We start from the raw sequence: 144179 nt of genomic DNA, 5'->3' as shown, positions 1-144179 counted from the left end.
AACCTAGAATTAGACACAGGCTCTAAGCATTCTATTATGCCTTGGGACAAATTCAAAATGTATATGCCAAATTTTCTTAAAACTGACTTTGTTAACTCAACTTTAATAATAAGGGATTTTCAAGGTAATATCATACCTGTTTTGGGGAAAGTAGATGTGCCTGTAAAATTTAAAAATTGTGAATATTTTCTTCCTCTGATTGTGGTTGAGGGAGCCAAACACTCCCTCCTGGGGTTAACATGGATGTCTCCTTTGGGTATTGAAATACTGGGTCTTTGTCATGTAAATGCTGAACCTGATATTCCTAACTTTATCCAAGAATTTCCTGAGGTTTTCAGCCCTACCTTGGGCACCTATAATGGGGCCCCTATCTCCTTCTCTCTAGATCCCAAGGTACCCCCAGTCAGACTTAAGCCTCGCAGGGTACCCCTACCACTATTGCCTAAACTAGACATCCAATTGGACAAATTGATTGCCCAGGGCATCTTAGTCCCTGTAGAACAAGCGCCATGGGAAACCCCCATAGTCACCCCAGTTAAACCTGATGGCTCCTTAAGGGTCTGTGCAGACTACAAAGCCACTATCAATAAGGCCCTTCAACACCATCCATACCCGATCCCAGTAGTCCAACAATTGCTACATTCTTTGGGGGAAGGGAGAGTATTTTCGAAAATCGACCTGGCACAGGCATACCAACAGCTTCCGGTCGATGAGGCCACATCCCTGGCCCAGACCATAGTGACCCATAGGGGTGCTTTCAGGTGCACCCGCCTGCAATTCGGGGTCAGTACCGCCCCAGGTATTTTCCAAAGTTTCATGGAACGATTATTGGCAGGTATAAAAGGAACCTCCCCATATTTTGACGATATATTTATATCAGGAAAAAACCAAGCAGAATTAAACATGCGCATCAGAGAAGTATTGGCTAGACTGCAAGCTAAGGGGTTAAAAGTAAAACCAGACAAATGTGTGTGGGGAGCCAGTAGCATAGAATTTCTGGGCTATAGAATAGACAGTGAGGGAATACACCCCACAGCAGATAAATTAGAGGCCATAACCAAAGCACCCGAGCCAAATAATAAGACAGAACTCCAAGCATTTCTGGGCCTCCTTAATTTTTATTCTGTCTTCCTGAAACAGAAGGCAACGGCAGCAGAACCGCTACACCGACTGCTGCAGAAGGGAGTTCCCTGGACCTGGGGCACAATGGAGCGCGAAGCTTTTCATAAAATAAAACAGTTATTGACCTCTAAAAGCGTAGTGGTTCAATATAGCTCAACTTTGCCAATAAGGCTCACGTGCGATGCTTCGGCGTATGGGGTTGGCGGGGTATTAGCTCACATAATGCCAAACAATACAGAGGCCCCCATCGCCTTCTTTTCTAAAACATTGTCCATGGCGGAGAGAAATTACAGCCAATTAGACAAAGAGGCATTGGCCCTAGTCTCTAGTGTTAAGAAATTCCATTACTATCTCTGTGGGAGGAGTTTTGAACTAATAACAGATCACAAACCCCTGCTTGGTCTTCTAGCTGCAAATAAACCAACTCCTCCCTTCATGTCCCCTAGATTAATAAGATGGGCTCTATTCCTGTCAGGATACCAATACCATCTAACACATAAGGGGGGGAAATCAATAAACCATGCTGACGGTTTAAGTAGATGCCCCATGCCCGAGTTAGTCTCAGATCCAACCCCCACAGAGGATGTTTTACTAATTGACCTTGAGGAAAACTGCCTGACCACTGCCAAAGAGGTGGCTGAGCACACTAAGAAGGATTTACTATTGTTAAAGGTAATCAATTGTATTCAAAAAGGATGGTTGGGAGACTCTGAGGAAACTGGGCTGTCAGAATTTAAAGCTAAAAGGTTGGAATTATCCTACTTGAAGGGATGCGTGTTATGGGGCGACAGGGTGGTCATTCCCAATACCTTAAAACAGAAGGTACTAAGTATGTTGCATGCAGGACACCCTGGCATTGTCAGAATGAAGGGTTTGGCCAGGGGTTACTTGTGGTGGCCAGGTTTGGATAGGGACATTGAGCAATGGGTAGCAAACTGTGACCCTTGCCAGGAGTCACGACCCAATCCCCCGAAAACAACACCTCTGGAATGGGAAAGACCCACTGGGCCATGGTCCCGCATTCATATTGACTTCGCAGGGCCTATTGGAACTCAAAACTTTTTAATTGTGGTAGACGCGTTCTCCAGATGGGTGGAAATCATTGCTATGCAAAACATTACTACTTGTGCCACCATTAAGGCATTATACCATTTGTTTGCCACACATGGGTGCCCAGACATCCTAGTTTCAGATAACGGGCCACAATTGACTGCCAGACAATTTGAGTGTTTTTTAAGCAACTTAGGGGTCAGACACGCACTCACATCCCCTTACTCGCCATGGGTTAATGGCCTTGCAGAACGTTATGTACGTGTGGCCAAAGAAGCCTTGCGCAGGGCAGGCCCAGGGGAAATACAACACAAATTAGATCAATTTTTACTAATGCAGCATATCACCCCAAATTCCATCACAAACAAAAGCCCAGCAGAGATTTTAATGGGTCGAAAAATAAGGTCCCCCCTGGACAGGTTGCACCCTCGTTATTGTACTCAAAATGTAAATAATGAAACATGTATAGCACCTGAAAGAAATATGTACCTAGGGCAACTTGTTTTTGCTAGAAATTTTGATGGGGGGTTGAGTTGGCTGAAAGGAAAGATAATGCAACAAACAGCCCCAAAATCTTATGTGGTACAATTGGAAGATGGCCGCACATGGAGGCGGCACATCGATCATTTAAGGGGGCGCATAACATCAAATGAAGAGCCGGCCGCTAACGGTAATTCTTCCCCCCAAGCAGACATTAATTCGCAACTCGAACTTTTGGAATTACAAAAGGACTTACCACGGCCAGATGCATCCTCCAGCGACGCCGAGCCTTCCTCCTCTTCTGGGCACGGTGCGCCATCAGCATACTTATCTCCGCAGGCCAGAGCCCCAACTTGGGCCCAGCCGCGGACAGGAGACAACGACGAGCCAACCTCCACCATAGACATACCAGCCGGTAATGATCTGCGCAGGTCTGAGCGCACGTCACGCCGGCCCAATCGATTGGAGGACTACGTCACTTGGCTCACTGATTGACAGTTTGACTCAACTAATGAGGGAGGGGTGTTAAGTCTGTATATAACCAATGTAAAATTCTGTAAAAGAAAAGACCTTGTAAATACTGTTTAAACTATGAATAAACCTTGGCCGCGTCTGATTGGCTAAGACGCGCGGCCGTTTCTTTTAGGCGTGAGCCTTAAACGTATAAAAAGGGCTGTTCTGACACTGACAGCTCAGATGCGTTCCTTGCTGAAGTCACTTCGAGAGAGCTGAATAAACGGAACCATCTTGTACTCCTTGTCTGAGTCTCATTCATTTCAGAAAGGAAGGGGGAAGGGACAGGAACAGAGGAAGGAAGCAAGGAAACTTATGAAAGGGGAGAGTAAGAGAGGAATGAGTGAAGGGAGGGAGGGAGGGAAGAAGGTGGGAAGGAGAAAGAAAAGAAGAAATAGAGGAAGGGAAGGTAAAAGAGAGAAAGAAAAAGAGCAAGAAAGAAAGCTGCAAGCACCCCCCCGAGCCCCCCAGGCCGGCTGCAACCTTTTAAAACATGTGCGCCGCTTCGCAGCTGTCTCCTGAAGCCGAACGCGGAAGTTAGCGTTTGGCTTCAGGAGACAGCTCCTTGGCGCTTGTATCTCGAATTTGGGCTTGTAAGTAGAACAAAAATATCTCTCCCCTCCCAGCTCTTATCTCGAGTTGCTCTTAAGTAGAGCAGCTCTTATGTCGGGGTTCCACTGTACTTCTGAACCAGTAGGAAAGTTCACTTGAAACACAGCTGAGAAGCTGATCAGCTGTGGTGCAGGGGAAGAAATAAAGATCAGTATTAACCTGGGGGTGGGGGTGGCCCTTTTTCGAGCAGCTGAACAAAAAAGAAAAGATGGTGGCATGTATGGACTGGTATCGGCAGATCCATTTACGTGATGTCACCAGCGGATTGCTACTGGTTCGGACGATCTGGTCCGAACTGGGAGGAACCCACCCCTGAATAGATACAAAATTAAAGTGAACTGCTCCAAACTCGAGTGCAGAAAATACGACTTCAGCAGCAGGGTGGTCAATGCCTGGAATGCACTACCTAAATACCCTGTTTTCCCGAAAATAAGACGTACCCCAAAAGTAAGGCATGTCAGAGGTTTTGCAGAATTTGCTAATGTAAGGCACCCCCCGAAAATAAGGCGTAGTCAAGTTTACATACGGTACGGTGGAAAAACATACGGTACCATTCAAAGCTTTTCATAGCGGTACCGTAATAATGTGGCATCCCCTGCTGGCCCCTTCCATCGCTTTGTACCGTCCAGTACAGCAGACACAGTCTGCTGCTGTCTCACCGCCATTACAGTCTCCACTACAGTGCGTAGACTGTAGTTCCTCTGGTGGCCGGAAGCTGCAATAGCAGGAGTATATTGTTGTACCATAGAAGTGCCGTCGTTTGTGTGTGTGGGCGCCATACTGACAGGTACCGTACCATAATCAGTGTACCGTACGGTACACTTTCTTTGGGGGTGTCATCTTTTCTGCCTGTGAATTTGTCTTATTTGAGAAATATAAGGCACCCCCCGAAAATAAGACGTAGCACAACTTTTGGAGCAAAAATTAATATAAGACAGTTTCTTATTTTCAGGGGAACATGGTATGTAGTTTAATCCCCCAAATTTGAACCTGAGATTGTCTACTGTTGACCTTACGTCATTCGTAAGAGGTCTGTAAGGGGTGTGCATAAGCGCGCCGGCGTGCCTACCATCCCTGTCCTAATATTCCCTTTCATTCATATTCATTTCATGTATTCAAACCATGTTTATACTGGTATATATTATCTAATACGTGCTTGTCTAAATGAATGAATGAATGAATTTGGGTCAAAAGATCTGACAGCATGGGGTGAGTTTCTTTCAATCCTTAATGAAAAAAGTTTCAAATTCAAATTCAAATTTGGAAAGTTTAGATTAAGACAGATTAAGGATCCAGATAAATAATAAAATTTTGGAATTAATTATAATTCATTCCATTGTTTTTAATTGTTTATTTTAAAGATGCTTATTTTTTTAAAAGAATTGTGTTAGATGGAACTAAAGATTAAAATTAAGTGGAAAGAGCACATAAACTCACAATTACAGGATGAAGCAAAAGACATTTAACATACCAAAGATTAGTTTTGAAAAGTGTGTCAATAGAAATATCTGTCTCGGGAGACTCCAGGTCTAAAAGGTGTTATGGAAGAGGAACATGTTTTACCTGACAAAACCGAGACTGAATGGAAAGGGGATTTACAAATGACACGCTACAAGAATGATATAGAAAAAGAAACTGGCTGGTTTTAATTATTAAAGGGGAAATTCAAACAATAAACCAAAGGAGTGACCTACATAATTTTTCTATATTGAATTTACAAAAGGGAGATGGTAAAAACTTGAAAAATGTTGTGAGGTTTAAGAAAAATAAACCAAAAAGTCAAACTCCATCACATTGTTTGAATGGATTACACTTGAAGATTGTTAGAATGTGTGTGTGTGTGTCCATCATATTTGTATATGTACTGTATATATTTTCCTTAATTTCTCTCTTTCTTTTTTGTAGCTTTGCACTTTCTCTTTATTCTTCAATTTTTTTTAGTTTGCATTAATCATTACTGCTCTAATTAAAATCTTTAATTAAATTTTTATTTAAAAGATCAGAAGTGTAGCATCACATAAGAAATTAGCATTACAACCTGTTCTATGAAAGATCTGTTACACCACAATCAAGGTTCTTTTAAAAAGTGTCTATCTTTACATATTCTCCAACAACAGATCTGTGGGACACAAGGACTATTTCTTCTTCAACAAGAATGCAAATAATAATATTTACTTTTTTTTTAAACTCCAAAAGGCTCCAATAAAGCCGATGAACAACAGTAATGGCAGTACCTAACTTGAGAATTTTAATCAAAAGGACTGTAGAAGTGGGAGGAGGCGAGAGTTGGCCAATAAATAAAGTGGTACCTCTACTTACGAACTTAATTTGTTCCCTGACCAGATTCTTAAGTAGAAAAGTTTGTAAGAAGAAGCAATTTTCCACATAGGAATCAATGTAAAAGCAAATAATGTGTGCAACTGGGGAAACCACAGGGAGGGTGGAGGCCCTGTTTCCTCCCAGATTCCTAGAGAGGCCCCACGGAGGCTTCTCCCTGTCTTTTCCGGCCCTGTTTCCTCCCAGGAGATTCCTAGAGAGGCCCCACGGAGGCTTCTCCACGCCTTTTCCAGTTACAGTTTCGGAGGCTTGAGTTTGTAAGTAGAAAACAGTTCTTGAGAAGAGGCAAAAAAATCTTGAACATCCAGTTCTTATTTAGAAAAGTTCATAAGTAGAAGCGTTCTTAGGTAGAGGTACCACTATAATTCTATTCTATTCTATTCTATCTCCTGGAAGGCAGATGTTCAAGGACAAAGAAGCCCCTGATAATCTTCTCTCATTAGAACCAGGCAAGTATCTCTCCCTCAGCTGCAGCCAGTTAGCATGGCAGAGGTCAGATAATGTTAGGAAGAACTTCATTGAAATCTCTTATCATTTAAGGTCAGGGAGTTTTTGCTGGCTTCCATCACTCTTTACAATGCAGCCTGCAATAATGGTTAGTAAAATTAATTTATTTACTGGGCATAACTAATCAGAGATATAAGAAAGAAATTTTACACCTAGTTATTCATATTTTGACCGCGGCCAGGATAATATATACGCAAAATTGGAAAGGGGAAAATATCCCCAAAGAAGAGGAAGTTATTAAGAAAATATTAGATTGCGCTGAAATGGATATGATGACAAGACGGTTAAAAGATCAAGAGGAAACAGAATTTTATGAGATATGGAACAAAGTGTATATATGGATAAATAAGAAGAAATATTAAAATAAGAAATAAATAAATAAATAAATAAGAGAACTATATTAGCAGTGATATGATTTAAGATTTATGTTAGAACTAGTTTATGTATGAAAATCTATTATTTTATTTTATTTTATTTTATTTTATTTATTAATAGAGTTGAAAGGGACCGTTAGGTCATCGAGTCCAACCCCCTGCCTGAGCAGGAAACCCTACAGCACCCCAGCCAAATGGAAGTCCAATCTCCTCTTGAAGGTGTCCAGAGTTGGGGAGTTCACCACCTCCCCTGGCAGGCAGTTCCATTGGTTGATCGCTCTGACCGTCAGGAAGTTCTTCCTTATTTCCAGGTTGAATCTCTCCTTGGTCAGCTTCCAACCATTGTTCCTCGTCCGGCCCTCTGGTGCCCTGGGGAATAAAGAGACCCCCTCCTCACCGTGGCAACCCCTCAAGTATCTGTAAACTGCTATCATGTCCCCTCTAGACCTTCTTTTTTCTAGGCTGTCCATGCCCAGTTCTCTCAATCTCTCTTCGTAAGTCTTGGTTTCGAGTCCCCTAATCATTTTGGTTGCTCTTTTTTGCACCTTCTCCAGAGTTTCGATGTCTTTTTTGTAGTGAGGTGACCAGAATTGGATGCAGTACTCCAGGTGGGGTCTGACCAGGGCATAGTAGAGTGATATTAGTACTTCCCTGGTCTTGGAGCGTATTCCTCTGTTGATGCAGCTTAGGATTGAGTTGGCTTTTTTGGCTGCTGCTGCACATAAGGTAAAACAAATTTCTTCTTTTCATTTAAAGCAATAAGTTGAACTTAAGTACTTTTTGAATTTATTCTTTTTTCTGTATTGAAATTTTACTTCTAGAATAAGCGGGGAAGATACAACCCCATTTTTATGTTAAATGTATGTTTGTCAGTTTTGTCTATTTTAAGAAAATTAATAAAAATATATATAAAAAAGAGCTAATGTAATTTCTGCTCTCGTGGTTTGGCAAATATTTTGTTGATGAGACTATTAGGGAGGAGCACACTACTTGCAAAATACACGTTCTGCCATCCATAACATGCAATGTTCAGAACGCCTTTGCAATAATGTGGAAAAGTGTGTCTTTTATCAGTTTCGTATCGAAATCCTACTTCTCCCATTTTTAGCAGCTTTTAAAACGCCAGATTGTATGAAAGCATTGCTTCCAATGTTTTGCCTCGGTCCTTTGGCTGCTGTGTTCATTGTTTGTTTATCTTCTCGTCGGAGCCAGCTGCCTGGCCCTGTCTGATAATAAACTGAACTGGATTTTTGTGCCTCTATCAAATTTTAGCTTCCTTGAAACACTATATATCAGCATTTGCCTGCTTTAGCTTGCTTGAGAGCCACACACACACACAAAAGACATCTGTATACAGATTACTCTGGTTTGGATAAATTATTGTTCGACTTGGAACCTGGCCATGTTTGGCTTCAAATGTGTTGACTCTCAGACAAAAATGTGTTACTGAAAATTGTCTTAAATGCACCAAAGGGAAACAGTACAGTGGTACCTCATGATACGAACCCCTCGTCTTACGAACAACCTGGGATACGAACACGGGGTTCAGAAATTTTTTGCCTGTTCTTACGAACTTTTTCCTTCTTACGAACCCGCCGCCGCTGAGAAGCCCCGCCACCCGGCTGTCACCTTTTAAAACAGCCGGGGGGCTTCTCAGCGGCCTCCCGAACCTGAACTTTTGCCGAACTTCCGGGTTCGGTGTTCGGGAGGCCGCCGAGAAGCCTCACCGCCCGGCTGTCACCTTTTGAAACAGCCGGGGGGCTTCTCGGCGTCCTCCTGAACACCGAACCTGAAAGTTCGGGTTTGGCGTTCGGGTTCAGGAGAACGCTGAGAAGCCCCCCCGGCCATTTCAAAAGGTGACAGCTGGATGGCGGCGTTTTTTTGCGGGTTTTTTTGTTGCATGGATTAATTGATCTTACATTGTTTCTTATGGGAAACAATGTTTCGTCTTACGAACTTTTCGTCTTACGAACCTACCCCTGGAACCAATTAGGTTCGTAAGACGAGGTATTACTGTATTTTCTAAGTAGTACCTAGAATCATCATATTGTTGGAAGGAAACTCAGAGGTTTACTAGTCCAACCTCCTGCTTAAGGCAGGAGACCTTATACCACCTTGGTCAAATGCAGGGGTGGGCAGCAGGCAGGATGGGGGTGGAACATAGTTCCACCAGCGGAAATGAAGCTGCATGCCCAGCTCCAGCTGACCCGCAGAAGTCACTTGCGGGATTACCGGTCTCAGGTGAGCTCTCCTTCTTTTCCCCTGCTGCTGCTGCTGTGTCTGCACTCCTCACTTTTTCCCTCTTTCCTCCTTCCTGGCCTTGGAAAAGCTTCCCTCTCTCCTGCCCGGCTCCCCTCCAGCCTCACACAGCCACCTCCCAGGGCCAGGAAGGAGGAAAGAGGAAAAAAGTTACGATCGCGCAGCAGCAGGGGAAAAAGGAGAGTTGAGCCGAGCGGTCTGGGCTGTGGTATTTTTTCCCTTGCAAAGCTCTCACTCCATCCGCAGTTGGGATGAAAAGGCATTGTGCGGCAATAATAACCATGTAACTCTCCCTCGGCTTTCTGATATTTTTTTTTAAAAAAACCCTGGGGTGGGCAGCAGGCAGCATGGGGTAGAACATATTTCCAACGGTGGAAATGAAGATGCGTGCACAGCTCCAGCTGATCAGCAGCTGTCACTTCCTGGATTGCTGGTCTCGGTTCGGCTCTCCTTTTTTTCCCTGCTGCTGCTGCTGCATCTGTACTCATTGCTTTCTCCCCTCTTTCACCCTTCCTGGCCTCAAACAAGCTTCCCTCTCTCCTGCTCGGCTCCCCTCCAGCCTCACGCAGCTATCTCCCGCCTGAGGTGCAAGCGTGGATGGAAGCGGCGCTGGCAGCATTTATGCTTCTGGCAGCACCTGTTCGCCTAGCTACCCAGCCTGAGGTGGGGGAGGGCGACCCAGGAAGTAGGAGCGTGGGAAACGCAAAGAAAAATTGTCACCCCAGCGAGTGACAAGGGTAAGGTTGTAAGTCGAGGACTTAACAGTTCACTTGAACGATGATGATCGTTCAAGCCACTCCCACCTGATCACATGGCCAGCAAGCACTCCTATCCAGTCACGTGACCATTAAGCCACACCCACAAAATAAGACACACCCACAGTGTGGCAGTAAAAATTTTGGCTGCCCTTTACTGCCCCCCTCCCATCCTCCTCCTCCTCCTCGGAAAGTGGCAGGGAGACCAGCACCAGCAGGAGTTGCAGGGGGTCCTTTTCCTCCCCCCTCTGTTCTCAACAGCTGATCAGCAACCGTTCACCTAGTTACCCAGCCTGAGGCAGGGGGCGACCCAGGAAGGAGAGCAGGGCAAATTGTCACCCCAACGAACGACACTGGTGAGGTTGTAAATTGAGGACTTAACAGTTCACTTGAATGATGATGATCCTTCAAGCCACTCCCACTGGTCACATGGCTGGCAAGCCACTCCTACCCAGTCACGTGACCATTAAGCCACACCCACAAAATAAGCCACACCCATGGTGTGGCAGTAAAATTTTTGGCAGTCCATTACTGGTCAAATGGTTGTCTAGTCTTCTTTTAAAAATCTCCAGTGATGTAGCACTCACAACATGTAGGTTGTATTTCTCTTTAGCAAGCTTCCACCCATTGTTCCTTGTCCTGCTGTCTAGTGCTTTGACAATAAACAAATCCTCTTTTCTTTGTGACAGCCCCTCAAATACTGGAAGAGAGTTATCATGTCCCCTTAATGCTTCCCTTTGATAGGCTAGTGATGGCGAACCTTTTTTTCCTCGGGTGCCAAAAGAGCGGGAGCGTATGCTATCACACATGTGCTGTGCCCACACCCATAATTCAATGCCTGGGGAGGGTGAAAACAGCTGCCCCGCTCCTGAGGCCCTCTGGAGGCTGGAAATGGCCTATTTGCCAACTTCTGGTGGGCCAAGTAGGGGGGTAAAAAAAACCTCCCCCATACCCCCAGAGGCTCTCTGGAAGCCAAAAATGCCCTCCCAGAGCTTCCATGCAAGCCAAACGTCAGCTGGCCAGCACACACATGCATGTTGGAGCTGAGCTAGGGCAACAACTTGCGTGGCAACAGATATGGCTCCATGTGCCACTTATGGCACCCGTTCGCCGTCACTGGGCTAGTTGGTAATCTCCCTCAATTATTCATCATACGATTTAGCCTCTAGCCCCTTTAACTGAGTGCAATGGCCAGTCAGTTGCCAATCCATCCAGTGGTAGTTCTGTGTATCCCACATTGTTCTATCTTACTAAGAAATAGGCTGCAACCTACTTTGTCAAATGCCTTACTGGAGTTCAAGTATACAGTGGTACCTCTACTTAAGAACGCCTCTACTTAAGAGCTTTTCTAGATAAGAACCAAGGGTTCAAGATTTTTTTGCCTCTTCTTAAGAATCATTTTCTACTTAAGAATCCGAGCCCGGAAAAAACTCCCAGGAAATTTGAGAGCAGCATGGAGGGCCAGCCAGTTTCCTGCCATTCCCCCTGGGTTTCTCTCTCTGGCACAGTGTATGGGAGGCAGCCTCACGCTGGGTGTATTGGAGGCACGTGCTCCTCCTCGCCACCTCAGAGTCCCTCTTTTTTTTTTAGCCTTAAAGTTTTGGATTTTTTTTTATTCCTCTCATCTCACCTTCTTCCTTCGGCAGCGACTGTCTTCCTCCTCTTCTTCCTCCTCCTCCCACCCAAATTCCAAGCTTTTATTTATTTCCTAATGGGTTTGCACGCATTATTTGCTTTTACACTGATTCCTATGGGAAAAATTGCTTCTACTTACAAACTTTTCTACTTAACAACCTGGTCACGGAACGAATTAGGTTCGTAAGTAGAGGTACCACTGCACTACATCCATAGCATTTTGCAGGTCCAGTAATTTAGTTACTGTTTCTGTTTTTAACAAACTCATGCCGGCTTCTAAAAATCACCTTGTTCGTTTCTAGGTATTCACAGATCCTCCACTTGATTATTCTCTGATATTTCTTATGCTATAGGAGACATGAGAAAGATTGCATTTAATGGCTCTGATATTATATCTTCCTGCTCCTTCAGATCCCTGGGATGTTAATCACCTCTTCCAAGTTATTTGTGCTTGTCCAGAGTAGATCGCAGTATTAGGCTGACCCCGGTACACCTGGGATTGCCGATCTGTTAGTGATACAGCGATACATGTGCATCTGTGCGTCCCCGCACAACCCCATGCAAGAATTCTGCATGTGCGGAAGCAAAGAAATCAGTGAAAATTGCCAAAATCTCATGCATGTGAATGTCAGAGTAGTTAAAGTCCCCTTTACTACAGTGGTGTGTGTTCTGCATACGTCAGCTAAATGATTAACAAAAAATGCATACATTGCTTGGGTGGCCTATAATCCATACCTATAGCAAAGTCATTTCTTTGTCCTCTAAATTTTCCTAAATACTTCCAAGATGACTTCTATCCTTTGTATTGTGTACAGTGTTCCCTCGATTTTCGAGGGGGGTGAGTTCTGAGACCGCCCACGAAAGTCGAATTTCTGCGAAGTAGAGATGCGGAAGTAAATACACCATTTTTGGCTCTGGACAGTATCACAAGCCTTCCCTTAACACTTTAAACCCCTAAATTACCATTTCCCATTCCCTTAACAATAATTTACTCACCATTATTACTGGTACTCACCATTGAATAAGACACTTAGTGATCCTGATATTTATAAACATAATTATTTATTAACAATAATTGTTTTTTTGTTATTGATTTGCAAAAATTATTAGTTTGGCGATGACGTATGACGTCATCAGGCAGGAAAAACCGTGGTATAGAAAAAAACCTGTGAAGTATTTTTTAATTAATATTTTTTGAAAAACCGTGGTATAGGCTATTCGCGAAGTTCGAACCCGCGAAAATTAAGGGAACACTGTATTCCATATTTCCCAAGTACATTGACAAATGTGGTGTTAAATGTGCAATGTTCATTTAGATAACAAGTGGCTGGAAATTTATTTCAAACAAATCTCATAGAAGCAGATGAGGGCTGCAACAGACTACCTCACAGTTATTTCTGGAGAATGTATTTCTTAAAATATATAACATATTAACTTTCTAACTGGAAAAATACACAATTTTGCTTTCTGGGGGTCTCAAAAGTATATTGTATGCTCTGCTCTGTATAAGCTGACTTAGTCATTGATATTTTTCTCTTGCCACCTTGTCAAATTGCATTTCTTATAGTTGACTGTAAACATACATTCACATTTTTATAAAATGCATGAAGTCTCTTCTCATTTGAAGCATAACTAACAGGTCACTGCAAAACTGCCAAAATTGCTCTGTGCTACGGAGGCCATGCTATTGTTTCATTGAGATGCTGTGTTCCTCTGACAACTTTCCCTGAAGAGGCTGATGGGCATCTATTGTAAAGTCTAAAAACGCAGGAATCCAAAGAAACTGGCCATTTTACTGTTCTGTCGGGCTCTCTGGTAGACTCCTCCCAAAAATTCACAGGTACAAATTTCAGACACACACACGTTTGAAAATTCAAAACAATGTTCTTTATAATGAAAATTCACATAAACTAAGCCCTCTTTTGGTATTGCAAGGAGCACTCGTCTCCAAACAAACTGGTAATTTGTACAAGTCCCTTATCAGTTCTGTGATACTTGGCTTGCAGCTGTGAGGTAATTCACAGTCCTTCTTCTTTCACAAAGTGAAACACACTTTGCTCTGGTTTAGTTTCAAAGCAGGGAAAAATCAGCACACAAAATGTCAAAGTCAGTAAAGCAGTCACGAAACACAACAATCAGATAATCCTCCACAATGGCCAAACCCACAGGCTGCTATTTATAGCAGCCTCACTAATCACCACAGCCCCACCCGACCACAGGTGGCCTCGTTTTCTTTGATAATAATCTCTCAGTTGTTGTTGCCTATGCATCGCTCTCCGCATGCGTGGCTGTATCATTAACTCTTGTTCTGAATCCAAGGAGGAGCTAGATAATTGATCTCCTTCTGAACTCTCTGCCCCACTCTCCTCCTCCCTGTTACTCATGTCTTCTTGGTCAGAGGAGCCTTCATCAGCAGATTCCACCAGGGGCAAAACAGGCCTGCAGCATGTGGATGTCTCCCCCACATCTACAGTCCTTGGGGTAGGAGCAGGGCCAGAGCTAACCACAACACATTGAGATGCGGTGTTCCTCTAATAACTTTCCCTGAAGAGGCTGATGGACATCTATTGTAAAGTCTAAAAACGCAGGAATCCAAAGAAACTGGCCATTTTACCATTGGGAATAGCTACACTGCTTTGTGAATTGCCTTCGAAATCCTTCACTCCAAAGATCACTGAAGCAAAGGCTGTTTTTCAGAGTTTTGCAAAGCTCCAATAATTCAGCTATGTTAAGTGACCCGAAAGCTACCATGTTGCTAAAAAAAAAATCAAAATCAAAAAGTAAGATAAAAGATTCAGCAGGATCATGACAAACTAGAACATGTTACACCAACACTCCGCAGTCTGCATTGGTTGCCGATCAGTTTCCGGTCACAATTCAAAGTGTTGGTTATGACCTATAAAGCCCTTCATGGCACCGGACCAGATTACCTCAGGGACCGCCTTCTGCTGCACGAATCCCAGCGACCAGTTAGGTCCCACAGAGTGGATCTTCTCCGGGTCCCGTCAACTAAGCAATGTCGCCTGGCGGGACCCAGGGGAAGAGCCTTCTCTGTGGCGGCCCCAGCCCTCTGGAACCAACTCCCCCCAGAGATTAGAACGGCCCCCACCCTCCTTGCCTTTCGTAAACAACTTAAAACCCACCTCTGCCACCAGGAATGGGGGAATTGAGATCCTCTTTCCCCCTAGGCCTTTACAATTCTATGCATGGTATGTATGTATGTATGTATGTGTGTATGTATGTATGTATGTATGTATGTATGTATGTTTGGTTTTTATATTAATTGATTTTTAATCATCAATACCAAATTACTATTGTACACTGTTTTATTGTCGCTGTTAGCCGCCCCGAGTCTCTGGAGAGGGGCGGCATACAAATCCAGTAAGTAAGTAAGTAAGTAAGTAAGTAAGTAAGTAAGTAAGTAAGTAAGTAAGTAAATAAATAAATAAATAAATAGACTCTACCTAATGAGATGCAGTTCAGTGGTGAGAAAAGTAAGTTCCCGCACTTAGTCAGGAAAAACCAAATGCACAGGGTCAAACTAAGCAGTGTCTGACTCAATAATAATTTGTCCCGGAAGCGGAATAAAGACGCTGAGACAGTATATGGATTTAAATATAGGGTCACGTGATTAAATTAGCATAAATTTAAATAACTTCAATTTCAATAACTTCAATTCAACTGTAAACAAAGGACCTGCCGAGGCCAAAAACGAATGGGGCGGAAATTCCTATCAAAACCTTCCTAGTGCAGCTTATTGGGCATAACTCCTTGCTGAACCAGGGGAAGGTAGCCACCTTCGCCTGGATCTGAGCCACTGTGGAAGGGATCTTGGTGTCATAGTGCAGTGTTTTTCAACCAGTGTGCCGCGGCACACTAGTGTGCCGTAAGACATGGTCAGGTGTGCCGCGAAGCTCAGAGAGAGAAAGAAAGGAAGAGAGAGAGAGAGAAAGAGAGAAAGAAAGCAAGAGAGAAAAAGAACGAGCGAGAGAGAAAGAGAACAAGAGAGAGAGAAAGAAAGCAAGAGAGAGAGAAAGAGAACAAGAAAAAGAAAGCAAGAGAGAGAGAAAGAGGGAGGAAAGGAGAGAGAGAGAAAGACATAGAGGGAGGGAGAGAGAAAGAGAGCAAAAAAGAGGAAGGAAGGAAGAGAATGAAAGAGGGATGGAGAGAGAAAGAAAGAGGAAGGGAGAGAAAGAGGGAGGGACAGAGAAATAGAGCGAAAGGGAGGAAGAGAGAGAGAGAATTTTTTTGTCCAAACTTTTTTTAGCCACCCCCCCCCCCCGCCCGCTCAATGTGCCCCAGGGTTTCGTAAATGTAAAAAAATGTGCCGCAGCTCAAAAATGGTTGAAAATCACTGTCTTAGTGTACCACCACTTAAATATGAGCCAGCAGTATGCAGCAGCTGCCAAAAAAAAAAGCCAGTTCAATCCTATGCCGCATCAACAGGGGGAAGATCACAGGAAGTAGATTTAGATTTTAGATTTAATTGGATCTGTATGCCGCCCCTCTCCGAGGACTCCGGGCGGCTCGCAGCATATACAAAAAACAGAAAACAGTAATAAACAATCCAATTAATAATACATTAAAACAATTCTTAAAATTCTGATTTAAAAAACTGCAATTACAATTCATTCGACGATCATACTAAAAGTTTAAGTTTAAGTTTAAGTTTAATCAGATTTGTATGCCGCCCCTCTCCGCAAACTCGGGGCGGCTCACAGCAACAGCAACACAATGTACAACAAATCCAATATTTAAATTAATTTAAAAAACCCCACAAGTTAAAACCAATCATACACACTAGCGTACCATACATAAATTTTATAAGTCTAGGGAGAAGGAACATGTCAATTCCCCCATGCCTGACAACAGAGGTGGGTTTTAAGGAGCTTACGAAAGGCTAGGAGGGTGGGGGCAACTCTGATATCTGGGGGGAGTTGGTTCCAAAGGGTCGGGGCCGCCACAGAGAAGGCTCTTCCCCTAGGCCCCGCCAACCGACATTGTTTAGTTGACAGGACCCGGAGAAGGCCAACTCTGTGGGACCTAACTGGTCGCTGGGATTCGTGCGGCAGAAGGCGGTCCGGAGATATTCTGGTCCAGTGCCATGAAGGGCATTTATTGATCAGGGGGGAAGATTTAAAATCCCAGGCCTGGCGGCAAAGATGAGTTTTTAAACTCTTTCGGAAGGAGAGGAGGGTGGGGGCAGTGCGAATTTCCGGGGGGAGCTGATTCCAGAGAGCCAGCCCCCACACAGAGAAGGCTCTTCCCCTAGGTCCCGCCAGCTGGCATTGTTTGGCCGACGGGACCCTAAGGAGACCAACTCTGTGAGACCTCACCGGATGCTGGGGTTCGTGCGGAAGTAATAGTACTGCCTACATTACACTAGTAAGGCCACACTTGCAATACTAAACTTCATCTAGTTTGGTTTGCCACAATATAAAAAGGATGCTGAGACCCCAGAAAGAGTGGGGAGAAGAGCAATGAAGAGGATAAGGGGTTTGAAGGCTAAACCACTCAATGCATGGTGAAGGGAACTAAGTATGTCTAGCCCAGTGATGGCGAGTGTGTGTGTGTGCGCTATCGCACATGCATGAGTGCCCACACCCATAATTCAATGCCTGGGGAGGGTAAAAACAGCTTCCCCTGCCCCTCAGAGGCCCTCTGGAGGCTAGAAACGGCCTGTTTCCAACTTCTGGTGGGCCCCGAGGCTCGTGATTTGCCCTCCCCAGGCTCCAAAGGATTTCCTGGAGCCAGGAGAGGGTAAAAAATGCCCTCCCCACCTCCCCGGAGGGTCTCTGGAAGTCAAAAACGCCCTCCCAGAGCCTCTGTGCAAGCAAAAATCAGCTGGCTGGCACACACATGCATGTTGGAGCTGAGCTAGGGCAACGGCTCATGTGCCAGCAAATATGACTCCGCGTGCCACCTGTGCCATAGTTTCACCATCACTGGTCTTGGCTGATGAAGACAAGAATTAGGGATGAAATGATAGCTGTTTTCTAGTACATTTTGGGCAGTCAACAGAGAAGAAGTAGTTGATTTACTCCCCAAAGTGCTTGAGGGCCGAACAAGAAGAAAGAGTGAAACTTCATCCATGAGCTATCCTACTTGTAACTAAGGAGAAATTTCCTAAGAGCAACCGCCGTGAGTCCTCGGAGAAGGGTGGAGTATAAATCCAATAAATAAATAAAATAAATTAAACAATGGACTCACTTACCTCCCAGAGTTATGGGAGCTTTTTAAGAAAAGAGCCAGGATGGAGCAGCAGGTAGAGTTCTGTACTGCAGGCCACTGAGACTGTAGGTCAGCAGTTCAAATCTGATCACCGGCTCAAGCTTTCCATCTTTTCGAGGTAGGTAAAATGAGGACCCGGATTGTGGGGGCAATATGCTGGCTCTTTTAAAAAGTGCTATTGCTAACATGTTGTAAGCCGCCCTGAGTCTAAGGAGAAGGGCGGCATTTAAAAAATTGAATGAATGAATAAAGGAAGGAAGGAAGGAAGGAAGGAAGGAAGGAAGGAAGGAAGGAAGGAAGGAAGGAAGCCTTTCACAAGCCTCCTTGCCTTTCGCAAACTCCTGAAAACACATCTCTGTCGTCAGGCATGGGAAATTGATTCCCCTGGACCCTTCAGTTTTATGCAGGCTTTGTATGAGATGTATGATTGCTTTTATATTAAGGGTTTTAAATTCTTTTAACTATTGGATATGTACTGTTTTTATTGTTGTGAGCCACCCCGAGTCTTCAGAGAGGGGCAGCACACAAATCTAATAAATAATAATAATAATAATAATAATAATAATAATAATAATAATAATAAAGTAAGTCACCCTGAGTCTAAGGAGAAGGGCGGCATAAAAATTGAATGAATAAATAAATAAAATAAAAGATTGGACATCCATTTGTCCAGGATGGTATAAGGACTCCTGCCTTGATTAGGGATTTGGACTACAAAACTTCCAAGCTCCCTTCCAGTCCTATGATTCTATGATTTATATGACTATTAGTATTCTGGTATCCTGTATAATAGAGATGGACAAAGCCCAGAAAGCTTTTGGGGAACAGAAGACTACGTTTGAGCCAATAGCAATACAGTGTTCCCTCAATTTTCGCGGGGGAAGCGTTCCGAGACCGCCCGCGAAAGTCGAATTTCCGCGAAGTAGAGATGCAGAAGTAAATACACTATTTTTTGGCTATGAACAGTATCACAACCCTTCCTTTAACACTTTAAACCCCTAAATTACAATTTCCCATTCCCTTAGCAACCATTTAGATTATTACTCACCATGTTTATTTATTAAAGTTTATTTAAAAAATATTTATTAAAGGCGGACAAAAGTTTGGCGATGACATATGATGTCATCAGGTCGGAAAAACCGTGGTATAGGGGGGGGAAACGCGAAATATTTTTTAATTAGTATTTTTGAAAAACTGTGGTATAGACTTTTTGCGAAGTTCGAACCCATGAAAATTGAGGGAAACTGGAATTGCCTCTCTTCAGTTTTTCTCTTTGTTTTGCTGTTTTTGTATTCACACTACTGTTGCTGTGCATGTCCTTCCTCAAAATAACTGATCAAAGGAAAATTAATGGTTGCAGGAAAAGGATTTCATGGATTTCATTTAATTAAGAGCAGGGGGATATGGGTAACCCATCAATCTGACAAACTTTTGAAAAAACTTGTTGTAGCCAGACATATCACCGGAAAATTGATGATATTCCACAATTTAATTTCTGTCTCTGGTCTATATGAAGATCTTACATAGCTAAATGTTTTAAAGTGGATCAAACTTTTTTTGTTTGGTTGGTTGTCTGAATACTGTTTATCATTAACTTGACTCACTCTCTTTCTCTCTCTGAGACGCTAATTTTTACTAACAGACTTTGGACTGTGGTCCTGAAAATATTTAAACTTTCTTGTTGTTTTTTTCCTGAGTCTCCAGCTATGACCCAGAACTTTCTAATAACTGGTTTATTTATTTATTTATTGGATTTGTATGCCGCCCCTCTCCGTAGACTCGGGGCGGCTAACAACAGTAATAAAAACAGCATATAACAATCCAATATTAAAACAGTTAAAAACCCTTATTATAAACCAAACATACATACAGATATACCATGCATAAAATTGTAAATGCCTAGGGGAAAAGAGTATCTCAGTTCCCCCATGCCTGGTGGCAGAGGTGGGTTTTAAGAAGCTTACAAAAGGCAAGGAGGGTGGGGGCAATTCTAATCTCTGGGAGGAGTTGGTTCCAGAAGGCCGGGGCCGCCACAGAGAAGGCTCTTCTCCTGGGTCCTGCCAAGCGACATTGTTTAGTTGACAGGACCCGGAGAAGACCCACTCTGTGGGACCTAACTGGTTTCTGTGGCCTATGTAGGACAAGAGCCTTAATCCTAACATTTTCTATTTTAGATTAAGGGAAGATAATATATGACTTGTAGAATACCTATCATCACACCACACTTTTTCTTCCAATAAATGCAATTTAAATATTTCCACGTAGAGGGGCTATGAAAAATATCAGAAGGTATTATTTATTTATTTATTTTATTTATTTATTTATTTTGTCCAATACACAACAATACACAATGAAGGTTATAGAGGATATAGTAGAGAAGAAATACGAGATATAGGAGAGACTATAGGACAGGGGACGGAAGGCACTCTAGTGTTTAAGGCGTCGTAGTTCTAAGCTTTCAGGATCCAGGATTTTAAGTCTAGTTTCATAGGGTATTCTGTTTCGAGTGGAGGAGTGAAGGGCTCTTCTTGTGAAGTATCTTTGAACATTTTCCAGGGTGTTAATGTCTGAGATGAGATGTGGGTTCCAAACAGATGAGCTGGATTCGAGGATGGGCCTGGCGAACATTTTGTAAGCTCTGGTAAGTAGTGTGAGATTTCCAGAGCAGAAGCTATGTAGGATTAGATTAACAACTCTTGAGGCCTCCTTAGCGATGTTGTTGCAGTGGGCTTTGGCACTTAGATCTTTAGTTTTTAGTATCCCGAGGTCCTTGACCGAGTGCGGATTATCTGTGATAATTTGTTTATTAAGTTTGTATTTGAAGTTCTGATTCTTTTTGCCGATGTGCAGGACAGAGCATTTGCTGGTTGAGATTTGGAGTTGCCATATGTTGGACCAGTCAGAAACTGAGTCTAGGTCTTTTTGTAGGGTAGTTATGTTATCAGTGGTGTTGAAGAGTTTTACACCGTCTGCAAAAAGAACACCGTTGCTTGTGATGAGGTCGCAAAGGTCGTTGATGTAGAGAATGAAGAGTGTAGGTCCCAGTATGCTACCTTGGGGAACATTGCTTTTAACAGGGACGGGTGTGGATATGGAGCTTCCTATGCAAGACTATTATCCACCTGGCTTTATTTGCAAATATCCACACATTCACAAAGGGTTCTTCAGAAGAAGAAACCATGTATAAGCAATTATTTCCTGTTGCTTCCAAATAACTAGGACTTTCTCATGTTTTTATCATGTGAGTGCCCACTTGCAATGAAGTTACTGCAAGTTGCACAAATGACAAAAATGAAAAAATCTATGAGCAAAGTACTTGTTTTGTCATGAAGACAGTTGTTGTCTTTGTTTGTGTTTATTTATTTATTTATTCATTCATTCATTCATTCATTTAGTCATTCATTCATTCATTCATTCATTTATTTATTTATTGTGTGTTATGTTTGATTGGGTTATGTGATTATTTTATTAATAAGGGTTTTTAAATTGGGTTTTTAAATATTGGATTTGCACATTGTTATTATTGTTGTGAGCCGCCCCGAGTTCTTGGAGGGGGCGGTATACAAATCTAATAAATTATTATTATTATTATTATTATTATTATTATTATTATTATTATTATTAAAACTTCTATGCCACCCAGTCCCGAAGGACTCAGGGCAGCTTACAATAACAATATATATACAACAACAATAAAAATAAGTCAAATATACTATCTAAAACTATAAAACCCTCATTAAAAACCCCTAATGAAACAATCAAGACAACATGAATGCATACCATTCATACTATTTGGCCAGGATAGTTGTTAGTTCATAGCGCTCAGGCCTGCCGGCAAAGCCAGGTTTTCATGGCCTTATGGAAGGCCAGTAGGGTGCGAGCAGTACGGACATCGGGGGGAGTTGATTCCATAGAGCCGGGGCAACAACAGAGAAGGCCCTCTCCCACGGCCCCGCCAACCTGCATTGCTTAGTCGATAGGACCTGGAGGTGGCCAACTCGGTGTGCTCTTATTGGTCTCTGGGAGGCATACGGCAAGAGATGGTCCCGTAAATAGTCTGGTTTGACATTTATTAGCCATCTTATCATCATCCAAAAGATACATTCAGTGATAATGGTCCACGTGAAACTAAATTATGGTCTTAATCTTTAAATTGGAGTGAATCCAACAGGTGTGTCCATAGGATACGGGGGAAAGTCAACATGGTTGCTGTGATAATGAGATCAAACATTTGCCAGGTTTTGTTACATATCTCAGTGTGTTATGCACATAAAAAACAGACAGAAAAAAGACATAGCCCCTGGATACCACACAAGATATGAAAGCCGGTAACCTCAGGAGATAGTTGTGTCACTGTAGTCATATCTGAAGCACCTTGAATTTTGTGTTTCCACGCCTCAGAAATTTATAATGTAATAAATTGTACGATATGCATTTGTTATTTATTTTTCTTAATGATCATAATTATTATCAATAATACAGTGCTACTTCTACTTATGAACTTAATTCGTTCCGTGACCAGGTTCTTAAGTAGAAAAGTTTGTAAGAAGAAGCAATTTTTCCCATAAGAATCAATGTAAAAGCAAATAATGTGTGCGATTGGGGAAACCACAGGGAGGGTGGAGGCCCTGTTTCCTCCCAGGTGATTCCTAGAGAGGCCCCACGGAGGCTTCTCCCTGCCTTTTCCAGCCCTTTTTCTTCCCATGAGATTCCTAGAGAGGCCCCACGGAGGCTTCTCCCTGCCTTTTCCGGTTACAGTTTCAGAGGCTCGGGTTTTATAAGTGGAAAATTATTATTATTATTATTATTTATTGGATTTGTATGCCACCCCTCTCCGTGGATGGTTCTTGAGAAGAGGCAAAAAAATCTTGAACACCCGGTTCTTATCTAGAAAAGTTTGTAAGTAGAGGCGTTCTTAGGTAGAGATACCACTGTAGTTCACAAAAGAAATAGCACCATCTTATTGATGTAATATTGAATATTTTCTATTATTCGTGACCATCCATACTTCAATTAATTTCTGTGAACAACAATAAATAGTACAAAACATTACTTCTGCTTCCATAGAGGGAGGGGAGTGGTCTCTCCCTCCCCTCTCCTCCGTGTGTGTTTGTGTGTGTGTATGTATAGCAAGCACATTCCCCACATCAAGCCAGAAGAGAGATTAAGCAATCAGGAGACAATTAAAGCCAATTTAGAACAATTTTGCAGCTGTGAAAGGTGGACCTTTTTGTTATGGGGACTCTGAACTTATGTCATATGTAATGAGAAGTTTGTGACTAAGAAAGGAATTAAGGAAAAAAACCTACAGAGAAGAACTAAAAATAGACATGTTTTCCCATTTTTTAATTTTCATCACATGGTAAAATATTACTGTTTTTTAAAAAGTGCAGCTAGGCGTTAGTCATACATTCTCATTCCATCAGTCACCCAAACACAATAAAATGTTCACAGTAAGGCAATGAAGTTAAATCTAATTGAACGCTCTTTATGAACCAAATTCCAATAGAACATATTAAGCACTTGGATTAGACACACTTAAACCCACCAAAATGAATGGGTTTAATGCATGCAAATAGGATTCTGGCCCCTTTTTCTAGTTAAAGAATGCGGGCTGCAAATCTGTTGTATAGCTTCAAGTCTTTTATTATATGGGTACTTAAACATGCTAAACCAAATATTTGATAGTGGTCACATTTAAATAAACGATCTACCTAACAGAGAAGTATTTCCATAGAAACATTCACTTAGCTAGCAGCTTTCTTCCATGTGGAACTGGATTATAGACTAATTTATGAAATCGTTTTCATTCCTGACAATATCGTTTCACTTGCAATTATTACATGCAAATTTCAGTGGCCATATGTAATGCTGACAACTGGACGCTCATAGCGGAATTTTTCAACCTTCACACTAGGACAAACTATATTCTCTTTCTATCGTTGCCTACCAGAGTGATCTATAGACCTTTTTCACTGTTACTAAGGTAAAGTGGTTTCATGTCTAACAGCTGGAAAATGAAATAAGATACCTCAAAAATGGAATGGTCTTTTCTGTACAGCTACCGTGTTTCCCCGAAAATAAGACACTGTCTTATATTAATTTTTGCTCCAAAAGTTGTGCTACGTCTTATTTTCGGGGGGTGCCTTATATTTCTCAAATAAGACAAATTCACAGGCAGAAAAGCTGACACCCCCAAAGAAAGTGTACCGTACGGTACACTGATTACGGTACGGCACCTGTCAGTATGGCACACACACACACAAACGACGGCACTTATATGGTACAACAGTATACTCCCGTTATTGCAGCTTCCGGCTGCCAGAGGAACTACAGTCTACGCACTGTAGTGGAGACTGTAATGGCGGTGAGACAGCAGCAGATTGTGTCTGCTGTACTGGGCGGTACAAAGCGATGGAAGGGGCCAGCAGGGGACGCCACATTCTTACGGTACCGCTATGAACAGCTTTGAATGGTACCGTATGTTTTTCCACCATACCGTATGTAAACTTGACTACGCCTTATTTTCGGGGGGTGCCTTATATTAGCAAATTCTGCAAAACCTCTGACATGCCTTACTTTTGGGGTACGTCTTATTTTCGGGGAAACAGGGTAGGAGGTTCCACAAGTACAGTGGTACCTCTACCTAAGAATGCCTCTACTTACAAACTTTTCTAGATAAGAACGAGGTGTTCAAGATTTTTTTGCCTCTTGTCAAGAACCATTTTCCACTTAGAAACCCGAGCCTCCGAAACTGTAACTGGAAAAGGCAGGGAGAAGCCTCCGTGGGGCCTCTCCAGGAATTTCCTGGGAGGAAACAGGGCCGGAAAAGGCGTGGAGAAGCCTCCGTGAGGTCTCTCTAGGAATCTCCTGGGAGGAAACAGGGCTTCCACCCTCCCTGTGGTTTCCCCAATTGCACGCATTATTTGCTTTTGCATTGATTCCTAGGGGGAAAATTGCTTCTTCTTACAAACTTTTCTACTGAAGAATCTGGTCACGGAACGAATTAAGTTCGTAAGTAGAGGTAGCACCGTATTATTGATAATTAAGTTTTTCCTTAATTCCAGGTTGCTTCTCTCTTTGATTAGTTTGCATCCATTGCTTCTTACCCTGCCCTCTGATGCTTTGGAAAATAAGTTGACCCCCTCCTCTTTGTGGAAGCTTCTCACATATTGGAATACTGTTATTCGTGACACCCCACCCCAGTCCTTCTTTTCTCTAGCTGATTTATCCCTTGCTCTTTCTTTAATATGTAAGAGTAATCAACTCATGCAATGAAAATAAAGATTAAAACCCATCCCCTTAAAAAAAGAAATGAAACTTCAAATAGAAACTGAGTAAACTTGGGTGTCCAGGAGTCTTGAATGTTGAATGTGAGGGAGAACTGGAAAAAGTCACAGGGCAGAAGGATGTCACAAAGAGCATGGTTGGATCCCTAATAAAATTATAGTATTATGATCAAGATTTACTCCGACAGCTGAATATAAGCCAAGTGTTCTCTGGGAATTGCCCTGAAAAAGGAAAAGGCTACAATTGGCATTGTGATGAGATAATGATGACATTCCCCGATGGCACAAGGCTATATTTTTCAGGGATATTTGTTTGGGGTAGGGAAGGATCAGGTATTTCCAGGTGAGTGCATATGAACTCTTCTAATTTATTTATTTTATTTATTCATTCATTTGTCCAATACACAATACATATGGAAGAGAATAGACATGAACTAATATATATAAAGATAATATGTAAAAATAGAGGAGAAGATATATGAAAGGAAGAAAAGATATATATGAGATAAAGGAAAGACAATTGGACAGGGGATGAAAGGCACACTAGTGCTCTTATGTACGCCCCTTACTGACCTCTTAGAAACCTGGAGAGGTCAATCGTGGACAGTCTAAGGGAGAAATGTTGGGGGTTAGGGGCTGACACTATTGAGTCTGGTAATGAGTTCCACACTTCGACAACTCGATTGTTAAAGTTATATTTTTTACAGTCAAGTTTGGAGTGGTTAATATTAAGTATGAATCTGTTGCTTGCTCTTGTGTTGTTGCGGTTGAAGCTGAAGTAGTCATTGAACGGTAGGTCATTGCAGCATATGAACTTGTGGGCAATACTTAAATCGTGTTTTAGGCGCTGTTGTTCCAAGCTTTCTAGACCCAGGATTGTTAGTCTATTTTCGTAGGGTATTCTGTTTCGAGTGGAGGAGTGAAGGGCTCTTCTGGTGAAATATCTTTGGACATTTTCAAGGGTGTTGATGTCTGAGATGTGGTATGGGTTCCAGACAGATGAGCTGTATTCACGGATGGGCCTGGCAAAAGTTTTGTAGGCTCTTGTGAGTAGTGTGAGATTGCCGGAGCAGAAGCTACGTAGGATCAGGTTAACAACTCTAGAAGCCTTTTTGGCGATATTGTTGCAGTGGGCTTTAGCACTTAGGTCACTTGATATTAGTAGACTCACTATTTTGCCTGCTTTCATCCTTACTGCTACCAAAACCCTGAGAAAAAGTCACATCACCGCATTTCAGCAACATCAATTTGATGGAATTTGAAGACTGTGCACCCAGAGCTGGGAGATACATACAACCCTCGACATACCACCACAATTGAGCCCAAAATTTCTGCCGTTAAGTGAGACATTGGTTAAGAGAGTTTTGCCCCATTTTACAACCTTTCTTGCTACAATTGTAAAGTTAATCATAGCAGTTGCTAAGTAGGCAACCCGGTTGTTAAGTGAATCTGGCTTTCCCATTAACTTTTGCTTGTCAGAAGGCCACAAAAGGTGAACACATCACCTTGGGACACAGCAACAGTCATAGGTATGAACCAGTTGCCAAGTACAGTGGTACCTCTACCTAAGAACGCCTCCACTTATGAACTTTTCTTGATAAGAACCTGGTGTTCAAGATTTTTTTTTGCCTCTTCTCAAGAACCATTTTACACTTACAAACCCAAGCCTCCGAAACTGTAACCAGAAAAGGCAAGGAGAAGCCTCTGTGGGGCCTCTCAAGGAATCTCCTGGGAGGAAACAGGGCCAGAAAAGGCAAGGAGAAGCCTCCGTGGGGTCTCTCTAGGAATCTCCTGGGAGGAAACATGGCCGGAAAAGGCAGGGAGAAGCCTCCGTGGGGCCTCTCTAGGAATCTCCTGGGAGGAAACAGGGCCAGAAAAGGCAAGGAGAAGCCTCCGTGGGGCCTCTCTAGGAATCTCCTAGGAGGAAACATGGCCGGAAAAGGCAGGGAGAAGCCTCCATGGGGCCTCTCTAGGAATCTCCTGGGAGGAAACAGGGCCGGAAAAGGCAAGGAGAAGCCTCCGTGGGGCCTCTCAAGGAATCTCCTGGGAGGAAACATGGCCGGAAAAGGCAGGGAGAAGCCTCCGTGGGGCCTCTCTAGGAATCTCCTGGGAGGAAACATGGCCGGAAAAGGCAGGGAGAAGCCTCCATGGGGCCTCTCTAGGAATCTCCTGGGAGGAAACAGGGCCAGAAAAGGCAAGGAGAAGCCTCCGTGGGGCCTCTCTAGGAATCTCCTGGGAGGAAACATGGCCGGAAAAGGCAGGGAGAAGCCTCCATGGGGCCTCTCTAGGAATCTCCTGGGAGGAAACAGGGCCGGAAAAGGTGGGGAGAAGCCTCCGTGGGGCTTCTCTAGGAATCTCCTGGAAGGAAACATGGCCGCAAAAGGTGGGGAGAAGCCTCCGTGGGGCCTCTGTAGGAATCTCCTGGGAGGAAACAGGTCTGGAAAAGGCAGGTCTGGAGAGGCTCCGTGGGGCCTCTCTAGGAATCTCCTGGGGGGAAACAGGGCCGGAAAAGGTGGGGAGAAGCCTCTGTGGGGCCTCTCTAGGAATCTCCTGGGAGGAAACATGGCTGGAAAAGGCAGGGAGAAGCCTCCGTGGGGCCTCTCTAGGAATCTCCTGGGAGAAAACATGGCTGGAAAAGGCGGGGAGAAGCCTCTGTGAGGCCTCTCTAGGAATCTCCTGGGAGGAAATAGGTCTGGAAAAGGCAGGGAGAAGCCTCCGTGGGGCCTCTCTAGGAATCTCCTGGGAGGAAACAGGGCCGGAAAAGGCGGGGAGAAGCCTCCAATGGGGCCTCTCTAGGAATCTCCAGGGAGGAAACATGGCCGGAAAAAGTGGGCAGAATCCTCCCCGGGCCCTCTCTAGGAATCTCCTAGGAGAAAACAGGACCTCCACCCTCCCTGTGGTTTCCCCAATCGCACACATTATTTGCTTTTACATTGATTCCTATGGGAAAAATTGCTTCTTCTTACAAACTTTTCTACTTAAGAACCTGGTCACGGAACGAATTAAGTTCCTAAGTAGAGGAAGCACTGTATATGAATTTTGATCAAATGATCACGGAAATGCTGCAAACTTGTCATAACTGTGCAAAACGGTCATAAGCCAAGATTTTTCAGTGCCATTGTAACTTTGAATGGTTGCTAAATGAACTAAATGAAAAAAAGAACTCCCCCCTCCCCCACAAGGGATTTTCGGGAACTTTTGACATGGAGCAAAGGCCGTTCGCTTTCAACAATGTGCAAAAGAGAAGCATAATTGGCAGGGGAAATTGTGGATCAATTGTATTATAGGAAGTCAGGAGATAACATCCGTTTGGGGATTTTACGCTCAAGTTAAATGAGCAGCTGTGGGTAATGGTCTATTAACAAAGATGTCTGGGGCAGGAGTGAGTAAAAAAAAAAAATCAATACATCAGTCATGGATGCATTCCCCCTCCTTTCTGCCTTCGTTACGTCAGAGGAACAGGCAATACTTAAATACACACTTGTATACACATGTGCACATTTGGGCATGAATGTGCATTTATTTATTTATTGGATTTGTATGCCGCCCCTCTCCGTAGACTCCGTAGTTTGCATGTTCATGCATGCAAACGTTCGTGTCTTCGGAGAGGGGCGGCATACAAATCTGGTAAATAATAATAATTATTAATCTAATCTAATAATTATTATTAATCTAATAAATAATAATGTGCTTTCACACATGCATCTTTCAGTTTGGGCACTTGGCACCCAAAAGGTTGACGAAGCTTTCAGGCACCGAGTGCCCAAACTAAACATGCATGTGTGGATATGCACACATGAGCAAAAGGGACTTGAAGACCAGCTGGCTGGCAGGAGGCTGGGCAACCCAACACTGGCAGTGTGGCAAGAAGTAAGATCTTTTTCTTTCCTGAGCTTCTGTTTCATAGTTTGCAGAGAAACAGAAGCTCATGAAAGAAACGCCACGCAGATTTGACCTGGGGCGACAGCGTGTGGGCCATCAGAGAGGGTTCGGCATGCCACCCCTGGCGCGCACACCATAGGTTCACCATCACAGTCCTAGACCAAGGGGAGGCAAAGTTGGCTCTTCTATGACTTGTGGATTTCAACTCCCAGGATTCCTGAACCAACCATGTTAGCTCAGGAAGTCCACATGTCATAGAAGAGCCAACTTTGCCGACCCCTATCCTAGACCTTTTGTAGCAGAGGAAATATGAATGTCATAAACACAGTTGCAGTTTCACTCAGCAGCTATTTTGCTTAACAACTGACTTATTTTTATTTATTTATTTTGTCCAATACACAATAATACACAATGAAGGTTATAGAGGGTATAGTAGAGAAGAAATATGAGATATAGGAGAGACTATAGGACAGGGGACGGAAGGCACTCTAGTGCGCTTATGTACGCCCCTTACTGACCTCTTAGGAATCTGGAGAGGTCAACTGTGGATAGTCTAAGGGTAAAATGTTGGGGGTTAGGGGATGATACTATAGAGTCTGGTAAGGAGTTCCACGCTTCAACAACCTGATTACTAAAATCATATTTTTTATAGTCAAGTTTGGAGCGGTTAATATTAAGCTTGAATCTGTTGTGTGCTCTTGTGTTGTTGTAATCTTTGACAGGCAGGACATTGCAGCATATGATCTTGTGGGCAATACTTAGATCATGTTTAAGGCATTGTAGTTCTAAGCTACTTGTTGGTCCCAGTTGTATGCAATAAATAAGACCTATGGGTAATGCTATAAAAGACATTACAAATCTTTATTAAATAAATACAATTATAAAGCATTCTAAAACATAACATCATGGAATACGGAATTGATTATTTGAAAAACATAAATATCCACATCCTCATAACACTGGACTATAGTCGTAAACAATGATGCTAATTTCTTGTTTTGGTGCACTACTACGACTGCAAAAACCTGTACAAAGTGCTGATTTATATTATCTGTAGGAGCAGTCTATACTGCAGCTCCTCCCTATTAATATAACATGAGCTCATCCTACAAAGGAGAGTCATGAACCGCAACGTGAAGCAATAGCAGTGGCACAACATAAGGAAAGGGCTTCCAGTCAAAATGAGACAGAGAGATTGCATCTTCTGTTGAAACTTATAGCATTCTTATTCATTATTACTAATCTACTAGTACCTAATAACAACAGAGTTAAAAGGGACCTTGGAGGTCTTCTAGTCCAATCCTCTGCTTGGGCAGGAGACCCTACACTACTTCAGACAAATGGTTATCAAATATCTTAAAAACTTCTAGTGTTCACAATTTCTAGAGACAAGTTGTTCCACTTATCAATTGTTCTGTCAGGAATTTTCTCCTTAGTTCTAAGTTGCTTCTCTCCTTGTTTAGTTCCCACCCATTGCTCCTTGTTCTACCCACAAGTCAGCAATAGGCCACCAATCCCGGTGTTACCGGAACGGGCTTTGCCATCACTGTCATTGGTTCACCATTATGGGTCTAGAACAACTGGGAGCGGCCAGCTTAGTCAGGTAACCGCCGCCAGCTCGTGAATACCACGTCATCTCTGCCAACTCATCATTGCCACGTTGTTGTAGGTCAACTCAACATGGACAAGTCAATATGGAGACAACTTGTCGCAGGAAGCTGGAGGGATGGCAGGGCAGGCAGATGAGCAAGCAGATGGGTAGAGTGAAGAGTAGCCACGATGGTTGGGCACTTCCTGTTTTCACACACACACACACACACAAACACACACACACACACACACACACTGCCACTATCATGTCAAGATTCAAGCTTTTCAGAGTTTGGGCCATTTGGCAGCAGTGAAAAGGTGGCAGCAGGGTGCATCACATTTTCACACACACCCCCACTGTCACTAAATTGAGCTCCACGGGCTTGGGAACTCCAGGAGCTTAAGAACATAAGAAGAGCCATGCTGAATCGGGCCAAAGCCCATTGAGTCCAGCATTCTGTGTCACACAGTGGCCCCCCGATTGTACATGGGTATCTTATTATTTATTTATTATTATTATTTATTATTTATTTATTATTTGGATTTGTATGCCGCCCCTCTCCGAAGACTCGGGGCGGCTAACAACAAGTGAAAAAACAATCCAATACATAATCCAATTAATTAAAATATTAAAAGTTTTAAAAAAACCCTATACTAACATACACACACACAAGCATACCATGCATTCAGCGGGCCCAGGGGGAGGTGTTCAGTTTTCCCATGCCTGACGGCAAAGGTGGGTTTTGAGAAGTTTACGGAAGGCAGGAAGAGTAGGGGCAGTTCTGATCTCCGGGGGGAGTTGGTTCCAGAGAGTCGGTGCCGCCACAGAGAAGGCTCTCCCCCTGGGGCCCGCCAACCGACATTGTTTAGTTGACGGGACCCGGAGGAGGCCCACTCACCTAATTGGTTGCTGGGATTCATGCGGCAGAAGGCGGTCTCGGAGATATTCTGGTCCGATGCCATGAAGGGCTTTAAAGGTCATAACCATCACTTTGAATTGTGACCGGAAACTGATCGGCAGCCAATGCAGAAGGAGAAGGCAAATCCCTCCCTTTCCCTTGACCCCCAACAAATGGTACCCAAGGGAATCCTGCCAGCCTCAACCAACATAGAGATGGCACAGGGACATCCATGTGCCTCTTGCACTGACCCGGGACTGTGAGAAATCGTGACCTCCTTCCCAATAAGATCAGCGGACCTTTGCCAAGTCTGATTTACTGAACTGCACGGACCTAGGACACTGGGATGCCAAATGGTGGGGGCACCTGGTGTCAGAGGCATGGGGGGATTGAAATATCTTCCCCAGGCCTATATAATTTATGTATGGTGTGTTGTGTGCATGTTTTTAAAATTATGGGTTTTTAACTTCGTATTATTAGATTTGTATTGTACATTGTTTCTATCACTGCTGTGAGCCGCCTCGAGTCTACGGAAAGGGGCGGCATACAAATTTAATGAATAAATAAAAATAAATAAACTACCGATACATTTGGCATCCATGAAAGCCTGGTCTGGTGGCAGAGGCAGGGCTGTGAAAAAGGGACGCAACCAGTTGCCCATCCTGCCTGTTGTTTCCACTGAATGGCCTGAACTCCAAACAGCCTTGAGCTCAGTATGATGGTAGTAATGGCAGCATGGGGTGTGAAAAATGGGATGCACGTAGCCGCTGCCACCTTATCGAACATAACATAGTAAGAAATATGCTCTTAATTATTAACAAATAATTAATAGCAAATCATAAGGCTTAATGCTACAGATAGAATAGAATAGAATTTTTATTGGCCAAGTGTGATTGGACACAAGGAATTTGTCTTGGTGCGTATGCTCTCAGCGTACATAAAATAAAATATACATTTGTCAAGAATCATGTGGTACAACACTTAATGATTGTCATAGGGGTCAAATAAGCAATGAAGAAGCAATATTAATAAAAATCTTAGGATATAAGCAACAAGTTAGTCATACAGTCAACAAGGGAGGAAATGGGTGATAGGAATGATGAGAAAAACTAGTAGAATAGAAGTGCAGATTTAGTAGAAAGTCTGACAGTGTTGAGTGAATTATTTGTTTAGTAGAGTGATGGCGTTCGGAAAAAAAGCTGTTCTTGTGTCTAGTTGTCTTGGTGTGCAGTGCTCTGTAGCGACGTTTTGAGGGTAGGAGTTGAAACAATTTGTGTCCAGGATGCGAGGGGTCAGTAAATATTTTCCCTGTCCTCTTTTTGACTCATGCAGTATACAGGTCCTCAATGGAAGGCAGGTTGGCAGCAATTGTTTTTTCTGCAGTTCTGATTCTCCTCTGAAGTCTGTGTCGGTCCTGTTGGGTTGCAGCACCAAACCAGACAGTTATAGAGGTGCAGATGACAGACTCAATGATTCCTCTGTAGAACTGTATCAGCAGCTCTACATTTTATTCAAATACATTGACTCAAGTTTTACTCACCTGTATTTAAAATATCCATCATTAAATAGGGATCGTGTACTAATAAAGGTTAAAAAGGAAAAAAGCATCTAAACAATAAAACAATTGCAGCATTTTCAGTTTCCTTTTGCATTTTCTATTGACAGAATAATAACTAAAAAAAATTGTGATGGCTGTGAACACTTATTTATAACTTTTTTAAAATATTAACTGTAATCTGAAATATGTAATGTTAAACATTTTTGGAAACACTAATTTAGACTTTTTGGATTTAATACAGTTGAAACTAGACTTTATTTCTGCATGCAATATTAACAAATGTTAATGGATCACCCATTACAACTGATCTTATTTCAGCATTTTTAAATTAAATCTTTGCAGACAAATTCCCATTATTAATGATTAGAGGGAACAGCCGTCTCCTGCAACTGAAACCCATCAATTATTGGGAGCAATTCCAACCCTTGCTAAGCTTGCCAAACCCAAGAAACATGCTGCAATCAAATGCAATAGTTGTAATTATGGGAAAGAGCTGAAGAGGAGGTGGCTTTCAAATGAATTTGAAATGGCAGCTGGAAATGCTGTGATCTGTGTGGACTTTGGAGAACGTACTGATTTCGCCCACTGAATGTTCTATATTTTAACGTTTGTTTCAATTGTTGAAATGCAATTGTTGCATTTGTGTATGCAAAGAAAAAAAACTACAATATGCTATAACTTAGTCCTACATTCTGGTAGCAGTTCTGCCTACATGAATACTTCAGCTTCAACGGCAACAATACATGAGCACACAATAGATTCAAACTTAATGTAAACTGCTCCAAACTTGACTGCAGAAAATGCAACTTCAGCAGCAGTGTGATCAATGCCTGGAATGCACTACCTGACTCTGGTTTCTTCCTCAAGAACGTTAACCTTAGACTGTCTACAATCGACCTCACATTCCTCAGAGGTTGTGCCTACCATCCCTGCTCTACTGTCCTAATTTACCTGTTTGCTCATGTTTATGTTTACACCAATATCCACTATCTTGTACATGTTTGATTTGATTTGATTTGATTTATTAGATGTATATGCCGTCCTTCTCCGCAGACTCGGGGCGGCTCACAACAACAACAAAAACAATATATATTAACAAATCTAATAATTAAAAAATCTAAGATAACAATTACACATTTAAAATCTAAAAGCAAGAAACCCCAATATAACAAACATACATACAGTCATATCATGTACTAGAACTACATAGGCAGGGGGAGATGTCTTAGTTCCCCCACGCTTGATGACAGAGATGGGTTTTAAGGAGTTTACAAAAGGCAAGGAGGGTGGGGGCAATTCTAATCTCTGGGGGGAGTTGGTTCCAGAGGGCCGGGGCCGCCACAGAGAAGGCTCTTCCCCTGGGCCCCGCCAAACGACATTGCTTTGTTGACGGGACCTGGAGAAGGCCCACTCTGTGGGACCTAACCGGTCGCTGGGATTCGTGCGGCAGAAGGCGGTCTCGTAGATACCCTGGTCCGGTGCCATGAAGGGCTTTATAGGTCATAACCAACACTTTGAATTCTGACCGGAAACTGATCGGCAACCAATGCAGACTGCGGAGTGTTGGTGTTACATGGGCATTTTTGGGAAAGCCCATGATTGCTCTCGCAGCTGCATTTTGCACGATCTGAAGTTTCCGAACATTTTTCAAAGGTAGCCCCATGTAGAGAGCATTACAGTAGTCGAGCCTCGAGGTGATGAGGGCATGAGTGACTGTGAGCAGTGACTCCCGGTCCAAATAGGGCCGCAATAAATAAAATAAATGAATAAAACTAGTGCAGTTCCAGTTTGGGGCTTCTATATCTGTGAAGATCCTGAAAGTGACATTGGAATAAATGGGAGTCCTATAATTCCTCATTATTCCATTTAACATAATGTTTTTATGATATTTTTATAGTCCAGGGTATGCAGGTACACTTATTTGTTTATTCTAATTAGCTACCCAAGAAGTCTTTTTGACTCCTATTTAGTTTACAATCTTGCAAGATCTTCTTGTGAAACACTAGACAGAAAGCATTAGAGTTACAAGCCTCGAAAAATAATGGTGTTTTGTTTGGCATATAATATTAATGAATGCTAACTCAAGTTTTAAAAGCAGAAGAGGTCCAGCTGATTGCATCCCATGATGCTGATGGGCTGATCTAATGTGATGACTTGGTTTTATGCGCTGTAGGAATTAAGAGTTTGCCGTTCCATTTCTATCAGGAAATATTGTATTGAGTCGGCATAGGGCAGGGAAAAAAATGGTGGGACTTAGGGAAACTGAGAGAAAGAAAATGCAAAGACAACAGTGAAGGAGCAGAGCGTATCAATGAAAAAGGAAATAGTGGGAAATAAGGTTGCTGGCTAGCATGTGGCGGTAAGTAACTGAAGCAAGGAACAGCTAGTAAATGAACTGAAGAACCTCATGGCGAGAGAGAGACAAGAATACTACAGAGACTGCCCCAGAAATAGTTCCAAAAGGAAGCCAATCAAATATAGTGATGACCTGAAGGAAAACATAAGAGATGAAAGATAAATGGACCAAAAGCTGCATTGCTACTTATGTGAGTAGTGGATAAGAAAAGGAAACATAAGTAGAATGTAGCGACTATGGAATGTTGTGATTGCAGTTTCTTTGTAGCACTGGAAGTTAATGTGGCTCCAAAATCTGCCCAGAAGTGCATTTAGAGTTTAGAATTAATCAAGTAATATAGTCTGGGCTTTAAGGATAATCAAGATATATCAGAACAAACTTGGCAACTTTAAGACTTGTGGACTTCGACTGCCAGAATTTGGCTGGCTGGAGAATTCTGGAAGTTAAAGTCTACAAGTCTTAAAGTTACAAGTTGGGGACCCTTGTGATAAATGTATTAAAAACCTTGGAATGTGGAATATCTCCATTCAGGGTTTCAGACAGTCCACAGACCTTCTTTTCCTTCACAATTCCTCATTTGGGGCTGGGTATCTCTCAGTCAGACAATCTCTATCAGCCCATTCCACCTCTGCAATGGAGAAAATGGAAGAGTTAGGTACGTTCAGCTTCTTGAGTTATGAAGAAAAATGATCAAGGTAGGACATATTTCAGGTTCTGCAAATCTTTATGCTTCTTCTTTTTGTATAAGGATACCATCATTTTCACTACATAAAAATCCATACTCACATATATACCAGTTTGTGGGTTGCAACTGGTTCACACCAGTTTGGACCAGTAGTAGTGGCAATGGCAGGAGGCTCCACTAACCCACCCGGATGTCATCAGACAATCTGTGCATGCACAGAAGGTTCTGTTTATGCGCAGAAGCACCTCATGTGCACATTCATGGTTCCAAACCGGTAGTGAAGGTAAGGCTTCACTCCATAATGATGAGAACAAAAGCAGCACCTATATGCACAACTCCTGGGAAGTACAGTGATACCTTGTCTTACAAACTTAATTGGTTCTGGGATGAGGTTCTTAAGGTGAAAGGTTTGTAAGACAAAACAATGTTTCCCATAGGAATCAATGGAAAAACGATTAATGCGTGCAAGCCCAAAATTCACCCCTTTTGCCAGCCAAAGCGCACGTTTTGCACTGCTGGGATTCCCCTGAGGCTCCCCTCCATGGGAAAACCCACCTCCAGACTTCTGTGTTTTTGCGATGCTGCAGGGGAATCCCAGCATCGCAAAAAGAAGCACTTCTCTGGCAATGGAAGTCCGGAGGTGGGGTTTCCCAGCAAAGGGAGCATCAATGAAATCGCAGCATCGCAAAAACACCAAAGTCCTCAAAACCCCACCTCCGCACCTGTTTTTTTGCGATGCTGTGATTACACAGAGGCTCCCCTCGCTGGGATACCCCACCACCGGACTTCTGTTGCCAGCGAAGCGCCTGTTTTTGCACTGCTGGGATTACCCTGCTGGGATTCCCCTGCAGCATCACAAAAGTACAGAAGTTCGGAGGTGGGGTTTCCCATGGAGGGGAGCCTCAGGGGAATCCCATAAGCACAAAGACGGGTGCTTCGCTGGCAACAAAAATCCGGAGGCGGGGCATCCCAATGGCGGCAGTGGGTTTGTAAGGTGAAAACAGTTTGTGAGAAGAGGCAAAAAAATCTTAAACCCCGGGTTTGTATCTTGAAAAGTTTGCATGACGAAGCGTTTGTAAGACAAGGTATCACTGTATACTATATTGAGCTCAGAAGACTTATTTCTAAAAAGTAATGCTCTGAAATGTTATACAGTATTTTTGCTGTAAACAAGGAGCATCAGCATTATCCTCTCCAATTCCTATTTCATCAACGCTGTTAAAGGATCAAATGTCAGTAGTATGATGAGACATTCATAAACTTGCTCATTTGCTAGTGGGATGTGTGCTGCCATCTCAACCCAATCCAAAAGAGGGGGGGGGGGGAGAACAAAGAAACAGACTGCTTTCTGCCATCAATATTCAAAAATCAGTAGAAAAGTGCTGAATCATCTAGGAAACTCATCACCCATCTACAGATTTGCAGAGGCTAAAAAGGCTAATTTGCTTGAGAAATAGCTGCACTAAAATTTGTTAGGAAACAATATTTCTCAGAGAATAAAAAATTTCCAAGGTTTCTTAGCACATTATATGGAGTCAATTCAATAATGCAAAATGTATTTGTGTATCTGTTTTGTAAATGCTAGGTATGTATCAATATCTTTCCCCAAGGCTCCTCTTATATTTTCCACTACTCACTCTCTCTGTTAACATTCATTGTCTCTGCTGAAATAAACTTCAGTCTACAAAAGCTAAAGCTATGCTAAATTTCAGACTTTAAACTTTAAAAGTCTATACCATTTTTAATGATCTGTGCAGGATGACCCTTCCTAAAGTTTGGCCATTACAGTATTTGAGAAGTTTGATCCCTTTGGTGTTTGAGGACTGAAGTTTGTTTCAGAATGAAAAGAAGAGTTCATCTAGTGAAGTCAAGAGCACTTAATAGCATTCTAGGAAGGATTTGCCAACTAGTGTAAAGGTATATCAGCTTTAAGTAGAGCATGTGACTCTGTTTCAATGCATTTGAGAAATCATGCAGCACTTTCCCTGTTTAGGAAGAAATAGAAGAATTTGTGTTCATCAGTGAACAAATTATGGGGCACACTTGTCATGGCAGCACTTGGGAGTTTTTTCGTGGGCATTTGATTCAGAGACACCCAAGTTTTCTGGCCATCCAGGAGTGAATTCAAAAATTTCCCCTACAGGTTCTGTGAGCATGGCAGGGGAAGGATATTGCAAAATCTCCATTCCCTCCCCACTCCTGGGGAAAGGATACTGTAAAATCCCCATTCCCTCCCCACTCCAGGGGGAGGATACTACAAAATCCCCATTCCCTCCCCACTCCAGAAGAAGGATACTGCAAAATCCCCATTCCCTCCCCACTCCTGGGGAAAGGATACTGCAAAATCTCCATTCCCTTCCCACTCCAGGGGAAAGGATACTGCAAAATCTCCATTCCCTCCCCACTCCAGGGGAAGGATACTGCAAAATACCCATTCCCTCCCCACTCCTGGGGAAAGGATACTGCAAAATCCCCATTCCCTCGCCACTCCTGGGGAAGGATACTGCAAAATCTCCATTCCCTCCCCACTCCAGGGGAAGGATACTGCAAAATCTCCATTCCCTCCCCACTCCAGGGGAAGGATACTGCAAAATCTCCATTCCCTCCCCACTCCTGGGGAAAGGATACTGCAAAATCTCCATTCCCTCCCCACTCCTGGGGAAAGGATACTGCAAAATCTCCATTCCCTTCCCACTCCAGGGGAAGGATACTGCAAAATCCCCATTCCCTCCCCACTCCAGGGGAAGGATACTGCAAAATCTCCATTCTCTCCACACTCCCGGGGAAAGGATACTGCAAAATCTCCATTCCCTCCCCACTCCAGGGGAAGGATACTGCAAAATCCCCATTCCCTCCCCACTCCAGGGGAAGGATACTGCAAAATCCCCATTCCCTCCCCACTCCAGGGGAAGGATACTGCAAAATCTCCATTCCCTCCCCACTCCTGTGGAAAGGATACTGCAAAATCTCCATTCCCTCCTCACTCCAGGGGAAGGATACTGCAAAATCCCCATTCCCTCCCCACTCCAGGGGAAGGATACTGCAAAATACCCATTCCCTCCCCACTCCTGGGGAAAGGATACCGCAAAATCTCCCTTCCCTTCCCACTCCAGGGGAAGGATACTGCAAAATCTCCATTCCCTCCCCACTCCTGGGGAAAGGATACTGCAAAATCTCCATTCCCTTCCCACTCCAGGGGAAGGATACTGCAAAATCTCCATTCCCTTCCCACTCCAGGGGAAGGATACTGCAAAATCTCCATTCCCTCCCCACTCCAGGGGAAGGATACTGCAAAATACCCATTCCCTCCCCACTCCTGGGGAAAGGATACTGCAAAATCTCCATTCCCTCCCCACTCCTGGGGAAAGGATACTGCAAAATCTCCATTCCCTTCCCACTCCAGGGGAAAGGATACTGCAAAATCTCCATTCCCTCCCCACTCCAGGGGAAGGATACTGCAAAATCCCCATTCCCTCCCCACTCCTGGGGAAAGGATACTGCAAAATCCCCATTCCCTCCCCACTCCTGGGGAAAGGATACTGCAAAATACCCATTCCCACCCAACTCTGCCAGTTGTGGCAATTTGTCTGTTCTCCCAAGTACTCAATTCCACTGCCGGTTCTGCAGAACCTGCTGAATTTCACATCTGATCCAGAGCCAAGAATGTGATATTTTCCTCTCTAACGATCTGAACGATTTTCTCCCCCTTTCTAATTAAGAAACTGAATCAAACGGCTAAAAAAGAATGCTTAAAAAAAAGAAAACTGTAAGAATCCCGATGAAGGGCTGTGTATTTATACTTATAACATTTCGTGGACTATTTATATGCTTTACACGCCTTTCGTAAGCCTGGGCTGACTCATCCACGTTCCTCAGCAACGGCCCTTCCTCCTTTTTCAGGATAGACCTCTTGTGAGTGTCAAGGGGAATGCCAGCTCCTTTTTTCCCTGGAAAGAGAAAAGACCCCTCAGGAACCCCTGAGTCCTTTGAGAAGGGCGGCATAGAAGCCTAATTAATAAATTAAAATAAATAATAAATTTCCCCCTAGAGCAGTGATTTTCAACCTTTTTTGAGCTGCGGCACATTTTTTACATTTACAAAATCCTGGGACACACCACCAACCAAAATGACACTCTAAGACAGTATATATTATACATAATATCCCCCCCCCCCTTGTGTGTTTGTATACAAACTTTAAAACCATTTCCAAAAACAGGTAAGGGCTGGGGTTTTTCTCTCTCTTATTCTTTGGGTGCTTTTTATCATATGCTTTAAATCAAGAGTCATTTCTCTCTTTTGTTTCTCTTTCTTTCCTCTCATCCTCTGCCTCAATCATTTTCTCATTTCTCTCTCTCCTTCTCTCTCTCTCTTTCTTTCTCTCTCTCTCTCGCTTTCTCTCACACACACGCTCTCCCACTTTCGTTCTCTCTTGCTTTCTTTCTCTCTTTCTCTCTTGCTTTTTCTCTCTCTTGCTTTCTCTCTCTCACTTTTTTCTTTCTCTTGCTTTCTTTATCTCTCTCTTTCTCTCTCTCTCTCACTCTCTTTCTCTCGCTCTTGCTTTCTTTCTCTCTCTCTCTCTCTTTCTCTCTCCCCTCTTGCGGCACACCTGACCATGTTCCACCGCACACTAGTGTGCCGCGGCACACTGGTTGAAAAACACTGCCCTAGAGGAACTTTCCCCCCACAACTCCGCTGATCCAGAGAAGAGTTGGTTGCCCTTTTGCAGGAAAGCTTCTGAAGGATATGCACTGCTCAAAAAATATATAGGGAACACATCCTAGATCTGAATGAATGAAATAATCTCATTCTCATACAGAATGAATGTTCTGTACAAAGCTGAATGTGCTCAACAGCATGAGAAATTGACTGTCAACCAGTGTGGCTTCCTAAGTGGACAGTTCGATTGCACAGAAGTTTGATTTACTTGGAGTTATATTGTGTTGTTTAATTGTTCCTTTTATTTTTTTTGAGCAGTATATTATTGTCGGCGGCGACAATAATAATAATAATAAACCCCGAGTTTGTGTTGCACGAAGAGACGGGTGTTTCCCGAGCAAGGGAAAGAAGGTCAGAAGCGAGCAGTCGCCGCGGCTTTTCGTCGGGGCTGCCTCAGATGGCAGCTTCCAAGTCGCCAGTCCCGAGGAAATACGTTGCCAACCCGGTTAAATTTGTGGTTCTTTTTGTCACACAGCAGCACAGGGCAACCTTAAAGCCACAAGTTTCTTGCTGTGAGCCGTCCTGGCGGGTGCGCGTCACCATCACACACACACACACACACGCCGGATCGTACAGCACAGGAATGTCACACACCCCACGAATTTTTACCAGGTTGTGTGGAGAGAGGAAGGGCCCGGTGCCAAACCCCCGGAGCGTCATGGCGGACTGTCAGGAAAGCAACTGAGGGGATTTCCCGCACCCAACCCACCTGGGAGATGGTGGGATGGGCGGTTCCCGTCAGGGCTGTCAGCCCCGCGGGGTTGAGAAAAAGCCCACACCCGGCAGGATCTGAGGGGAAAGGGGAAAAAAAACCCGGCTTAATCGCCGCAATCAAGGTGGACTTCGCCTCGTTAGCCTAAACCACAATGACTGGCTAATCTGGGTTTGTGAGGGGACGTCTCAGGCGAATGTTCACTATTATGTTCACATTAAGTGTTGTACCTCATGTTTCTTGACAAATCTATATTTTATTTTATGTACACTGAGAGCATATGCACCGAGACAAATTCCTTGTGTGTCCAATCACACTTGGCCAATAAAGAATTCTATCTATCTTTTGTCCTGTAGCCTTTAAGGAAAAAGCCGCAAAGTTAGAATGGGTTGACAGGCTTGTTTAACTCGGTTTCTTGGACTGGGTTTTTGTGGGGCTTTTTTTTTTGGTAAACTTTCTCAAATGAGTTCCGTCTGCCACGTAGTACACATAAAAACACTTCAACTTTTACGGGAAAAGCGGATATCCCCCCCTCCCCCCCACACACAACGCCTCCTTGAGAAACGGAACGGAAAAAAATCGGCTTCGCGCCAAATTCCAAACGCCACGTGAGAGAACCCCCCATCCCCCACAACCCAGGGGAAAGGGGGGGGGACGCTCACGCACGTCTCCCGAAGGCGCTGACGTCACGAACCCCCTCCGTCCCTCGCGCCCGCAGTCCCCCTTTCCGAGCGGTCCGCGTTGGGGCGTCCGCAGAACCCGCGCGCGCCTCGCCACAGCCGCTCCGTCCGTCCTCCTCCACCACCCCAACCCCGCCCCTCCCTGCAGCGCGCGCGCGCTCTGCGCCCTGCCTGCCTGCCCGCTAAATTCCGTTAGCGCCAAAATCTCCTCCTCCGTCCTCCCCCTACCAACACACATTACAAACACACCACACACATACTCCGCCTCGCCCCGCCTTTTTTGGCCCCACATATGTTCGGTCCGGAAAAACTGTTGGGGCAGCTGCCCAAGCTGGAGAGCTACGGGAATATGGCGTCCGTGGGGGACTTTAACCTGGTGAGCGCCAACGTCCCGGCCACCCGGGTGGAGATTTCGGTGTCTTGCAGGTGAGGCTGAGGCGACGGGGGTGAGGGGGGAGGAAAGGCAGTTTTGTTTTGTGGCGGCGGCGCGTTTCTCGGGGTTCGTGTGTGTGTGTGTGTGTGTGAAGGCGCTTCCCTCAGTTTCTGGACGGGACAAAAAAAAGAGGGGGTGGAAGTGGACAACCTTTCTGTGGGGCTGTGGGCGAGCGAGCGAACGTGTGAGGGGAAAAAAAAAATCTGCTTTGCCCGGTTGGCAAACCGTCGGAGCAGCGTTATTTTTATTTTATTTTATATTTATTTTATTTTATATTTATTTCATATTTTGCCGGGTGTGGGCTTTCCTCAACCCAGCGGGGCTGACAGCCAAGACGGGAGCCACCCACGCCACCTTCCCCCGGGGTGGGGTTGGATGCGGGAAATCCTCAACGCAGACTTTATTTCTCCCCCCCCCCCGTGGGTGTCAGTGGTTTTCCTGACCCGCCGTGACGCTCCGGGGTAGGCACCGGCCCCTCCCTCCCTCACACACATCACAACACGGGGAAAGTTCGCGGGGTGTGAAATTCCTGCGTTGTACAACAATCCGGGAAATCGGGGGGGGGGAGGATGTACGTGACGCGCCGCCCCGCCAGGCGGTTCACAGCAGGAACTTGTGGCTTTTTAAAGGTTTATTTGTTTTTTATTAGATTTGTATGCCGCCCTTCTCCGAGGACTCGAGGCGGCTAACAGCATATAATACGACAATACAGTACTACGGCAAATCTAATTAAATTTAAAATTACAGTCTAAAAAAATATATCGAATATTTAAAAACAATATTTAAAAACAGGTTGCCCTGTGGCTTCTTCTGAGTGTCAGAACGACCCACGAGACCGGAGACTCTGGAGAGAGGGGGATTTTAAAAAAATAATTGAAAAGGAAGGCTGCTACTCTTGGGCTTGATTCGGGTATTGGGGTGGGTGGCGTAGGAAATGCTTCTGGCATCGGCGTTTGCTTAGGGATGACTATTTCGACATTCATCCAGCAAAGGGTTTTATTTCCTCCCCGCTGAAAAGTTGTTAAATTCCTTCAGCTCTGCCAGGCTGAGACAAACTCACATTTTCATCCTCTTTTTTTCACTCTGTTTACCTGGTTGGTGCTTTACCTGTAACTCTGTGAACCTTTTCCTGGTAAAATATGCAGAAGATGTAGAAGTCCCCTCTATCTTTATTATTGATTTTTACAAGATGCTAACAAGTGGAAAATATTGACTTTATTATCTCTGGGTAAACATGCCAATAGTAATGCATATTCCAATTTTCTTTTGGAGATTGATTGATTATCTATCTATCCATCTATCTTATCTATATATAGTCTATCACCTATCTGTCTGTTTGAAATTCTCTTACTAGGAAATAAGTAATCTGATTTCCCCCACATTCTACTCACTGTTTCTTTCTGCAATCCAGTATTGCTCTTTTGAAAATACATTTTTTATCATGGTGATTAAGGAGATGAGAAAATTGATATCGTACATTATGAAGCCAGTACTGTATTCGTTGCCTTTAAGGTTGTTTCTTTCCTTTTTTTATTAGGAAATTTTAGAGATGCATGTTCTGGAGTTTTCATAAAGAATTGTAACTTATGTCTATTAAAGTTAGCAGCTAAAGAAGAAAATGCCATTTTTCTGCTGTTTGCAATATCGGTAGTCAAATTTGGTTCTTTTGTGTATGCAAGAGAATACAGGAACCAGTTTATGATGTTGGTGAAATGTGATTCAGATTCTGGAAAAGGTCTGAAGTCAGAGTTTATTTGTTGTAGCAGTTAATTTCCGACCATTCTTTCATTGTAGATATACAACTTCCTTCAATTGTTTGGGGAAATGGCCTTTGTTTGGAGGAATTTGTGATAGCTACAAATGATTGCTCAACAGAATACACCAAAACAGAAGTGTTACATTGAAGCCTATGTGACATTGAATAAGCTGTTCACTATGATGGCAATTCCACATTGGAAACAATTTCCTTTGATACATTTAAGACTGATACAGAAGAATTTGAAGGAATATTTCATTGTCAATGACTATATAAATGTTGCTAAAATTACTTAAAACCTGATAGGACACATGGAAATAGATTGATATAGCCAACAAATACCAAACTGGAGGATGTAGAAAAATTATTATGTGATCCATAATGTTGATAGATTCAGCATGTGTTCACATTAGCATTCTAATTAATTGTTTGATGCTTTTCATGGCAGTCTTCTCAGATCAAAATTTGATGCCCCTTTAAAAACATTATTTGTTCATTTTTATTATTTGGTTTTTCTATTCCTTCCTCCAAGAAAAGATATACATATATATAGTCTTTGACTTACAACCAAAATTTACTGGTATGTTACTAAATGAGATAGTTGAGCCCCCCCGCCCTTTTACATGGAACCTTACTGGCCACAGTTGTTAAGTGAATCTGTAGTTGTTAAATTAGTAAGACAGTTGTAAAGTGAATCTGTTTCCCCCATTGATTTTGCTTGTTACCGTGTTTCCCCGAAAGTAAGACAGTGTCTTACTTTCTTTTTACCCCCAAAAGCCCCACTACGTCTTACTTTCGGGGTATGTCTTACATTGGAGAAAAATTGAAAGGGTCGCGTTCCCGAAGGCATCTCCCCAGAGTCCAGAAGGGCACGCGTGGAGCCGCAGATGCGTGTCGGGGAAGCGTGTGTCTGGAGGGGAGGAGCCACTCTGTGCAGTTGGGCAGCCCCACCTGCCTGCCGGAAAGGAGGCGGGCGAAGGAGGGCGCAGCTCCGGCCGCTCACCTCGGAGCCGGTCGGCCTCGCTGGCCGCTTGCAGCCAAGCCTCGGCAGGTCTCGGTTGCTGGGATGAGTGCCTTCGCTGCAAGCCGCCGCCCGCTCGGCTCGCTTCGGACCAGCGCCGTCCTTCGCTTTGCCAAACCGGGGAAGAGGCGGTGGTGCTGCGGCGAGGCGAAGGGCGTGCGGGGAGCAGCCGGAAAGGAGGTGGGCGAAGGAGGGCGCAGCTCCGGCCGCTCGCCTTGGAGCCGGTCGGCCTCGCTGGCCGCTTGCAGCCGAGCCTTGGCAGGGGAAGAGGTGGTGGCGCCGCGCCGCGGCGAAGGCGAGGGGCGCGCGGGGAGCTTGGAAGTGACATCATCGGGCTCCCCCCCGGCAATACATATGTCTTACATTCGGGGTACGGCTTATATTAGCCGACCTCCCTGAAACCCCCGATACATCTTACAATCGGGGGTGTCTTACTATCGGGGAAACAGGGTAGAAGATCACAAAAAGTGAATGCAATGTTTCTAGACACTGCAACTGTCATAAACATGAAGCAGTTGCCAAGCATCTGAATTTTAGCCATGTGACCATGGGGGCGCTGTAGTAGTTAAAAGTGTATTAAAAAGTACAATAAAAGTCAGTGCCACTTTTTTCAGTGCTGTTGCAACTTTGATTGCTCGTAAACAAATGGTTGTAAGTCGAGCATAGTATTGTACTTTCCCTGCTTTTGTGTACAAAATCTGTCGTTAGGGATAATAAAGGTATCTATACTATGGAGTTAACTAATCTATTTGATCTATTATCACCTTTTGATGAGTTACATCAAAAGCTATTAGTGAATTATCTCTGCCCTTTCCCTATCCCTGGCTTCCATGATTTCTAATTATTTGAAAGGTTGTGGAATCCCCCAAAGGAGATTTTGGTTGTGTCTAAAAGGTTCTTACAACACAGAAGCTGATTTTTAGAAAGTGGAAAAGAGCTGATCTATCTCTGCATTGTAGAACTTTTAGAATTCACCTGTGTAGCATTTAGGTTTACATAAAAAAGCTATGTTAGAAAACTGTTTTTAAAATTTGTGAGTAGGTACCAGTATATTCAGAGGATGCAAATGTAATGTCAGAGCTAAAAACCTATAGTTGTGATAGTAATCCCTAGTAAATGTCCCATCATAGCCAAACTATTCAGAAAAAAATTGTCCAATTGCTGTATTATTTGAAGGTGGGAGTTTCCAAAGAGCTACTAAATGAGGGATTGAATCAGTATTTTATACATGGTGTGATACATCATTCCCTTCTCTGTATAGCAAAATGTGACAATTTGATTGGAAAGAATATACAGGTTGTACTTGACCAATTGGGCCCAAAATCTCTGTTGTTAAGTGAATGATGTCCCATTTTAGCATGTTTGTGCCATGCTTGTTAAGTGAATCACTAGAGGGAATCACATGATTATTTAAAAGAATTTGGTTTCTCCCATTGACTTTGCTTGTCAGCTCCCTAGGATTACAGGATTCCACAATTATTATAAATACATGCTGGTTGTCAAGCACCTGAAGTTATGTGACTGGGATGCTATAACAGTAAGAAGTGGTCATAATATCACTTTTTAAAAGTGTTTACATAGTACAACTTTGAACAATCATTAGATAAATGACTGTAAGTCAAGGAGTACAGTGATCCCTCTATTATCGCGAGGGTTCCGTTCCAAGACCCCTCGCGATAATCGATTTTTCGCGATGTAGGGTTGCGGAAGTAAAAACACCATCTGCGCATGTGCGCCCTTTTTTCTATGGCCGCGCATGCGTAGATGGTGGAGTTTGCGTTCCCCGCCGCCCACGCAAAGGGGAAACCCCGATTCGGCTCCTCGCTGCTGCTGCGCTACTGAGCAGATCAGCTGCTGGGCGGCCGAAGGAACCTTCCCTGGGTCTTCCCGACCGCCCACGCAAAGGGGAAACCCCGGCTCCTCGCTGATGCCCGCCGCTTGCCCGCCCGCCAGCAAGAGGGGGAAGACCCAGGGAAGGTTCCTTCGGCCGCCCAGCAGCTGATCTGCTCGGCGCAGCAGTAGTGAGCAGACGAAGATCGGGGTTTCCCAGCCGCCCATGCAAAGGGGAAACCCCGGCTCCTCGCTGATGCCCCCGCTCGCCCGCCTGCCGCCCGCCGCCCGCCAGCAAGAGGGGGAGAGATAAAGAGAGAGAAGGAAAGAAAGAGATGAGAGAGGGAGGAAGAGAGTGTGAGAGAGGAAGAAGCAAGATAGAGAAAGAGAGAGAGAAAGGAAGATGAGAAAGGAAGGAAGAGAGTGACGTCATCGGGTGGAAAAATCACGATATAGCGTTTCGCGAAGATCGAGATCACGAAACTCGAGGGATCACTGTACATGTAGCAGAATATTTCTCTTACTAGTATCATGTATATAAATATACGTATACTGTACCACCAATACCTACTTGACAAAATAAACAAACAAACAAATAAATAAATGTTTTTGACCTTTCTATTTTGGAGAGAGGAAATCTACATAGTGGGAATGAGCAAAGGAAAGCAAAAGACAAACTTCCATCCACAATGTGCCTAAATCCAAAAAAACAACCTGTAGTTACCTTTCGATGGGATTGCTTCAAACTTTGAAGGGGATTAATTAGCTGAAGGGATTAATCAGATTTGATACATAGTCTTTACTCTCACTAAGCCCCTCCTCCCATTGATTGATTGAAAAATAAACTATCAGTTAAGGATGGGAATAGGCGGCCACTGCTTCCTGCTCCCATTGCCACCTTAATTTTTGAATTCATCCTCACATACCGCATCTCCAAAATGTACTTATTTAAAAATCAATTTATATAATTTATAACTCAAAGCAATTATCTGTGGCATATAAGATAAATTAAGTCATTTCCTACTACGTTTGGGACTCATCTTCAGGCGCTGATGATCCATGGAACACAGGAGGCCATGTGTTGTTCACTATGCTCTAGGACAGTGTTTTTCAACCAGTGTGCTGCGAGACATGGTCAGGTGTGCCGCGAAGCTCAGAGAGAAAGAAAACAAGAGAGAGAGAAAGCAAGAGAGAAAGAAAGCAAGAGAGAGAGAGAAAGAAAGAGAGCTAAAAAGAGAGAGAGAGAGAAAGAGAACAAGAGAGAGAAAGAAAGCAAGAGAGAGAGAGAAAAGAAAAGAAAGAGAGATAAAGAAAGAGAGGGAGGGAGGGAAGGAGAGAGAGAGAAAGACATAGAGGGAGATAGGGAGGGAGAGAGAAAGAGAGCAAAAAAGAGAGGAAGGAAGGAAGAGAAAGAAAGAGGGATGGAGAGAGAGAGAGAAAAAGAGGAAGGAAGGGAGAGAAAGAGGGAGGGAGAAAGAAATAGAGTGAAGGGGAGGAAGAGAGAGAGAGAGAATTTTTTTGTCCAAACTTTTTTTAGCCCCCCCCCCTCAATGTGCCCCAGGGTTTCGTAAATGTTAAAAATGTGCCGCGGCTCAAAAAAGGTTGAAAATCACTGCTCTAGAAATTACAAGGATCTTAACAACAACAAAAATAGTGCCTCCTAGAGGAAAAATGGGTTCTTGGTTTTGCATTTGAGAGTTTTACTGTGCAACTTATGGTATGCAATACTTGTTTATAAATTCACTATAATGCCACTGGAGGATAGACTGTTACCCAAGCAGCAGATCCCCTACCCAGACTTCATGCTATGAGAAATCCAGAGCATGATACCATGGTCTTTCGAGACTGAAGGATGCCAACAATGCCACTGCTACTTTAAAGCAGTGGTTCTCAACCTTGGTGTCGGGACCCCTTTGGGGGGGGGGTGTCGAATGACCATTTCACAGGGGTCACCTAAGACCATGGGAAAAGACAAATTTCCAATGGTGTTAGCAACTAAAGCTTCTATTCTGGCATCTCGGAACATATTTTTACAATCCAACCAATCAGGCGTTTACAGGGCGGGTGTCCCTCTGACCTCTTGCCAATCAGCTTAAAGATATGTTGGAAGAATTGGCGCTAAACTTATAGTTGGGGGTCACCACAAGATGAAGAACTGTATTAAGGGGTCGTGGCATTAGAAAGGTTGAGACCCACTGCTTTAAAGGAAAAAAATGTAACTATATATAAGTCCTTGGGTAACAAACAGTTTTTAAAAATGGGGAATAAAGGTAGTTAGCAATATGAAAATAGTTTTCTTCGCCATATTATGCATTACAGTAAAATAAAATTGTAGAAATTCTTTTTTTTTCATTTTCAGAAAAAGAAAATGGTAGAAAAATCAGATTTTTCAATATTTTCTTGGTGTTTCTTTTCCTATCCTTACATTTCTAATGATATATTCTGCACACATTCAAAACCAACATCTACATTTATTTAGTTAACAGATTTAAATCCTTTTTTTGTTCAGGAATCATGTTGGCATACCTAGTGCTCCTTCCTGCAATTTTACCATATGACACCCCTGTAAGGTAGCTTGGGGCGAAAGAATGTGACTGGTCCAGAATTACCCATTGAGCTTTTCCAGTGAATGTAGACCGGAACCTAGGTCTTCCCAATGGCAGTCCATTCCTCTTACACACCATACCAGTCTGGTCGTTTCATTATAAAATAAGTTTTTATTTGAAAATTTACTAGAAATATTCCAGATTTGTAAATTGTGCGATGCATAAACATACAGGGTGGAATAATAAGTGCACATTTACTACCCTGTTTCCCCCCAAATAAGACATTTGCTAATAATAAGCCCAATTGAGCTTTTGAGTGCATGGCAATATGGCCAAGCGCTTATTTCAGGGTTCCAAAAATACAAGACGGGGTCTTATTTTCGGGGAAATATAGTACATGTTACAGACATTTAGAGCATTTTACACACTGACATTTAGATTCTCTACACATTTTTAGGTCATTTTGTTTTCAGTAATGCACCTAATAGCAAAGCGTGTACCAGGTTTTTTAGCATGTCTCTCTTACAACAGGAAATGTGAAATATACTCTAGAAGTATAAAATATTTTTTGCATTAGATAGAAAGGCAATCATTGGTCTATACCAGTGATTTTCAACCTTTTTTGAGCCATGGCACATTTTTTACATTTACAAAACCATGGGGCACATTGAGGGGGGGGCGGCTAAAAAAAGTTTGGACAAAAAAATTCTCTCTCTCTCTCTTCCTCTCTTTCGCTCTATTTCTCTCCCCCTCCCTCTTTCTCTCCCTTTTTTTCTCTCTCTCTCCATCCCTCTTTATTTCTCTCTTCCTTCTTTCCTCTGTTTTGCTCTCTTTCTCTCTCCCTCCCTACCTCCCTCTGTCTTTCTCTCTCCCACCTTCCCTCCCCCCTCTCTCTTTCTTTCTTTCTTTCTCTCTTGCTCTCTCTCTCTCTTTCTCTCTTGCTTTCTTTCTTTCTCTCTCTCTTTCTTTCTCTCTTATTTTCTTTCTCTCTCTCTTGCTTGCTTGCTTTCTCTCCCTCTTGCTCTTTCTTTCTCTCTCTTGTTTTCTTTCTCTCTTGCTTGCTTGCTTTCTTTCTCTCCCTCTTGCTCTTTCTTTCTTTCTTTCTCTCTCTCTCTCTCTTTCTTTCTCTCTCTGAGCTTCGCGGCACACCTGACCATGTCATGCAGCACACTGGTTGAAAAACACTGGTCTATACACATTTAGAGGTGTCTTGATTTCAAGCAAGGAGATATTTTACTTACGTTTATTTTACCTAGATTTTACCTATGTTTCTAACCTAGGAGGTGGAATTATACCACAGTGAAATACAGACAAAAGATGATATGGAATATTGGACAATGGCCATTTCCTGGTTTTTCATGCAGGCTAGTTGAAACAAGTTTAAAGTCTGAAACTAGAGGAGGAAATTTCCAAGTAGTTTTCTGTATGGCTGCAGAAATCAAGTTACCGTACATTTACCAGTACACTAGCCTGGGCTGTAATTCTTTACTTATTGTTAAATATTTACGGTAACTTTGTACAGTGGTTTGTCATTTTACTAATATTGTCTTTGAAGGAGCAGCTGTACTTTGTTTGCAGACAGTTCTAAGTCCCCAAGACTGGAGATTAGACTGGGAACTAAAAAATAAGAAAAGTTAATGACAAACCTCTTATTTATTGTTACCAAGAATACTAGGTTAGAAACATAGAAGTCTGACGGCAGAAAAAGACCTCCTGGTCCATCTAGTCTGCCCTTATACTATTTTCTGTATTTTATCTTAGGATGGATATGTGTTTATCCCAGGCATGTTTAAATTCAGTTACTGTGGATTTATCTACCACGTCTGCTGGAAGTTTGTTCCAAGGATCTACTACTCTTTCAGTAAAATAATATTTTCTCATGTTGCTTTTGATCTTTCCCCCAACTAACTTCAGATTGTGTCCCCTTGTTCTTGTGTTCACTTTCCTATTAAAAACACTTCCCTCCTGGACCTTATTTAACCCTTTAATATATTTAAATGTTTCGATCATGTCCCCCCTTTTTCTTCTGTCCTCCAGACTATACAGATTGAGTTCATTAAGTCTTTCCTGATACGTTTTATGCTTAAGACCTTCCACCATTCTTGTAGCCCGTCTTTGGACCCGTTCAATTTTGTCAATATCTTTTTGTAGGTGAGGTCTCCAGAACTGAACACAGTATTCCAAATGTGGTCTCACCAGCGCTCTATATAGCGGGATCATAATCTCCCTCTTCCTGCTTGTTAGAATGTTTATGTAATCATCCAAAGTTTAGGTGCTTGTGCAATCCTAAAATTGATTAAGACTTTTACGTTAGCATCAAACATGGGTAAAGGTTTATAATGAGTAAATCTTGCTTTGAGATGAGATGGCTAGATTGCTCAATCTATGGCAGTATGCCCCCCATTTGTGTTTAAATCGCTGTTTTCATAGTATAACATGATGGACATTTATTTATATTTGTATAATTCTGTATTGTGAATGATTTGATTCCATCCACATCCATTTGCTGTTAAAAGTTAACATGATTTTAACATGTCTTTCTGACAATCATTTGGAGGCTTCCTTGTTGAATTATTTTTATTGCTCACTCAGTATGCAGGCTGGCCATTATAATGTCTTTATGTGCCCTATTGAATAATCAGTTACGCACTATAAAGCTGAGGTCTGCCTGAGGAAATACTAATATGCTTTGCCTGGTGTTAGGTTTAATAATCTGGCTTTCAGCACCAGCCCTTAATTCTTTATCCTACACAGTAGAATACTAGACAATATCTTGCATGTTTATGACTATGTATATGACTTTATATAATATTTCTGATTTTCACTCTCGTTTTCAATTGAAAATCAAATCAATCTGTTGCATCTCAGATTCTGTGTAGATTATATTCATCTTTTTTTGCTCTAGAATGTTTTATACCAGTGATAGCAAACCTTTTGTTTCCTTGGGTGCTGAAAGCGAATGTGCGTGTGCTATCGTGCATGCGCGAGTGCCCACACCCATAATTCAATGCCTGGGGATTTTAATTATCCCCCCGGAGGCCCTCTGGAGGCCAGAAACAACCCATTTCCCAAACTCTGGTGGACCCAATAGGCCCATTTTTCACCCTCCCCAGGCTACAGAGGCAAAATACTCTCCCCCCTCCCTCCAAAGACTCTCCGGAATCTGAAAATGTCCTCCCAGAGCCTCCGGGCAAGCCGAAAAACAGCTGGTACGCACATGCACTGGAGCTCAGCTAGGGTAAGAGCTCATGTGCCAGCAGATATGGCTCTGCGTGCCATCTGTGGCATCCATGCCATAGGATCGCCATCACTGTTTTATACACTTGAATAAAAGGGATGTGAGAATTTATTATTTCAGTAGAAGGAAAGCATCCTGACCAGTAGAGTCTATGACAGAATCATTTTTCTGATTAAAGGTTCATAAATGAAATACTTAATAGATAAAAATAATATTACCGGTCTTATTGTTCATGTGTACAGGGAAGTTACAAATTCAGTGACCATTCAAAGTTATAATGGCACTGAAAACAATGATTTAGGACCCTTTTTCTCAACTGTTGCAGCATTTTTATCGTCACTTGATAAAAACCCAGACACTTGGCAACTGGCATGTAATTGATAATGATTGCAGTGTCCTGGGTTCATGTAAACTCCCTTTGCAACCTTCTGACAAGCAAAATCAATGGGGAAGCCATATTTCTAACATTTTAACACAGTAATTTCATAGCGAGATAGGCAGCAAATGAACAAATCAACAAATAAACCCAGCAAATTAGTATGTGAATTCCATAATAAATAGTTAATTGGGATTTTATTAAACTTTGTAGTATTTATTTATTAAAAATTCATACTTTCTTTTTTTTTCTTCTAAAAATTTGTTCTACAGAAACAGCAGTGGCAATAAGGCTAATTATTATTTACAACATAGAACATAAATAACAGAGTTGGAAGGGATGTTGGAGATCTTGTAGTTCAACTCCTTGTTCGAGCAGGAGACTCTATACCAGTGATGGTAAACCTTTTTTCCCTCAAGTGCCAAAAGCGTACACACAACTATGCGTGCCCTCCCATGTGCCCTACCCCCTGTGAATGCGTACATGACCACCTCACATGCTGCCCATCCTCCCCATGCATGTGTGCATGACTCTCTCACACACACACCATTTTGGGCCTAGCAGGCTTCTCTGAAGCCTCCGAAGGCTGGGGCTGGGCCCATTTTCCCACTTCCACTAGGCCCGGTGGGCTCATTTGTCACCCTTCCCAGGCTTCAGAGGCTTTTTTGGAGCCTGGGGAGGGTAAAAACGGTCTCACCTGTCCCCCGGAGGCCAAATACGCCCTCCCAATTCCGTTATCTATCCACATTATTCTGTCTTATCAGGAAGTAGGTTGTGGTTTCCTCTGTATTTCCAAATGCCTTATTGAAATCCAAGTGTACTATGTCCAGAGCATTTCACTAGTTCACTAGTTTACTCACTTTGTCAAAGAATGAAATAAGATTTGTTTGGCATATATCTGTTTTTGACAAGCCCATGTTGGCTTTGGATTATCATTTTGCTGCTTGATTATCTTTGCCAGGAACTTCCCAGATATTAGTGACAGATTGATTGGTCTGTTGTTTCCTGGGTTTGGGTCTCCCCCGCCCCATTTTTTGAAGACTGGAACCGTATCAGCTCTTTTCCAGTCCTTAGATATGTCTCCTGGTGTTCTAAAAACTTTGAAAGATATGGTACAATGGTTCTGAGGTCACACATCTCCCAGTTCCTTCAGGTGATTTGAATCCCTCTAGAGTGATCAGGTGTTTGTTTATCTTTTTCTTGCTCATTTAAATTTGCATTTCCAGTACAGGCTCTGTTTTGGGCAAGTTGGGTTGTATTTATTTTTGCATGAAGATATGCAAATAATTAAGCAGTTCTTTTTTCTCCCCACTGCCAGTTACTTCCTTGCCACTTTCTCACATTATTGGATTGATTGTTTCCTTGACTTTTATTCTTGTTTTTTTTACGTGTGAAAATTTTTAAAATTATTTTTGACATTTGTTGCAAGTCTTACTTCATTCTCAGCCTTAGTTTTCCTGACTTCATCTTTGCAGCTTTGAGCTATTTGTTGGTATTCTGTCCTAGATATGGGCCCCTCTTTCCATTTAGAATTACAGTGATACCTCGCCTTACAAACGCCTCATCATACAAACTTTTCAAGATACAAACCCGGGGTTTAAGATTTTTTTGCCTCTTCTTACAAACTATTTTCACCTTACAAACCCACTGCCGCCACTGGGATGCCCCGCCTCTGGACTTCCATTGCCAGCGAAGCACCTGTTTTTGCGCTGCTGGGATTCCCCTGCAGCATCGCAAAAACACAGAGGTGGGGTTTCAAGGATTTCGGTGTTTTTGCGATGCTGCGATTTCACTAATGCTCCCTTCGCTGGGAAACCCCACCTCTGGACTTCTGTTGCCAGCAAAGCACTCATTTTTGCAATGCTGGGATTCCCCTGCTGGGATTCCCCTGCAGCATCACAAAAACACAGAAGTCCAGAGGTGGGGTTTCCCATGGAGGGGAGCCTCAGGGGAATCCCAGCAGTGCAAAACTGGGTGCTTCGGCTGGCAAAAGGGGTGAGTTTTGGGCTTGCACGCATTAATTGCTTTTCCATTGATTCCTATGGGAAACATTGTTTCGTCTTACAAACTTTTCATCTTAAGAACCTTGTCCCAGAACCAATTAAGTTCTTAAGACAAGGTATCACTATACTATTATTAATTAATACTCACTATTAATTATAGCGATTTTCTCATGTAAAATGAAATGATTAATTCATGTATTTGGCTCTTGCGGTGGCTTGGGTCTATATTTGTAGTTAAAACCTCTCCAGTATATTCTCACTGCAAACTGTTTTTCTTGTTTCTAAGATTTATGTAGCTTGATAATAATTCTGACCTTATTTTTCTTCACATCATTGCTTTAGATTATTTCTGGTAGAAAAATGAATATTGACTTAGGGCTTAAGTTTCCAGGTTGTAACAAAGGCAACAATACACCCTATTTTCATTTTTTTAAATTTAAAAATAAATACGCTTTTAAAATTTCAAATGTGCTCCCTATCCTAAACATTTGGGACACTTGTTCCTAGAAAAGAATATGTCGTTTGAACTTAAGTTTTTGTTAGCCTTAGATGTAATAACTTTAATGTTTAAATATAGGTCCTATTCTTCATGTTTAGCTCTCGTCAACTAGCCATACCCTTCTGGGATTCAAACCCAGGTTGCTTGCATATTAGTCAGATGTGTTAACCTCTAGGCCACGGGCTCTCATCCTTTTATTGGTTGTATGGGGGGGGGAGGGAATTTAAGTATTTTTTTCAATGAGATCAGTCTATCAGGGCAACCTGGTCTACCTAAATATGGAATGGAACATATTGCTTTTGCTTTTGCCTTTCAGTCCCAATAGTTAACACAAAATAGTTGGTTGCGGAATTGATTGCCTATGAAGGCTCCTGGATTGGGGCTGAAAGGTGAAAGAGGAAAAAACACTTATTCTTTATGTTATTATAAATTTCAGAATGGGACAGTGGTGTTATAGGATGAATAACTTCAAATGTCCTCTTTCAATTCAAAGCTCCAGTAAGAGATTAAAAACTCTTTCCTGGCATTCCCTACCCTCCCTACTAAGGGAGTACCATAACTGTCAAATAGTTACTCCCTGTAACTGTCCCCAAGAAAGGGATAATATGTAAATAGTTCCTAAGAATTTAAACCAGTTTAAGGTTCTTGACAACTGCTTGGAACAATAAAGTTGGCTGAAACCAATTTTGCCTGAGTAGAACAATTGAGAAATAGACACCTTTATTCAAAATACATCAGTGGAGGCCTCCATATAACTACAGTGTCATCGTTAAGTGTCATGTAAACATGGAATCGTATATGGATTCCAAAATCTTTAAGTGTCATGTAAACACAGGAATCGTATATGTATAGGGGATGATATTACAGCAATACTGTAGTTGCCTAACTATATACAGGTGAAACTCAAAAAATTAGAATATTATGCAAAAAATTTTGCTAATGCAACTTAAAGGATGAAACGTAATACAGTGGTACCTCTACTTAAGAACCCCTCTACTTAAGAACTTTTCTAGATAAGAACCGGGTGTTCAAGATTTTTTTGCCTTTTCTTAAGAACCATTTCCTACTTAAGAACCTGAGCTAGGAAATATTTCCCAGGAAATTTGACAGCGGCACCAAAGCCTGGCCAGTTTCCCCATTTCTCTCTCTGGTGTAGTGTATGGGAAGCAGCCTCGTGCCGGGTGTATGGGAAGCATATGCTCCTCCTTGCCCCCTCAGAGTCCCTCTTTTTTTAAAGCCTTAAAGTTTTAGATTTTTTTGATTCCCCTCACCTCACCTTCTTCCTTCAACAGTGACTGTCCTCCTCTTCTCCTTCCTCCTCCTCCCACCCAAATTCCGAGCTTTTATTTCTTTCCTACTGCATTTGCACGCATTATTTGCTTTTACGTTGATTCATATAGGAGAAATTGCTTCTACTTACAAACATTTCTACTTAAGAACCTGGTCACGGAAGGAATTAAGTTCTTAAGTAGAGGTACCACTGTATATGAGAGAGACTCATTACGTGCAAGGCAAGATATTTCAAGCTGTGAAATGTCATAATTGTGATGATTATGAGGTACAGCTCATGAAAACTCTAAATCTACCATCTCAGAAAATTAGAATATTACATGCGATCAATAAAACACTGTACACATAGAACAATATCAGACGTATGAAAAGTATAAGCATGCACATGTACTCAGAACTTGGTTTGGGCCCTTTCTGCAGCAATTATAGTCCTCAGAGAGGGGTGGCATATAAATCCAATAAATAAAATAAATTACTGCCTCAATGCTGCGTAGCATGGAAGCTATCAACCTGTGGCACTGCTGAGGTATTATGGAAGACCAGGATGCTTCAATAGTGGGCTTCAACTCCTCTGCATTGTTTGGTCTCATGTCTCTCGTCTTTCTCTTGGCAATGACCCATAGATTCTCTATGGGGTTCAGGTCAGGTGAGTTTGCTGGCCAATCTAACACAGTAATCCTACCGTCATTGAATCACGTTTTGGTGCTTTTGCCATTGTGAGCAGGTGCCAAGTCCTCCTGGAAAATTGAAATCAGCATCCCCATAAAGCTCAGCTGCAGAAGGAAGCATGAAGTGCTCCAAAACCTCCCGGTAGACAGCTGCTTTGCATTGACTGTAGACTTAATGAAGCACACAATACCAGCAGATGACAAGGCTCCCCAAATCAACACAGATTGTGGAAACTTCACACTAGACTTCAAGCATCTTGCTGTGTGTGCCTCTCCATTCTTCCTCCATATTCTGGCTCCTTGGTTTCCAAATGAGATGCAAAAGTTTCCAGTCTGTGTTGATTTGGGGAGCCATGTCATGTCTTGAACTATCTTGTCTTGCATCTAATGAGTTTATCTCATACAGTGATACATTGTCTTACAAACTTAATTGGTTCCGGGACGAGGTTCTTAAGGTGAAAAGTTTGTAAGATGAAACAATGTTTCCCATAGGAATCAATGGAAAAGCAATTAATGCGTGCAAGCCCAAAATTCACCCCTTTTGCCAGCCGAAGCACCCATTTTTGCGCTGCTGGGATTCCCCTGAGGTTCCCCTCCATAGGAAACCCCACCTCCCGACTTCTGTGTTTTGGAGATGCTGCAGGGGAATCCCAGCATCGCAAAAACAAGCGCTTCGCTGGCAACGGAAGTCCGGAGCTGGGGTTTACCATGGAGGGGAGCCTCAGGGGAATCCCAGCAGCGCAAAAACGGGTGCTTCACTGGCAATGGGAGTCCGGAGGTGGGGCATCCCAGCGGCGGTGGTGGGTTTGTAAGGTGAAAATAGTTTGTAAGAAGAGGCAAAAAAATCGTAAACCCCGGGTTTGTATCTTGAAAAGTTTGTATGATGAGGCGTTTGTAAGATGAGGTATCACTGTATACTGTATTACATTTCACCTTTTAAGTTGCATTACTGAAATAAACTTTTGCACAATATTCTAATTTTTCGAGTCTCACCTGTAGAATAATTCTTCTGGACAGCAACTAAAAGGTACAATATTAACTAGCAAAGGAACACTCAAAATATTCCAAGCCATTTTCAGTCATCCTCACATGGATTTTCATAGGTGGATTAAAACTATCTCCTGATATGATTTATCTTTCATGGATTCTCTGAACTTTAATAATGAAGCCACAATGAAAAGAATCAGAAGTGATAATATCAAGGATTTATTTTACATTGTCATTCTATAACAAGACTAAGCCTCACTATTAGTTGCTCAGAGTGTTCTTTTGAAAATTACCCCAACACATTAAGTAATCTTGTGAATTCTATATTTCTTAGAGACTTAGACTATTTTAATTAAGTCCTTACTGTACAGGTGGACAATTTGGCTGCTGGCTGAAGTGGTTTAGGGTGACAATGGATTAATAATAGCATCTTTCCCATTCCAACTCCCCTACATTTTTATTGTATTCACTATAACTCTTCACATTGTGAAGTCAAATTTGAATAAATGTGACTCATGAATAACATGCTTAGTTGGCATACAAGCCATGAAGTCACAAACTGGCATTGAGAAATCCCTGGCATAGATTTTATCTTATCTTTATTGTATCAAAACTGTTCTTTATTCTTCTCTCTTGCATTAGACTGAATATCTATTGCATATTTGTCAGTTTTCCTATTTCACCGAAATTGCAGTTTTACTCAGGATAAATTTGGCAGCGCTTTCTTGAAGTGGAATAGCTATTGTCAACACAGTTTTTAGGTTATTTGTCAAAAAGTGTACTTTAGTGAACCCAGATCCTGATTTATAGAATGTATTATTATTTAATCTAAATCCTTCCCTTCTTTTGCAAGTTCTAATCTCGTAGTAGTTTAGCCTTTCTAATGACCATCATTTTTGCTCAGTGGGTAAATTTTCAGTCCTTTGAATAAATTTTACCTTACTGATTTTCATTCCCAAGTAACTCTAAAGCATTTGCATGATCTTGGGCTATTATGTTTATATTACAAAATAAGGATTTCCATATATTTTTATTTATTTGTTTGTTTGTTTATTTATTTATTTTGTCCAGTACACAATGAGGGTTTTAGTGGGTATATATCTATGTACACATAGTAAAATACATGATGAAGGTTATAGAGGAGATACTCATAGTAAAATATATCTAAGAAAGAATAGAAAAGAAGGTATAGTAATAGAACATATCAATAAAAGAATAGAAGAAGAGATATAGGAATAGTAGAAAGGTATAGGAGAGCAATAGCACAGGGGACGGAAGGCACACTAGTGCACTTGTACTTGCCCCTTACTGACCTCTTAGGAATCTGGATAGGTCAACTGTAGATAATCTAAGGGTAAAGTGTTGGGGGTTTGGGGATGACACTATGGAGTCCGGTAATAAGTTCCACGCTTCAACAACTCGGTTACTGAAGTCATATTTTTTACAGTCAAGTTTGGAGCAGTTAATATTAAGTTTAAATCTGTTGTGTGCTCTTGTGTTGTTGTGGATGAAGCTGAAGTAGTCACCGACAGGCAGGACGCTGCAGCATATGATCTTGTGGGCAATACTTAGATCTTGTTTAAAGCGTCTTTAGTTCTAAACTTTCTAGGGCCAGGATTGAAAGTCTAGTGTCATAGGGTATTCTATTTTGAGTGGAAGAGTGAAGGGCTCTTCTGGTGAAGTATCTTTGGACATTTTCAAGGGTGTTAATGTCTGAGATGCGATATGGGTTCCAAACAGATGAGCTGTATTCGAGGATGGGTCTGGCAAAAGGTTTGTAAGCTCTGGTAAGTAGTGTGAGATTGCCAGAGCAGAAGCTACGTAGAATTAGGTTTATAACTCTTGAAGCCTTCTTGGCTATATTGTTGCAGTGGGCTTTGGCACTTAAATCTTTTGTTATTAGTATACCAAGGTCTTTAACCAAGTGGGGATTATCTGTGATAATTTGATTATTCAATTCCTATTTGGAGTTCAGATTCTTCTTCCCAATGTGTAGGACAGAGCATTTGCTAGTTGTGTTAGATCACTCAGAAACAGCGTCAAGGTCTTTTTGGAGAGTAGTTGTGTTATCGGTGGTGTTGAAGAGTTTTACATCTTCGGCAAAGAGGACACAGTTGCTTGTGATGTAATCGCAAAGGTCATTGATGTAGAGAATGAAGAGCGTTGGTCCCAGTACACTGCCTTGGGGAACACCGCTTTTAACTGGGATGGGGGTGGATATGGTGCTTCCCATTTTGACCACTTGTTGTCTGTTTGACAGGAATGCTGTAATCCAGCTATGGAGGGATCCTGAGATGCCATAGGATTTGAGTTTTAGGAGTAGTTTGTTGTGGACCACCGAATCAAAGGCTTTGCCGAAGTCAATATAAATCGTATCTGTAGATTTCCCTTGATCTAGATGAGTTGTCCATATATTTTTGCAGTGGAGGAGCTGCAGGTTGCAGGATAGTTTTTTTCTAAAACCAAATTGTTTGTTAGAGAGCAAATTATTAGTTTCTAGATGGAGAGTAACTGATTTGTTTATAATTGATTCCATGACTTTGCATGGGACGCAGTATAGTGAAATTGGTCTGTAGTTATCTACAAGAGAGGGGTCTCCTTTTTTGAAGATGGGGATGACCATTGCTTTCGACCATAGCTTAGGAAGTGTGCTGGTTCTGAAGGATTTTTCAAAAATTATGCTTAGTGGTTCAGCTATGGCAGAAGAGAGCTTTTTTATATGCCAATATTTTATAGGATTTATTCATACAATACCGTCATGTAACAGCCTTTTCCTGATGATATTCTTTGTTTCTTAAGCTGCTGTGTAGGAGCCTCAGGGAACTGAGAGAAAAAGCAAAAGCTTGATATGGAAATATGCAGAGAGTAGAGGAAGGCTTCTCACAAATGTCATTCTCAGCCATAGAACATTTCTGAATAGAACTTGCATATTTAAGTGGAACTGGGTTTTTCTGTTCTGTCTATTCCACAGTTTTTTTTAAGTAGGTAAGAAAATTATTTTCTTAAATAGTTCTTAACTACATTATCCGTCTCTTCTTGATAGAATATCCTGAGTAAAGGTGGCTAAAAATGAAAGCCTACATAATAAATCCTGGCACTTTTCTCTGAAGCTGCAAATCTATTAGTGTACATAGTACATAGGAAATTTTGTGAAACCTGTCCTGGCCCAGTGGGGGTTGCTGCAGATTCAAACCAATTCACCCTTACTGGTGGTGGAAAGTTGCACCTGCTCGCCAAACCAGAAGCAGTGGCCTGCTGTCCACAGCCCGAATCGGTTCTCCAGTTGCCACAGCTTGCAAAGAACTGTACAGAGAGTCATTTACCTGACGTGACATAGGGTTGCACTTCCATCGTGATGCAAACTGGCAGGGAAGGTAAGTAGAACCAACCCCTGGCCTGGTCTATTGACTTTTGTAAGACAACACAACCTATCTCTTGTCATGAGCAGTGAATGAATATACTAATATGCTGGCTGGGGACCAGTGTGGTCGGGCAGTAGGAAAAGCAAGTAGGATGCTTGGCTGCATAGCTAGAGGTATAACAAGCAGGAAGAGGGAGATTGTGATTCCCTTATATAGAGCGCTGGTGAGACCACATCTGGATTACTGTGTTCAGTTCTGGAGACCTCACCTACAAAAAGATATTGACAAAATTGAATGGGTCCAAAGACGGGCTACAAGAATGGTGGAAGGTCTTAAGCATAAAACGTATCAGGAAAGACTTCATGAACTCAATCTGTATAGTCTGGAGGACAGAAGGAAAAGGGAGGACATGATCGAAACATTTAAATATGTTAAAGGGTTAAATAAGGTCCAGGAGGGAAGTGTTTTTAATAGGAAAGTGAACACAAGAACAAGGGGACACAATCTGAAGTTAGTTGGGGGAAAGATCAAAAGCAACGTGAGAAAATATTATTTCACTGAAAGAGTAGTAGATCCTTGGAACAAACTTCCAGCAGACGTGGTTGGTAAATCCACAGTAACTGAATTTAAACATACCTGGGATAAACATATATCCATCCGAAGAAAAAACTCAGGAAATAGTATAAGGGCAGACTAGATGGACCATGAGGTCTTTTTCTGCCGTCAGTCTTCTATGTTTCTGTTTCTATGCTGGCTGGGGTCCTCAGTTACCAATCTGTTACTTGTTTTTGGTTAGTGTTGTTTTTACGATTGATTTTGATTTTGTAATTTTTAAATTATATTTTTGAATTTGTGCGCTGCCTAGGATGGTTTGCAAGTTGGGTAGCTGTAGAGGTTGAATAAATAATCAAGCATCTTTATTGTTTAAAATGTTGGACACGTGAGATAGTCCTGACAGGATCATAAAAAATAATTACAATATAATTACTGTACTTAGAAGAAAATTGTATTGTATTGTGTTCAAAGACATTTCAAAGAAATGTCCACCTAGGTTTAGTTTCAGATTGGTAGAAAGACATGGACACTGTTTGAAAAAAATGATTTAATGGTGAACAGGACCACATGGTTTGGAGGTCCTGGGCAAAAAGAGCATGTGTGTGTGTGTGTGTGTGTGTGTGTGTGTGTGTAGGGAGGGAGAGAGGGAGAGGGAGAGAGATTTGAACCCTCTCTTGGGCCCCACCTTGGAGTTTCCTGTTCCTTTATAAGATATGTACTTTGATTGGTTGTCAGACCAATCAAAGGGGCCAGGTTGAATCTTGCTGGTTGATGATGTAATGAAGGGTCTTTATTTATTTATTATTTATTTATTAGATTTGTATGCCGCCCCTCTCCGAAGACTCGGGGCAGCTAACAACAATATAAAAAGACAATGTAAACAAATCTAATATTAAAAGACAATCTAAAAACCCCCAATTTAAAGAACCACTCATACATACAAGCATACCATGTATAAATTCTATAACCCTAGGGGGAAGGGAAATTTCAATTCCCCCATGCCTGATGATGGAGGTGGCTTTTAAGGAGCTTGCGAAAGGCAAGGAGGGTGGGGGCAACTCTGATATCTTGGGGAGCTGGTTCCAGAGGGTCGGGACCGCCACAGAGAAGGCTCTTCTCCTGGGTCCCACCAAACGACATTGCTTAGTCGACAGGACCCAGAGAAGGCCCACTCTGTGGGACCTAACCGGTCGCTGGGATTAGTGCAGCAGAAGGCGGTCCCGGAGATATTGTGGTCCGATGCCATGAAGGGCTTTATAGGTCATAACCAAGACTTTGAATTGTGACCAGAAATTGGGCAATTCCTATTATGGCTTAGTGGTTTTGTTCTGGTTGGATCTTGAGTGAGGGCTTATCCTATCACCTTAGAGCTGAAGGTCTTTTGTGTTTTAGATAAACAGGCCCAGCCTTTGTCTTGTTAGATAGGTTGGTACCAAAATATCTGGTGGGGTGGGGGGCAGGGAACTGGGGCTCTGAGTTTGTCTTTAGAAACACTTTCCTCCTTTAGGGAAAATATAATATTCTGCCTTTTAAATATTTCCCAGAATTTTTCATTTTCCTAGGAAACGGGTGGGTGTTAACTTCTTACAGGCTGAGGTTCAAAATGTAAGTTGAAAAAAGTGTTACAGAGCGTTCACTCCAAGCAGTCTCTCCTTTTCATTGATATAAGTAGTGTACTTAATTTATTTACTTGGACTAGTAGGCAAATGACACAAAAACACCTAAAGCAATGTTAATAAAAAGGTGGATATAATTATAGATAAGCATGGATATAAATCAATATTTATTTTTATTTTTAAAAAAGTTTAATTGGCTGCCCATCTTATAGGCCACAGCCGGGGAAAGCTCACAAAAACAATAATAAAATCAATGTCCAAGGTAAAAAAATAAATAAAATCCCAACTTTTAAACAACATTCAGTACATCAACATTTACAATTATTCAGCTCCAGCCTCACCCCATCCAATTCTTAGGGGAAGAACCAGATTTTTAAGGCTTGTTGGAAAGCTAGAAAAGTAACGGCCTACTGAAACTCAGGTTTGACTATATACTGTGACAGTAAGAGTGTCTGGCATCCATATTAATGTTCTTTTCATGGCTGCAAAATACCATCCACTAAGACTGTTTAAAGAGAAATAACCCTGTTGATGAATGGTGACAAAATGAATCATTGGCCAGCAACTCTGACCTTTTTAATGATATATTTTATAGAGGAAAATCATTCACAATTTTATCAGACTTAGATGAGAGTTAGTCAAAGTTCAATTAAGGAAGAGGTCATCTAATGAGAGATTTATTTGAGGTTGTGGATCCTGATGAAGTGGCAGTATTTTACATGAACTGGATTCTTGTCTCTTAATTAATCAAATTGCCAAGAAAGTGGAAGGAGATTTGAATGGGGAAGTGGTCAATTCTTTCAGAAAGGGGAATCATCATCCTTGAAGGAAACGGTAGTATGCCTTGTCCACAGGGGGGAAGTTTGAATCTTGAAGTGGCCAAATGCTTGTATGCCTTGTCCACAGGGGGGAAGTTTGAATCTTGAAGTGGCCAAATGGTTGTATGCCTTGTCCACAGGGGGGAAGTTTGAATCTTGAAGTGGCCAACAATGAATCCTTAGACTACCTACTTTGGACCTCTCCAGATTCCTAAGAGGTCAGTAAGTGGTGTGCATAAGTGCACCAGCGTGCCTTCCGTCCCTTGTCCTAACATTTCTATTATTATTATTGTTGTTGTTGTTATTATTGTTATACTAGTATCATGTATATGAATATTATTACATCTTTACATACCTCCAATATGTACTTGACAAAACAAATAAATAAAAAATAAAATAAATAGATGCATTTTCTGCCCCATCAAACAGCTACAATAACCGGGAGATAAACTCTCTACCAGTTCGGAGATCAAACGAGATCCTGACATGTCTAGTTGATAATTTTGTCAACCAAAAGGTAGAGAAGGGAATAGAAGGTCAGTTATCTTAGGCTTCATTCTTACTAATAGGAATGTAATGATTGAAGTGGTAGAAAAACTTTGGAGGAATAGTCACTACAGTGGTATCTCTACAAACGCCTCTACTTACGAACTTTTCTAGATAAGAACCGGGTGTTCAAGATTTTTTTGCCTCTTGTCTCAAGAACCATTTTCCACTTACAAACTTGAGCCTCCTAAACTGTAACCGGAAAAGGCGGGGAGAAGCCTCTGTGGGGCCTCTCTAGGAATCTCCTGGAAGGAAACCAGGCTGGAAAAGACAGGGAGAAGCCTCCGTGGGGCCTCTCTAGCAATCTCCTGGAAGGAAACCAGGCTGGAAAAGGCAGGGAGAAGCCTCCATGGGGCCTCTCTAGGAATCTCTTGGGAGGAAACAGGGGCTCCACCCTGCTTGTGGTTTCACCAATCACACACATTATTTGCTTTTACATTGATTCCTATGGGAAAAATTGCTTCTTCTTACAAAGTTTTCTACTTAAGAATCTAGTCACAGAATGAATTAAGTTTCATTAAGTGTCACTGTATAGCATATTAGAATTCAACATAATAATGTAGGCACAGGTAGTTGAACAAAGTCAATCCATTGTTACAGATTTAAAGAGAGCTGACTTTAACAAACTAAGAGAGAGATTGGGATGGAAATCCTAAAGGGAAAAACAATTCAGGATGCTTGGGACACAGTGAAAATGAGATTATAAAAAAACCAATCAAACACAGTGTTACATAGCAAAAAAAAGGAGACACAAGATTAAACCAGCATGGTTGCACAAAGAACTGTCTAAGAAATTAAGGGACAAAAAAGAACAAGTATATAAAAAAATGAAACGAGGGGTACGTAACTAAAACAGAATAATAACAAATAGCTCAACTCTATATGGATGATGTCAGGAAAGCTAAAGCTCAGAATTAACCTAGATGTGCAACAAATGCAAAAATAACAACAAAAAAGTTTATTTTAGTATGTAAAGAATAAGAAAAAACTCAAGGAAACGATCAGTTCACTAATGTGAAAAAATCGTAAAAATTGTAGCAGGCAGCATGGAGAAAGTAGAATTACTTAATTTCTTCTTTGCAATAGTCACAAAAGGGAAAAAAATAATTCAGCTTATCAAAACATCCGAGATAGAACAGTAATGCAGTTCAAAAGAGGGGGGGGGGAGTAAGTGAACAGCTATCCAAACTCAAATCTCCAGGACTAGATTGTTAACATTTCAGGACCACCACATGTGAAAGAAAGTCCCTGTCTGTTGCTTACATTTCCAGCAGGTGTCATTTAGTTTTGGATAAATCTTTACAAGTCTTGATGGGGCATGTACCATCTGTAAAAAAGTTTATAAAAGTTTTTTTTGTAGGCAGCTGACAGTGTGATTTTGCATGTAGTGTTCCATGTTTTCCCCCCAATCAGCTAAGTGTATGTTATGTTGAATGATTCTAGACCAAGCAACCATAGATTCTTTAACTATATCTTCTGGCCTATCTAGTTCTAGAAGTTGTTGGTAGCTTTTGGTTATTAATCTGTCCTCATGTCCTGTCAGTATTTTGTCTAAGGTGTTAGTCGAAGTATTAATACCAGGGGCGGCTTTTTATCTTTATTATATCTATTATATTTATTATATCTATATATTTTATTTGTAAGTATACCCACCAATCTATCTTATTGTTTTGTAATTCCAATTTCTGCCTTGTTTTTAGGTCTCCGTTTGGATGTAAAATATCATTGTATTTTAAGGTTTTAGTAGGATCGATCAGATTCGGGTAGAAACATAGAAACATAGAAGTCTGATGGCAGAAAAAGACCTCCTGGTCCATCTAGTCTGCCCTTATACTATTTTCTGTATTTTATCTTAGGATGGATATATGTTTATCCCCGGCATGTTTAAATTCAGTTACTGTGGATTTATCTACTACGTCTGCTGGAAGTTTGTTCCAAGGATCTACTACTCTTTCAGTAAAATAATATTTTCTCATGTTGCTTATGATCTTTCCCCCAACTAACTTCAGATTGTGTCCCCTTGTTCTTGTGTTCACTTTCCTATTAAAAACACTTCCCTCCTGAACCTTATTTAACCCTTTAACATATTTAAATGTTTCGATCATGTCCCCCCTTTTCCTTCTGTCCTCCAGACTATACAGATTGAGTTCATGAAGTCTTTCCTGATACGTTTTATGCTTAAGACCTTCCACCATTCTTGTAGCCCGTCTTTGGACCCGTTCAATTTTGTCAATATCTTTTTGTAGGTGAGGTCTCCAGAACTGAACACAGTATTCCAAATGTGGTCTCACCAGCATTCTATATAGCGGGATCACAATCTCCCTCTTCCTGCTTGTTATACCTCTAGCTATGCAGCCAAGCATCCTACTTGCTTTCCCTACCGCCTGACTGCACTGTTCACCCATTTTGAGACTGTCAGAAATCACTACCCCTAAATCCTTTTCTTCTGAAGTATACAATAGCTTCCATGGTGTACAATAGCTTCCATGGTGGATAACCATCTGGGAATTTTTGTATAGTGTTTCTTTTTAATTTCATTCCAAATTTTTAATAAAGATTTTCTAATTAAATGTTTATTGGATATTGATTGTGATTTGGTTTTGTCCTTCCAAATATGGGCATGCCAGCCCATCTGTAGGTCGTGTCCTTCTAATGTGAGGACCCTTTTATTTGAAAGATTAATCTACTCTTTTATCCAGGTTAAGCCAGCTGCGTAATAGTATAGTTTGAGATCTGGAAGTCCTAGTCCCCCTCTATTTTTGTTATCCTGAAGGTATGTAAATTTGAATCTAGGTTTCTTGTTTTGCCAGATGAATTTTGAAAGGGTTTTATTAATTTCCCTAAAGAAGTTTTGATTTATACTAATAAGAGCAGTCTGAAAGGAGATATAAACATTTTGGAAGGCTATTCATTTTAATTGCTGCTATTCTGCCTAAAAAAGATATTTGCAAGTTCCCCCATTTTTCAAGATTGGTTTTATTTTCCTATGCGAGTCGTTCGTAATTATCTTTTTTGATAGATGAGGCCTTATTAGTAATTATTAGTCCTAAATATTTAACCTTATCAGTAATTTGGAAGTTTGTCATTTTTTCTAGTTATTTCAATTGTTTTGTGGTCATGTTTTTAGTCATGAGTTTAGTTTTTTGTTTATTGATTTTTAGTCCCGAAAATTCACTAAATGTCTCAATTTCCCTAATTAGTTCTGGGACTGCACTTATTGGGTCTTCTAGGAAGAGTACAACATTATCAGCATATGCCTATAGTTTATATTATTCATCTTTTATATTAATCCCTTTTATATTTTTACTGTTCCTAATTTTGTTTAGTAGTATTTCTTATAGTTCATGACTTACAGCCACAATTGAGCCCAAAATCTCCACAAAACTGACCATACATTTATTAGACAAATTATGGGATAAAAATTTACATTCTTTAAGCCTGAAAAGATAATCTGAAAAATTGAAAAGACGGGAGATTAAAAATAATTTTACAGAATCATGAAAAATATGGTGCAAATGCTCATATGCACACTATATAAATATATGTTGAGCCCCAGCCCTTTAAATTTAAACACCACATTACTAATACTTAATATATTTAAGAGTTTTATATACATAATATATTTAAGAGTTTTAAGACTAATTGCATTGCTGACTAAACAGTCAAGGTTATGTTTTCTTTCATTGCCCTGAGCCATTATGCCTTGCTTCACTACACTGAATTTCAGCTGGAGGCTATGGCTAGAATTGAAGACCTCCTCTTCATAAAGGGCAGATTAATAAGACTGGTAACACCTAGTATGGGGTTCTGAACTTCATGCTAGCTTGTATGCGGGCAATAGCTATTTCATTTCACAACTTCATTTCCTTTAACTGCAATCTCTACTCCCACTAATCTTGATAAAAGCCCACTAACCTCAAAGACTACACTTTTCTATAGCTGTGAGGGTTGACAGACATCAAGTTCATCTACATGGCTACCACAATACAATTGTAGATCCTAGCCTCAAGACTGCAGGCAGCCTAATTGACTTTAATATCTTCCTCATGTTGTCTACTTGCCTATTTTTAAGGACATGCCATGCCACAATGATAGTGTAACCTGTTGATTCAGAAGAATCAGCATTCTTCTGCAGGAAAACCATAAAGAGTTCTGAAGTTAACAGCAAATCGTTCTGCTATTTCTACTATATCTCCAGAAAATGTTTATATCAGAAAATCTCTCATTTTGCAGCAGAGGTGGAGTAACGACACGGACACAAAGAGCTGGATTTAAAATGGGTCATTTTATTAATTACATTTGCATAATTTATTCAAATAAATTAGCATAAATTAACTATAACCCTAAACAAGGACCCGCAGGGTCAAACAATTGCTTCCGGGGCGGAAAATGACGTCAGAAAAACTTCCGGGGCAACTTATGGGCATAGCTCCATGCTAATCCAGGTAAGGGGCCACGCCCTCACCTGAATCACTGCCATGCACCTGCATGTGGGAGGTCCCGCCGTCTAGCCCCTACCAGGGGAAGGAACTGGGCGGGACCCAAAGACAGGTTCCCCCCAATTGCTTAGGTCGTTTCCACCATGAACCTTTGGAGAGAACCTGTCAATCATCCCCAAAGATGCCCAACGGAGAACACGCAGTTGCTAAACACCACCCAGTTTTCCGCCCCTAACCTGCCTACCCAAATGACCAAAAGTAAGCCAATTAGCCTAAACAGGGGGGCGAAGCACCCCCTAACCGCGTATCCGTCACCGCAGTGTGGAATAGGTAAAAAAACGGTCGCAGGAAATACCTGAGACTGCCAAAAATTCCTATTCGGCCCCCTAAGGGCGACCCACAATGGCACACTGAAAGATAGGGAGGGTGGGTGGGTGTTCGCTTTGTCATCCAGGGCGAAAAGGAGGCCCTGAAGCCTGTCCAGCCCTTTTATAGGGCTGGCAGGCACGTCATCGGCAAGGCCTAAGCCTGCCGAGACTGGCCGAGATCTCGCGAGATCTCGCGAGATCTCGGCCTTCAAAATGGCGGCTACGCCGAAGGCCGTGTCTCCCTGGCCCTGCAGCAAAATGGGCCGGGGAGTGAAGCACCGGCCGGGTATTCTATAAAAAGGATTATTGAGAGCATCATTTTGAAAGATTGTGCTCTTGCCCTCTTTTCTAATTACTTTACCTTTCAAGAACAATGGCCCCCTTAGGGCTTTATTAGATTTCTGTGGCTGTTTTGTTTAAGTATTCACATTTCTGGAATATGCTGCTTGCTGCTTTACTTTCATCTCCTAAACTAGATTGTATGACATCGGGGCAGGATGACTGAGATCTCCCTGCCAGTCCAGATTGTTCCAAAAGGGATGTGGTAGTCTGGGTCTCCTCCATTAAATATTGCCACCTTCTGGCACTTAGGAAGTATGCTCTTCTGTTGCAACCTTACCATCTAGCAAGCATCCACCACCCCTGAAGTTAAGAATGGCACCCTCTCTTCTAGGGTTCCAGAAAACCTTGAAACCTGGCTTTTTCTTTGTTTTGTTTTATAGGTTTTGTTACTAGACCATTTGATTTGATTCTAGGCAGTGTACATGATAAAGTATACATCAATGTGCATCAGTAAAATGTGTGTGCTTGTGTGGAGGGGTATATACAGTATATATGTTGTTCTGTCAGGCTCTCTGGTAGAATCCTCCCAAAAATGCACAGATACAATTTCAGACACACACGCGTTTGAAAATTCAAAACAATGTTCTTTATAATGAAAATTCACTTAAACCAAGCCCTCTTTTGGTATAGCCAAGAGCACTCGTCTCCAAACAAACTGGTAATTTATACAAGTCCCTTATCAGTTCTGTGATACTTAGCTTGCAGCTGTGAGGCAATTCACAGTCCTTCTTCTTTCACAAAGTGAAACACACTTGCTCTGCTTTAGTTTCAAAGCGGGGAAAAATCAGCACACAAAAGGTCAAAGTCAGTAAAGCAGGCACGAAACACAACGATCAGATAATCCTCCACAATGGCCAAACCCACAGGCTGCTATTTATAGCAGCCTCACTAATTACCACAGCCCCACCCAACCACAGGTGGCCTCATTTTCTTTGATAATAATCTCTCAGTTGTTGTTGCCTATACATCGCTCTCCGCATGCGTGGCTATATCATTAACTCTTGTTCTGAATCCAAGGAGGAGCTTGATAATTGATCTCCTTCTGAGCTGTCTGCCACACTCTTGTCCTCCCTGTCACTCATGTGTTCTTGGTCAGAGGAGCCTTCCTCAGCAGATTCCACCGGGGGCAAAACAGGCCTGCCGCATGTGGATGTCTCCCCCACATCCACAGTCCTTGGGGCAGGAGCTGGGCCAGAGCTAACCACAACATATGTGTGTGTGTAATATATTACAAACACACACACACAAAAAAAAACCCCACACACATTTTACTGATAAAGAAATAAAGTAAAGTGTAATATATTAAAAAAATGGTTTGTCATGAAAGCGATTGCCTGCATGTCCCCTGGATTCTGACCAAAAGGCAAAAGGAATTAGTATGCGTACTGCTTCTTTTTGCCTTTCAGCCCCAATTCAGGGTCCATGGGGGCAGAAAATGGTCTCTAAGATAACCTTGCCCCAAGCCGTGAAGGACTTTAAAAGTACAGTGGTATCCCTCCTTACGAACGACTTAATTCGTTCCATGACCAGGTTCTTAAGTAGAAAAGTTTGTAAGAAGAAGTAATTTTCCCCATAGAAATCAATGTAAAAGCAAATAATGTGTGCGATTGGGGAAACCACAGGGAGGGTGGAGGTCCTGTTTCCGCGAAGTAGAGATGTGGAAGTAAATACACTATTTTTGGCTCTGAACAGTATCATAAGCCTTCCCTTAACACTTTAAACCCCTAAAGTGCAATTTCCCATTCCCTTAGCAACCATTTAGATCATTACTCACCATGCTTATTTATTAAAGTTTATTAAAACAAATATTTATTAAAGTCGGATGAAAGTTTGGCGATGACATATGACGTCATCGGACAGGAAAAACCGTGGTATGGGGGGAAAACCCGCAAACTATTTTTTAATTAATATTTTTGAAAAACCGTGGTATAGACTTTTCGCGAAGTTCGAACCCGCGAAAACCGAGGGAACACTGTACTACTGTCTCTTTAGGAGGAACCACTCCTTCTTAATTCAAAGAGTATTAATCATTGCCCAGACCCAGTTATGTGTTCCCTCACGGGCAACTTTAACCAACTAGTCGGGTGTAAACAAAGGTGACTGACCTAGCAGCTGCAAGGAACCCTTCCCACACGCTCAGGTGCAATGCAATCAAACTCTTCCCAGATACTCTTGCAAAACTTCACCCCTGCAATTGCTATGGGCATTGCTATAAAGTTTCACGAGAGTTAATTGAGCACCAAGGCTTTGATAAGACCATATAGTAGGTTTCCCAGAACAACCCCAAGCTAGGTCCATTAGTCATCTGACGTGCGCCGGGACGGGGTGCCAGAAAATTGGAGGCTTACCAGGGAGTGGTCTGAGCCTGATGGGAAAAAACCCAGTACAGTGATACCTCATTTTACAAACGCCTCATCATACAAACTTTTCGAGATACAAACCCGGGGTTTAAGATTTTTTTGCCTCTTCTTACAAACTATTTTCATCTTACAAACCCACCATCGCCGCTGGGATGCCCCACCTCCGGACTTACATTGCCAGCGAAGCACCCGTTTTTCCGCTGCTGGGATTCCCCTGAGGCTCCCCTCCATGGGAAACACCACCTCCAGACTTGTGTGTAGTGCAAAAACGGGCGCTTCACTGGCAACGGAAGTCCGGAGGTGGAGTTTCCCAGCGAGAGGAGCCTCAGTGAAATCGCAGTATCGCAAAAACACAGAAGTCCGGAGGTGGGGTTTCCCATGGAGGGGAGCCTCAGGGGAATCCCAGCAGTGCAAAACCGGGCGCTTCGGCTGGCAAAAGGGGTGAATTTTGGGCTTGCACACATTAATCGCTTTTCCATTGATTCCTATGGGAAATATTGTTTCGTCTTGCAAACTTTTCACCTTACAAACCTCGTCCCAGAACCAATTAAGTTTGTAAGACAAGGTATCACTGTATTTTCCCCCAAATAAAGTGCGTTCTGCCATCCAGAATCCATTGGAGTTAGGCTGTGTGTGTGTGTGTCTGTATGCACACACACACACACACACACATTCCTCCTTTCAAAAACTGACAGAACATGATCGAAACATTTAAATATGTTAAAGGGTTAAATAAGGTCCAGGAGGGAAGTGTTTTTAATAGGAAAGTGAACACAAGAAGAAGGGGACACAATCTGAAGTTTGTTGGGGGAAAGATCAAAGGCAACATGAGAAAATATTATTTTACTGAAAGAGTAGTAGATCTTTGGAACAAACTTCCAGCAGACGTGGTTGGTAAATCCACAGTAACTGAATTTAAACATGCCTGGGATAAACATATATCCATTGTAAGATAAAATACAGGAAATAGTATAAGGGCAGACTAGATGGACCATGAGGTCTTTTTCTGCCGTCAGTCTTCTATGTTTCTATGTTTCTCCCTGTTTTTTTCTTTTATTGGCCCTAAAAGATCAGTTGACTCCTTCTGGACACATTAAATTTGATTTAAAAGGCCAGCCGCTGAAGACTACAGCACCCATGTACTGAAATATTGTGTGTGTATGTGTGTTTGTGTATACTTTCACAGAAACTATTGCCACTTTTCAGTAGGTGGATGCTGTACTCTTCAGCAGCTGGCCCTTTAAATCAAATTTAATGTGCCCAGAGGGATATGCACAGATGTGCCCAGAAGAAGTCACCTGATCTTTTGGTGGAGGGGGAGAAAAAAAGGAAGGTGTTCCTTTAGATTTTGAACAGAGGAATTTTGACTGTCTTTTGTGAGAGTTGATTAGAGTCTTGGATGATGGGATTAGGTGAGACTGAAAAGCATTTAAGTACACTTAGAATTGCATTAGAGTCTTAAGACAGTGTGTAAACTCCTTTTTTTTATCTTTAATGCTGTTGATTTTTGTCTCAATCCTGGAATTGATCTGTTGCCTTGTATCAGCTTGCCTGAGTTACAGACTCCCAGAGTTTTTGCTTTGGTTTCTTTCGTTTGGATTGAGCCAGACCCACACTGGGAGAGGTTTCCTCCTCCATCCTTTCCTGCTGCACCAGATGGCTGGTGTGGAAAGACGAAAGGTGTATAGCAAAAGAGAAGGGGAGGAGCAGCAAGACTTAACTTCCTAATAATTGTTTATCCATAGCTACAAAGTTGCCACAGAACAGAAGGATCTGTTTGGAGGGGCTGGTTTGATTCCAAGGACGCCACTTCCCTCAGTTCAGATACATTTAGTGCCTAGTTCTTTGTCTTTTCGGAATTGTTTAAAATAATGTATAGCATCTATTGTTCTGTTTTTCCACCTCCAGCTATTATTTGACATCTCTTCTAAGTTACTGGCTCATAGCATTTATACACGAGCTGAGTGATCTCACTACATTTCAAGTACAATGTTCCCTCGATTTCCGCGGGAGATGTGTTCCGAGACCGCCCAAGAAAGTCGTATTTCCACAAAGTAGAGATGCAGAAGTAAATACACCATTTTTGGGTATGGACGGTATCCCAAGCCATCCCTTAACACTTTAAACCCCTAAATTACCATTTCCCATTCCCTTAACAACCATTTACTCACCATTATAGAATAGAATAGAATTTTTTTTATTGGCCACGTGTGATTGGACACACAAGGAATTTGTCTTGGTGCATATGCTCTCAGCGTACATAAAATAAAATATACATTTGTCAAGAATCATGTGGTACAACACTTAATGATTGTCATAGGTGTCAAATAAGCAATGAAGAAGCAATATTAATAAAAATCTTAGGATATAAGCAACAAGTTACAGTCATACAGTCAACATGGGAGGAAATGGGTGAAAAGAATGATGAGAAAAACTAGTAGAATAGAAGTGCAGATTTAGTAGAAAATCTGACAGTGTTGAGGGAATTATTTGTTTAGTAGAGTGATGGCGTTCGGAAAAAAACTGTTCTTGTGTCTAGTTGTCTTGGTGTGCAGTGCTCTGTAGCGACGTTTTGAGGTTAGGAGTTGAAACAATTTGTGTCCAGGATGTGAGGGGTCAGTAAATATTTTCCCCACCCTCTTTTTGACTCGTGCAGTATACAGGTCCTCAATGGAAGGCAGGTTGGCAGCAATTGTTTTTTCTGCAGTTCTGATGATCCTCTGAAGTCTGTGTCGATCCTGTTGGGTTGCAGCACCAAACCAGACAGTTATAGAGGTGCAGATGACAGATTAGTGGTACTCACCATTGAATAAGACACTTAGTGATCCTGATGTTTATAAACATAATTATTTATTAACAATAATTATTATTTTTTGTTATTTATTTGCAAAAATTAGGCGAAAATCGAGGGAACACTGTATTTCAATTCCTACAATGCATCAGTTTCCATGATTCCGTTGTGCATTGTCCAATTCATAGGAGCAACAATGGAAGAGTACCTACTTTCCTACCATTGTTCTATGCTTCAAGCATATACAAGAGCTTTGATGTGGAGATTTTAGAATGCTATTAACCAATGGATGGAAATTTAGTGATAAAATTAGAATTTGTTAAAATATGGAGATTGTGAAAATAAAAATAAAATAAAGTTGGAAAGGAGATATAAAAAGGGGAAAGATATTAGAAATGTAAGCATTTGCAAATGGCAGAATAAAAACAAACAAAAAGCTTTAGTTAAGGTATAAATTGAGGAAAAGGAGAAGACCTAAAATTAATAAATACAATGAAATGAAGAAGTTTGGAAGATAAGCAATGGCGAATAATTTGAAACAAAACAGATAGGAGATAAAAGTATAAACGGTGTAAATTTAGGATATTAGTTTATAATATATTGGAAAAATGTATAAGTTTGTAAGATGTTGATTTTGTAATATATGTATGGATGTGAAGTTGGTGAAAAAATACAAAAAATACAAAAATACAAAAAAAGCATATACAAGAGCCCACCTTATTATCCAACTGCTGGGCCATACTGTAGCTGCTTTTTTTTTGTATTTTTAAGTGTGTTTTCCCTTTATTTTAACCCTTGCAGCAAGGGTCCCCAAACTTGGCAAATTTAAGGCTTGTGGACTTCAACTCCCAAAATTCTCTAGCCATCATAGCTGGCTGGAGAATTCTGAAAGTTGAAGTCCTCAAGTCTTAAAGTTGGCAGGTTTGAAGATCTCCGCCTTACAGGCATGATACCATACTTCCATTCTGCTTCTCTGGGTATGAATATAAAACAGCTCTTCTTCTTTGTAACAGTAACAGAGTTGGAAAGTACCTTGGAGGTCATCTAGTCCAGTGTTTTTCAACCAGTGTGCCACGGCAAACTAGTGTGCCGCAAGACATGGTCAGGTGTGCCGCGAAGCTCAGAGAGAAAGAAAGCAAGAGAGAAAGAAAGCAAGAGAGAGAGAGAAAGAAAGCAAGAAAGGGAAAGAGAGAGAGAGAACAAGAGAGAGAGAAAGAAAGCAAGAGAGAGGGAAAGAGAACAAGAGAAAGAAAGAGAGAGAAAGAGAAAGAAAGCAAGAGAGAGAGAAAGAGAGGGAAGGAAGGAGAGAGAGAGAAAGACATAGAGGGAGGGAGAGAGAAAGAGAGCAAAAAAGAGAGGAAGGAAGGAAGAGAAAGAAAGAGGGACGGAGAGAGAGAGAAAGAAAGAGGAAGGAAGAGAGAGAAAGAGGGAGGGAGAAAGAAATAGAGCAAAGGGGAGGAAGAGAGAGAGATATAATTTTTTTGTCCAAACTTTTTTTACACCCCCCCCTCCCCCTCAATGTGCCCCAGGGTTTCGTAAATGTAAAAAATGTGCCGTGGCTCAAAACAGGTTGAAAATCACTGATCTAGTCCAAACATTTCCAACCCCCGAGCCGTGGTCTGTTCAGAACCAGGCTGTGCAAGTGATGGGCGAGCACATCTTTGCAAGTGGTGCACACACACACACACACACACACACACCCCTGCCAGGCTGCCACTCACATGGAACTTGTCCTTTCCTCCTGCTGGTCTACCGAACCAGAAAAGTTGGGATTGCTGATCTGATCCAAGCCCCTACTCTCTCAGGAGACCTATACTATTTCTGATAAAGGGTTTTCCAGTTTCTCCTTAAAAGCCTCCAGTTAACATAGTTTAAGTAAAATGTTTTTAACAAAAATATCATTTTGTTTTATTAATAGGAACCTTTTGGATAGAGATACATTTTCAAAATCTGATCCAAGTAAGTATTGTTTTGGTATTTCGCTTTTGGAATATAGCAATGAAGAAACAAAATTGTACATTTACTGTTCTTTCCTTATCATATCTGGCTATATTGCTAAGATTGTTTTAGCTACTAATTTAGCTATTCTTTGTTTAGTTTGAGTTATTCAAGGAACTGGCTGAAAAGCTAAAAATCCTTTCCTATGTATACTGTAGTACTGCGGAATAGTGAAAATGAGATATACTACTTACCCTAATATTATTATTTTTTTAAATCTACAAAACTTTATCCTATACAACATGACCCAAGTAAAATATTGTATAAAGATTTTTTAAAATTAAACTGTTTGCATAAAATGTGAGTTTCTTCAGCAGTTAATTCAAATTGTACTTCCAAATAAGAAGGGAAAAGCTCTTCATTGTATCATAATAACAATAATACAATAGCATCTTGCAAAACTTCTTCATGATAGGCTTTAGAAACAGAAAATAAAAATCTTTATCTAATGCCTTCATAAAGCAGGTAAAATTCTTGGCAACTCTATTTAGGAGACATCAGATGTAATGGGCAGAATTGTATTTTTAAGCGAGTCCACGGAGAGGGGTGGCATACAAATCCAATAAATAAATAAACCACAAATAGTGAGCAAAGTCTGTTATTTCCAGAGCAGTTCTGACAATTGACATAATTTATGTAATTTGCTTCAATGTAGGCTTGCACAATCACATCAGTTGTGTAAATAACACATTGATAAAAAATACACTAAAATTAATTGCACAATTATGGGAAAATGCACATAATATACATTTGCATAAATGTAAATTAATTGCATAAATAATGTACATTATAATAATATAATTTTAGATACCCCTTCAACCAACTGTACTGTTGGATTGAAATTTTACTGTAGGAATTTAAAAGCCAGATGTTGATTAATTGAATGCCTATTTGAATGTAGTTTTGAGATAAGCTGTGTTTCGAAATTTGAAAGCTTGAAAAAAAAGTAGATATTTTGTGCTTGTTTTTCCAAGACCTATTTGTGTTTTGTTTCCAAAAATTGATAAAGTAGGCTATGAAACATTTTTTTCATTTTTAATATATGATGTTCAAGATGTTAAAAATAGAGAAGCTTGTCAACAGACAAATCTCACTGGAAGCATGAATTCTATTATACTCAGTCTTAAAATTAATATACCCACTGTTTTCCAGTTGAGCGTCTTTACTGTTGTATGATAACATATCTTTATAGTTAAAATGACACTTTAAAATGTGATGTAAGGGGTGAATATTTTTTATGGCTGGCTGTAGTTGGCCAGATGTGGTGTGGAAGGGATAAAATTTTTAAATAGTAGACTAATCCAAGATTAGACTTCCCCCTTTATCTCCCAGTGCAATGGACAAATTTTGAACTTTGAATTTTCTAAAATAAATCTATTTTCCATGAAATCTGGGAAGAGGTCCTTGTTGTCTCTGTGAGCTCTTCCTTGGGGAGGCATACAGCCTCTGTGTTGTGTATTCAGATGTAAGATAACGGGAATGGATATTTCTGGTAAATTTGAGTGTTTTTAGTACACATTAAACTCTGACTCAGATGCCTGTTTTTTTTAAAAAAAAATACAATTGTCTGTTACATTTAAAAAAAAAATAAACAAACAGAACTCCATATACAAATATTCAAATTCCAGTTGTTAATTTCAGTTCATTAACTCTTAAATACCATATAATGTGTGTTACATCATTTTAAAATCTGCCTATTATAGCTTAAATATTAGTCTATAATGGAATGTTAATTTACATACATTGTTTATGTTGATTGCCTGTTTTTCCCCCCTCTTCTGCAGTTTGTGTTTTGTATACTCAAGGAATGGGAAATAAAGAATGGAGAGAGGTAATGTTATATATAGCAGTTGAGTACTAGACCAGTACCATAACCACTTCACCAAACTGATTTTAATGTAGCTGTTTATATGTCTTGGGCTTTTTAAGCATCTCTTATATTTATTTGAGTAAAAATTTTAGTGCTAGTGCTGAAGCCAATCCTGTGGATAAAACTGTCCTGATTAAGTACATTTGTAAAGTAGTGATACTACTGTTTGGAATAATTTCTCATCATAGTTTTGTCTCAGGCAGAATGTCAGATGTAGCATCCCTATTACTTTTCAGAGTTTTCTCATTTTTTACCAATTGTGTCCTTATCTTGGAGCTTTAAATAGATCCAAAAGGTTACAAAGCCATTCTTCTTTTATTTAGTGTGATGCTTTAATTCTTTTTGAAAATTGTTGAAATAATCTCCCAGTAAGGAGCTGAGTTTTGTATAGACGTATGGTATTAATTAATAGTTTTAAGATAATAACACATATAATGCCATATAAATATATATATATGTTTGTTTTCTGTCTAATTTATTTCTGTTGAACCTATCAGCAAATATATATACAGTAGTACCTCTAGATACGAGCTGCTCCACATGCGAGTATTCCAAGTTACGAGCTGAGACGCGAGCAAAATTTCTGTTCGACACCCGAGCTCAAATTCGGGATACGAGCCAAGCGTCCACTAGATGGCGCAAGAATTCCATTTTTTCCAGTTATCTCGGCATGAAAAGCCAAATCTAAATGCATTGGTTCGAGATACAAATTGATCGACATACGAGGTCGGCTGTGGCATGAATTAAACTCGTATGTCGAGGTACCACTGTATATATATTTTAGAAAAAAAAATATGTAACCCTTCCCTGATGCAGAGCTGAAGGGATTGGATACTGTAGCCTAGAGAATAATTCTTTGCCTTACAAGGCAAAGGTTGCAAGTTCAAGTCCCAGTGGGTTTGGCTAGCTGATGAGGCCAAAATAAGGCCGAAATAAATCTATCCTAGTTTCCCTTAATTTTCAAATTCAGCAAAAAACATATCTCACATGTTTTTGCTGTTTTTTTTTTTAATTAAGGGAGACTAGGATAGCGCTATTTCGGCCTTGTTCTGGCCCCATCAGCCGTTCCAGTGATTAATTGTTCTCAGTGATAGGAAATTTCTCCTTAATTCTAGATATTATAATTCTCTTTTGACTAAGTTCCACCCATTACTTCTTGTCCCTCCCTCGGTTTCTTTGGAGAATAATTTGATCTCCTATTCTCTGTGACAACTCTACAAATATTGAAAGACTGCTATCATGTCACCTCTAGTCCTTCTCTTTGTTAGACTAGACCAGGGGTTGGCAAAGTTGGCTCTTCAATGACATGTGGATTTCAACTCCCAGAATTCCTGAGCTAGCATGATTGGCTCAGGGATTCTGGGAGTTGAAGTCCACATGTCATAGAAGAGCCAACTTTGCCTACCCCTGGACTAGACTAACAAAGTCTAGTCTTGTCTAGGGGGGGAAAAAGGAAGCTTTTTGCTTTCCTGTTTCTTTCTGGATATGGGCTGAAAGCCCTTCCAATTTTGTTGACACACACACAAAAAGATGTTTTCCTCTCCCAGAAGAAGAGTAGGATGTTTATGAAAATGATGTTATGCATATGAGTGTAGGAAGTGATTTTGTTTGTGTATGTGCTTCATATCCAAATATATGAAGTGATGGCATAGCCAAAAATCTTACCTACTCCCGGCTTATATAATAAAAAAGTGACAGACTGGGATAAATGGCTATATTTTTATTATACCCCTTTGTAGTTAATTTTGGATTTATTAAATAGAAGAATAATATTAACATATTACATAGATTAGATAAATATTTGGGAATAGGTTCTGAGAATACTTATTTCTGTAAGGACTGAAACTTTCTGTACCAGTACTTCATTTTAATTAAAGTATCTCATTTCCACCTTTATCTCCTTTAAACCCATAATTTGTTCATATATGTTCATATTTTTTAATTTCATATTTTTATTTGAGTTGTACATGTGCAGACGGAAACTTATATACTGATGCATTTTCTTTAAAATATTCTTTTATAGTTTGGAAGAACAGAAGTAATTGACAATACTTTGAACCCAGATTTTGTAAGAAAATTTATAATGGATTACTTTTTTGAGGAGAGACAGAACCTGCGATTTGATTTGTAAGTTTGCTAATAAACTTGGATTTTGATAATATAAGTGATTTGATCTATCACAATAGTACAGAGAGCTATTTTATCAATAAACTACTTGCATTAGATAAGTCATATTTTATTATAGCTGTTTAAATTGTAATGATGTGCTAAATTGATTTGCAATAAAAATCTTATTTAAAAAAATATTTTTTTAAATTCTGGTTTTCACTAATACAGATGTGTAAATAAACACTGGCGATCACTCCTCTCATATATAGACAGTGCAAGCCCTTTCTCCCAATTCAATAGAATTTTCTCTCTTTTTTTGGCATTTTGAGGGGTAGTTAAAGCAAAATGGGTGGCATAGTATTTGTAGAGACAAATTTACAAGACAACATTTCATCCCTTGTAAAAGACTAAAACTTCTGAAAACTTGAAATCCTAACCCCTTCCAGTTTTTTTAAGCTTTTATTTCTTTTTAATGTATTTCCAGTGGGCTTTGTGATAAACTTGTGAAGCAATGCTTAAATAGATGCTATAATCTTAGCAGAGTTCAAATCAGAAGACAAAAAATAACTTCATAATTATACCATTTATTGGTATGTTCTATCAAATGCACTGGAATGCCAGTTAAAATCAGGGATTCTTGCTTACTTCCTATGCAAGGGTGGGTTCTAACTTACCTCTGCTGGTTGACTTCCTCCCACGCCATGTGGTTGTTTGTGCATTGCACACCGCATGGGTGCATACGCAGTGCCAAAAACTCAGTGCATGCTCAGAAGCAAAAATGAGCTTCTGCGTAAGTGCAGAAGCCAAAAACAAGATGGCGGCGCCCACGGAACTGTACCAACAGAATCAGCTCCATGATGTCACCACCGGTTTACTAACAGTTCTAAAGAATCGTTTAGAACCGGTGAGAGCCTACCTCTGGTGCTATGCATGTGGTTTATCACTTTTTGTTTGTTGGGTGCTTTTCCATTTTAGAGGTATATAATTGATTTAGACTCAAAGTGCAAGATTAAACTAAATCTGGAAAGTAGGTTCCTTACATCATAGGCTTTATCTTGTTCATTGTCTCTCTATGCTAGCTTTTGAAAACAACTCCATGATGTCCTTGGATATTTGTGCTTGAAAATATGAAATAAATGTATCATTTCTTTATAGGTATGATGTTGATTCTAAGAGTCCAAACCTTTCAAAGCATGTAAGTGTGTTAATTTAATGTTACAAATTTATCCATATAATATTTTCTATTAATTGTGAATCTGGCAGCCAGTTGGGTATTGGGTCTGCCCTAAGTCCCTGGAGAAGGACGGCAAAAAATCTGATTAGGTAGGTAGGTAGGTAGGTAGGTAGGTAGATAGATAGATAGATTAATTAGATAGATAGATAGATAGATAGATAGATAGATAGATAGATAGATAGATTAGATAGATTAGATAGATAGATAGATAGATAGATAGATAGATAGATAGATAGATAGATAGATAGATAAATGATAGATAAATGATGGATAGATAGATAGATAGATAGATAGATAGATAGATAGATAGATAGATAGGATTGGATTGGATTGGATTAGATAGATAGATAGATAGATAGATAGATAGATAGATAGATAGATTAGATTAGATAAATAGATAGATAGATAGATTAGATAGATAGATGATAGATAGATAGATAGATTAGATAGATAGATAGATAGATAGATAGATTAGATAGATAGATAGATAGATAGATAAATGATAGATAAATGATAGATAGATAGATAGATAGATAGATTAGATAAGATAAGATTAGATAGATAGATAGATAGATAGATACGATAAGATTAGATTAGATAAAATTAGATTAGATAAAATTAGATTAGATAGATAGATAGATAGATAGATAGATAGATAGATGATAGATAGATAGATGATAGATGATAAATAGATAGATAGATAAATGATAGATAAATGATAGATAGATAGATAGATTAGATAAGATAAGATTAGATAGTTAGCTAGATAGATAGATACGATAAGATTAGATTAGATTAGATAAAATTAGATTAGATAAAATTAGATTAGATAGATAGATAGATAGATAGATTAGATTAGATTAGAGATAGATAGACAGATAGATAGATAGATAGATTAGATTAGATTAGATAGATAGATTGATAGATAGATAGATATAGATAGATGATAGATAGATAGATAGATAGATAGATGATAGATGATAAATAGATAAATGATAGATAAATGATAAATAGATAGATTAGATAGATAGATAGATAGATAGATAGATAGATAGATAGATAGATAGATAGATAGATATTGATTAAGGCACCAGACTACAAATTAGTCTTAACTTAGGCATAAAGGTATCTGGGTGACTTTGGGTCAGTCATCCTTTCTCAGCTGTAGGAAGAAGACAGTAATAAACCACTTCCATAAATATTGCCAAGATAACTTACCCAGGAAGCCTCCAGGAGTCAATACAATGAAAACTGGAATGAATTTCACAAGAAAGTTTAGGATGTGGTGATAAAGTGAGATATTGGAGCAGGTATTTGTTTAAAGCTTGCCACTTTATGTGTCTTTTTAAAAAGTAGCTGCACCTATTTTCTTTTCAGATAAATTGTAGTAATATGTTCCATTCAAATTAGTAATATCTGTAGAAAATTTCATATACTGTACAGTGATCCCTCGAGTTTCGCGATCTCGAGCTTCGCGAAACGCTATATCGCGAGTTTTCTACCCGGAAGTAACACCACCATCTGCACGCATGCGTAGATGGTGGAGTTTGCATTACCGCCGGGCAGATCAGCTGCTAGGCGGCCAAAGGAACCTTCCCTGGGTCTTCCCGCCGGCATGGGGGGCTTCCTAGCACCCCCCCGAACCCCCAACCCGGGTTTGGGGGGGTGCTAGGAAGCCCCCCATGCCGGGGGAGACCTTTTAAAACACCCGTGCCGCTTCCCAGCTGAGTCCTGAAGCCAAGCGCAGAAGTTCGCCTTTGGCGCTTGGCTTCAGGACTCAGCTGGGAAGGGCGCGGCTGTTTGAAAAGGTGGCAGTCGGCCTGGGGGGCTTCCCAGTACCCCCCCCCCAACCCTGTCTCCTGCCGCCGGTTTAGCCAGGAGAGGAGCAGCAAAGTGACTTGGAGGAATGGGAAACTCAAACCGCCCAGTTTCAGCTTTCCATTCCTCCACGTCACTTCGCCGCTCCTTCTGGCTGGTGGGGGGGGGGGGGAGTTAGGAAGGTTCTACTTCTCCCCCCCAGCCAAAAACTCAAAGCCTGTCTCCTGCCACACAGTTTAGCCAGGAGAGCAGCGGCGAAGTGACTTGAAGGAATGGGAAACTCAAACCGCCCGGTTTCAGCTTTCCATTCCTCCACGTCACTTTGCCGGGGGAGTCTGGGAGGGAAGATGACGCGCCGGCAGCACAGGGGCGAGGGGTGGGAGGCAAAGCTCTGCGGGTACAGCCCCTTTCGGCCAAGCCTCCCCCCCCCCGCCAAGCAGCCAGGGAAGCCGAGCCGGGCGTGGAACATCGGCGCGGGAGGCAGGAGACGATCGGGCGACCGGAGCAGCAGCGCCGCCGCCGCCACGCCCGGCTCGGCTTCCCTGGCTGCGTGGCCGGGGAGGCTCGGCTGAAAGTGGCTGGAGCCGCAGAGCTTTGCCTCCCCCCCCTCGCCCCTGTGCCGCCCGCGCGTCATCTTCCCTCCCAGACAAAAAGGCCGCCCTTCGGCTCTGCAGTTCCAGCCCCTTTCGGCCGAGCCCACCCGGCCAAGGAGCCAGGGAAGCCGAGCCGGGCGTGGCGGCGGCGGCTTCCTTCGGGGGCAACGCCAGCAAGAGGGTCTTCGCCCTCTTGCTGGCGTGCGTGGGCGGTGGGGAAGACCCTCAGCTGCTAGGCGGCCCAAGGAATCTCCCATGGGTCTTCCCCACCGCCCACGCACGCCAGCAAGAGGGGGAAGACCCTCTTGCTGGCGTTGCCCCCGAAGGAAGCCGCCGCCACCACCGCTTCTTCTTCCTTGCGCCCCCGCTGCCTCTCCGCTCTCTTGGGTGGCGGAGCGAAGGAAAACAAGAAGACCCTCTTCTCCAACACGCCCGGAGGAAAGCGGGGGGAAGGGAGGAGAGAGAAGGAAGCCAGGCACGAAGAGTGTCCATGAGGGGGAAGAGACCCCCGCGCCGGGCAGGCCCACCGAAGCGGGAAGAGGGGGCGTGCGCCCGGGCCTGGCTAGAGCGCTTGATCTGCGGGCGCCTTAAAAGGGGGTGTGGACTCCTGGGAGGCCTTGGCGGTGGAAGGGGACACACTCGAAGCCTCAGCCGCCTGTCATAAGCGTCCTCTGAGGGAAAAAGAAAGAGTCCGAGCTTGCCGTCCGGAAACGTTGAAGCGCCCTCACAAGCAAGAGGGGGAAGACCCATGGAAGGTTGGAACTGCAGAGCCGAAGGGCGGCCTTTTTGTCTGGGAGGGAAGATGACGCGCGGGCGGCACAGGGGCGAGGGGGGGGGAGGCAAAGCTCTGCGGCTCCAGCCACTTTCAGCCGAGCCTCCCCGGCCACGCAGCCAGGGAAGCCGAGCCGGGCGTGACGGCGGCGGCGCTGCTGCTCCGGTCGCCCGATCGTGTCCTGCCTCCTGCGCCGATGTTCCACGCCCGGCTCGGCTTCCCTGGCTCCGTGGCCGGGGAGGCTTGGCTGAAAGTGGCTGGAGCCGCAGAGCTTTGCCTCCCCCCCCCTGTGCCGCCCGCGCGTCATCTTCCCTCCCAGACAAAAAGGCCACCCTTCGGCTCTGCAGTTCCAGCCCCTTTCGGCCGAGCCCACCCGGCCAAGGAGCCAGGGAAGCCGAGCCGGGCGTGGCGGCGGCGGCTTCCTTCGGGGGCAACGCCAGCAAGAGGGTCTTCGCCCTCTTGCTGGCGTGCGTGGGCGGTGGGGAAGACCCTCAGCTGCTAGGCGGCCCAAGGAATCTCCCATGGGTCTTCCCCACCGCCCACGCACGCCAGCAAGAGGGGGAAGACCCTCTTGCTGGCGTTGCCCCCGAAGGAAGCCGCCGCCACCACCGCTTCTTCTTCCTTGCGCCCCCGCTGCCTCTCCGCTCTCTTGGGTGGCGGAGCGAAGGAAAACAAAAAGTTTCCCTTTCTGCAGCTCCTGCCTCCCGCCCACCCAAGACAATAAGAGCGGAAGAAGACCCTCTTCTCCAACACGCCCGGAGGAAAGCGGGGGGAAGGGAGGAGAGAGAAGGAAGCCAGGCACGAAGAGTGTCCATGAGGGGGAAGAGACCCCCGCGCCGGGCAGGCCCACCGAAGCGGGAAGAGGGGGCGTGCGCCCGGGCCTGGCTAGAGCGCTTGATCTGCGGGCGCCTTAAAAGGGGGTGTGGACTCCTGGGAGGCCTTGGCGGTGGAAGGGGACACACTCGAAGCCTCAGCCGCCTGTCATAAGCGTCCTCTGAGGGAAAAAGAAAGAGTCCGAGCTTGCCGTCCGGAAACGTTGAAGCGCCCTCACAAGCAAGAGGGGGAAGACCCATGGAAGGTTCCTTGGGCCGCCTAGCAGCTGATCTGCTCGGCAGCGCAGGCTGCTGCTGCGCTGCCGAGCAGATCAGCTGCTAGGCGGCCCAAGGAACCTTTCATGGGTCTTCCCCTCTTGCTGGCGAGGTGAGCGGGCGGGCAGCGGACAAGTGGCGGGCAGCGGGCGGGCGGTGCGGAAGTAAAAACACCATGGAAAAGTGGCACGCATGCGCAGATGGTGTTTTTACTTCCGCACCGCTATATCGCGAAATTTCGATTATCGCAAGGGGTCCTGGAACGGAACCCTCGCGATAATCGAGGGACTACTGTACATAGTTGAAAAGGATTGAGAGCAGTGAGTATGTACGATGAGTTCTTGACTTAACTATGATCATTCTGTACACATAAACTAATTAAATAATAATAACAGAGTTGGAAGGGACCTTGGAGGTCTTCTAGTCCAACACCCTGCTTGAGCAGGAGACCCTACACTACTTTAAACAAATGTTTATCTAACATCTTAAAAACTTCCAATATTGGAGCATTTACAAATTCTGGAGGCAAGCTGTTCCACTGATCAATTGTTTTAAGAATCTAATTATTTCATGCAGACATTATTTATTTATTTATTTATTTATTTATTTATTTATTTATTTATTTATTTATTTATTTATTTATTTATTTATACAAATCTCACTTTTGAAGTGATCTTGAGTGGCTTAATTTAATTATTCCTAGTTATTATTTTATAACTAAATTGTTCATAAGTGTTGCATTTTTTGTGCTGATAAATGTAGCAAATGTGGATGAAATACTGCAGATAGAATAATCTCTAAGTTCCATAACTTTGTGTGGTTTTCAGGATTTCTTGGGACAAGTGTTCTGTACGTTGGGAGAGATCGTTGGGTCACAAGGAGGCAGATTAGAAACACCAGTTATGTAAGCACCTTTTTAATGATACAAATTTAGTAGCCCTGTGTTGTTGCGAGCCCAGTGTTTTCATAATATTTTCATCGTGTTTATTTGTTTATTTGAGGACTTCTTCAATTCTGCCGTCAGGCATGGGGGAACGGAAACATCTCCCCCTTGCCCATGTTGTTTTGGTGTTAGATTGATTGTGTGCTTGTTTTTTAATATTCTGGGGTGGTTTTTTATGAATTTTTTAGCTTAACATTGTAATTGGATTGGTGGGTATTGGATTTGTTATTATGTATTGTTTTTACTTGTTGTGAGCCGCCCCGAGTTTGCGGAGAGGGGCGGCATATAAATCCAATAAATCTAATCTAATCTAATTCCAACCCTGTAGGTATAAAATTTTCTTCCAACATATACATTGTTTCTTCTCCAATTAAATTCAGTTGTTACCTTTGTATCGATTTTTTACAATTGTATTGTAAAATAGAGCTGCTTGTGATAGAGTTACATGAAGAATTTAAATATCTTAAATAAAATCAAACATTTAAAAACATTTTCTTTATGTCCTATATTACATATACAGTATATAGCATTATATAAATGTATATTATGTCAAAAGATTCAGAAACAAGAGTACTTCTCCCTAGATAAAAATACATTCCTGTTGCTATGAAATAAGTGTTTTATATAAGTCTATGAATTGTAAAAGTCAGATATCTGTTTGGCAGATTGGAACTTCCTTGGTGGAACCTGGTTGCCAAAGCAAAAATGGCTGGCCGAAGTAGCCTGCAGAAGTGTGTATTTGTTTTTGGAGAGAGAATAGCTGTTGCTTTCATTTGGAATGCATACATATGCTTTGGTGTGGCATTATACATTGCTGTGGGACTGTGTGTGATACCTTTATTTATTTATTACATTTATATATGCCACCCATCTCATTCTGCAAAGCGACTCTGGTGCATATAGCTGCTTATAACGTACACAGTACTTATAATTTATAGTCATTTATAGTGGCTGGATATCTTTTCAAGTGCTGTACAGGTAGTCCTCATTTAGCGATTGGTTCATTTAGTGCCCAATGGAATGGTAATCAAAAAGTAACTTTACAGCTGGACTTGATATTTATAAACTTTGCACATCTGTAGAGCAAAGGAGAGCTGAATGCACAGGTACTCCTGGACTTATGACCACTGCCTATCTTTCCCCATTTCAGCCACCCACCAGCATAGTTCCCTCTAAGCTGAGCAGTGAGCAATCGCTCACTTAAAAATCATCATCAACTCAGAGTTTTCCAAACCTGCCCAGAAGCCGAGAGGGAAAGAGTGAGAGGGAAGGAGAGAGAGAGGAAGAGAGAGAAACAGATAGAAAAAAGAGAGGAAGGAAAAGAGAAAGAAAAAGAATGGGAGTAAGGAAGAGAGAAAGAAAATCAAAATCTAGTTGAAACTAGCTCAGCTATTTAAGTGGCATTTTGATATTGATAGAGTTGCCCTATTATGAGCTCACTGTTATAGACACATAGTACAGTACAGTGGTACCTCAAGATACGAACCCCTCGTCTTACGAACAACTCGTGATACGAACCCGGGGTTCAGAAAAATTTTGCCTCTTCTTACGAACTTTTTTCGAGTTATGAACTGGCGTTCGGAGACTGCTGGGAAGCCGCGTGGCTGTTTTAAAAGGGGACAGCCGGGCGGCGGGGCTTCCCAGAAGCCTCCCGAACGCCGGTTCGTAACTCGAACAAAGTTCGTAAGAAGAGGCAAAATTTTGCTGTACCCCGGGTTCGGTTCGGGAAGTTGCTGGGAAGCCCCACAGGCCGGCTGCGACCTTTTAAAACACCCGCGCCGCTTCGCAGCTGTCTCCCGAAGCCGAACGCGGAAGTCACCTTTTAAAACAGCCGCGCGGCTTCCCAGCAGTCGCCGAAAGCCGTTTTTTTGCGGGGGTTTTTTTGGTTGCACGGATTAATTGACTTTACATTGTTTCCTATGGGAAACACTGTTTCATCTTACGAACCTTTCGTCTTACGAACCTCCTCCTTGCACCAATTAAGTTCGTATCATGAGGTATTACTGTATTTTATTTTGAAATTCTCTGAGGCAAAACAGGGTGGTTTTTTTATTTGTTTGTTTGTTTGTTTGTTTATTTATTTATTTATTATTTCTGTGCTACCCAGTTGCCGCTCAGACACTATACTTTTCCGCCCACCCGAAAAAAAAATTTGAGGGAACACTGCTTACAACCACTGGTACTTTTGTGTGCAGATTGTAACTTCGTTCGTTCACTGAAGGGAGTTACAACCTATGTCCAAAGGTACAACCTTTGCAACAGCCCCATGATCAAAAGTGCACCCTTTGCAACAGCCCCGTGGACAGGTATTTAAAATTTGGGCACTCACTCAATCACGCTGCAACTCAACCCATCTGCCTATCTTTCCCCATTTCAGCCACCCACCAGCATGCATAAAGTTGCTATGTATCTGGAGGCCTCAGCCTGCTCACTGGCTATTTCTTCCTACCTCATCATGCCTGGGAAGCTCAGCCCCTCTCGCTGCCCCAACATCCCTTGGAGGCCTGGGCCACCAATCACGCTTGATTCCACTTTTGACTTTTCCTGCAGCTGTGGATAGGCAGGCTCAGCCAATGCAAGACTAGAAAACCTAGCAGTTGTGAAGTCTAGAAAGACACTTTCTACTCTTTTTAACCTTTAAAGAGATCGTGATCACTAGGTTTCTAGCTACACCTCCAATTAGCTGGGTGTGCCTCTTAGAAGCTGCAGAGAAAGACAAATGTAAGTGGATCTGGATATGATGAGGTGGGTAGAAGACAGGGATCTCCTGGCCTGAAGCAGGTTTCTGCATTCTGGTGGATCTTATAATCACCCAAGTCCTCCCAGCCCCATGGCAAGTTGCCACATACCAGTAAGCGCTGGGCTTCCCAGGTCTCTCCTACCTCCTGAAGTTGTTGAGTGAAGTTGCGGTATCTCATTTAACAACCACTTCACACAACAACTTCAGATCGTGCAGAATGCAGCTGCGAGAGCAATCATGGGCTTCCCTAGGTATGCCCATGTTACACCAACACTCTGCAGTCTGCATTGGTTGCCGATCAATTTCTGGTCACAATTCAAAGTGTTGGTTATGACCTATAAAGCCCTACATGGCATCGGACCAGAATATCTCTGGGACTGCCTTCTGCCGCACCAATTAGGTCCCACAGAGTTGGCCTTCTCCAGGTCCCGTCGACTAAACAATGTCGTCTGGCAGATCCCAGGGCAAGAGCCTTCTCTATGGCGGCCCCAACTCTCTGGAACCAGCTCCCCCCGGAGATTAGAACTGCCCCCACCCTCCTTGCCTTCCGTAAGCTCCTTAAAACTCACCTCTGCCATCAGGCATGGGGGGATTGAGGCCTTCCCCCCCTCCCCCGGGCCTATACAATTTATGTATGGTATATCTGTGTGTATGTCTGGTTTAATAATGGGGTTTTTAAATGTTTTTTAAAAAACCTATTAGATTTGTTATGAATTGTTTTATTGTATGCTGTGAGCCGCCCTGAGTTTACGGAGATACAAATCTAAAAAATAATAATAATAATAAAATAAAAATAATAATAACTGAGATTCCAGTCCCAACTGTAGACATAAATTGAGGATTATCAATAAGATTACAAGCACAATCACTTAATGACTGACTTGCCAGTCCCAATTGTGGCTGCTAAATGAAGACTATCTATACTGGTATGCCAAGCTTAATACTTCTATGTAATGGGCTCTTGCATGTTGTCAGCATGTAGGAAGTCTTCGCTGGCTATCTGTATTTGTGTTTTCTGCAGACCTGCACATCCTTATTTCCTATGCTGTAGTTCTGTTTTTATGCAGTATGTTTTCATACGTTGCAATGTTTGTATATACAACTTTTACGCAGTGTACATAATAATGCATGTCTTAATGCTGTTTTCCCTTGTTTACTGCTGCATTGTAATCTTAATCTCAATTTGCCTGTGGCATGCTCCTAAATTTTGGGTTGTATATTTTCATAGGATGTCCTTCTCTGTTTTATAGTTGTTGTTCTTTCTTGCTTGCTTTGCTTGTTGCATGTTTCTGGATATCTCTGAAAGAAGGATTGGACTGAGTAGCCTGACTTTGTGTTAATTTTCAGTTTTTTGGCTTGCACCCCTTTGTGCTGCTTCTGAGACCACTGCTTATATTCAGTTGCCTTGTAGCCATTATGATAATAGTGGCAGAGTTACTAAAAATCTCCTCTCGGCCTTAACTTCCCATCATTGCAACAAACAAACAAATGGTGTTGAATTATGTTTTAAGCTATTGGAAATACAGTATTGCAGATATAAAGAAGTAGTCAATGTTTTTGAAAAGTCTATATTATGAAGACATTGGATGGGGAATATTGGGCATTTATTCATCCATTTATTTGAAAAGTAACAGATGTTGATAGATATAGTGAGTCAGGCAGTTTGGCCATCATAGTAGAAGAAAAGTGATCATATACTGTTCTCCCTTCCCTGTAGTCCTAAGATCTTATTGATTTATTGGCTTTCCCTAAAGATTGCGTTGTTGTAGGGCAGTGATGGCAGACCTATGGCATGGGTGCCACAGGCGGCACTCAGAGCCATATCTGCTGGCACAAGAGCCATTGCCGTTGCCCTAGCTCATCTCCAACGAACATGTCTGGCCAGCTGATTTTTGGTTTGCAGAGGCTCTGAGAGGGTGTTTTTCACTTCCAGACAGCCTCAGGGAGGGTCGGGGAGGGAATTTTTACCCTCCCCCAGGTCCAGGGAAGCCTTTGGAGTCTGGGGAGGGCAAAACACGAGCCTACAGGGCCCACCAGAAGTTGGGAAACAGGCTGTTTCCAGCCTCCAGAGGGCCTTCGGTGGGGGGGAGCTGTTTTCACTATGGGTGTGGGCACTATGGGTGTGGGCACTCATGCATGCATGATCGCATGCACACTCCTTCAGCACCTGAAGGAAAAAAAGTTCATCCTCACTGTTGTAGGGTGTTCTGGGAAATGTGAAGGTACATCAAACATTGATTCTGAATATGAATTTTCTATCACGGGCACAAAACTGTCCAACAGAAGTGTACCAAGTAGTGATTTATTATAGACAATGTGCCATATGGGAGTGAGGGGATGGTGGCTCAGCAGGTAAGATGTTGAGCTTATTGGGTGGAAAGCCCACATTCAAGACCTGAGCGCCATGCAACAGGGTGAGCTTCCATCCTTGCCCCAATACCTACCAACTTAGCAGTTCAAAAGCATGCAAATGCAAGTACATAAATAGATACCACATTGGTGGAAGGTAACAGTGCCCTGTGACATCATGCTGGCCACATGACCACAGAGATGTCTTTGGGCAGCGGTGCTAAATGGTCTTGAAACGGAGATGAGCATTACCCCTGTAGTCATCAATGACTAGGGAAATAAAATTCGTAGGGACTCCTTTATCTTTACTTTTAATGTACCACACACCTGCTACGTGTAAGGATGTGTTATGGTTGTTAAGGTTCTCATAACTACTCTGAATTAATTACTATATTTATATTTTGCACTCTTCCTTAACTGAAGAACATTTTCTCTGACTCTGCTTTATGTGAGTGGGAAGGGCTGTTTTGTTATCATTATTATAGGGGGTTTTTTTGGGGGGGGGGTTTAATTAATTTTTTTTATTTCATAGTAATTTGAATGTAAATAAAGCATTTCTGATATGTGAAGCACAGTATAAGTGGTGTGAATTGTGAACAGTATTCAACCTACAATATTCAACCTCCCATTTTTTAAAAAATTACTTGTGATATTTTTAAAGAAAAAAATCTCCATTTTCAAGAAAAGACACTTTGTGCCCCAGAAATCAGGAAAAAATTGATAAATTAACATCCATTATTTCTCTGCCATATAAGTTGGACCTACCCTACTAAGTTTGCTCGCAACTTCTCTGTGAGCCTATCTTAGTTGATTAGCTCCAAACACTCCTTTTTGAAGCCTGGGGAAAAAAGTTAAATTCAAGGAACTGTAGGTCACAAATTTATTGCCTTTCTATTTTCTTTCCTATCCTTTCAAACTAGGGAAAAAGTGCATGTGTTAGTACTATTGAACTGTATACGAAAGAGCAAACAAGTCTGATAGAAATTATCTAGTGTTCTATTTGTTTGGAAACTTCCTTTATAAACTTCCTATATGATTTTTTTTTTAAACAGAGGAATTCCTGGGAGGAAATGTGGCACAATAATACTGACAGCAGAGGAACTGAACTGTTGCCGGGTAAATTAAAAGTTTTGATTCGCTTTGTAGCATGACCCAGTCATTCTCTTATCAGCTCAACCTTACCTCACAGGATTGTTGTGGGGAAAAGTCGAAGGAAGATGCATGGTACACAGTGCCTTCCACTAATGAATGAAAGTCATCTGCTATCTGAAATTATCCAGCCAATGGTTACAAAAATAAATACAGTAGTCCCTCGCTATACCGCGCTTCACCTACTGCGGCTTCACTTCATCGCGGGTTTCTGAGGAAGTCGATCGGCAGATTTAAACAGCCCGCCGAACTCGATTGGCAGGTTTTTTAAAATATATATATATATCTAAAATTGTAAATACTGTATTTAAATACTGTATCTAAAATAAATATTGTCTGGGAAGGGTTTATAAACACTGAAAACAATGAAAACTTACCAAATAATTACAATATAAATACTTAAATAAGTACTATCAGTCGATAAATTCCCCATCACGGATTTCACCTATCGCGGCCAGGTCTGGAACGTAACACCAGTGATAGGTGAGGGACTACTGTATATTTATCTAGCTCACGAGAGAGAGACAGAGAGGGTACCCACTGCCTCTTTGGGGGAATATTTTTGATGATGCCTTAACCAGGCACCTCAATGTGGGTGGAACATTAGATCCTCTAGCAATGGCAGCAGTAATGGTGGAATGTCCACTGGCTACTTCAGTGAATAAGGTTGCTGACCTAAGGTGCTTTTCTCAATTTGGAATTTTCTTAGGGCATGTAGCAATATTTTCACTCTATTTCCAGTATCAAAACATCCAGCTGTTTTCTCTGAACAATCTTTATTTCTGAGAATAAACAGGGGATATCATGATTCAGTTTATTATTTGCTGAGCTACTCAAAAGAAAGTTCTGAAATTCACTCTTGCCCCCCTGAGCTGCCATAGATCAATAACTACTGACTCTGATCTCAGGAAAGAAAGAAATCATTTCTCCTAATTAGTAGTTTGGTAGTGAAAATAGTGACCCTGAGCTTAAAATGTGTGATAACATATCCATCTTAACATTTAAAAAATCCAGGGAATTAATAAATGTTTTAAAAAACTTTTTCTTTATTAACTTTTTTTCTTTATTCTGACTTTATTCTAAGCTATTAAAATATTAAAAAATAAATTGTGGATATTTTTATGTAAACCGTCCTCCATGTGATTTATGAATTAATATTTCTATTATCCCTTTAATTTTTTTAGGAAGCCGTTTTGATGCAATTTTGTGCAAACAAATTAGATAAGAAAGATTTTTTTGGGAAATCTGACCCCTTCCTCGTATTTTTTCGTAGCAATGAAGATGGCAGGTAGATGTTCTCATTTGTTATGCTAAATATTCATTCTTAGCTGCTTTAATAGTGATTGCTGAATTTTCTTGGTAGTCTGTAAAAGGTTTCTCCTTACTTTCATAGCATTATCAGCTTTTCTTTGTGGATCAATATCCCTCTAAAATATCCCTGTAAAAAAGGCATTTATAAGTGAGATCTTGGTGTCCCAATGGACCACCATTTGAGTATGAGCAAGCAGTATGCTGCAGCTGCCAAAGAAGCCAGTGCAGTCCTGAGCTGCATCAACAGAGGTATAACATCAAGATTATGAGGAATTATAATACCACTTTATACTGCACTATTAAGGCCACACTTGGAATATTGTCCCCAGTTCTGATTATCACAATACAAAAAAAAAAAGACGCTAAGACCCTAGAAAATGTACAGAAAAGAGCAACAAAAGTAATAAATTGTCTAGAGGCTAATTCATATGATGACAGTTGATGTCACTAATGTGTCTGGCCTATTAAAGAGAAGGATTAGGGGAAATGATAATGGTCTTTTAGCACTTAGGGGGCTTTCATAAAGAAGAGGGGATTGGCTTATTTGCAAATCAATAGAGAACAACAAGAAGTAATGGGTAGAATCTTGTTAAAAAGAGATCCAATCTAGAAGTAAGGAGAAATTTTTTGACAGTATTAACAATTAAATTATGGGTTTTTAACTTCGTATTATTAGATTTGTATTGTACATTGTTTCTATCACTGCTGTGAGCCGCCCCGAGTCTGCGGAGAGGGGCGGCATACAAATTTAATTAATTAATCAATCAATCAATTAATTAATTAATCAGTGGAAGAGCTTGCTTCCTGGAGTTGTGGGTACTCTATTACCTTGGAGATTTTTCAAAAATAGACTGAACAACCATTTGCCCAGAATGGTATAGGATCTATTGTGGGTTGGATTAGAAGATCGCTAAGGTCATTTATAACCTTAAAATTCTGTGTTCTCTGTCACTTAAACTTGTTGATTATGAAAGAACGTGTAATTCCCCAGTGATAAGTTGTGATGTTAAGTAGAGTTGTTATTAGATACCATCTCCAAAGCTGTAAAAAAACATAATCACAATCCTCCGCTTGCCTTGACTTCTGTTATATTTATCTTATCATTTTTTTTTTATTTACAAATGTTCATTGAAATTAGGAGATCTTTCAGAGTTTGTTCTCTAATGGTAGACACTGAATAAATCCTAATTTTTTAAAAAAAATACCTTTTTGTTTTAGTTTCACAATCTGCCACAAGACAGAAGTTGTAAAGCACACTTTAAACCCAGTATGGCAGGCATTCAAGCTATCAATTAGAGCACTTTGTAATGGAGATCATGATCGGTAAGTGAAGCACTTTTTATTTAAATGTGTCAAAATGCTTATAAGACCATTCATTTTAGTTGAATCCTTTTAAAAATCCTTTAAAACCCTTCTATAAATTTAGAATTCATAATATTAATATTTTACTACTATTGAGTGTGAATTGACGACCAATTCTGAGGTACATGTTGACTTAGATAGAATAGAATTTTTATTGGCCAAGTGTGATTGGACACACAAGGAATTTGTCTTGGTGCATATGCTCTCAACGTACATAAAATAAAATATACATTTGTCAAGAATCATGTGGTACAACACTTAATGATTGTCATAGGGGTCAAATAAGCAATGAAGAAGCAATATTAATAAAAATCTTAGGATATATGCAACAAGTTACAGTCATACAGTCAACATGGGAGGAAATGGGTGATAGGAATGATGAGAAAAATTAGTAGAATAGAAGTGCAGATTTAGTAGAAAGTCTGACAGTGTTGAGGGAATTATTTGTTTAGTAGAGTGATGGCGTTCGGGAAAAAACTGTTCTTGTGTCTAGTTGTCTTGGTGTGCAGTGCTCTGTAGCGACGTTTTGAGGGTAGGAGTTGAAACTATTTGTGTCCAGGATGTAAAACCCAGTAAACCCATATAATGTTGTTAAATTACTGTTCATAAAACTACAGCCTAAATGAAATAGTGAACATTTTTAGTACAACAATGGGTGCTATTCTTTCTACAGATGATTGACAAGCAGATAAAAAGCAAAATATCAGGAAACAAGAAGTTACTGCTGCTACTACACTAAGATATTAATTACTGCTCTGTGTTATTAAAAAGTAAACATTGATGAGGATGATGCTTTCCTCAAGCCAAACTCTTTATTAAATTTTATAGAAATTGCTTAAAATAGATTGGATAAAAATAAGAAGCTTCAACAGAATATATGGTACTCTCATTCATCTGATAGCCTCTTATCATATCAAGAGATATGAATCTTGAGTACAGTGGTATCTCAAGATACGAACCCCTCATCTTACGAACAACCCGAGATACGAACCCGGGGTTCAGAAAATTTTTGCCTCTTCTTACGAACTTTTTTCGTCTTACGAACGCCAAACCCGAATTTCCGGGTTCGGTGTTCGGGAGGCTGCTGGGAAGCCCCCCGGCTGTTTTAAAAGGTGACAGCCGGGCGGTGCGGCTTCCCAGCGGCCTCCCGAACCCGAACTTTTGCCGAACTTCCGGGTTCGACGTTCAGGAGGCCGCTGGGAAGCCCCGCTGCCCAGCTGTCACCTTTTAAAACAGCCAGGGGGCTTCCCAGCAGCCTCCCGAACGCCGAACCTGGAAGTTCGGGTTTGGCGTTCGGCTTCGGGAGGCTGCTGGGAAGCCCCCCCCCCAGGCTGTTTTAAAAGGTGACAGCCGGGCGGCATTGTTTTTTTGCGGGTTTTTTTTCCCCCTGCACGGATTAATGGATTTTACATTGTTTCCTATGGGAAACAATGTTTCTTCTTACGAACTTTTCGCCTTACGAACCTCCCCCTGGAACCAATTAGGTTCGTAAGACGAGGTATTACTGTACTACATTTAGTGCTTCTGATAAATAAACTCAGTTTAGGTGATTGCCAACGTTACTGATACAACCGCTACTTCAACTGATGTATCTTCTCTTCCCCCTTTACCACCTTCAGTGTGAAACTTCAGGCTTCATTATAAGCCACAGAATGGAGGAGGAAAGTTTCAGAGCAGCCTTGTCAAGGTATTCTGAACTAAACCGAGTGAAGAAAAGTTGACAAAATGAGTTACATGTTTGCATAGAAAATCTGCCCGCTTTCCTTTTCTTCATTTCATTGTCAGAATAAAGAATTTTTTTTCCTAAATCAGAGAGATAAATTAATTGTAGTCTGTTTTCAATGCAGAAATGCTGAATTATGTAGATTAATTTTTTTAAAAACCCAAATAATTAGGAGACTTGTTCAGTTCCACATATTTATCTCTAGACACTTGGCACCTTCATTAATATGCCAGACCTGCTTTCTTAAATAGGCACAGGGTTTTCATAGCCGTTTTTATTTACTTTTTATGAATGCCATCCATTGATGGAATGCAAAATATTAGTCTAGTGCATACAAAAAAAAATCATTAATTTGAAACTGAGTTGTTTTTGTGCAGCTTATGAGTAATACTTATATAAATATCTATTGCTAACATGTTGTAAGCCGCCCTGAGTCTAAGGAGAAGGGCGGCATAAAAAAAAAAGCCGGGGTGGTGCAGCAGGTAGAGTGCTGTACTGCAGGCCACTGAAGCTGACTAGATCTGAAGGTTAGCGGTTCAAATCTCATCACCGGCTCAAGGTTGACTCAGCCTTCCATCCTTCCGAGGTGGGTAAAATGAGGACCCGGATTGTGGGGGCAATAGCCTGACTCTGTTAAGAAGTGCTATTGCTAACATGTTGTAAGCCGCCCTGAGTCTAAGGAGAAGGGTGGCATAAAAATTGAATGAATGAATGAATGAATGAATGAATGAATGAATGAATAAATAAATAAATAAATAAATAAATAAATAAAAATAAATAAATAAATCTAGACAATAACCAAATTATTATAAATGATATTATTTAAATAGTCTAGTTTTTGCATGGAAATTAGTTGTGAGTCCCAACCAATTTTCATATGAAACAAAACTAAGAAAAGTTATGCGCATTTTTGTAATATAAAGCCATTGATTCTGGAGATCTGATAGCAATGATTATTCCTATCAGACTTAATATATATTGTTTAAAATATATTACTTTAAAGAAACCTGAGAAATACGATTTAATTTGCCATGAAATAAGCACTAAGATATTTCTTTTTGAAAGCAGGCAGTTTAATTAAAAATTATGGCTACAGTTCAAATTGACATGGACTAGAAAGAGTATTCTTACCCAAAATGCTAATATATTCTGTGGTTTGAAATATATAGCTTTCTGCACCATTAATTTGTGCTACTTTGAACATTAAATTTATGAATAAATATGATTAAGCATATATATATAGAGAGACAACATTTAACATTAGTGACTCATTTAACATTAGTGACTATGTGAGTCCTCAGAAGCAGTTTCATTAATTTATTGTATGTCTGAGCTACCTTCCTCAGTAAATTCTGAGGAAGGCGAGGATAAGTGACTCCAAATGATCTATTGATGTTTAAGAACCCAATCTGGACAAGCTGATAGGGCTTCATCTGACTTGGAAATGAGAAAGAGGTAAAAGCAGTTTTTAAAAACATTGATTTCTTTATTCATGATGCAAATTCAATGAAACATTCCTTCAGGAAAACATTTCTTCATCTTATCAAAGTAATAGTAGTAGTATAGGCAGTTACCTCTTATGAAGAGATCTACAAAGCTGAAATCTTTATTAATATTACAAGTTGAATGTAATAAACTGTGGCTTCCCATTAAGCAAGATGGTTAAGGTTGTATGATATCCATTCTTGTGAGTGATTGCTATCATGAAGAATTTATTCCTGCCCCTGAAATATTTCTCTGAGAGTAGATCCAAGAATCCACATATTTCCAATTGAGTGTTCTTTTAGCATATTCTAAAATATCATACAGATAGTTCTATATACGTTAGCAGCAGTATCTGCCTCATTGCTACATCTGCCTGTCAGTCATCTGTGGAAGAAGTTGGGATAACTGGACCTACCCTCAGAGAAATGTGCTTTTCAGGTAGGGAAAAATCTTAATTATTTTTTTCACTGATACAATTTGATTAAAAATATTTTGTTTCATTACATTTATGTAGTTTTGATCATCTGCCATTTTTTTTGCATTATATACCTGTAGATCCTTTTGCATTCTATCCATCCTTATTTCTTCCTAAGTCATAAAAATAGTAGAATGATTGCTAAAAGTTACCAAACAAATAAGAACAGATGTTGAAAGCTTTGTGCTGATGACTGGAAATCTGGTTGTTCCTTATCCATGTATTTATTTATTTGTTTAATTAAAAATTTAGTATTTCATTTAAAAAAAAATTAAATATTTACAGTAGCTCATTTATTCATTGCAATACAATCTAAGTTACATAAACCAGTTTGGAGAAAATAATAATAATAATAATTATTTTATTATTTATTGGATTTGTATGCCGCCCCTGTTTGGAAAATCGGGGCGGCTAACAGCAATAATAAGACAGCATATAATAATAATCCAATACTAAAAACAATTAAAAACCCATTATAATAAAAACCAAAGAGACATACAGACATACCATGCATAAAATTGTAAAGGCCTAGGGGGAAAGAGTATCTCAATTCCCCCATGCCTGGCGGCAGAGGTGGGTTTTAAGTAGCTTACGAAAGGCAAGGAGGGTGGGGGCAATTCTAATCTCTGGGGGGAGTTGGTTCCAGAGGGCCGGGGCTGCCATAGAGAAGGCTCTTCCCCTGGGTCCCGCCAAGCGGCATTGTTTAGTTGATGGGACCCGGAGAAGACCCATTCTGTGGGACCTAACTGGTCGCTGGGATTCATGCAGCAGAAGGCGGTCCCGGAGATAATTATGTTAAAGGCAAATGTTCGTTAAACTTATATTTATGTCAGTCCCATCAACTGATATAATTTATGTCATTTGCATCAGTTTACTTCATTTATTTATTTATTTATTTATAAAAAAATCTATTATGTATATAATTTTATGTATATTACGTGAACTACATAATTACACTGCTCAAAGAAATAGAGGGAACACACAGTATAGCTCCAAGTAAATCAAACTTCTGTGAAATCAAACTGTCCACTTAGGAAGCAACACTGATTGACAATCAATTTCACATGCTGTTGTGCACATTCAACTTTGTACAGAACAAAGTATTCAATGAGAATATTTCATTCATTCAGATCTAGGATGTGTTATTTGAGTGTTCCTTTTATTTTTTTTTAGCAGTATATATAAATGGTATCAAGAGATGTAAGTGACATATATTACTGCAATTACCTAAATTATTTTGAGAACAATGGATTTTATTGTTTGGAAATTAAATCTCATCTGAAATTCTGTTTATTATACTGTATCTGAAATCTGCTGAAGAGGAGTCTACAAAATTGAGGTTTTACTCCCCTGTGGAATCTTTTATTTGAATACCTACTTTGGGAATATCAGTCAGGGTAAATAAGAATTATATTTTTCTCATTCAAATAAAGAAAAATTTGCTAGATTTTTAAGTAACTAGGTGGACTTTAAAGCTTTTTTATAGTGATCTTATATTCAGTTGTACATCTTAATATTTGCCTCTTGAAAGGATATCTTGAGACTTTTATGAATGAATTACATTGCCCTTTAAATTTGAACAAAATGATTGGCAGTGACAGCGCAGTTCAAATAATATATAGAATATTTTCTTTTATTTTTTTTACAGAACAATTAAGGTAGAAGTGTATGATTGGGATAGAGATGGGAGGTAAGTATTATCTGCACTTCACAAAGTGTACAGACGATATAGTATTAAGAGTACATTTTTAATTTAGCTATTTGGGATGTTATGAAGGTGCATTTATCAATTTTACTGAAATCTTTAAGATGACAATATGCGTATTAAGAGAAAAGATATGAATCTTAGCAATTCTTATTGCTTGCTGTTTCCTTACTTTTGGTATCATTTATATACACAAACACCTATGTACTTACATTGTACTTCTACACTGAGCATACTGGTGTGTGGAAAATATTATCATAAAATGCATTTGCCCCTTTACTTTTGAGAGACATGCTTTGGATTTATTTATTTTTTTATACATATGACCCCAACCAGGAACCAATTTCATGGAAGACAATTTTTTCACAGACTAGGGGAAGGAGGGGATAATTTTGGTTATAATTTTAGGACAGTAGGACAGGGACAGTAGGCACAGTGGTACGCTTATGCACGCCCCTTACAGACATCTTAGAAACAGAGAGAGGTCAACTGTAGACAATCTAAGGTTAAAATTTTGGGGGTTTGGGGAAGAAACCAGTCAGGTAGGCATTGATCACTATTGCTGAAGTCGTATTTTCTGCAGTCGAGTTTGGAGCGGTTTACATTTAGTTTGAATCTATTATATGCTCGTATATTGCAGGTGAAGGTGAAGTAGTCATTAACATGAAGGACATTTTGGTATATGATTTTATGAACTACGTTTAGATTAGATTGGAGACAATGTAGTTGTAAATTGTCTAATCCCAGCATTTCAAGTCTGGTGGAATAAGGTATTTTGTTAATTTTGAGGTGGAAGATCCCTGTTTTAGCAAACAAAGGTTAATTTTTGAAGAGTGCCTGATGTTATATTTTTATCAAGAATCAAACTCTTATTTTTTCGATGCTTTTGACCTTTCTTTAAAGAAGAAATAGTGACTTAACAACCAAATGTTTGGCTCCTTCATTTAAGTATATATTCACTCCGCAGCAAGCAGCACCATTAACTACTTTGCCTCCCGGTCCAATTAGTTGGCTATCCCCCAAGCTAAGCATTTTATGGTTTACTGCCTTAATTGTTTCGTGGCTAGCAGGCCTCTAAAATTTGCTACTTCAAACATTAGCACTGCATTTCTGTACAGTATATTTAATTTCTGTTAATAACAGTATGATGTTGCAGAAAATCAACTAGGGGCCAAGTGCAAACCATTGAGAATATGAACATAGCAAAAGGCTTGCTGTTATTATTAGGTTTATAGAAATGTGAAATACTGAAATTGATAGTCTCCAAAATTGTAAATAATTTGTTTTTTAAAAAACTTAGGCAAATATATTAACACACATGTCATTGGATTGTAATGCTTGATTCTACTAATTTGAATATTTCTTTGTTTTTTCTAGTCATGATTTTATTGGAGAATTCACCACAAGCTATAGGGAATTGTCTAGGGGACAATCACAGTTTAATGTATATGAGGTAAACAATTACATTGATTTCTGCCCAACCCCATCACTGTATCTTTCCTTATTTTAAGAAATGAATACTTATCACTGCAAACCTTTTACTTAAAGTTTATTAGCGAAACTGAGAAAGGTAGAAACAGTCTTTGGAATCTGTGTACTCTGTTCTCTCAATACTCAGGCATATTTAATACAAAGATAAATTTGTTCACTACACAAAATCAGGATTTTATAGAATTAAAATTAATTTCTTTTTAAATCCTTTACATCTTATTAATTAAGATGCATTATCTACTTAATTCTTCATGCTGGGGAAGGAGAGGTTAGTCATGTGGGCTTAGCTTGCTGTCCTAGTCTATAAGAATCTCAAAAATACAGCATTATATATAGCTCTAGTGTTAAATATAACAAGTACTTTGAAAAGCCTAAACAGTTCCCCAAAATGGTCATTAACAATCCCATGGACAATGGGCTATCCCTTGGTGGTTTCTTATTATTCTTTGCAGTATTGTTAGTTAAATATTATTTATTAAATTATTTTTATATAATAAACATTTGGAGTCAGTGAATAATGTAAACTTTCTTGAATGTGTTGAAGGATTTGGGGGGGCCCTCGTCTATTTGTTTGAGATAAATATTTTTTGTCTTGGAATTGCTCTTAACATCTGCCTCAATAATCAACAAATAATGAAAATCTGCAGGTGCACTTCACAAAAATGTCCCCAAAGTGCTTTTTCCAAAAGACAGCTGGACTTTCTTGATTTTTTCTTTGAAAAAAAAAATTAATCCAAGGATCTTGGATCAGGTGAATCTTGCTATTGTGCAAGTATGAGTTACTAGTCAACTTATTTACATAGCACTAGAATTAAAATAGGAGGTAGCATAGAGTCAAAAACAGATAATTTAACAAGACATATTAGTTGCATTCTTTGACAAAGTGACTAAATTTGTGCACCAGCGAAAAAGATCTAGTGGCAGCCAAGGAGCCCATGCAAATTCAAATTTGCTTTTGAAAACTTAGTTGTTTGGGAATGTGTGTATAATGGATGTTAAAGGGATACAGTTGAATTCTAAGGGTGTATGAAATAAGAAAAAAACTTGCCTTAATATTGAATGTACTTTATTTACTTATCTTCCTAGGTAATAAATCCAAAGAAAAAAGCAAAAAAGAAAAAGTATGTTAATTCAGGAACAGTTAAGTGCCTGGTTTTTATTACTTCATTTCCGTCCTTTGTATGTATCCTATAGTAAGTTAAGGTTCATTGTACAGTCATCCAGGTGTTGAGACTGGGTTTGTCATTTTTATCCACCTAACAAGTCATTTCCTTAGATTAGATTAGATTTATTGGATTTATATGCCGCCCCTCTCCGTAGACTCGGGGCGGCTCACAACAATGGTAAACAATGCATAGTAACAAATCTAATATTTAGCAAACTAAATTACAGTTTTAGGCTAAAAAATCCAAAAGAAACCCCAATATATAAAAAACAAGCACACAGTCGAATCATACACAGAAACTACATGGGCAAGGGGCAGATATTTCAATTCCCCCATGCCTGACGGCAGAGGTGGGTTTTAAGGAGTTTCCGAAAGGCAAGGAGGGTGGGGGCAATCCTAATCTCTGGGGGGAGCTGGTTCCAGAGGGTTGGAGCCACCACAGAGAAGGCTCTTCCCCTGGGTCCCGCCAGACGACATTGTTTAGTCGACAGGACCCGGAGAAGGCCCACTCTGTGGGACCTAACTGGTCGCTGGGATTCGTGCGGCAGAAGGCAGATAGGCCCAGTAGTGGGTTCTAAAACCCATTTCTACCAGTTCATGCACACATAAATGCTTCTGCGCATGTGCAGAAGCGTCCTGGGCAGATGGGCGGAGCCTTCTGCTGCAGGCGCTACTGGTTCAGAGAAGTGGGCCGAACAGGGAGCAACCCACCACTGGATCGGCAGATATGGATGTTTTATGGTGTTGCATATATCATTGCAGGATGTAAGATGTTCTGTGCAATTGTCTGGTGTGAATTTGTCAATATTATTATTTATTTTATTTTATTATTTATTAAATTTGTTTGCCATCCACTCTTGCCAAGAAGGTGACTTAGAGTAGCTTACAACATTAAAATAAAAACATAAATATATGAAATCACATTACAATTACTGCAGTTAGATTCTGGAAAAATTTGCATGGATTAGAGGCATACACTCTGAGTCCACTTGCTTGCATTACAGGAATTGTTAGGAAAAATTCTCCAAACCAAGCTGTCAATAGGGAAGTGACAGGACTTTTCTCAATAGTTGTGGATTTTGTAAAGTGGAGAAAAAAGGTTTTATTTATTTATTTATCCTTCTGGTGAACTCAGGGCGGCTTACAAGAGTAAAAAAGACAAGGTAAAAATAGAATACAATTAAAATATTAGAAAAATAGATAAAACCCAATATAAAAACAATCAACCATCACTCATGTCATTGTATGTTACTGATACATACCAGGGTCACACAAAATGTTTCACTTTACTGTATAATGGAAAGTTTTAAATAAATATAAACTTTTCTAATTTAAAACAATATTTCAGTATTCTAAAAATAGATGTTCTTTAGATGGCTGTTTTGAAAATAAATGTTCATTACTTCTTACGTATTATTTGTTCTCAGGTAACATTACTTTCCTTCCTAGTGGAAACAGAAGTTTCATTTCTCGACTATATTAAAGGAGGGTAAGTAAATACTCCAGAAAGCTGATTAAAAACAAGATTTTACTTGCATTAAGAAATTCAACTAAATCAATAAATTATCAACCCCCTGATAGATTTAAATGTTAAATTTAACAGTCCTTGAAGAGGGGCAGGATAGAAACCAAATAAATAAGTAAGTAAGTAAGTAAGTAAGTAAGTAAGTAAGTAAGTAAGTAAGTAAGTAAGTAAGTAAACAAACAAACAAATCACACAAATAAAAATATATGTAGCAAAAAAATAAAAAAGTCAATGTCTCAAATTAATTTCTAATAGGTAATACTAAATAAGTAATAATTAAGTAAGTAAGTAATAGTAAAGCACAACTTATCGTTTTGAGGATATTCTATTATGTGCTAATTGAAGTCTTCATAGGTGGATCTGGTTCATGCCTAACAGTACTCCATTTTAAATCTTTTAGAAATTTACAAACCACTAGAATTGTTTTGGTTTGGTTTCTTTTGCATGATTGTATAGCATTTAATTTAAGCAAGGCTTTTGAATCTGAAAGCCTGTTTTTGCTTTTTGACATTTCAATTAAAAGTGTTAGACTTTTAGCATATGGTTTGTCTTAATACATATATTATCCATATGAGGATTTATCTGTAATACGCCTCTACATTTATTTTTATTAAATGATGTAATCATTTAAAAATCAATTTTTTATAGCTGTATTAAAGTTACAATATATTTGTCTCAAGTCACATGGATTATTGTCACATGGACAATATTTTTAATTGTAATCATCTGCTTAAATTTACATGCATGTTCAAAAATAAGGAATACTGCAAATACAGTGATACCTCATCTTACGAACCCCTCATCATACGAACTTTTCGAGATACGAACCTGGGGTTTAAGATTTTTTTGCCTCTTCTTCCGAACTATTTTCACCTTACTAACCCACCGCTGCTGGGATACCCCGCCTCCGGACTTCCGTTGCCAGGCGAAGGCTCCCCTCATTGGGAAATCCCACCTCCGGACCTTCTGTTGCCAGCAAAGCGCCCGTTTTTGCACTGCTGGGATTCTCCTGAGGCTCCACTCCATGGGAAACCCCACCTCCGGAGTTCCGCGTTTTTGCGATGCTGCAGGGGAATCCCATCAAGAGAATCCCAGCATCGCAAAAACGGGTGCTTTTCTGGCAACGGAAGTCCGGAGATGGGATTTCAAGGACTTTGGTGTTTTTGCGATGATGTGATTTCGCTGAGGCTTCCCTCACTGGGAAACCCCACCTCCGGACTTCCGTTGCCAGCGAAACGCCTGTTTTTGCGATGCTGGGATTCTCCTGCAGCATCGCAAAAACACGGAAGTCCGGAGGTGGGTTTTCCCATGGAGGGAAGCTTCAGGGGAATCCCAGCAGCGCAAAAACAGGCGCTTCAGCTGGCAAAAGGGGTGAATTTTGGGCTTGCACAAACATTGTTTCGTCTTACGAACTTTTCACCTCGTCCCGGAACCAATTAAGTTTGTAAGACAAGGTATCACTGTATATGACTGTCTTGTATAAATTCATAATCTTTTGAACATCATTTTCATAATGAAAGTTTGATTTCTTTCTAAAAGATAATGTATTAATTATAACTTTAATTTTTGATCAATGCAATTTGATTTATTAAAATTTATGAGAACAATTTATATATGAGAACATTTGTAATTAAGTATATTTTATTGATTTTTTTTTCTTATTATATTCCTCATATACTAAACCTCAATCTTAAACAATTTGCATCATTTATGCTTTCTTTCAATAGGACTCAAATCAATTTCACTGTAGCTATTGATTTTACAGCTTCAAATGGTAAGAGTAATGTAGTTTATTCACTTAGTTGAGCATACCGTCCAGTTTTCTAAACATTTCAATTGTGGAAAATATTTTGATGTTATATGCTTTCATTTTGACTTAAGTGTATTCCAACAGCTTAATGTAAATAAATTACAGTGGTTTGGAAGCAAAAGTTCCTTCTTTAAATAGAAAAGTGCTAACGGTTTCATTCTGCAGAGTCTCACGTTATGCTAAGGATTTCCCAATCTTAATAGATATCGCTTCAGGAGGTACTGAATGATGAAGCAAGTAGGGAGGAAATAAAGTCTTTTTATTGGAGACATTTCTGTCTATAGAAATGTGGGTCTAAGCCAGTACATTCAAACTGAGAATGCATTATTAAGCACTCTAGAGAGAGTTCTTTGTTTTGTTTGCTGAGAAAAATGCTGTGCTGTATTTCAGTAACCTAGCATTCACTCCCTAATTTCCTTTCTGATATATTATTAGAAAAAGATGGGAACCTTATGTTTCTGAAAGCTTTGCCCATGAGGGGCAATTAAATGCTATTTGTTTTTGGCATTGTATGCCTTATGTTCATTTTTATTTACAGTAAAAATCAAGTCTAAATCTAGGTTTGCATATATACATCTATATAATATGGTTATATTTGTATGCAATTTTAGGGTAATAATTTATATATACAAGCACACACAGGTGGCTATTTAGGCTTGTTTTACTAAACCAGAAAATATTTGGTTTGATATGATTAAAAGAAGACATGAATGAATCTAGATCTTGGAATAAGTTCTTCAGAATCTCTTTCCTTCTTTATATCAATGCAACTGGAAGGAATAGATTTACACTAGCTATATATTATGAAATATTAACTCTGCTGAATTTCAATTGTTTTATTTTTTAATTAACCTGAAGGCAGTTATTGTTGCTTATGTTTGTTTTCAAAGTCAAATGAGCTTATGAAGCCTAGCAAAAAAATTAAAGAAGTCAAATGGTGGGCTAGAAGACTTCCAAGGTCCCATCTAGGCTTATGATTCTACCATTCTTCACATAAACGTATGAGGTTCAAAATAATCCACAGGATTTAGTGCTTACTGTGAAATATGGACATGATTACGTAAAATTTTAGATACTTTTCATAAAGACATTTTAAAAGGTTCTCTTATTTTTAAAACCAGAAGCAGGTTTATCTGAAGCCTTTGATTTAGAGATAAGTTAGTCTCTATTTTGGTGACTATACTATACTATTTCTTTTGAACAATTGTTACACAATTTTCAAATTTAGCAAAATTGAATATAATTTTTTAAAAGACCAAAGCAGTATACCTCTCTGTCCATTATATATTTACATTGAATAAAGTAAAAACATACTTGAAGAAATAACTTTGCTGTGCACATTTTGGAAAAGTTGGGTAGCTTATTCATCAATAACAAATTTATTATCTAAGTCTGTTTTATTTGCATGGAAAAGAAGGCAGCCTTTGATGAAATAATAGGGATTCAGTTCCATGAGCAAGAAAGGTAATAAAGTTGAGGGCAGAGATAATCAGAAATATCTATTGATTATACAAATAATACCTGTTAAGAAAGTAGCAATCAGAGGGATTTTTGTTCATACAGTCATACCTCTGCCCTTGACTGCTGTGAAACTCATCAAATTTGGTACTCGAACATATTTTGAGAAAATTTTATCTTGGTAGTCTGTTTGTTTGGTACTCAACACGCAAGCTAGAACTTGTAGTGCTTCGTGACTTGCTACCCTTTCCAGCCAAAACAAAGAATTATGCATTAGTCACGTAGTAGTTCTTGCCCTGTGCACATCCCTTGCAATCTGCTCTTAGCTTGTGGTCATTTTGTTTATTTTTGTGATTTTTTTCGTCACTAGTAAAACTACAAGTGAAGGGAATTTTTATTTTATTTACCAGTAAGTATTTAGGTTTAGATTTATTTGTATGTAAATTAATGACATACAATCTATACAACTTATTACATATTGCCTTAAAAGTGTGCATTGTCTTTTGTTTGGGAACACATTCAATTTATTTGCATTATTCCGTATGGAAAAAACTTGTTTGGTACTTAGCATTTTTGGTACTCAAAAACCTACATATAAAATCACATCTACTAAACATCATCTACATATTTTTTTAAAAAAAACAACAACAGGTAATCCTGCACATCCAACCTCACTTCACTACATGAATCCATACCAACTGAATGCATATGGCATGGCATTAAGAGCAGTGGGTGAAATCATTCAAGACTATGATAGCGACAAAATGTTTCCAGCTCTAGGTTTTGGTGCAAAACTGCCCCCAGATGGAAGAATATCTCATGAGTTTGCCTTGGTAAGAAATTTATTTGTTTATTTGTGGTCATGTTGCTCTCCTCCCTCCAAGCCCCTGGTAAAAGTCCAGCTTTTAATTTTTGGAATTGTACATCTACTTTGGTTGCTAAAGGTAAATCCCCAATTCATCAATATCTCATTATCAGTATCAGGACTTAAAAGCAAACATCCCTCCTAACTTAAAACAGTAGTTCTTCCAGAGACAAAACTACATGGCCCCTCTAGTAGAAGATGCTGAATTATATATACTTTACTTTTCCCATATCATAGTGAAGTGAAATGCCTTATAAATTACTAAAGTAAGCACTCTGGTGAAGTGATGGGGGTGGGAATTATGATTTACAGATTACAGATTTAGAATTACATTGTAATTGCAGGTTGTTGTTTTTTAAAAAAAATTGGTAATAGAGTTGGGATAACTAAGTGAATTTAAAAAGAAAAAGGACAGAAGTGAAGGATGTATGTCCAAGCAAGTACATGCGGATTATCAGGATTCCTATCATAGTTTCCAGAATCTCGTGGCCTTGCTTCCCTCCTTACCCGGATTTGGAGATTTTGAGTGGATAATGGGTAAAATGGGCAAATTAAGATTTGCAGTTATTAAGGGAACTGTTTCATTCCTTAAAACACTTGAAGCCTATCTTAAAATACCTACTTTTAAAAAAAGTTTCCCTACTCTTTTAAAGACTTAGACAGCCCATGCAATGCTTGATGTGACCTTTGTCAGTCACAACACTGTTTCATAAGTAACATTCTCAGTAATTAATATATTTTCCTGATTTTAACTTACAGAATGGAAATCCACAAAATCCTTATTGCAGTGGAATCGATGGTGTAATGGAAGCATACTATATGAGTTTAAAATCTGTGCAGCTTTATGGACCAACTAACTTTGCTCCTGTTATTAATCATGTAGCAAGGTAATGAATATGATTAATATCCAGAGCTGTAACTTTATATAATAATATTCAAGATTTTTAATTTAATTTTTATTAAAATGGAAAGAACTACATTCAGAATATTTGCATTCAGAATATTACTATATGCCATTATTACATAATGTACAGTGATCCCTCGATTATCGCGGGGGTTACGTTCCAAGACCTCCCGCGATAATCGATTTTCCACGGTATAGTGGTGCAGAAGTAATAACACCATCTGCGCATGCGTGCCCTTTTTCCATGGCCGCGCATGCGCAGATGGTGGAGCCGAGAAGCGACGAAAGTGCGGAAGCCGACAAAGATTGCTTTGAATGTCGGCTGCCCCCACCCCCCTAGCACCCGCCTGCCCGCCGTTCGCCCGCCCGGCCGCTCGCCCATTCACCCGGCCGCTCGCCCGTTCACCCGGCCGCTCGCCGCTCGCCCGTTCACCCGCCCGCCCGGCCGCTCGCTCACCGCTCGCGAGCAAGAGGGGGAGAGATAGAGAAAGAGAGAGAAGGAAAGAAAGAGATGAGAGAGGGAGGAAGAGAGTGTGAGAGAGGAAGAAGCAAGATAGAGAGAGAGAAAGAAAGATGAGAAAGGAAGGAAGAGAGTGAGAGAGAGGAAGAAAGAGAGAGAGAGAAGAGTGGAAGGAAGAGAGAGAGAAATGATAGAAAAAAGGGGAGAAAAAAAGAGAAATGAGAAAATGATTGAAGCAGAGAATGACAGGAAAGAAAGAGAAAGAGACAGAGAAGTGACTCTTGGTGATGACGTATGACGTCATCGGGTGGGAAAAACCGTGGTATAGCAAAAAAACCGTGGAGTATTTTTTAATTAATATTTTTTGAAAAACCGTGGTATAGCGTTTCGCGAAAATCGAGGGATCACTGTACTCAGTTTAGACTTTATTTATCTCTCATTAATTTGTGTTTTTAATTCTTGATTGTTCATGAATATTTAGGCAAGGGAATAATTTGGGGTGCGTAGGAAACAGAAACCGTTTTTGCGGGGCATTGTTTAACACATCATAGAACATAGAACATCAGACATTCTGCCTTTCAGATCAGCTGTGGTTAAACAAAAATAAAATCTCAAATATTTATTATTTTGTATTTTGGCTTAAAATAACCTCCAGGTATTATAGAATAGTTTTATAAATAAGTGGTGTTGGATGTCTGTCCCTTCAGTTACCAAGACTTTTCCCTTCTGATTGTCTCTCCTCATCTGCAAATGCCAGTGTTTTGGGGAGTTTTGCTGTTGTTACAAACCTCCCCCGCCCCCCAAAACCAAAACACTTTTGCTCAAAACATCTAGAGCACTGCTATGCACAGAATAAACTTTTTTGCATCCATAGACTCATTTCCAATTATAACTACATTTCAACAACAATTAGCATATTTTCACAGTATAAATTGAATGACACATGACATATAAACTAAATGAATAAACTTCTCACAACAAAATATCTTACGCCGTAGCCAGACTGGAAATTCTTCGATTAGACAACTTACAACTCCGTCATCTCCCTTCCGACTTAACTATAGTTCATAAAATCATATATCAAAATGTTCTACCTATTAATGACTACTTCACCTTCAACCACAACAACCCACAAGCACGGAATAGATTTAAACTAAATGTCAACCGCTCCATACTAGACTGTAAAAAATACGACTTCAGCAATAGAATGATCAATGCCTGGAATGCACTACCTGACTCTTTGGTTTCTGCTCCCAAACCTTTAACCTTAGACTATCTACAATTGACCTCTCCCTCTTTCTAAGAAGTCTGTAAGGGGCATGCTTAAGTGCACCATTGTGCCTACCATCCCTATCCTACTGTTCTATTACTTTTTATCATTACTTATTTAATGTTTTAAATGAAACATGATAGAAGGAAACAAGGGTGACTGAACAAGTTCCTGATCAACTTTGTCATCCAAAAGATAAAGGAGGGAACTAGAGAAACAGTTATACGGAGCCTCATTCTTACTAACAGAGATATGATAGAGGGGGTTGAAGATGCCAGAACTTTGGGGGAAGGTGATCATGTCGTCATAATAGAATTCAGGGTAATACAAACATAAACAATAGAATATAATCAAACAAGCATCTTACACTCTAAAAGAACTGATTTTAACAAACTTTAAGAGAGCTTAAAGGAGAATCAAACTCCATGAAGCTTGGAAAACTCTGAAAAATATGGATATAGCCAGTCCAGATCAATATCACTGAAAAAGAAAAAAACAAGAAATCCAGAAAGAAACCAGTTTGATTATGCGAAGACCTCTGATAAACTGAAAGACAAAAAGGATAAATACAAAAAATGGGAAAAGAGATGCGTAATTAAATTAGAATACCAACAAATAACCCAAACTTGCAAAAATGATAAGGAAGACAAAGGCTCAGAATAAAGTAAGACTTCCAACAAATTTCAAAAATAATTTTAAAGGTTTCTTTCAATACGTAAAGTAAAGAATAAGAAAAATGCCAAGGGAACAATTAGTCCACTAATTGGAAATAATGGCAAGGAAGTGATGGATAGTAGAGAGAAAGCAGAGCTATTGCACCTGTCTTCACGCATAAAGATAATACAGACCAGCCTGCCAAAAACATGACCATAAAAGATAGACTAGGAATACAATTTGAATACTTGAAAGAGCCATCTGATTTTTGTTTTTGTTTTTTAAATAATTGGGTGTTTATTATTTCTTTTAGTGTTAATCAGACTCAGATTTAAAATAATTCCAAATAGTGCTTTAATATTAAAATGTGGGGACTTCTTTTTTGTTTTTTAGATATGCTGCCTCAATAAAAGATGGCTCCCAGTATTTTGTTCTTCTCATTATTACAGACGGAGTAATTTCTGATATGGCTCAGGCAAAGGAGTCCATAGTGAACGTAAGTTATGTTTTGTGACCAGGCTCTTTTTTGGAAAATGATACAGACCACAAACAACAAGCAAATTTTCTCTTCCTTTGTTGAAGGGGGGGGGGATTTATTTCAGAGGTGAAAAGCTCCTGGTTTGCTCGTGCCTGTCAGTTGTCAGAGAGCCAGTCGTGAAGGCAGCGCAAGGCTCCGCCTACCCGCACGGACCCCGCCAGTTGGGTTCTTTTACCCTCTACACATACGCAAAGCATCGGACCAGAATATCTCCGAGACCTCCTTCTGCTGCACGAATCCCAGCGTCCGATTACGTCCCACAGAGTGGGCCTTCTCCGGGTCCCGTCAACTAAACAATGTCTGTTGACGGGCCCCAGGGGAAGAGCCTTCTCTGTGGTGGCCCCGACTCTCTGGAACCAGCTCCCCCCAGAGATTAGAACTGCCCCTACCCTCCTTGCCTTTCGTAAACTCCTTAAAACCCACCTTTGTTGTCAGGCATGGGGGAACTGAGATATCTCCCCCGGGCCTATACAATTTATGTATGGTATGCTTGTATGTATGTCTGCTTAATAATGGTTTTTTAAAAATATTTAAATTGTAAATTATTAGATTTGTCATGAACTGTTTTTATTGTGTTGTGAGCTGCCCCGAGTCTACGGAAAGGGGCGGCATACCAAATCAAATCAAATCAAATAAATAAATAATCAAATAAATAAATAAATAAATAAATAAATAAAAGAACCCAAATGGCGGCGGGTGGCAGAGCCTCACGCTGCCTTTCCGACCAGCTCTCCAACGACCATCAGGCACGAGCAAACCAGGAGCATTTCATCCCTGATTTATTGTAATAAAGTAACAATTTTTCCCCCCAAACAAAATGGATCATATCCTTCGGTTTTCTAAATTTTATGTCTCTTTATGTCCGTTCCTTAATCTTAATTACTAATGTATCTAATTCTATGGGTGACTTTCTCTACCTGTATTTATTATTTTGAAAAGTTTCCATGACAATATTTTTCCCTCTCCCTCTTTTACAGGCTTTCATGTATTGCCCGTGCTTGTATTAATTATTAGGGCTTAGTTAGCCCTGTCCTTAGCTTCTCTCCCAAATGTGGAGTAACTTTATTCTCTACTCAGCCTTAGATCTCATCCCACTTTAGTCATCACAGGACTGGCTGACTGGCTGACATTTTGTAGGCTTTTTGGACGATTATACTTTGCCTCTGGCTGGAGCTGTTGCTAGGATTTTGGCATTTTTTCAGTTCATGCTACATTTCCAGCTGCCTAGTATATATGTTAGCTAGTGTGACTGATGTGCTTCACAATAGTTCCTACCCCTCTTGACTGCAGAGTCTCTGAAAAGACTCCCATCTCATCCTGCCTCCAATCCACCCTATGGAAACTTGCTCTGGTCCTGCATGCTTACTCTGGTCCTGCATGCTTACTCTGGTCCTGCATGCTTACCAATCTGACTTTGATTTGCTCAGATGTGTTCCCTATCTCCTAGGCATTGAGCTGGAGCACAGACCAGTTTGGCTGTGTCTCCATGACCCTGAGGAGAAGAAAAGAAAAAGGGAAGGAAGTGCCCTCACAGATTACAATGAGGCTGTCTCTTCCACATATTGAAATTTAAGATAATTAATTAACATGTAAGATACAGTTTTTAAATGATGTGTGTTGAATCTTTAAAACATCAGAGGTCAACAGAAAAATTATAAATGTCATAGAAGTAACCACATGCTGCAATGTTTCAAGAACTAACCGGCCTTTGGAATACATGAGTTTTTTTATTTATCTTTGAAAACCTGGGTGATGGGAAGCAGTGAGAGAAGATTGAGATTCTAATTTTCCTCTATACTTTTAAATAATTTAGTTTTCTTGTATGTTTGAAACTGTTATTTCATTTTCTGATGAAAACTTGAAAATGCATTTCAGGTTGGTTAATTGATTCAAAGGTAAATAATGCTTCATGAAAATAAAACAAATATTTTATTTAGCTATTTTACTAATCTATGTTTTTTTAATATTAAGGGATAAAATGTATATTTAAATCTAATATCTGAAAATGATGTAACTCTTTTCATGTGTTCTTTTGAAGGCGGCAAAACTCCCAATGTCAATAATAATAGTGGGTGTTGGACCTGCGGAATTTGATGGTGAGGACCTCAATTAATATAGCTCCTGTTATCTAAAGAGAAGCCCTATACAAATCAGTGAGACAAAATCTGTACTTTTTTATTTAATAGTTTGTTATATCTTTCATGTAATAAATTCTTTGACAATACCTTTGTACTTCACTGAGGCATTTGACAAAGTAAACCACAACCTACTACAGTGGTACCTCGAGATACGAGTTTAATTCGTTCCGGACCTGGGCTCTTAAGTCGAGCAGCTCTTATCTCGAACGACTTTTCCCCATAGGAATTAATGTAAATAATTTTAATTGGTTCCAGCCCTCAAAAAACTCACAAAGTTAGTCTAAATTATGCAGAAAGACATGTTTTTAATGAAGAAATGTACATGTACATATAAATGAATAATGAAGTTTCTTTCACTTAACTTGTAAACTTTCTTAAACTTTTAAATTTACATATGTTCAACTTCTCTGCCACCCAATCCTGTAGGACAGAGGTCCCCAACCCTTTTTGCACCAGGGACCGGCTTTAAGCGATCAAGAGAGGAATGGGTGAATGAATGGACGGAGGGTGGGAAGGAAGGAAGGAAAGAGGGAAGGGACAGGAACAGAGGAAGGAAGCAAGGAAACTTATGAAAGGGGAGAGTAAGAGAGGAATGAGTGAAGGGAGGGAGGGAGGGAAGAAGGTGGGAAGGAGAAAGAAAAGAAGAAATAGAGGAAGGGAAGGTAAGAGAGAGAAAGAAAAAGAGCAAGAAAGAAAGAAAGAAAGAAAGAAAGAAAGAAAGAAAGAAAGAAAGGGGGAAGGGACAGGAACAGAGGAAGGAAGCAAGGAAACTTATGAAAGGGGAGAGTAAGAGAGGAATGAGTGAAGGGAGGGAGGGAGGGAAGAAGGTGGGAAGGAGAAAGAAAAGAAGAAATAGAGGAAGGGAAGGTAAAAGAGAGAAAGAAAAAGAGCAAGAAAGAAAGCTGCAAGCACCCCCCCGAGCCCCCCAGGCCGGCTGCAACCGTTTAAAACACGCGCGCCGCTTCGCAGCTGTCTCCTGAAGCCGAACGCGGAAGTTAGCGTTTGGCTTCAGGAGACAACTCCTTGGCGCTTGTATCTCGAATTTGGGCTTGTAAGTAGAACAAAAATATCTCTCCCCTCCCAGCTCTTATCTCGAGTTGCTCTTAAGTAGAGCAGCTCTTATGTCGGGGTTCCACTGTACTTGGTAAGATAGAAAAATGTAGGTTGGATAGCATCACCATCAGATGGATTCACAACTGCACACAATCTGTACTGCTTAACGGAACTACATCTACATGGAGTAAAGTCTGCAGTGGGGTATCCTAAGTTTCTGTCTTAGGCTCAGTCCTCTTCAACATCTTCATAAATGATTTAGATGCCAGCATCGTTGCTGGTCCAGTGGAGGCACCTGAAGCAATCCTTGCCCTGTTGTCTGGGAACAGTTTGATCTGCTCTCCTGGGGAGATTTTAATGTGGCTAGTTAGTATTTGATTATAATGTATGAACCCATTTGTGATTTATATAAAAAGTCATGATTAAAGTCATGATTAAAGAAATTGGGTTAAGCATATGGTGAAGAGAACCAGTACATAAAATTAGACTGTGATTTCTTGTTATAATGTCTTGTTCTTTAACTTATAATTTTGCAGGAAAGGTAGTGTTTTTCAGTCATTTGCATATCGAATGCTTATTGATAGTTCATTAAATACTTTAGTTTATGTCTAAGATACAATTATGTTATATAGATTATTATATGGGAAAGCCACACATTTCATATCAAGTTGGCTGCATTGATTAATTTCAGATAGTGAAATAATGGGAATATTTTATTGTTTAAGCCATGGAAGAATTGGATGGTGATTCAGTAAGGGTTTCATCAAGAGGAGTTTATGCGGAAAGAGATATAGTACAGGTAAGACAAAAATATTTATGTGTTGATTCATTTAAATCTATAGCCTAGTGATTGATCAACCTTTTTTGGCTCTTGTGCCAAAAGGGGACGCACATGTGAATGTCCACACCCATAATGCAATGCCCTCAATCCCCACACACATGCACACAACCCTCGCGCTACCCCCTGTGCATCCATGCTGCCCCCACAGTGCTCCCCGCTGCGCATGCGCACAGGCCTCACTGAAGTCTCCGGACTTCCAGTTGGCCCATTCAGCCATTTTTTACCATCACTAGGGTTTACGAAAGCCTCCTAAAGCCTGGGGACAATGAAAAACGGGCCAACCATAAATGGCATATTAGGCTATTTCTTGCTGTCCCAGGTTTCAGGAAGCAAAAACTGATGCGCAACATAGGGCAACGCTTTGCATGCCCTCAGATATGGCTTTGCGTGCCACAGGTGCCATAGCTTCACCATCACTGCTATTGCTGCTACCTTAAGTAATTGGTTGCCGATCAGTTTCCGGTCACAATTCAAAGTGTTGGTTATGACCTATAAAGCCCTTCATGGCACCGGACCAGAATATCTCCGGGACCGCCTTCTGCCGCACAAATCCCAGCGACCAGTTAGGTCCCACAGAGTTGGCCTTCTCCGGGTCCCGTCAACTAAACAATGTCGTTTGGCGGGACCCAGGGGAAGAGCCTTCTCTGTGGCGGCCCCGACCCTTTGGAACCAACTCCCCCCAGATATCAGAGTTGCCCCCACCCTCCTAGCCTTTCGTAAGCTCCTTAAAACCCACCTCTGTCGTCAGGCATGGGGGAATTGACACTTTCTCCCCCTAGGTTTATAAAATTTATGCATGGTATGCTAGTGTGTATGATTGGTTTCTAAATTGGGGTTTTTAAAATTAACTTAAATATTAGATTTGTTTACATTGTATTATTATTGCTGTGAACCGCCCGAGTCTGCGGAGAGGGGCGGCATACAAATCTGATAAATAGATAGATAGATAGATAGATAGATAGATAGATAGATAGATAGATAGATAGATAGATAGATAGATAGATAGATAAATACCACCACAGGTGGCTCACAAATGATGGTAAAAATAATAAAAACAGTATAGAAAACTCCCAGCTTCACCAACCACAGCACATCTTCACACAGCTATAAAGGACTTTATTGGGCTCCATAATCAGAAAAGTGAGCATGCTATGTAGAGAATCAATCCTGGATTATTTTATTATGGTATCATATGAAATCTGTGGTCTATATTGTATTGCTGCTGGCGGTATTTTTGTGTTTGCATTTGATCAGATCTTTGGTGAGAAGTAACTTTTTCTATAAGCACATTATGACTCTGGTTTTGATTATTATTATTTTTTTGTTTCTTGTTGCTTTTTCTTGCATTTGTCTCAAAGCTATTCTATTTCCTGCTTTCGATGTCATTCTGTACGATACCACAAAAGCAACACTTAAACATTCCCCCACTCCCATTTCATTTCAGTTTGTGCCATTTCGGGATTATATTGACAGAACTGGAAACCACATATTAAGCATGGCCCGACTTGCAAGAGATGTCTTAGCTGAGATCCCAGACCAGTTTCTTTCCTACATGAGGGTCCGAGGAATCAAGCCATCTCCGGCACCACCTCCATACACGCCACCTGTTCATGTGGTGCAGACTCAGATATGAGCCTTTGAATATTGAATACTTTTCAAAATTATACAGCGCTGCCAAGAAAGAGTTCCAGTACAATGATGCACTTTAAGAGCCAGCAAGCTCTTTGTATGCAGTCAGTAGAATTTTCTAGTGGGCTTTGGAAAAGAAAGAAATACGTTAATTTCATATACCAAAATGTTCCAACTTGTTGCACTTGCAACTCAGCAGCTTTTATTTACAAGAAGCAAAATGGTGAAGTTGTTTCTAAGTATTACTGTTTCTAACAGAAAATATGCCTGTCAATATTGGGGTGGGGTGAAAGCACAAGACCACGGGTTCTATTCAAAAGTCTTTGTCTTTCTGACCTAATATGTATATATAAATATATATATATATAAAGTGAATGCAAATCCTATGTATCACTGTTTACATGTTACTACTTTTGAAATTTAACTACTTTTTATAGTTATTCTTAAACATTTGTCTTCTATCTTACAATAGTAAAAAATCCACAAGAGAAGCAATATCTCTTTGAATGATTGTCCAGGCGAATTACGTGCAAAGCTAAGAATAGAAAGCGGGGACAAATACATTCATAGGTCTCAATAATGGGAACACCTCATTGATAAGCTCAGTGAAGTATCGATCTGATACATCTGAGAATAAGCTTCCAAGATGTGAATAGTGTAAGAAAATGTATTTTTGCAAGATACTCCAATCCTGAAATAACTTGTGTTTACATTTTTTTAAGATTGATTATGCTGGCATAATAAATGATAACAACAGTATTGTGCACTTCTAAGAACTTTTGAGCCCTGTGTTTCCTCATGTAAGGTGTGAAATCTGTAAAGTACAGTATCTTGCATTTGAATAACAGTAGACCTTTGGCGTTATATGCTTCCTGAAGGTGAATATCTTACTATGATTGACAGTTGCTGTGTGGTTTGTCTAGATTGGCTATTTAAAAAGGGGGCTGGCTCATTTTGAGTTGGCTGAGACACATATTGCCCTGGAGGGCACATAAGTTGTGAATCTTATTTAACTGGATTAAAACTGCACAACTGTATTGTTTTGTGCACAACTTTGTGTATAGAACTACTCAAGTGTTTTATGATATGCCTGTTCTTACCCCAACTATCCAGTGTTTTTGCATGTACAGTTTTTACAAGAAATTCACATTTTTCTGGGTATTTGTGTCAAAATTTTACAGTAGAACAAATGGCCTTAAATCTCACAGATATCTTGGAAATGATTGTGAATCGCCTTTTACTTTTCTGTCAAAAACGTGTGATTGCCTTGTAATGTACAGCACTCTTTTTTTGCACATAACCTGTTTGATACTTTCTTTACTATGATATATGTTACACTGAATAATATGAAATTAAGGTGCATTTTTTAAGCATGAAAGGGATTTCTTCTGGAAATGCAAATACATATAGCATCAATAGTATATAATCCTATGTAATACAAAGTCTTACATTTTAAAATATATTAAAGGTCCTTAAAGTACTAGGGACACGGTGACTCAGTGGCTAAGGCTGAGCTTGTCAGTCAGAAAGATTGGCAGCTTGGCAGTTCAAATTCCTAGCACCGTGTAATGGAGTGAGTTTCCATTACTTGTCCCAGCTTCTGCCAACTTAGCAGTTCAAAAGCATTTAAAAAATGCAAGTAGAAAAATAGGGACCGTTTTGGTGGGAAGGTAACAGTGTTCCTTGCGCCTTTGGCGTTTAGTCATGCCGGCCATATGACCACAGAGACGTCTTTGGACAGTGCTCTTTGGCCTTGAAACCCCTTAGAGTCAGGAACGACTAGCACATATGTGCGAGGGGGATCTTTACCTTAAAGTACTTATCTTGCTGGGTAATGCTTCTCTGAATAGTATGAGGAATAATCAAAATATCAAAATATTCAGAATAGCTTAATACTACAGATAATAACTTCTACTGCACATATTGAAATTGCCAACCTAGATACAATTTGATACTATTGAGACAGGTATATTCAGAATTTTGAAACACTTCAGAACTTCTTTGGTTAAACGAGTGAAAAAATATGGTGTTTTTTTAAAAAAGAAAGTTGCCAAACACTTAAGAACTAAATGTTACTCTTATTTACATTTGCCAAATAACAACTAATGCAGTAATATCTCCTTATTGCTTATTGTTAAGAAATTTCCCTAAACAGTTTCTTTAGATTCCATTTTTTTTCTGTTTTACAGTTGTATTACTATTGAAATAAAAAAAGGCAATTTCTGAATGCGTCTATAGAATTTTTTTCTCTGGCGAGCTAAATGTTAATATAAACTAAAAAAAATTCACTTATTACTTACACTTTGAATAATTAATTATTTCTTCATTGATCTTATAAAAATTTCCTTGCTTTAAGTTACATCTAATTTCATGTGAAATCTTGTATCCAGTTATTCTAAAACTCTGTTTTTCAAAGTTGGCAACTTTAAGATATTGCCAATTTCCAGAATGCAATTTGAAAAGCACTGATCTGAAATGTTGCTCATTTTTATCCCTTCTTGACCAAATTTAGAATTATCATAAAATATCTTTTCTGGGAAGTAGATTATAAGAGATATAGCGAGTAAAATGAAATGCTTTGTAATTCTCTTTATTTAATAAATTCTCAGTGGTAAGTACAGTGATACCTTGTCTTACAAACTTAATTGGTTCCGGAACGAGGTTCTTAAGGTGAAAAGTTTGTAAGACGAGACAATGTTTCCCATAGGAATCAATGGAAAAGTGATTAATGTGTGCAAGCCCAAAATTCACCCCTTTTTCCAGCCGAAGCGCCCGTTTTTGCACTGCTGGGATTCCCCTGAGGCTCCCCTCCATGGTAAACCCCACCTCCAGACTTCTGTGTTTTTGCGATGCTGCAGGGGAATCCCAGCATCGCAAAAACAAGTGCTTCGCTAGCAATGGAAGTCCAGAGGTGGGGTTTCCCAGCGAGGGGAGCCTAGTGAAATCGCAGCATTGCAAAAACACAGAAGTCCGGAGCTGGGGTTTTGAGTACTTTGGTGTTTTTGCAATGCTGCGATTTCACTGATGCTTCCTTCACTGGGAAACCCCACCTCTGGACTTCCGTTGCCAGCGAAGTGCCCGTTTTTGCGCTGCTGGGATTCCCCTGCTGTGATTCCCCTGCAGCATCACAAAAACAGTGAAGTCTGGAGGTGGGGTTTCCCATGGAGGGGAGCCTCAGGGGAATCCCAGCAGCGCAAAAACGAGTGGTTCGCTGGCAACAGAAGTCCGGAGGCGGGGCATCCCAGTGGCAGCGGCTTGGGTTTGTAAGGTGAAAATAGTTTGTAAGAAGAGGCAAAAAAATCTTAAACCCCGGGTTTGTATCTCGAAAAGTTTGTATGACGAGGCATTTGTAAGATGAGGTATCACTGTATATATGACCCAAACAGAAAATCTTACTCTAGAATTTTAAATGAAAGACATGACAAGCCAGGCTACAGGGAGGGGAACAAAACAGCAAAAAGTTTGATTAATTGGAGACGGTAGCAAGGAAGGCCACAGGGAGAAAGCAGAGCTGCTTAATTCACTCTTTGCACCTGCCTTCATGCAAAAGGAGAAGGAAGTAGTCCAACCTGCCACAAACATAGAAACATAGAAGACTGACAGCAGAAAAAGACCTCATGGTCCATCTAGTCTGCCCTTATACTATTTCCTGTATTTTATCTTACAGTGGATATATGTTTATCCCAGGCATGTTTAAATTCAGTTCCTGTGGATTTACCAACCACGTCTGCTGGAAGTTTGTTCCAAGGATCTACTATTCTTTCAATAAAATAATATTTTCTCACGTTGCTTCTGATCTTTCCCCCAACTAACCTCAGATTATGCCCCCTTGTTCTTGTGTTCACTTTCCGATTAATAACACTTCCCTCCTGAACCTTATTTAACCCTTTAACATATTTAAATGTTTCGATCATGTCCCCCCTTTTCCTTCTGTCCTCCAGACTATACAGATTGAGTTCATTAAGTCTTTCCTGATACGAATGTATACCAAACAGAAGTGTAAACAAACAGACTAGGTATACAAATTAAAATAGACAACAGAATGGTAAGAGAACATCTGTCTACCCTACAGATGAGTTGAATTCACCAGGACAGATGGATTACATTTATTACTAATTATATTGCAAGTAGACCTCAAGTAATGACTGTAAGGGATCCTACCCATTGGGGTGAGAGGTTGGGACTCACAAATGAACTGCCTCAATTAACAGACATCCCTGCTGTCTCCAGTATGTTTATTAAACAAATGTACAGGTTATTAAGTGGAGCATGGGATGCTTCGGGTGGAATGGGACAATTGGTTCTGGCCACTTCACCCCAACCCAGTTGACCCACCCTGATTGCTCTACTCCTGGTGTTTCTCTACTGCAGGTATTCCCCCACTGGCCCACCCACACTGCCTAGTTGTGGGCAATGTGCTGAAGGATAAAACTCCATGGCTGATTTCCTGTACAAGACAATTAGCTGTGCCTGTGGCACACCCACATACCCAGCTGTCTCACTTGGTTGAAGTGACCTGGAAGAGGAGGGAATGCAGGAGACAGTGGTGGCAGGCGAGACAGGGACAGCAGTGGGAACCTCAGCATGGGCCGTCTGTGGAGAAGTGGTAGTGGGATCAGGACCTCCTTGGATATGCAGAGACAGGTAGCAGCAGATGGCTGCCAGAAAGTCAGCTCTCACTTGCGCTCCCAGAGTTGCTTATGCACACTTCTCATTAGGGGTAGGGGTGAACGGCACATGATTACCGGTTCTGTAGACATGTCTTGGTAGGTATGGTGTAGCTTGGTGGCCTCGCTGCGGCCAGTAAGGGCCCACAGAGTTGGCCTTCTCCACGTCCCGTCTACCAAACAATGTCGGCAGGCAGGACCTTGGGGGGAAAGACTTCTCTGTGGTGGCTCCAACACTTGGGAACCAACTGCCTCCAGAGATTCGCATTATCTCCACCCTACTGGTCTTCCATAAAGCCATTAAAACCTGGCTTTTCCGACAGGCCTGGAATTAGGCTGATTGTAAGTATGTATGTTTTTTATATTATTATTATTATTATTATTATTATTATTATTAATTATTATTATTATTTGTTCTGTCGGGCTCTCTGGTAGACTCCTCCCAAAAATTCACAGGTACAAATTTCAGACACACACACATTTGAAAGTTCAAAACAATGTTCTTTATAATGAAAATTCACTTAAACTAAGCCCTCTTTTGGTATAGCAAAGAGCACTGTCTCCAAACAAACTGGTAATTTGTACAAGTCCCTTATCAGTTCTGTGATACTTAGCTTGCAGCTGGGAGGCAATTCACAGTCCTTCTTCTTTCACAAAGTGAAACACACTTTGCCCTGGTTTAGTTTCAAAGCGGGAGAAAAATCAGCACACAAAAGGTCAAAGTCAGTAAAGGAGTCACGAAACACAATGATCAGATAATCCTCCACAATGGCCAAACCCACAGGCTGCTCTTTATAGCAGCCTCACTAATTACCACAGCCCCACCCAACCACAGGTGGCCTCATTTTCTTTGATAGTAATCTCTCAGTTGTTGTTGCCTATGCATCGCTCTCCGCATGCGTGGCTGTATCATTAACTCTTGTTCTGAATCCAAGGAGGAGCTAGATAATTGATCTCCTTCTGAGCTGTCTGCCCCACTCTCCTCCTCCCTGTCACTCATGTCTTCTTCGTCAGAGGAGCCTTCATCAGCAGATTCCATCGGGGGCAAATCAGGCCTGCAGCATGTGGATGTCTGCCCCACATCCACAGTCCTTGGGGCAGGAGCTGGGCCAGAGCTAAGCCAGAGCTAACCACTACATTATTTATTGGATTTGTATGCCGCCCCTCTCCGTAGACTCGGGGCGGCTAACAACAATGATAAAAACATAGAAACATAGAAGTCTGACGGCAGAAAAAGACCTCATGGTCCATCTAGTCTGCCCTTATACTATTTTCTGTATTTTATCTTAGGATGGATATATGTTTATCCCAGGCATGTTTAACAGCATGTAACAAACAGCATGTAACAAACAGCATGTAACAATCCAATCCAATACTAAAACAACTAAAAACAATAGAGTTGGCCTTACTGTTATTATTGATTTTTATTATTAGATTTTAACGTTTTTATTGTTGTTTTTATTTACTCTGATTGTTAGCGGCTCAAAGTCCTTTTGGAGTGAGTGGCATATAAATATAATAAATAGATAAATAAAATCCCCATTTCCTTCCCACTCCAGGGGAAGGTTACTGCAAAATCGCCATTCCCTCCAGATCAACTGGGACTCAGGAGGCAGGGAATAGATGGGGACGGGGCCAGTCAGACGTGGTGTTTAGGGGTTCTCTGAACTACTCAAAATTTCCACTACCTGTTCTGCCTGACCGGCCTCAAGCAATGATTAACGGTCCAGGAAAGAAGGTCAGACACACACGTGCATAGTTAGTCAGCAAACTTGTATTAAACAGAAAAGAAAAAGTCTAAAGAAAACGGTACTTACTTTCAGGAGTAAAACACAGGTTGAGTTGAAAATTCAGCCAGCTACAAAGTTCATGAAAAAGCAAACAAATACAAAAGTCACGTAGCATAAATGTTCCAAGAGGTCTCTGAATTCTCACGGCACAAAAGCAGCAGCTTGTCCCAGAGTTTTCAACTCCCACAACGCTGAGTTGAAATCCAAGAGCAGAAACTTCAAAGCAGGAACAACGACGCCACACAAACCACCCAGATAAACAGCCACAGTTTGCCTTGGCCCCTGTTCCATTTTTATACCGTTAGCCCTCATTAAGGGAACCAAACCCAGCCCAGGTTCACCTATCATGCCTTATCATACTTCTTAAAGTGATCCCTTCTTTGTAAGGCCCTTTGGTTGCGTAAATTAATGTATTGCCCTGCAGACGAACTGAGAGAGGACAAACTGTCCGAAGAACTGCCAGCCACCTCCTGACTGTCTGCTACATCTTCCTGGCTGTCAGCCAGGCTTTCACAGTCACTGTGTGCCGTGTCTCCCCCATCTGTGGGGGCAACAGCTGGCCCAGGCCCAAACACAACACTACCGGTTCTCCAGAACTGGTCAGAATCTGCTGAATCCCACCTCTGCTGTCCTCCACTCTCTTGCTCACGTGAAGGAAGATGGAATTCAAAAGAAACTCGCTTAGACTTAGACTCAGACACTCCACACCTGGGAACAAGTACAAGTCACAGTCCCATCTTTGCCAACTATGTCTAGCGCTTAGCTGTGCTTAATGCCATGACAGTTGACAGCTAGCTGATGAGAAATTCCCCAGCTAGATGAAATTTTCAGGAGTTCAGAGAGCTGAGTCATTTTTCTAGTCTGTGATAGAAAAATAATAGCATACTTCTCCTTTCTTTTTTTAAAAAAAGGTTTATTTTAAGAACAAGATAACAAACATCTTCAGAATCCTAAAAACATGGAAAAATGAACAAACTCCATCAGAGAGCTTAATTATTGATAAAATATATAAATGTATTGAGATGGATGAAATGACAAATTCAATTAAGGGGATTGAAAGTAAAAAATCTAAACAAATTTGGGAAAATGGCACGAACGGATTCGAAACAAAGATTGAAAATGTAACAATACCAAGTGAAATAGCTTGGTACAGATTCGGACACGTAATTGCGGCTTTGCTTGAACTGCTTTATTCCAGCATAAACATAACGTTAATACAACAGTCAGTATTCAACTGTCAAACCTCCTCGGGTTTCCCCTATTTAACTGCCAGCTGGCTGAGGAACGAACCAATGGTAATCCCTTATTTTCCCCGGTTGCTAGGTTACCGCCCCTCTCTCGGTGCCCTTTCCTGTTCTCATAACACTTCCTGTATGGAGCCTCTCTAGGCATCTCCTGTCGTTGGTCCTTCCATACATAACACCAAGTATCAGTATACAAAAGAAGGATAATAATTACCTTAGGAAGTATGACTTTTATTACTCTTTTTCTTCTCAATGTATTTCTTTCTATATTAATTTGTAATATTTACTTATGATAATTATATGTAAATATACAAAATATAAAGAAATGTATCATAAAGGTAAATAGAAATGGATTAAGATCTGTTAAACTAGAACAAAACGTGAGAAATATTGCTTTTACTCCTTATTCTTTTACTTTTTCTTTCTTTTTTCTTTTCTTCTTTTTTATTTCTGGAAAACAATAAAGATACTTTTAAAAAAAAGAATCCTAAAAACAGAAAGTGTCTCAAATTATTTGAGAGAAGACCTCGTGACTTACAGAATGCAGATTAATATTGAACATTGACATATGCCTCCAAAAGAAAGGATTCCAAGAATGCTTGAGCAACATTGATTTTTGTTGCAGCCCTGAGTGTGTTTCCCTGAGATAAAACTTCCAGAAGATATAATAAAATTCTGTTGCAACAGTTATGTCACAGTAAATCGGAATGATAAATTGTGAGTTACATCCATGGCTTTGGGCCACCTGAAAAGATATTGCTCGATTCACATACCTTGAATCAGGCTGACTCCTCTAAGGGTATGGTTAATGCTGACCTGCTGTTCTGTCTGGGTCACTCCAGAAGCCAATACCAACCCAAAAAGAGAAGCCAGACACACTGGTAAAAGGCAAAGGCAGTTTTATAAAATTCAAGAAAAACACAGGTAACAGAAAATGTCCTTACAAACAGGAAAATGCTGTATCTTCAGATATAACCACGAAGGCAAAAGTCCATGCAGCAATACAGAATTCTTGCTGCCAAGCCAAGGCTGTAGATAGCAGACCTACACCTCCCACGGGTCTTCCAAAGCTGCTGGGCCACAAGCCAGGAACAGAGACGCCGAGAAACAAGACAGGATAACGCAACTCCAAACTGATAACACTCCACATGGCTTCAAGGGCTTGCCTGCCTTTGAAACCCTGCTAAGGAGGACCACACCCAAACCCAGCTGTTCCTAATTCAGTGTTGATAATACTTCTTTAATTGCTCCTTTCTTTGATCTGACCGTCTCTGTCGCATGTCAATGACGGCTTGTGCGTCATCACCTAATGACTCCAAGCTACTGGCTGGGGAGAGCCCCCCCCCCCCCCCGGGGCTCTCATGCTGTTCTCCTTCATCCCATTCCTGATTTTCCTCTCCCCCGTCCGACTGCTCAGCCCCCTCCTCTTCGCTGTCCTCCTCCTCCGGGCATGGAGCCAGCAGAGACACAGCTGGTCCCTGAGCAGCCTCAGGCTGAATCACAACACATGCCATGTAAAAAACTGCTCTCAACCACATAATGGTTCTTGGCCCTAAGGATAAATGCCAACAGTTGAAGCCATGAAAATGTAGTTTTATGGAAGCCAGATGTTCAATTTAACATTGGAGGAGGAGGAAAGGTAAATAGGCAGTGATGCAAAATGAGCATGGCTATTTCTCACACGTGGAGATAATTTTCCTATGCTTTAAGGAAGAGAAATTCTGTTATAGGATTTAAGTTGGCAGGGTTCACACACTTTCCATCTCAAACTAGCAGCATACACTACCGATTTGGTGCAAAACGTAAGGGAACGTAAGGTTTTTCCAACAACCCTAGAGCGGAGATGGCAAACCTTTTTTCCCTCGGGTGCTGAAAGAGCATGGATGTGCACTATCACGCATGCGCAAATGCCCATACCCATAATTCAATGCCTGGGGAAGGTGAAAACAGCTTTTCCCGTTGTCTGGAGGCCAGAAACTCTGTTTCCCAATTTCTGGTGGGGCCAGTACACTCGTGTTTCGCCCTCCCCAGCCTCCAAAGGCTTCTCTGGAGCTGGGGGAGGGTAAAAGAGCCCTCCCCCATCCCCCTGGAGGCCCTCTGGAAGCTAAAAACGCCCTCCCAGAGCCTCTGTGAAAGCCAAAAATCAGCTGGCCAGTACACACATGCACGTTGGAGCTGAGCTAGGACAATGGCTCGCATGCCAGCAGATATGGCTCCGCGTGCCACCTGTGGCACCCGTGCCATAGGTTCGCCATCACTGCCCTAGAGACTCAAAATTGTGCTCTGCTCTGATTGGAGTGCAAAATTGGCAGTTCCCTGAATCTTTGTCTTGATATGTCTTGCATAACCCATTACATTACCTTCATTTAAATATGTTAAAGGGTTAAATAAGGTTCAGGAGGGAAGTGTTTTTAATAGGAAAGTGAACACAAGAACAAGGGGACACAATCTGAGGTTAGTTGGGGGAAAGATCAGAAGCAACATGAGAAAATATTATTTTATTGAAAGAGTAGTACATCCTTGGAACAAACTTCCAGCAGACGTGGTTGGTAAATCCACAGTAACTGACTTTAAACATGCCTGGGATAAACATATATCCATCCTAAGATAAAATATAAGGGCAGACTAGATGGACCATGAGGTCTTTTTCTGCCGTCAATCTTCTATGTTTCTATGTTTCATTTCATAGAGTAAGCCTCACATATGAAAGCTGCTTTCCCAAGGTTTGAATTGTTTTAATTTTTTTAACAAGTACCTTCATGGCTCAGAAGTCAGTTGATGGTGATTAGCCATAATGACCATTATGCGCGTAAGTGTCTTGGAGGTTTCTGGATGATCCCTGTGAAAAGCAAAATGTTGCAAATTTATGCTGTAAATTGGCTCCAGCAATGTTCTTCTGTGATTAATCTTTTTCTGCTTCCCTAGGTTCTGGTATGTTGATGCTAAGTTTTCTTTGGTTGAGGATTCTGGGAAATGTAATCAAATACATCCAAAGAGGATCAGGTTAAAATAAAAGATTGTTCTACTGTGGTTAAGGAGTTCAACACTTAAATCCACATATGACCAGGGACTCTAGGAACAATTAAGAGGCATTCCTTCTTAGCCCATCTTACCTCCAAGAGAATGAAATAATGGGAAATCCCCCCCACTCCTTCCCTGATGAACTGCCTTCAGTTTTGAGTATATAAGTGCTGTAACTAAATAAATAAATAGTGCTGACATTTGAGAAGGCTCTTTTTCCTGTTTTTCTTTGGCATTTGAAGATACCAGGTAATAAGTACATTTTTCCCTTACGGCATTTAGAAGATCATTTGGAAAGAGTTTAATTTCACCAAACTTTCACCCAAGTTTGTTATTTGCATTGAACGTGGGAATTCATTGATATGTTATCATGGTTTAAAATTTGTTTATGCATTGTAACTTCCCTACAGTCTTTTCCTTCTGGGAATTATGAAAACTGAAACAAATCAACAAATCAACAAATAAATTGACGATATTTATTCAAGAGGAAACATACAAATGTGGCCACATTAAAACTTGCAGAGTTGAAATTCTGACTAGGCTACCTGCCAAACTTAGGAATTGGGAGGGGACAATTCCATGGAATGGGAGAAACCCCAACGAGCTGTTTCTAAAGAATCAATATTTGATTCAAATGTTAGTATTTGATAAGTATGTATTTAGATGTCTTCTGAGATGCCTTCTATTATTTTCCCAGAACAATATATGGCAATTTTCCAAACTTCAAAGATCAATAAACATTTTTTAACAGTCTTAAATATGGAGCCCAAGGAGGGTTGAGGAACCTTTTGCCCTCAATGGTTTCTGAACTACATCTCCATGAGGGATGTTTGCAGTAGTCTTTCAAGTCTTTGAGGGAGGTGGGTGTTCTGTCTAAACAAGCCACCGATCGAATTAAAAGTCACACACACTCAATGGATAGTATATAAGAAGCTATAATGATTACAAAAAGTTCTGATATAAAGTGGTTAATAATCCAAGATATAATTAGTACATTCTGGCAGTTTTCCCAGGCTAATGTCTCTGAGATAAGCACAAGTCCAGGCCAGAGGCCAAAGACTCATTAGGAAATTCCTTTGAAGTGATTCTATCAATCAACCAAACTCACATGTGTTTGTAATCTTTCTGCCAATGCAAATTGCATGGTTTTAAAAGTTGACTTAAAACAGAAGTGTTCTTTTAACTCCAGAGATCACAGAATGCCATGATTTTGGAAACATTGTCTGTCACAATCACTTCTCACGAGATTTTCCCTTAAATAGTGACAAGGCGTGGCCAAATGTTCCCTACAGCTACTAACACCAAGATCCTTTATTTCACAGATACTCATACTTGGACATAGTTCTCCTCACCCTTGCATCTAACAGGGACCCCTCCTCTATTTCCTCATCACCCTCTAATTCATCTTCATCCTCTGAGTCACTCAGTACCATAACTGGAGGTACTACTGCCTCTGGTGGGTCCTCAGTCTCTAACTCCTCATCATTCTCACAGATTCAGCTGTCAAGAACACTGGCTTAGGATACCAATACTCATCTGTCTCGTGATTCTCGAAATCCATGACTAGCTGAGCTGGATGTGGACAAGTCGTAACACTGGGTGATTTAGAAGTACAGTGGTACCTCTACTTAAGAACTTTTCTAGATAAGAACCATGTCTTCAAGATTTTTTTTGCCTCTTCTTAAGAACTATTTTCTACTTAAAAACCCGAGTCCGGAAAAATTTCCCAGGAAATTTGAGAGCGGCACGAAGGTCTGGCCAGTTTCCTGTCATTCCCCCTTTAATCCCGGCCATCTGGGGCTTTTCTGGGCTGCCAGAGGAGCCTTTCGGTCCCGCTTAAGGAGGCTTTGGCAGCCCAGAGCAAACGAAGCATTTTCCTTTCTCTGGGCTCTTGGAGAGGGGATAAACCTCTGCCAGCGTCCAGAGAAAAGAAACGCTCCGTTCGCTCTGGGCAGCGATTGTCCTCCTCCTCTTCTTCCCCCTCCTCCTCCTCCCACCCAAATTCCGAGCTTTTATTTCTTTCCTAATGGGTTTGCATGCATTATTTGCTTTTACATTGATTCCTATGGGAAAAATTGCTTCTACTTTTCTACTTAAGGACCTGGTCACGGAACGAATTAAGTAGAGGTACCACTGTATATATAAATAAGTAAATGAACACTTGAAGAGATTCGAACTTTCCATTACAAATGCGACTCCACACTTTCTTACAAGATAAAATAAATACATTGGAGGCAATGTTTTTTTCACTTTCTTCATTTCATACCAGATCCCAGATTTTCAGTTACCTTTTCTTCTATTAAAGGCACCTGCCATTGCTGTACCTAAATTTATTTAAAAAGAAAAAAAGAAAACAAAAAGAGTATTTTTCTCTTTCCTTCCTTTGAAGATGATGGCCTTAAATGATTCTACAGAGTCTTATTTTAGTCCAGTGCTTCCCAACCTTGGCAACTTGAAGATATCTGGACTTCAACTCCCAGAATTCCCCAGCCAGTGAATGAGTTGTAAACCTAATCCTACGTAGCTTCTGCTCTGGCAATCTCACACTACTTACCAGAGCTTACAAAACTTTTGCCAGACCCATCCTCGAATACAGCTCATCTGTTTGGAACCCATATCGCATCTCAGACATTAAAACCCTTGAAAATGTCCAAAGATACTTCACCAGAAGAGCCCTTCACTCCTCCACTCGAAATAGAATACCCTACGAGACTAGACTTTCAATCCTGGGCCTAGAAAGTTTAGAACTAAGACGCCTTAAACAAGATCTAAGTATTGCCTACAAGATCATATGCTGCAACGTCCTGCCTGTCGGCGACTACTTCAGCTTCAACCACAACAACACAAGAGCACACAACAGATTTAAACTTAATATTAACTGCTCCAAACTTGACTGAAAAACTATGACTTCAGTAACCGAGTTGTCGAAGCGTGGAACTCATTACCGGACTCCATAGTGTCATCCCCAAACCCCCAATACTTTACCCTTACATTATCTACGGTTGACCTATCCAGATTCCTAAGAAGTCAGTAAGGGGCGAGTACAAGTGCACTAGAGTGCCTTCTGTCCCCTGTCCTATTGCTCTCCTATATCTCCTATACCTTTCTTCTATTCCTGTACCTCTTCTTCTATTCTTTCATTGATATGTTCTATTACTATATCTTCTTTTCTATTCTTTCTTAGATATATTCTTAGATATATTTAACTATGAGTGTCTCCTCTATAACCTTCATCATGTATTTTACTATGTGTATATAGATATACACCCACTAAAACCCTCATTGTGTATTTAAATAAATAAATAAATAAATAAATAAATAAATAAATAAATAAATAAATAAATAAATAAATAAATAAATAAATAAATAAATAAATAAATAAATGCCAAGGTTGGGAAACACTGTTTTAGTGTATTTGTGGAAAACATTTCAACTTCTGCACAGTCTGATTCGTAATGATAGCGTTGCCCTCAGAATCAATCAAAATGCAAGCGTCAGGCATTTCCCATCCAGTTAATTTGATTTTCCCGATCCGCTGCTTTCTTCGAATCGGACGTAGCCATTTTGAATGTGTGGAGGCAAAGGATCGAGCAAAGGGTGAGTCACACTACATCTGAACTTTCTCCTCCACAATCTCTCATTGAAAACTGAAAAGGGAAATGTTTCCTTCTTGCCATTTTCTTCTGCGGCGCTGCACTCTTATTATAGTGACAGAGTTGCGGCTTCCATCAGTGTGATCTGTGGGCCCCCTGCTGCTCTGGAGGTTGGGTCAGCCTTGAAGGCCTTTAGTCATCCCTCCGAAAAAGAAACCTAGCAGTTCTTTATGTCACGGACTGGTTGTGTGGGCTGCGAATGCCAAACAAAGGCAATTGGTACGTATTCTCTTTTGGTCTTAGCATTCTATTTCTTCCTCCCCCCTCCCTACCCCCACCTGCAGTGCTCAAATCATTATATAAAGAACCTATTCATTCCTGTGGACAGTTTCTTCTAAGAAATACAGAAGAAAAAATGACTCCCTCCCTCTATCCTACCTGTACACATGAACATACGCAAACACTTATTTTATTTATTTATTTTGTCCAATACACAATGAGGGTTTTAGCGGGTATATATCTATATACACATAGTAAAATACATGATGAAGGTTATTATTATTATTATTATTATTATTATTATTATTATTATTTATTAGATTTGTATGCCGCCCCTTTCCGTAGACTCGGGGCGGCTCACAACACAATAAAAACAGTTTATAACAAATCTAATAATTTACAATTTAAAATATTTTTTTTTTAAAAAACCCCATTATTAAACAGACATACACACAAGCATACCATGCATAAATTGTATAGGCCTGGGGGAGATATCTCAGTTCCCCCATGCCTGATGACAAAGGTGGGTTTTAAGGAGTTTGCGAAAGGCGAGGAGGGTAGGGGCAGTTCTAATCTCTGGGGGGAGCTGGTTCCAGAGAGTCGGGGCCGCTACAGAGAAGGCTCTTCCCCTGGGGCCCGCCAACCGACATTGTTTATTTGACGGGACCCGGAGAAGGCCCACTCTGTGGGACCTAATCGGTCGCTGGGATTCGTGCGGCAGAAGGCGGTCTCGGAGATATTCTGGTCCGATGCCATGAAGGGCTTTAAAGGTCATAACCAACACTTTGAATTGTGACCGGAAATAGAGGAGATACTCATAGTAAAAACTATCTAAGAAATAATAGAAAAGAAGGTATAGTAATAGAACATATCAATGAAAGAATAGAAGAAGAGATATAGGAATAGAAGAAAGGTATAGGAGATATAGGAGAGCAATAGGACAGGGGACGGAAGGCACTCTAGTGCACTTGTACTTCTCGCTCTTGGAGGGGGGAAAAAACTTGAGTGCAACCTACCTTACTTAAAGGCAGCCCCCGCAGCAGCAAAGAGCTACCAAAATTTTTACTACCACACTGTGGGCGTGGCTTATGCAGGACGCCCTGTATTTTCTTTCGACATCTTTCAGTGCAAATTGTGTGCTCTGGGATGGAGCTCCATTTTCGCTACCCCACTGCATTTTCCCCGCCCCCCATCCGGGCAGCAGCCCACCCCTACCCAACAGGATTACGAACAAGATGCTGTTGAAATCTATAGTACAGAATCAGTAGTGGGTTGCTACTGGTACGGTAGGGGACAGCACGCTGGTAGTGGCGGCCAGATTGTGCAATTTGCGCATAACCGGTACAATGCCAGTCCTTATGGGTGCTGCCATCTTTTTTTTTTTTGGTATTTTTGCTTTGTGCACATGTGCAGAAACAAAATCTCAGGAGGGGGCACACACGTGTGTGAGATTTCAACGGGGTTTTTTGCTTCTGTGCATGCACGGAAGCAAAAAGATTGGCGAAATCTTGCATGCGCGTCCCCTCGCAAGATTTCAGAGATTTTTGCTTCCTGTGTATGTGAATCGAAGCTGTATGTGAACCGCACAGTGCACCGGTAGCAGCGGTAATAGCAATTCGTCCCTGTACAGAATGTATACTGGGGTGAAATTTATTTATTTATTTATTCATACATTCATTCACTCAAGTTTTTAATGCCGCCCTTCTCCTTAGATTCAGGGCGGCTTACAACATGTTAGCAATAGCCCTTTTTAACAGAGCCAGTGTATTGGCCCAACAATCCGGGTCCTCATTTTACCCAACTTGGAAGGATGGAAGGCTGAGTCAACCTTGAGCCGGTGATGAGATTTGAACCGCTGACCTGCAGATCTACAGTCAGCTTCAGTGGCCTGCAGTACAGCACTCTACCCACTGCGCCACCTCGGCTCATATTATTTATTGGATTTCTATGCCATCCCTCTCCAAGGACTCGGGGCGGCTCATAACATATAATAAATAATATACAGTATCTTAAATCCAATTAATTAAAAATCTAAAAATCCCAAAAAATCCATTAAAAACAGTCATTCCATTTGCTCAACATTTTCTCAACACATTCATCGGCCAGGGGACAAGAATCTAATAGCCCCAAGACTGGCGGCATAAGTGAGTCTTGAGACTCTTATGGAAGGTGAAGAGGGTGGGGGCAGTACACATCTCCAGGGGAAGCTGATTCCAGAGGGCTGGGCCCCCCACAGAGAAGGCTCTTCCCCTAGGTCCCGCCAGACGACATTGTCTAGTTTATTTATTATTTATTTATTTATTGGATTTGTATGCCGCCTCTCTCCGTAGACTCGGGGCGGCTAACAACAATGATAAAAAACAACATGTAACAATCCAATTAATAAAACAACTAAAAACCCTTATTATAAAACCAGACATACAAACAAACATACCATGACGGAACCTGGAGAAGGCTGACTGTGGGAGTGGATCGGTCGCTGGGTTTCAGGCGGCAGAAGGGGTCCCGCAGGTATTCTGGCCCAAAATGCTACTTGTTTGGGCCCAGTACGGGCATACTGGTAGTGGTGGCTGCCAGTGATTCAGAGAATTAATAGTGGTAGCGTGAGGCTCTGCCAGTGAAGGGCTACCAAAATATTTACTACCACACTGGGCGTGGCTTATGCAGGACGCCCTGCATCTTCTTTCAACATCTTTCAGTGCAAATTGGGTGTTCTGGGGTGGAGCTCCATTTTTGCTAACCCACTGCGTCCCCCCCCCCTGTCTGGGCAATAGCCCACCCTTGATTATCTACCATATAAAGTGTATGTCCACACTTGCACGCACAATTCTTCTAAAATTATACACATTCAACCTCATTTACTGCAATAGGAAAAACATACCCAAAGCCCCAAGAAAAAGGGAAAAAAAGAAAAAAAAATCAAAATTTTGCTACTGGTACTGTGTACCTAACCAAAATTTTGCTACCAGTAAAAAAGGGTAAAAAAAGCATGCATGCATTGCACATAACACACGTTTCCAAACCAATAGGGAAGATAAATACCATTGTATCGTTTTTATTGTAAACCACCCTGAGTCCTACGAGATTGGGCAGCAGAGAAGCCAAATAAATTAAATAGATTTCAATGTTGATGTATACCATGGTATTTTCCTCCATTATTTCCACTTGGTGCCTAAGAGATCAACTAGGTGGAATGGAAGCCTATAGATTTGGCCCAAATTCACCCCTACCGCTTTTCAGAAAACCCCACCAGCAAATCAAGATGACTTGGTTTCTTGCTGTTTTGCTCAAAGCTAAACCAGCCTGAAGAACCAACATGCCAAAGAACAGAGGAAATAGTCCAGCTGCAACAGAATGCCCTGTACTGTTTGTTCCCGGATTAACTGCTTTCTTCGGCTGTGGTTCTTGCTCAAAACTCACCCAGAAAATTTGCAAAGTGCCTTGCATGCATAATTTGATCAAAGCTCCATTTCATTCAAAAGTCTGTTTCTGAAAATAGTTAAGAAGACAAATTGGGAATTCACAGCAAGAAGACAATGCCATTGGCTACCATTAGCTTCAAGCAGCTAATTCTGACATTAAGGAAAGAATAACAAATGTTTAGTGGTAAATTCTTTTTTATTGTTGTTATAAATATATGTCATTGGCTGGGGGCTTTTTATCCAAAGAGAGTCCAATTGACTTCAAGAAGCAGGCACTTGGTCTACTACCTCAGGTAGCCAAACATTGAGGTTGTTCCTATTCCCGTGATCTGCTTCTTTGGGGATTTTGCTCCAAACTGAACATTTTGCTGAAGTAGTGAAAAACTAGTTTGCATGTGCTTAATATAAATGCGACGCCATTCAGGTTAATCAGGAACCTAACTTGTTATATATTACCTCTGGAACCGCCTGCTACCGCACGAATCCCGGCAACCAATAAGGTCCCACAGAGTTGGCCTTCTCCGGGTCCCGTCGACTAAACAATGTCGTTTGGCGGGCCCCAGGGGAAGAGCCTTCTTTGTGGCAGCCCCGGCCCTCTGGAACCAACTCCCCCCAGAGATTAGAACTGCCCCCACCCTCCCTGTCTTTCGTAAACTACTCAAGACTCATTTATACCACCAGGCATGGGGGAATTGAGATATTCCTTCCCCCTAGGCCATTACAAGTTATGCATGGTATGTATGTGTGTATGTTAGGTTTTATAATAAGGGTTTTTAGTTGTTTTTATTATTGGATTGTTACATGTTGTTTTTATCATTGTTGTTAGCCGCCCCGAGTCTACGGAGAGGGGCGGCATACAAATACAATAAATAATAATAATAATAATAATTATTATTATTATTATTATTATTATTATTATATTGTTACAAGATATTGATAAAATTGAATGGGTCCAAAGATGGGCTACAAAAATGGTGGAAGGTTTTAAGCATAAAACTTATCAAGAAAGACTTAGTGAACTCAATCTGTATACTCTGGAGGACAGAAGGGAAATGGGGGGACATGATCAAAACATTTAAATATATTAAAGGGTTAAATAAGGTTCAGGAGGGAAGTATTTTTAATGGAAAAGTGAACACAAGAACAAGGGGACACAATCTGAGGTTGTTAGTGTAAAAGTACGCACAACTTCCTCCAATCCAGAATTCTCCAGAAAATCCCAAGTTATAGCAGCAAGCCACCTTTATATTCTTTCCAGGAAAAAAAATCCACAGGTCTTCTTATCAAATTCCCAGAAATTAAGTTTAATGCAGAGAGACTCCTGGTAGGGTACATAAGAACATAAGAAGAGCCATGCTGAATCGGGCCAAAGCCCATTGAGTCCAGCATTCTGTGTCACACAGTGTCACACCAATTGTCCAAGGGGATCTTGAGCAGAAAGAGAGGGCAAAACCCTCCCTTTCCCTTGACCCTCAACAAATAGAAGACTGACGGCAGAAAAAGACCTCATGGTCCATCTAGTCTGCCCTTATACTATTTCCTGTATTTTATCTTACAATGGATATATGTTTATCCCAGGCGTGTTTAAATTCAGTTACTGTGGATTTACCAACCACGTCTGCTGGAAGTTTGTTCCAAGGATCTACTACTCTTTCAGTAAAATAATATTTTCTCATGTTGCCTTTGATCATTCCCCCAACTAACTTCAGAATGGTACTCAAATGGTACTCAAAGGAATCCTGCCTACCTCAACCAACATAGAGGTGGCACATGGACATCCGTTTCAATAACCACCAATACACTTGGCATCCATGAATCTGCCTTTAAGCTATCCAGGCTGACAGCTGTCACGACCTCTTCTGGAAGTGAATTCCATAAACCAACGACCTTCTGGGTAAAGAAATATTTCCTTTTTTTGTCCTCACTTTCTTACCTATGAGATTTAGGGACTGCCCCCTTGTCCTAGTGTTGTGTGATAGAGAAAATATTTTTTCTCTATCCACCTTTGCTATCCCATGCATGATTTTATACACTTCGATCAAGTCACCCCTTAAACGCCGTCTTTCAAGGCTGAACAGACCAACCTCATTTCATAAGGGAGGTGCTCTATATTCTTGTTCATTCTTGTTGCCCTTTTTTGCACCTTTTCCAGTTCCATTATATCCTTCTTGAGGTGCAGTGACCAGAACTACACAGGTGGGATGGGGTGGGTGGGGCCAGCCAGGAGTGGGATTTGGGGTTCTCTGAAATGCACAGAATCTTAGCTAGAGGTTCTTCCCAACCCCTGTGAACCCCCAGCAGCCCACCCCAACAGAAGTTGTTAACATGATGAAAATAAAGTTGTTTCCATGACAAAAAGTTCAGCTGCCTCGACAAAGGGTGGGAAATCTAATGTACTCCAGACATATAAATATCATAGCTCAATTATTTATTTATTTATTTATTTATTTATTTATTTATTTATTTATTTATTTATTTATTCTTTGTCCAATATACAATACATATGAAAGGGAATAGACATTAAGTGATATATAAAAGATAGGAAGTGAAGAGAAAGAGAAGTAGGTGGGAAGGAAAGAATATATATGATAAAATGGAAAGGAAAGACAATTGGACAGGGGACGAAAGGCACATCAGTGCACTTATGTACGCCCCTTACTGGCCTCTTAGGAACCTGGAGAGGTCAATCGAGGAGAGTCTGAGGGAGAAATTTTGGGGGTTGGGGGTTGACACTATTGAGTCAGGTAATGAGTTCCACGCTTCAACGACTCGATTGTTAAAGTCATATTTTTTACAGTCAAGTTTGGAGCGATTAACATTGAGTTTGAAGCTGTTGCATGCTCTTGTGTTGTTGCGGTTGAAGCTGAAGTAGTCGTTGACCGGAAGGACATTACAGCGAATGATTTTGTGGGCAATACTTAAATCTTGTTTTAGGCGCTGCAGTTCTAAGCTTTCAAGATCCAGGATAGTTAGTCTGTTTTCGTAGGGTATTCTTTTCGGGTGGAGGAGTGGAGGGCTCTTCTGGTGAAGTATCTTTTGACGTTTTTGAGAGTGTTGATGTCTGAGATGTGGTGAGGGTTCCAGACAGATGAGCTATATTCGAGAATGGGCCTGGCATAGGTTTTGTAGGCTCTGGTCAGAAGTGTGAGATTGCCAGAGCAGAAGCTACGTAGAATCAGGTTTACAACTCTGGAAGCCTTTTTGGCAATATTGTTGCAGTGGGCTTATATTTATATTTATATTTATATTTGCAATCAGCTTCAAAGAATAGCTCATGATAATGGACAAAGAAATGGCTAATTTAAACGGAAGACCAAAGCAGTGTTCCCTCTAATTTTTTTTGGGGGTGGGCGGAAAAGTATAGTGTCTGAGCGGCAGTCCCTTCGGGACTGAGCGGCACTCTTTCCCTCTCACTCTTTCCCTCTCGGCTTCTGGGCAGGTTTGAAAAACTCTGAGTTGATGATGATTTTTAAGTGAGCCATTGCTCACTGCTCAGCTTAGAGGGAACTATGGACCAAAGTTCAGGTCACTAAATGACAGAAGGAAGCAAAGGATTTTGCAGGTTTAACTTTTTCAAAGTTTTTGCAGATAAAATAGCTAGCAGACTGGTGGCTCGGCGGCTAGATCTGGCCTAGTGTTATTTTAGGGCCATCTTTTAATTCACGGGGGTGCTTTTTTCCATTTTTTTTCCATTTATTATAATTTCATAATTGCTTTTCAACATCATTTCCTTGTGAACTCTAAACCACAAATGACAATGCTATCGTATCTTTTGTTAATTAGCTAGCATAGGGTTTATTACCAGTATTTTAGCAAAATGGACACAGGGCCAAAAAAATTGATATGCAAAAAGAGAAGAACAAAGGAGAACTTTTCAAATGCTGGCTCCCACCCCTCCTCGCCCCACCTTTAAAAATTTCCAGGTGATTAAAAAAATGTGAACATTTAAAAAACACCCTCTCATGTCACCCCCCAAGGCTCTCTGGAAGCCAAAAATGCCCTCCCAGAGCCTCTGCACAAGCCAAAAATCAGCTAGCCAGCACACAGATGCACATTGGAGATGAACTACTCTTTCAGTAAAATATTATTTTGCTGAAAGAGTAGTAGATCCTTGGAACAAACTTCCAGCAGACGTGGTAGATAAATCCACAGTAACTGAATTTAAACATGCCTGGGATAAACATATATCCATCCTAAGATAAAATACAGAAAATAGTATAAGGGCAGACTAGATGGACCATGAGGTCTTTTTCTGCCATCAGACTTCTATGTTTCTATGAACTAGGGCAAGGGCTCGCATGCCAGCAAATATAGCTCCGCGTGCCATCTGTGGCACCCATGCCATAGGTTCGCCATCACTGCTCTAGAAGACAGAAGACAGATCCCCCAAACTAACCAGCATAAAAACCAAGGAAGAATAGAAGAAAATTCTGCAGTAGAAACAAGTTTCTCGTTGCCATTTAGTAAAAGTTAAGAAGAGAGGAAAAAACATTATTTCTTCCTGCAATCTAAATGATCCAGTTTGACCAAATGCCACGGTTATTTCTAAAATCCATCAGTCATGGCAAACAATAGATTGATGCTCTTTCACAGAGAGAGGGAAAATTCTCAAGACAAATGGTCTCTATGTTTGTCAAATAGAGAAATGTTGGCAGTTAAGCGTTTTTTAAAATAACATCAACATCAGGCCTAGAGGAAAGTCATCCGTTTTCATGATGTCTAGAAAGTTAAGACAACCATAACGACATAATGATTATTCTACATATATTAAACTCTGATTCCTGAAACCTTTAATTGGATAAAACTGTGTACCATAGGGGGAAACATTATGAACAAAAGTACCTCAAATGGACCAAACTTACAGAACGGGTCCAAAATCCAGAATTCATGAAGTGGAATTGAAATTTGGCAAATCCTGTAGATCGCTTTATGACCTAAATATAAAACAGTTTATGACATACGTCATAAAACATTTCCTGATGTTTGTGCTGTACAATTGAATGTAGACTAAGTAGTTTGTGACAAAATGCAAAATGTTACAAAATATTTCCTATGTTAATTGTGCTAACCAATTCAACATGAACTGTTTTCAAGACACATATATATGTGTGTGTGTATATATATATATACCGCTCCAGCGGTCCTTGGAAGAAGCCAATTATCTAGGCCCTCAACAGTCAGGATTCAGGCCCGGCTACAGCATGGAAACTGCTTTTGTCGCATTGATGGATGATCTCTGGTGGGCCCGGGACAGGGGTTTATCCTCTGTCCTAGTGCTTCTCGACCTCTCAGCGGCTTTCTATACCATCGACCATGGTATCCTTCTGCGCTGGCTGGAGGGGTTGGGAGTGGGAGGCACTGTCCTTCAGTGGTTCTCCTCCTACCTCTCTGGTCGGTTGCAGTCGGTGTTAGTGGGGGGTCAGAGGTCGACCTCTAGGCTTCTCTCTTGAGGGGTACCTCAGGGGTCAGTCCTCTCCCCCTTCTATTTAATATCTACATGAAACCGCTGGGCGAGATCATCCAAGGGCATGGGGTGAGGTATCACCAGCTCC

At 40.9% G+C, this 144179-nt stretch overlaps 1 protein-coding gene and 1 long non-coding RNA gene across 6 annotated transcripts; one reads left to right on the top strand and one right to left on the bottom strand.

Annotated features, from left to right (window-relative positions):
* Nucleotides 1-29880: 29880 nt before the first annotated feature.
* Nucleotides 29881-42370, bottom strand: LOC139169332 (uncharacterized). Of its 4 annotated transcripts, XR_011559449.1 has the most exons (5): nt 42229-42370; nt 39973-40081; nt 35954-36077; nt 31659-32949; nt 29881-31131 (listed from the first exon to the last, which is right to left on the bottom strand). It is a non-coding gene; the product is annotated as an uncharacterized lncRNA (long non-coding RNA). The 4 variants fall into 4 exon arrangements; XR_011559450.1 differs by lacking the exon at nt 39973-40081 and having other exon boundaries at nt 42229-42362; XR_011559451.1 differs by lacking the exon at nt 42229-42370 and having other exon boundaries at nt 39973-40484.
* Nucleotides 42371-42386: 16 nt separating this feature from the next.
* Nucleotides 42387-122838, top strand: LOC139169331 (copine-8). Of its 2 annotated transcripts, XM_070755322.1 has the most exons (20): nt 42387-42668; nt 78005-78045; nt 79869-79915; nt 81978-82081; nt 83219-83258; nt 88396-88472; nt 94653-94716; nt 95934-96037; nt 97279-97383; nt 102754-102795; nt 104188-104263; nt 105388-105441; nt 106894-106955; nt 108719-108765; nt 110911-111092; nt 111884-112011; nt 114806-114908; nt 116989-117046; nt 118867-118940; nt 120427-122838. In XM_070755322.1, the coding sequence occupies exons 1-20, from the start codon at nt 42535-42537 to the stop codon at nt 120613-120615; spliced, it is 1731 nt and encodes a 576-aa protein (XP_070611423.1). In that variant the 5' UTR covers nt 42387-42534; the 3' UTR covers nt 120616-122838. The 2 variants fall into 2 exon arrangements, with proteins under 2 accessions (XP_070611423.1, XP_070611424.1); XM_070755323.1 differs by lacking the exons at nt 42387-42668; nt 78005-78045; nt 79869-79915; ... (3 more) ...; nt 94653-94716; nt 95934-96037 and adding an exon at nt 99042-99109 and having other exon boundaries at nt 97300-97383.
* The last annotated feature ends 21341 nt before the right edge of the window (nt 122839-144179 follow it).

Source organism: Erythrolamprus reginae, chromosome 6, assembly GCF_031021105.1.
Source record: "Erythrolamprus reginae isolate rEryReg1 chromosome 6, rEryReg1.hap1, whole genome shotgun sequence".
In the NCBI taxonomy this organism is placed as follows: domain Eukaryota; kingdom Metazoa; phylum Chordata; class Lepidosauria; order Squamata; family Dipsadidae; genus Erythrolamprus; species Erythrolamprus reginae.
Note: the sequence above shows the minus strand (reverse complement) of the source record. Positions and strands in the feature narration are given on the sequence as shown.

Bases quoted from the DNA above. Each gene is read 5' to 3' on its own strand.
- LOC139169331 (XM_070755322.1), top strand. From the start codon at position 42,535: ATGTTCGGTCCGGAAAAACTGTTGGGGCAGCTGCCCAAGCTGGAGAGC. The intron at 94,717-95,933 runs GTAAATTAAAAG...TAATTTTTTTAG, and splicing joins AGGAACTGAACTGTTGCCGG to GAAGCCGTTTTGATGCAATT. The intron at 102,796-104,187 runs GTAAGTATTATC...TGTTTTTTCTAG, and splicing joins GATTGGGATAGAGATGGGAG to TCATGATTTTATTGGAGAAT.